This window comes from Neovison vison, chromosome 4 (genome assembly GCF_020171115.1).
Source record: "Neovison vison isolate M4711 chromosome 4, ASM_NN_V1, whole genome shotgun sequence".
Lineage (NCBI taxonomy): Eukaryota > Metazoa > Chordata > Mammalia > Carnivora > Mustelidae > Neogale > Neogale vison.
The window spans coordinates 54,736,791-54,880,969 of NC_058094.1; the positions used below are offsets into that span (position 1 = coordinate 54,736,791).

General features: G+C 40.2%; 1 protein-coding gene across 1 annotated transcript; it reads right to left on the minus strand.

Annotated features, from left to right (window-relative positions):
- Nucleotides 1–48,639: 48,639 nt before the first annotated feature.
- On the minus strand, nt 48,640–101,063 carry STMN2 (stathmin 2). The gene is made up of 5 exons (XM_044245410.1): nt 100,766–101,063; nt 73,423–73,518; nt 70,666–70,838; nt 59,502–59,693; nt 48,640–50,004 (listed from the first exon to the last, which is right to left on the minus strand). Exons 1-5 carry the CDS (start codon nt 100,782–100,784, stop codon nt 49,945–49,947), a joined length of 540 nt encoding a protein of 179 aa, XP_044101345.1. The 5' UTR covers nt 100,785–101,063; the 3' UTR covers nt 48,640–49,944.
- Between the last annotated feature and the right edge of the window lie 43,116 nt (nt 101,064–144,179).

Genomic DNA, 144,179 nt, shown 5'->3' on the forward strand with positions numbered 1-144,179 from the left:
GGCATTTGAGATACTGCGAGATCCCGTCAGGCCTCTTGCCTCCAACACCATATTCAGCCCTTTAAGACCTAGACTTTCTGCTCTACGTGTCCCGCCTTCTTCCTAGTTCCCATATATTTCCATCCCTATCCAGGAGACCTTGGGCCAATCCTCCGACCTTGTAAACCTACAAAGCCAACTGAAGCCCAGTGTCAGCTGTTTACACTTCCCTGCTCATAAACCATGCAGTCTAGTTATTCGTTGCTTGATATTATTCTCTGAATAGGAAAGTTCCCTGGGACCCCCTCCCCATGGTTCCCCACCACCGCCCCCAGGCCCAAAGGACTGGTTTTATTTGCACTGGTCTATGTAGAAACATGTTAGTTGCGTGTTTGATCAAGGAACAGTTATGGCGGGCTTGCTCATAGCGCTGGAAAGGCCAGCAGGATATCTCTCCAGCTGCTCCAAGAGAGGCATTGCCTGTAGGGCTTTCCCATGGCTCAACGACAAACCTTCAATCTTGCAGGCAAAGAGGCCTCATTTTATTCATTTTCTCACCTGGTAAATATTGATTGAGTTTACCGTAGGCACTAAATTCTTTAGCAGACCAACGTCTCAAAGGCAGATTTATAGTAACCAAGAGTATTTGTAAATTAAATAACCAAGTCCATTAAAATTAAGAGCCAGAACCGCTGAAGGAACTAGAGCATGCTCTTGGCCCTCCGCTGGTCTTCTCTCCCACCATGCCCCCCCCCCCCCCCCACCGCCCCGAGGATCCTGGTTATCAGCAGAGGAACAGCATGTTTCCTGCCTCGGGCTCCAGCCAGCCTAGTGCACCTGCCTTCCCATGGAGCTCTGCGGCGAACTGAATCACATAAGCCAGTGCGGACTATAGGCCACCCTCTCCCAGGTCAGGCATCGCCAGAGTCCTGTGGCTGGTTGACCAGCCCCGTGGCTTCTCTACCCAGCACTGCAAATGACTGACATATTCAGGGAGCTCTTCTGACTCATGAAGGTACTGGCCTATTTTTCTAGGTACTGTTTTTTTTTTTTTTTAAATATTTTGTGTCTCGAGGTGTATCTTACCTCTTTGTTTTAAAATTTCTCGGGCGTGGCTTACACGGACAACGGCCTTCTGTGTCTCTGCAGCCTCCTACGTCCCTACGGAGAGCACGAGGTGTTTACCCGCTGTACCCAGCAGCTTGAAAACTGGATTGCAGAAGAGCAGCCTTCAGAAGATTTATACTCTGAAGATAGTTATGTTTCCCTTGAAAATTTAAAAATGAGATTTCTTAGGTCATTAGTGAATTCTAAACTCCATGAGTTGGAAAGGGGAGCTATGATACCATTGCTCACTTGCTGACTCTTTTAACTGCGGGGTCTCCTCTTTATGTCTTGGGCCAAATGTGTGGGAACATGAGGTAAGGATAAGGGAGCCCCAGACACCACATCTTGCGTTATTGTATCTCTACTCGGCTCTCCAAGGGAAACCTTGCAGAATCATCCCTAGTAAAAGGAACACGAGCTTTAGTGGCTGTCGGGCAAGTGGGAGGCAGTTTCTCTACAGTAGTGTGGAAGGATGATTTGTGGGTTCCCGCCTAGCCCGGGGGTCTAAGACACTAGTAATTTATCACGGAATCCCTTTGGCTGGGGAGCGTTCCAGCCTGGGCTCTGTGGCAGAGGTAGGCGCTGTTCTCTTCTCTTGGTGTTGTTTCCAACGGGACATGACCTCCCGCCATTTAGAAGCTGTTTTTATGTCTTCTTCCTGGAGACACCTCATCCTGCCTCTAGCTGGTTGTCTGTGAAGAAAGAGAGAGGAAGGAAAATAAAGAATGATGGACGGAAGTCCCTTCCTCACACTGAATGGCTGGTCTTCTTCCTTAGGATTCTCGTAGGTGTGCCCCCCCCATCCCCGCCCTCCTTGTGCCCTCCCTGCGCCCTCCTAGCGCCCTGCCCACACCCACCCTGTGTATTTCCCCTGACTCACCTCCTCCGGCTTCATGGCTTGGTCACAGCTGGCAGTTCAGACCTCCCACTTGCCCCTCTGGCTGGACCTGCCTCTTTCCCAGACCAGGCTGGGCTGTAGGCAGGAAACAATGAAGCACCCCCGGTGCTCACTGCCCACAGTGTCAGGGGACATGTCCAGACACCCTCCCCACTCTGCTAACCAAGAATGTGTGTCTCTCTGCTGACTGCTGAACTGTCGCCTGCCATCCCTGTCCCCCGGCCTCCTGTCTGCCAGCACCGGACAGCAGCGGCTGACCTTTGCAGTCTGAGTCTGTCCTCTACTCTGTGTCCTGATTTCTAAGTCTGCCATTCTGCTGGGGACCTTACAGCAGTGACCTTAGAGAATCCTTAGAGAGTCCAAGAAATTTCGGGATTCTGCAGTGTCAGAAGGTGGTGTGGCATAGTTTGGGAAGCTTTACTCTCCTTCCAAATCTCTGTGGCGCTTACACATTTGATACAGGTAACTGACCTCTTCTCTATCCTGTGGAACGTGCTCTCCACATTAATCATTTCTAGTCCTCTTCCAACAAAATTGCTGTCTCCGTGTCCTTCTTAAACTATAATTCTAGAGTCGCTCCTTCTGAATGGGACTTACCTTACTGCTTCCCTAAACCCAGACTCTGACTCCCCTCACACACACCCTCACATAGGTCTGGCTCTCAGGGCTCTGACTGTGATGGGCCCTGGCTTCCCATTTTTGGGCTCTGCCCCCAGATCTGCTGTGGGATCATTGTTCTGATCACAGCCCTGGTGATTTGTCTGAACCATCCCCACCGTGTGTCCCGTCTTTCTATCCTGAGACTCAGTCACAGTGGCCTGAAGCTCAGGACCAGCTGGGTGGGGTGGCATTGGAGCTCACCAGAAGGATGGAGGTTTGGTGCCCCTTCAAGCTGACAATCTCTAAATTCTGTTCAACACTTATTTAGTGGGGACAGGGACAGTGTGGCCAAGCACTGTGTCTAATTTTTACCTCAGAACCTTGTTTCCTTTAGTGGCAAAGGAACTCTTTTATGTTTTTTTTTTTTTTAAAGATTTTATTTATTTATTTGACAGAGAGAGAGAGATCACAAGTAGGCAGAGAGGCAGGCAGAGAGAGAGGAGGAAGCAGGCTCCCCGCTGAGCAGAGAGCCCGACGCGGGACTCGATCCCAGGACCCTGAGATTTTGACCTGAGCCGAAGGCAGCGGCTTAACCCACTGAGCCACCCAGGCGCCCCGGAACTCTTTTATGTTTGCCCATTCTGTCATGAGTCCTGGGTGGTGATCTGCGCTACAATGGGCCATACTTTCAGATAGATTCCAGTAAGATCTTAGCACATTCCTTGTAGCTGATGCTCCACACAGCTTGACAGGGCGCCGGGCCTTTCCAAGTATCTTTGGCACCTGGGCGTACCTCACCCTTCGCCAGGCTGTCTGCAGTATGTCATGCCAGCCTCTGTCTGTGACTCCAGCTTGCTCAGTTTTCCTGTGTAAAACACCTTGCCAACCCGCTAGCCTTGAGATACAACCAGCACTTTGCAAAAGAACTGTAGTTGTTCCAAACGAGGAGTAATGCTGACATACACTCTGTCCTCGGGGGCCCCGTGCAGTTTCTTCTCCAGGGCTTTTCCGGGTCCAGATGAAAATGACCCATCAAATGAGCCTCCCAGCGGATCCCTCAGGACATGCATCAACGTTCATAAATTTTGCTATCAAGACAATTTTAGGGGAAAAAAGCGCCATTTTTGTTTCTTCTCCAGGAAATTGAATTTGACGTTTCCGCTCTCCTGGGAAGATTCTGATGGAAGACATTCTGTCCAGCTGAATGGCTGCATGACGTGAGGTAGACTCAGAAGTCCTCAAGAAAATAAATGAAGTGACTGAGGTCCTTTGAGGAAGAATCTAGTTAATGATGGTCTTCCAGACTTTGAAAAAGGCACAGGTATGACTGGTTTCAGTGGGCCCAACGGGGTCAAAGAAAAGGAACAACCACGTTTGGAATCTTCTCATGGTGAACGCGAGGTCGGGAGTTAGACTGATCATCACGCCATGTCCTTGCTCAAGGACCTCTCCCGTAGGATGGGACGGGGAAGGGCAAGGCCCTGGGATGAGACTGCCAGCGTCTGTGACCCGCTTCCACCAGGAAGATGTCCCTTGTTCTGTGCCCCTGGAGCAGCCTGTCTAACCTCAGCCGACCAGTGTTGCCTTCTACTATAATTAGACATTTGTACTCTTCTTCCTCACTGGATCGTGTGCTCCTTGAGGGCAGTGACCATCTCTTTTACAACCATCCATCCCCTAATGGGCACTTATAAATGTTTGTGGTCCTACCTTATTCTACGTGTGATATTGAGCTGTCAGTTCAGCTCACGGCAGCCCGCTGAAAGAGACAGAATTAGCCCATTTTGCAGAGGAAGAGACTGAGGCCCAGGTCCCACCGCTGGCATGTGGGAGAGCCAGGTTAACAACCCATGGCAGGAACCCCAAAAATGACCCCCACATCTAGTGCAAAACTCAAGCTCCTGGGCCTGATGCTGTTTTGCTTATCAGTCATGAGCGGCGCTTGGCATACCTTCAGATCTTGTGGTTGACTGAGGTGATGTTGTTTCGTTGTCAGAAGCTGGGCTGGGTTTCATCCTTCGCCTTCTAACTTCTCTGATAATAAAAATGTATTCCTTTCATGCTGCTGTCTTCTGAGGCCCAGAGATTTTTTTTTTTTCCCCACCAACTGTATCTCTTTCCCAAGAAGTACTGTTACCAAGTAAAGGACATTTCGTTTGTTTTTGCTTCTACTTTTCTGATCAGACTTTAAAAAATTTCTTTCTCCAAGCATTTCAAATCAGTTCTGGATAAAAATATACAGCTTTCTGAGAAATATGGCAATTTTGGCCCTTGTGGGAAAGTGTGACTTTGGCCTCCAGTCACGTCTTTTATGGCCTCAGAGGCATGCTAATGTGGGAAGCAGCCTGGGCTGTGGCTCTACTGAAACCATCATCAGGCACAAGTGGGAATTAAATATGACTGTATTGTTTCCAGACCACCAGAGATAGTTACACATGTCTTTATTAATGGGATCTATTGGGGTTGTGAGTTTTGGGGAACAGCGGGGTGTGGGGGTGCTGAGGGGGGAGGCTGAGTTAGCAGACCCCAGCTGTACGTGTATTTTAACAAGTTCGGAAGAGTTCAAATGCTTTGGCTTTGTGTGCTGACACACCCCAGGGTGAGGTGTGGAAAAATCATCACGGCTCAGTGGCTGGGGGTTTCGGAGGTAGAACGAGCCACGCAGGCGCGCTGACTGGAGTCCCAGAAGATCTGGAGCTGAAAGACGTGATGAGCCAAACGGGCTGGGTGTGCGTGAAATCTGAAATCCTCCCCGGAGGTTGGGCAAAGAAGTCTGCCACGAGTTAGTGAGTCTAGCACTTGTCACTGGTTGATCCATTAAAATGATGTTAATCTGGTTCAATGGACTTACTTGGCTTCTCAGCCAGAGACAGCGCACAGTCTCCAGTGATGTTGGGAGAGGAGAGCAGAGGGGGAAGTCCAGTTTACTTCTGAAGGAAATAGAAAAAGGAAGGTCAGTGTTGAAGCCACCTGTGCAAACCTGTGAAGGGATGAAATACTTTTCATCAAGGGACTACTAAATTAAAAGGATAGCCTAACACCCCCCCCACACACACACATGCAACCAAACCCAAATGCCTTATGATGAAGGCTGAAACCACTGGCAAACTTCTGGCCAAGTGTAAATTATTTTACTTTTAACAATGATCGATTCAAAACTCAAGTGGTGCTGAAGACAAGATTTTTAAGATTTTTAAGATTTTCATCCTCTCTTCACCTGAGTTCCACCGAAGTTAGAGGGTTAGCTATTTGCTAGCTGGTCCCGAGCAACTGGTTTTATTTTTTTATTCTATGCATCATATGAGCTCTTTAATTGATTACTCATATTAAACATTCACTGAGGGCGCCTGGGTGCCTCAGTGGGTTAAGCCGCTGCCTTCGGCTCAGGTCATGATCTCAGGGTCCTGGGATCGAGTCCCGCATTGGGCTCTCTGCTCAGCGGGGAGCCTGCCTCCCTCTCTCTCTCTCTCTGCCTGCCTCTCCGTCTACTTGTGATTTCTCTCTGTCAAATAAATAAATAAAATCTTTAAAAAAAAATAAACATTCACGGAATGCCAAATGTCCTATTAGATACACGCTTATGTCATTTTATTATGCTGCACTTTAAAAAAAATTGAGTTTTGCAGATATTGTGGGTTTTTTTTTGTTTTATTTTGTTTTATAAATTGAAGGTTTGTGGCAGTCCTGCATCAAGCAAGTCTATTGGTGACATTTTTCCAACAGGATTTGCTCACTTGGTGTCTCTGTTACGATGTTACAATAAAAATTTAATAATTCTCACAATATTTTAGGCTTTAGAAATTATTATAGTATTTGTTATGGCGATCTGTGATGTTACTTTTGTAGTTGTTTGATGTGCAATGAACCATGCTCACAGAAGACATTGAACTGAATCAATATGTGTTACGTGTGTTCTTTTTTTTTTTCTTTTAAAGATTTTATTTATTTATTTGACAGAGACAGAGAGGTCCCAAGTAGGCAGAGAGGTAGGCAGAGAGAGAAGGGGAAGCAGGCTCCCTACTGAGCAGAAAGCCCGATGCAGGACTTCATCTCAGGACCCTGAGATCATGACCTAAGCCGAAGGCAGACGTTTAACCCACTGAGTCACCCGGGTGCCCCTGTTGTGTGTGTTCTGACTGCTCCACAGACTGGCTGTTCCCCTGTCTCTCTCCCTTTCCTTGGGCCTCCCTATGCCCTGATTTATAACAATAGTGAAATTAGGCCTATTAATAATCCTACAAAGCCTCTAAGTGTTCCAGTGAAAAGGAAGGCCACATGTCTCTTTATATTTTTACTTTTATTTTTTTTTTAAGATTTTATTTATTTGACAGAGAGAGAGACAGCAAGAGAGAGAACATAGGCAGGGGGAGTGGGAGAAGGAGAAGCTGACTTCCCACTGAGCAGGGAGCTCGATGCAGGACTCGAGCCCAGGAACCTGGGATCGTGACCTGAGCCGAAAGCATATGCTTAGCCACTGAGCCACCCAGGCGCCCCTAAATGTCTCTTACTTTGAATCAAAAGCTAGAGATGATTAAGCTTGGCGAGGGAGGCATATCAAAAGCTGAGATAGGTCAAGAGCCAAACTTCTTGTGCAGAACAGTTAGCCAAGATATGAATGCTAAGAAAAAGCTCTTGAAAGAAATTAAAAGTGCTACTCCAGTGAACATAGGAATGGGCAGAAAGAAAAACAGCCTATTGTCGGTATGGAGAGAGTTGGAGTGGTCTGGATAGAAGATCAAACTAGCCACAACAGCCCGTCAAGCCAAATCCAGAGCAAGGCCCTTAATCTCTTCGAGTCTCTGAAGGCTAAGAGAAGCAAGGAAGGTGTAGAAGAAAAGTGTGAAGTTAGTAGAGGCTAGTTCATGAGGTTTAAGGAAAGCAACCATCACCATAATATAAAAGTACAAACTGAGGAAGCCAGTTCTGATGTGGACACTGCAGCAAGTTCTCCAGAAGATCCAGCTAAGATCATTAGTGGAAGTAAGCAGTGGAGATGTAACAACCTTCTATTGGAAGACAATGCCATCTAGGACTTTCGTGGCTAGAGAGAAGTCAGTGCCTGGCTTCAAATCTTCAAAGGACAGGCTGACTCTCTTGTCAGGGGCTAATGCAGGTGATTAGAAGTTGAAGCCCATGCTCATTGACCTTTCCAAAAATCCTAGGTCCTAAAATGTTTAATCTACACTGCCTGTACTCTAAAAATGGAGCAAAAAACCCCGGATGACAGCACTTCTGCTTATAACATGGTTTACTGATTATTTTTTTTATAAGATTTTACTTATTTATTTATTGGACAGAGAGAGAGAGCGATCACAAGTAGGCAGAGAGGCAGGCAGAGAGAGAGGGAGAAGCAGGCTCCCCGCTGAGTGGAGAGCCGGATGTGGGACTCGATCCCAGGACCCCGAGATCATGACCTGAGCCGAAGGCAGAGGCTTAACCCACGGAGCCACCCAGGTGCCCGGTTTACTGAATATTTTAAGCTCACTCTTAAGACCTACTGCTCAGAAAAAAAATTCCTTCCAAAATATGCCTGCTCATTGACCCGGTCACTCAAGAGCTCGGATGGAGATGGACAACAAAGTTAGTACTGTTTTCATACTGTTAATGCTGCATTCATTCTGCAGCTCATGGATCCAAAGTAATTCCAACTTTCTTCCAGATCTTCCTATTTTAGAAATACATTTTGTAAGGCAAGGTAGTGATTCCTCTGATGGATCTGGGCAAAGTAGGTGGAAAGTTTTCACCATTCTAGATGCCATTAAGAATGTCCATGATTCATGGAAAGAGGTCAACAGGAATTTGAAAGCAGTTGATCACAATCCTCATGAATGACTTTGAGAGGTTCAAGACTTCAGTGATGAAAGTGACCACAGATGTGGTAAAAATAGCAAGAGAACTAGGATTAGAAGTGGAGCCTGAAGATGGGACTGTATCGCTGTGATCTCATGATAAAAATTTAATGGGTGAGGAGTTGCTTCCTGTGGGTGAGCAAAGAAAATGGTTTCTTGAGATGGAATCTGCTCCTGGTGAAGATGCCGTGATCATTGAAAGGACGATAAAGGATTTAGAATAGTACATAAACTTGATAAAGGCAGCAGCAAAGTTTGAGAAGATTGACTCCACTTTTGAAGGAAGTTGTACTGTAGGTAAAGAGCTATTGCACAACATTGCTACAGAAACATTTTTTGTGAAAGGAAGAGTCAATTGATGCAGCAAACTTCACTGTTGTCTTACTTAAAAAAAAAAACTGCCACAGACACCCCAACCTTCAGCAGCCACCACCCCAACCTTCAGCAATCATCAACATCAAGGCAAGACCCTCCACCAGCAAAAAGATTACAAGTTGCTGAAAGTTCAGGTGATAGTTAACATTTTTTAGGACTCAAGTATTTTTGACTTCAGGTAGCTTCATTGCTTTTTTAGAAATAATGCTATCACATACTTAATAGAATACAGTATACTGTAAACCTAACTTTCATATGGACTGGAAATCCCAGAAAAATTCATTTGACTTGCTTTATGGTGGTTGTCTGGAACTGAGTATCTTTGAGGTATGCCTGTATTTGACTTGTGTGGTTTGTAACTAAGGGGTATCTATCATCATTCTCATTTTAGAAGGGAAGAAACTGAGATCTAGAAGGTTTAGTGACTTGCCCTCAAGGCCATAGAGCTGATTAGAGCTAGGAATCAGATGTAGGTTTCTTTGACTGCAAGGTCTTCTACGGCATTGGTAAGTCTTCTTGGATCAAGTTACTTCTGTATTTGCTAATAGGTGGCTAAACCCAAATTCCTAGCCTATTTTACCTGTGTATAGGGTCTGATGAAGTGTGTTGAATTTAATTTTGTCTACTTTTAATTTTCACTACCTCGCTTCCCTCTTTCCAAGATGTATTTCCTTACTTATTTGCATCATGTATATCTTATCATATATGATATAAAATATTTTAGTTTTATATTATATATTACACATGTTACTTATATGATATATAACATTATTTATATATATATATATATTTTTTTTATTTGACAGAGAGAGATCACAGGTAAGCAGAGAGGCTGGCAGAGAGAAAGAGAGAGAGAGAGAGGGAAGCAGGCTCCCCGCCGAGCAGAGAGCCCGATGCGGGACTCGATCCCAGGACCCTGAGATCATGACCTGAGCCGAAGGCAGCGGCTTAACCCACTGAGCCACCCAGGCGCCCCGATATATAACATTATTATATTCTTTGTATTTCTCTATATAAAATGAACTAAGAATTTTTTTGCAAGATATTTAGGAGATGTAATAGCAAATGGGGAGGAAATATCTATGTAAATAAATGACAATCTAGACCCGATAATTGTTAATAGTTTTTCCACAGACTCCCAAAATCTAGCATGTCTCCCATTTTTTTGCTTCCTTCATTTCTTCTCCTTTCTCCCACCTCTTTTTTTTTTTTTTAAACTTGTGAAAGCCTAAAGTTACTGCCACACTTTTGGCTACATGGAAATTATTATTGCTATTATTTATTTTATGTAGGCTCCATGCTTAGTGTGGAGCCCAATGTGGGGCTTGAACTTACAACCCTGAGATGAAGATTTGAGCTGAAACCAAGTGTCAACTGGTTAACCAACTAAGCTACCCAGGCGCCACCAGTTTTCTTTTTTAATTGACCAATTCCAACTCAAATATTGCTAAAGAAATGTTCAGGAGCTTTCTTTATTCTGGTGTCATTGAAATTCAATATTTCCCTTTCTTTATTCTGGTGTCATTGAAATTCAGCTGACTTTGGTTATAAGAAGTCCAACTGTTTTATAATACATTGTTTTCCCAGGCAAAGGAGCAAATGAAACACACTATGTGAAGCTGGTGAACAATATAGTTTTATCTCTTTGTTGAGGGAGAGAAAATGACTGCCTTGGTCACTGTTGGCCCTTTGCTTTAACCAAACACATTCTCTGAGCCTGGAGACAGATTTAAATCCTTGAGGTTGCTGTAACAGCCTCAAGTGCTTCCTGAATAATAAGAGAGTTATGTCCACCAATGTTTGGAAGATCAAAGCCCTAGCCCACTGGCAGTTCCAGTTAAAGTGCTGCTTCCTGGCAGTTTTACCAGTGGGCACATAGAATATGTTTGGGTGGCACAATGGGGGGCTTGTTATTTTTAAAGTTTTATTATTTTATTATGTATTAGGAAAAGTGCAATCAACATATTAAATTGGCTATTTTAGGGATCTGATTCCTTAGTGTTAAAATGTAACATTTAAAAAAACGAGTTGATTTTGGGGACAATAATAAGTCATCATCTTGGTGGCAATACACAGGGAGAAATCTGTGAAGGTGATAGGCTAATAATTAATGTCTTGGAAATCTTGAGTGAGGACAGTCATTCATGGAGAGATAGAGGATGCTGGGGACAAGCTGTTGGATGCCTAGAAGTTCTGCTATAACTGAGAATATAGTGCATTGGAAGGTCTTTGATGCCTTTTTAGAAGCCCTTCATCACCTTTTGAAACTTTGCTAATTGTGACCATTTTGCACTAATAAAGATCACTTTGATTTCTATTGTTAGTGTGCTGTTCATGGGTGTTCTGCTTATCGGCTTCACTATATTGCAATAATTGTGAAAAATTCCCCTTCTGTCTCTCATGTTGTAGCTTTTCAATTTGAGCACCAGTCTTCAAGATTTTGCTTGCACCTACTCTAACTGAATTTTTCTAATATTTTTCACTATCATTTTAAATAGCTGTCAAAGGTTTAGTTACTAATATTTTAAAATATTGATTATAAATATCACTCATTTTAATGACTTCAATGGAGCAACATTCAACAAAATTATAACCCATTAAAGAAAAAAAAAGCATGAGCAGTTTCTTCTGTGTCCATCAAAATTCTGACACCATTATTTCTTCTTCTTAAACTTTACCCTATGGTCTGCTGATTCCTTTTGTATTGGTCATGTTAAAATTCCCATTAATAGAGGCGCTCATCGGGTTGGCCGGGCCTGATTCTGTAGATGTGGCTCTGTGGAAGAGATGGAGCTCTAAACTGGGCCACTTAGTAGGCTCCTGATTACCAGGCTGTGGTCAGGTGGGGTCATCTGTAACAAGCATGGCAACCTATGTGTTAGAAAACTACCTAGAGCAGTTGAAGTAGAACTGTAAGGGCTACCACAATAGCCAAAGACTGAAATTGAAAACATCTGTTTTCAACAACTTTACCCTGTTTTTTACCCTTCTGTTTTCAACCAACACTACCCTGCTCAGATAGTAATGGATTCTGGATTTACTCTTTTTTTGCCTTCTGCATTGTGTTTTGGACATAGAAAATGCCTCCCTAGTATTTTCTCATTGGCTGTCTTTATATATTATCTGTTAAATAGCCACAGCTTAGAAGAGATCATAGTGGCATCTTGTGCTGTGATTTGGTGTGGATAAACCAAAAAGGATCCCCCCACGCTTCTTCAGATGTTTGGACCTTAAGTGCTTTGATCTGTTTTCCCTAACAGAGTTTGAGAAATTCAGCTGTTCATGCTCTGAATAAAGAAGGAAGTGGGGGAGGTGGGGAAAGAAAGGGAGGAGAAGGAGGAGGAGGAGGAGGAGGAGGAGAAAAAAGAGGATGAGGAGGAGGGAGAAAGAACAAAGGGAGCCAAAAAAATTTTCAGTTAAGACGTTTTGAACTGCAAGTGAGATTACCCAACAAAAGTGGCACACACATTAAGAGGGTTGTTATCTCACAGGGCAGGAAGTCTGGAGCCAGCGGAGTTCTAGGTTTGGTTTAGTTACAGAATGATGTCACCGAGGGTGCTTTCCAGCCTCTTGCTCTGCTGTCCTCAGCATTTCAGTGCTACCTCCTCTCATGGCTGCAAGATGGCGGTAGTGGATTCAGGAATCATGCGCAGACTGATGACATGAAAGGAAGAAGAAAACTGTTGGTTGCTTCAGTAAATATCTTTTCATGAGGAAGGAAAAACCCTAAAGCATATTTTCTCTCAGTTCACATAAGCTAAGACGGGGTCACATGTCCATGGCCAAACCAGCCATTGCCAAAAGAACTAGAGAGGGGCCCATGAGGCAAAAGGTTACATAATTCCTGAACAAAGTTGAGTTGTAATAGCAACAAAGGAGGAAAAAGCGCTTATTGGATTAGACACCAACAATGTCAGTCACTTTATAACCTCGGGATTGGTCAGTCTACTTCTCATCTTGTGTTCTTTGGATTTTCCTTTAGGGATCTACTTCTCTGGACACTCTCCTCACTGTGTGGTAGTTACGTACTTTGAGTATGAGCCAAGGTTAGGCTCTGTTATGGGTCAGTCAGCAGTATTTTATCTCTTTGCCTCAATGAATGATTCTGAGTGTGGCTAAACTTAGTTCGTGGCCATTGGCATGGCCATAAAGACTGGTTTGGGTCGATCTGATCAGAACAAAACTCAAATCTGGCTATGGAAATAAATAGTTATTCTTTCTCCCACATTTGAGTGAGCTTGCAAGTAGCTGGGGCTGCTCCTCACAGCCATTTTGATCCCTGAAGGAGTTGAGCATGAGACGAAGTCAATATGGCCTGTGGAACAAGCAGGAGAATCACACAGAAATTGAGTTTGACCCATGATAGAGCTGTTCCTAATTCTAATCTATCTCCGGATTTTTATATGAATCAATACATGAATGTTATTGGTTAAGCCAGTTTGAATTTTAAAATAAACCCTTGCTGAATAATACACTTAAAGAAAAAACCCTAATTATAGCTTTTATTGATTTAAAACTCTTTAATGTCTCTCCATTGTTCTCAAGATAAAATCTAGAATATCTAGCTCCATCCCAACCTCTGCTTTCATCTTACATTTCACTGCCCTGATATATATCTCAAGGATTTATTTATTTATTTCAGAGAGAGCAAGAGAGCGCTCCAGTGGGAGGGCCGGAGGGAGAGGGAGAGAAAGAATCCAAGCAAATTCCCCGCTGAGCATGAAGCCTGTCGCAGGGCTCAATCTCATGACCCTGAGATTAGGACTGGAGCTGAAACCAAAAAGAGTTGGTTGCCTAACCAACTGGATCATCCAGGCTCCCCTTACTGCCTTGTAATATTTTTATTTCCCAAGTATGTTGTTTTCCGTCATTTGCAGATCTTTGCACACCTTACTTTCTTTGACTGGAATATCCAATCACACTTTTTTTCCTGACTAGTACCTGCTTGTCTTGGCAGACACTGTTATTGGTTGTTTAAAATCATCCCCTAGAGGAAAGGATTCTAAAGTAAAAGTAAGCGCAGACCTCTGTGTCTCTTATCTCTTTAATCACACCCCTTTTCCTTGCAGCTAATTTACTAAAGAACTGTCTTTTGAAAAGAAGATCACAACTGCCCATTGGATTTTTTTTTTAAAGATTTTATTTACTTATTTGAGAGAGAGAGGGAGAGAGGATGAGAGGAGAGAGGTCAGCAGGAGAAGCAGACTCCCTGCTGAGCAGGGAGCCAGATGTGGGACTCAATCCTGGGACTCCAAGATCATGACCTGAGCCAAAGTCAGTTGCTAGCCACCCAGGCGGGCCCTGTTCATGGCTTCTTGAATGGAGAAGCCTTAACTCCTTAACTATCTTAACTCCCAAGAGCCCCGATGGCAAATATCTTTGTATCCAGTGGCCTAAATTGACCTGGAGTTTCTTCATCTATTACTCGACTGTTGGTTCAAAACTTTTACCAAGGGTAAGTACACAATCTCATCAGCTAATTGGATCTTGCCTCGAAAGAACTCAACTCTTCTGCAGCTGAGCTCAGTATCTGAATATTTACATTTTAATTGTTACCTTTTTTGATTACTGGTGTACCACCTGGTAAAATGTCTTTGTGTGCTTGTAGATATTGTGTCGTATTTTATGGGTATTGAAAAAGCTTGGTATTTATTTATAAAACCCATAGTAACTATGGACTAAGGTAACTCAGAAGGAAAACACAAAATGCCTTCTTGTTGAAAGGGTTAGTCTCTTCTGCTCTGTTGTAAGTAAAGTACAAAAGAGAAAGAGGAAGAAGCAACAGTTGCTGGCACTTTCAGGGCAGTGGTGACATGCTGAGTCACCGCAGAGAACAGAATTTGCAAAGTCATGATTCACCACTTGGAGCTTATTGGGTATAACTACTGTGCCTTGGGTATTCCAGGAAAACTGACCAACGGCATTTGTCGACCCACTTTATAATAACCCATAGTTACCTTAAGTATTCCGTTTTCTAATCCCTCTTGGAAAACCTATAGAATCAAGACATACACTAGTCTCACTTGCGGAAGGGCCAACCCTTAAGTATTTCTGCAGTTTCTGGTCTGGTAAACGTGTCATGCAGCTTATTTTTCAAAAAGTGACACATAAAACACTTAATTCAATTTAACAACAAGGTTTGGCTTCTAGTGTGTGACTTCAACAGGTTTTCTTAGGTTGACTAAGGGCATTTGTAAGGAGTATCCCATGAATTAATGATGGTCACGCACAGAAAATTAAGTGTTACCTTGCTATTTATGCTGCTATATCCCTTGGTGCAAATCCCAACGGAAGACCTACTTCTCCATGAACAATTCCTAGCAGAATAGACTTTCAGTTCCATGATACTATAGAGAGAACTTAAAACATATGAGAGGGGGAAAAAATCACATTTGGGCTTTTCGTTCTTTATTACCTTGGTGGTATGGTCACGCACTCTTTTTTCCAAAGCTGTAAAGCTTTTGCTGCAATGAAAATCCTTCCTGCCAGGTTGCCCAGCAACAGCTGAACCTTAGTAAATGAGGACTATTTCACACTGTTACAAAGACAATCCCGTGTGGAATGAGATGGTACTCTTAAGAATCCTCTATTTCATGGGTTTATTGAGATTAGTAGCTTCAGCCTGTTCTGGTTTATTGTGGTGCAGAAGGCCTTGGGTTAGTCCTGTCTGGTCTCTACCTCTCATTTGTTGGGTGAAGACACATATGGGAGTGCTGGCTTAATGTCGCTTTGGGAGCAAAACTGGGAAACGAGACACGTTTGTCTGCAAAGCCAGCTCCATTTTAATCTGTGATTTCTTCTCGAAATTAATTTTTAATTACACGGTGATACATGAATACATTCTCCTTATAAAAATGGAATGATATGATGAGTCTGAGTTTCCCTTGGCCACTCTTTCGAAGCTATCTCATTCTCAGAGGTCACCGTTATTATCAGTGCATTGAAGATTCACCTGATAACATTTCCTAAATATTCACCAATGTGTATATGCACATGTAAGAGTTATGGAACATGGTTTTGCGTGTATATATGTGTGCTTGCTTTACAAAAAGGAAGGTCATACTGTGTGTTTGGTTTAGTCACTTGCTTATTTCAATCAACACTATTGAGAGTTCTGGAGAATTGGGAGATCTTTTTTTTTTTAATTTTTATTTATTTATTTATTTGACAGACAGAGATCATAGGCAGGCAGAAAGGCAGGCACAGAGAGTGGAAGGGAAGCAGGTTCCCTGCTGAGCAGAGAGCCCGATGCGGGGCTCAATCCCAGGACCCTGGGATCATGACCCGAGCTGAAGGCAGAGGCTTCAACCCACTGAGCCACCTAGGTGCCCCTGGGAGATCTTTTATATCTATACTATTCCTTTTAATACCTATGTATATTCCTTGGTTTGGCTTACACACAATAGTTGACTTAGCCCTTCTTCCCTTAGTGAACAGGGATGTTGTTTCCAGTTTCCTTTTACTTTCCCTGGAATTCTCTGGAATTGGCCAACTGGGCTACCCTTGGGCTAGCAGGGTCCACGCATTGTGCCCATGATGCCCAAGTAGTACTCACTGAGCCCACGGGGCCACCTTCTGTCATGTAAAGTTTCCTTTCCCTTAATTGACAAGTGCCAGGTTCAATTACCTTATTCTGGAGTCTTCCTCCGTTTCAAAACTTGGGATGGCTCCTTGCTACTTGCAATGATAGTTTTCAAACTTTCCAGTGTTTGTCATTCTGAACTTTGCTGATTTTGTTTTTTCCACTTGGATTTCCTTTTTCATTCTCCCCTTCCAGCCCTCAGTTCTACCTGGTAGATTTCTACTCACCACTCATGGCCCAGTTTAAATATCACTTTCTGTACAGTCTCCCTCTGATCTCTCCCTACCCTTCCCTTTTTACCTGATTTTTTAATCCCATTTCTAGTAAAATGTGTGCTTTAATACACACACATGCACACACACTCATGCACACATATTTTTTACATTCATTTACACAGGGTGCCTAGGTATGGTTGTTAAGGCTGTGTACTGCACAGGGCCATGTGGTATCATTCACATTAATAATTGTTGCTTATTTATTTTGTAATATGTTTATTTGAGGGTCACCTGGGTGGCTCGGTTGGTTAAGTGACTGACTAGTGATTTCAAGCTGGGTCATGATCTTGGGGTTGTGGAATCAAGCCCCACGCTGGGCTCCATGCTGAGTGTGGAGTCTGCTTGGGATTCTCTCTCTCCTCTCTCTGCCCTCCCACCATGCACACACATGCTCTTTCTCTCTCTAAAATAAACAAATAAAATCTTAAAAATATATTATACCTTTATTTGTATTATTGCGCTTTGACCGCAGCTTAATTTGTTTACTTTTTAAGGTAATAATTTTAGGCACACCACTGTTTTCTTCCTTTTTGTAATATCCTTCGGCATTGTGGGGTGGGGGATTAATAATAACCGAAATGTGTATAACCCTTCACATAATTACAAGGCATATTTGCATATAATGGTAATAATAGTTTCCATTTTATTCTTTTTATTAAGTGTCTCTTATGTGCTAGGCATCTCTCAAAAATATTTTTTACATGCATTCATTATTTCACTTAAAAATCATAAGTACTGGGGCGCTTGGTTCGTGCAGTAGGTTAAGCTACAACTCTTGGTTTCTGCTCAGGTCGTGATCCCAGGGTCCTGAGATACAGCCCTGAGTCAGGCTCCGCAGTCAGCACAGTCTGCTTCAGATTCTCTCTCCCTCTCTACCCCCACTCCCTTGCTCTCTCTCAAATAAATAAAATCACAATTACATGAAAAAATAGATATCATTAGTTCCACTGAATGGTGAAGGAAACTGAGGCACAGTGAGGTTGAGTCACTTGCACAAGGCCATTACCATGAAGTGCAAGTGCTGTCTGGGCCTCAAGGATTGCCCAGCTCCCCACCCTTTGACGTGTCATGACACATTTTATAGAGGAGAAAACAGAAGCTCAGAGTGGTTAAGAGCCTTATCTTTATCTTGTGACTCAAAAACTCTTTATGCTTTGCTCTTTGCATATTGGCACTTAGATTATCTTAATATTAAAACCAAAATTCTCTAATTACAGCTTTTAAAAAAATTAACCGTGAGTTACTGGTAAAACTTTATGATAAAACCACACCTTGCAGACGAGGAGTTTGGAGCTGAGGGAGTTTTAGTGGCTGGCCCAACATTTATCTAGTAAATGGCTAGGCTGGGACCTGCACCCAGGGATTCTGACTTCAAATACGTTACAACATGTTACAATCAAGTTATGGACTGCCGGCGGCCCCACTTCCCCTGAGCCACACTATGGCGTCATTCCAGAGCTGGTATCGGCATCAACAGCCAGCAGCCCACATCACCACCCCAAAGGACATGATCCCTTTTGAACTGCAGGTGATAAAAGCAGAGCTACATATTGCTGTTGACCCTACTAGAACGCCAAGGGCGCCTAGCTGGCTGCGAGTCAGGGAGACGTGGCACCTGCTAGGGGGAGGGGCGGGGATCTGAGCTGCCACCGCCGAGCTCCCTGGACCCGAGGAGAGGCAGGGCGCTATGCATGCTTGTAGAATCTGGCCAGGGGCTGATACCTTTGCATTTGCTCTGAGAGGCAGGAGACAGTGCTGTTTTGATAGGCGTGGCACTAGAAACCGCTAAGTCAGTGCTGCCGTGTCCCGGGGCCGGGATGGGGTGAGGGAGGGTCGCTCAGCTCCCCGCTCTGCCTCACTTGCCCATAGGCTGGTTCACCAGGGCTCTGGGAATATTGTAAGGAATGCACATGTGGAGCATGGGAGACTAAGACCAGTTTTGAAGGGGGTCGTATCAGTTAGAGAACGATCGCCAGTCTGCTGTGAAAGAAATCCCCTCTTTGGGAGGCAAGCCTGCCCCATTTGGAAGCCTGAGCCGTTTTCCTTGTATTCCCGCACCGGACTCAGTGCTGACTTCCCGTCCGGGCCCTATTTGAGCCCGTTGTGTCGCGGAGCAGGGATGCGGTGATGAGCTCCGCTTCCAGGCCTCGAGTCCCGGTCTGAGGACTCCCAAGACCATACTCTTGGCCCCTTGGTGTATCGCCCCTTACACTGGCTTAACATGGGAGCCCCAACTGATTGCTTTTTGACTTTGTTGTTTTGTTTGTTTCATTTCCTATCAAACGCTTATTGATGACTTGGGCAATAGGCTTATTGACGAGTTGCGGGCAAATCACTGAGGCTGCCGGGCCTCACCTGGAAGGCAGCCGTGGGGTTTGAACTCGCTGCTCTGCCGCAGGGCGGAGCAGGAGGCAGGCGCGAGGCCCGCAGGTGGGACTGCAGTCCCGGGTCCCGGGTGGGTTTGGGTACCCAAGTCGGCTTTGCAAGTCTGTGCTGGATATGCCATCAGGAGGGACTGTGAATCGGTGGTTAGTCCATGTTTTCCACTGAGCGAGCTTTTCATTTTAAACCTGTAAACGTGGTTCCATGTGCCTTTGCTTCTCTGTTTGCCTACTCTGCACCTCACCATCAGAACCAACGTCTGTAGGACATTGGGTGGCACTGGATGACCCTGAGTGTCGCTCAGGGTCTGGGTGATACTAAGTCTGGTTCTCCATAGCACTTGTCGCCACTGGCTAGTGGAGCTGCTGGTCTCTGGTGACAAGTGTTTGGCACCCAACGGTCCAGGTGGGTCAAGAATTAACCACTTCTGTTAGGAACCAGGTCAGCCGGAGGGTCACAGGGAGCTCTGCTTTGTGCATGTACTTCGTGATTCCTGCTCATTCCTAAGCTGGCATCAGGTTCGTTCCCCTGCAGACCAGTTTCTGTAGGTCTCCAAATCATCCAAGTAGGACTTGCGACTCGCAGATCTGGGACTTCTTCTCTGACTCCCTCAGCGCTGCCTTGGACAACTCTGAAACGGCTGTGGAAAATTCACAATCGATTGGTGGCTCATGTGGCCCTAGAAAGCATTTCTTAACTCTCAACATGATGGTACCAATGGGCTGGGAATATTCCCATGTGCTCACACTACTAGAATGACTTAAGTCACGCCAACTTCTTAATTAACAATTGGAAGGTGTACTGTGGACATGGTGAAAATCTTATGTTGGAGGTGTTTTGTCACAGGCAGAGATGAATTTGGGAAAAGTAGATTTGATGGGCAAAGAGCACTCCCAGTCCGGGCTTATTTATGTTCCAATTCCTCAGTGTCTACTAACAAAGATGTCTCGTCCCAGTAGGAATACCCGACTGCAGAGAGTTTTTCCCTTGGAGCCTTGCACATCTGGATTGGAAATTAAAAAAAAAAAATCATCCACTTACTAGTATATAGTGGCAAGTTTAGGAGAATATAGCCATAAGAATGAAGCCATATAGCTTTGTCCCTTCCAGCTCAAGGTCTTCCCAGTTTACCAGGCTGCACCAGGTAAATAAACCCAGAGGAGCAGGAGCCCAAACAACCACTCATTACAAACACAGCCCACTAAATCAGAGTCCCTGGTGAGACCTCAGCATCAGTAATTTTACAGAAGTTCTCCAGGGGATCCCAGTGTGTAGTCAAGGCTGAGGCCCACTGCTATAGGGTGAGTCGTGCTTTCTAAGGCCAACTTATAAAACTGAGCCCGGGTCACAGGTGTGATAGGCTGTAGATGCGCTCAGTCCTTAGCATAACCAGAGCTACTGGGCAGGGCTGTGTCTCCTCCAGCCTCCAACCTCCCCACCTAGGTTGTTGGGGAACATGATCATTTTCTATGTGACATGGGCTGAGAGCATCTGGTGATTTGAAATCAATTCTTCCATCTACAGAAAGTCGGCTTGAGTACTGTGAAGCCAAAAGCAGTCAGTGAAAGCCAGCACATTTGGGTCGACCCTGCAAGCTGGCAGCTTCCAACAGAGGACACCTGCCAGTGTATGCTTCATTTCTCTCTCCCTCCCTCCTTCTCTCCATCCTCTGACTGTGCCTCTGTCTTCCTGCCTGCCTACCTATCAATCAATTTACTTATTTTATTATGTTCCCAACAGTTTGTATTTATTTATTATTTTTTATTATGTTATATTAGTCACCATACAGTACGTCATTAGTTTTTGATGTAGCGTTCCATGATTCATTGTTTGTGTATAACACCCAGTGCTCCATGCAATCCATATCCTCCTTAATACCCATCACCAGGCCCCCACCTCCCGCCTCTCTAAAACTGTTTGTTTCTCGGAGTCTGCGGTCTCTTATTTCGTCTCCCCCTCTGATTTTCCCGCCTTCATTTTTCCCGTCCTTCTCCTAATGTCCTTCATGCTATTCCTGATGTTCCACAAGTAAGTGAAACCATATGATAATTGACTTTCTCTGCTTGGTTTATTTCACTCAGCATAATCTCCTCCAGTCCCATCCATGTTGATGCAAGAGTTGGGTATTCATCCTTTCTGATGGCTGCATAATATTCCCTTGTATATATGGACCATAGCTTCAAAAAATTGAAAATAGAGCTACCTTATGATGTGGCAATTTCACTCCTGGGTATTTACCCCAAAGATACAGATGTAGTGAAAAGAAGGGCTATCTGTACCCCAATGTTCATAGCAGCAATGTCCACAATAGCCAAACTGTGGAAAGAGCCGAGATGCCCTTCAACAGTTTTTAAGAAAGAGTCCTTGGAACACATTATTATTAATCTTTAATAAGGAGAAGACATTAATGGGTGGTGGTTTGGGTTCCTGCTCCTCTGGATTTATTTACCTGGTGTCTCGTGGAAATCCCCTTATCTGCTTTTCCCTGTTTGCGTACCTTTCCCATTCTTCACAGTCCACTGCCAGCTCTGTGTTCTTGGCACAGCCCTGCCATCAGAAATATAATCTCTTACATCTATGAGCTGCTGTAGTGCTTCCAGCCTAGGTGTTAAAGCATCTGTCACTCCTCCCAGCAAGCAGGTGGGTGTCTGTAGATATGTCTTATCTCCTGGCTGTAGAGGTTATTGGTAACATATCAACCTCCCATTCACCTCGTGACAGATTGCATTTTCCAAAAAGAAGTCACAACAATAACTCCAATCTCCTGTATTCTTCCAGAATCTTGCCACGGAACCATTAAGATGTGGAGTGTACGTCCTCTCCCCTTGAATCTGGGCAGGCATTTGTGACTTCCTGAGCAAATAGATGTGACAAAAGTGAAGCGAAGTTAGAAAAGGCTACACAGCATTCCCCTGACACTGTCTTAGGACATGTACCTCCAGAGCCCTGGGTTGCTGTGTAGGAAATCCAGCAACTTGCAAGCTGCGGTGCTGGAGAGATGATGTGGAGGGCAGACAGAGATAAACAGAGATAAACAGAGATGCCGAGAGCCCCCTGGTGATCTTCAAGGAGCTCCTCCTCTAGGTGATGCCATATGCAGCAAAGATGAGTTGTCCCTGCTGAGTCTTACCCAAATTGCAGACTTGTAAGCTAAATGAGATGGTCATTAAGATCGTTTTTAGGCCACCAGGTTCTGGGTGGCTTGCTATGCTAATAAACAACCAGAGCATTACTCTTCCTTCTTTCTAATACTATTTCAGTGTTGTTCAGCTCTCTAACCCTTTCCCACCAGCTCGTGGGCCCGATCTAGAGGGAGCTGGTGCCATTCCTAGTTCTGGGGGTGGTTCTGTTCACTTGTGATTGCTTCAGGATTCAATTCAGGCCCAAATACAGGAGGAGAAGTTTGTTGAGGATTTCTTGATTTGTTCTTTTCTCTTTTCTGGGAAAACTTCTGGAAGCTACTTTTCCCCTCTCTTTTTAGATTTTTGTTATGTGCAGACATAAGGTCCAGAACAACTATACCAATATTATTACCAGCCAGAGATGATTTCTCCCTTACCAAGAAGAGTAGAGGCCAAAGGCATCACTGAGGAATGGAGCCAGAGACTCTGGATTACACCGTTCCTAAAGTCCACCCAACCACAGAACTTCCCAATACATGAGTATATCATAGGTCAGGTTTTGCTGAGAGTCAGGCATTCCTAAAGTAACAGTGATTTAAACAGAATAGAGGCTTAACTCTTTTTCATGTAAAAGTCTGTAGGAATGCAGGTCAGGGCTAGTGTGGTGACCACATTTTATGAAGGAGTCAAGGACCCAGGCATCCTCCAGATCATCGGCCCACTATCTCTAGGATATGACCCTTATCGTTAAGGTTCAAGATAATGGCATCTGTTTTCTAGGCAGCTCTGGGGAGGAAGGCATAAGGAAGAAGAAGGCAGAGTGTTATGTACCATCTGTCTCTAGGGGAAGATTCTTAGACACTGCCAAATACACTTCTGCTTATATCTTTTTGGCTAAAATTTAGTGTGAAAGCGGCTGGTAAAGTAGTTTTTATTCTGGGTAGACAAACGCTACAGTAATAATAGGGGCTATATGACTATGGGATATTAGGGGACAGCTCAGGCTTTGACACAGTGAGGCAATAAACATCTTTACCATTCAAGATGAGTTTATATTGGATTTTCCATTAACTTGTAGCTAAAGATATCTTGACTGACACACCCTCTTTCTAGTATGTGGTCTAGGATACCCTTTTATCGCCAGTCTGTCTACTCAGAAGTTCATGTCCAGGCGACCTTGAATTAATAGGAAGACTCTTTCATCTTATATCTTCTGAGGGAGAAGATGTCATAGCACAAAGGACAGTCTAAGTCAGGGATGGAGATATCTTTTGTATTGAATGCCAACGTCATCACACTAACCCTGCAGGAGGACAAGCTTATATTCTGTTTTGTTTGCTGTTATAACCAGCACCTATTCCAATGTCTGTGACAGGATAGGTGCTCAATAAATAGTTGTTGACTAAGTGAGTGCCTAGATGAATTCTGATAGGTTGACATAGATTGCCTAAGGAGCTGTGTTGAAGAGGATTCCAGAGCTGCTTCTTGGCTGAGCTCAGGATGGGGGATGCCAGGTTGTCTCCCATCACTGGGGACTGATGCAGAAATACCTCAGGTGATTTTTAACAGCAAGTATCTTTATGCATCTTACACATTTTATGCATGTTTATTTTCAATTAAAAACTATCTTTTCCCATAAAATTACATTTTTTTCCACATAAGAAAACCTGCCACAGTAACTTGTACATGGTAGGAATCAATCAATATTGGTTAAGTGTTAGTCATGTTTTCCAAAAGCAGTGCTCTGCAGTCAGTGGGCAATTAATCAACTGCCTATGGATGGATGTGTTTTAATTAGATACTTCTTTTTTTAAAAAAAAGACTTTATTTATTTACTTGACAGAGATCACAAGTAGGCAGAGAGGCAGGCAGAGATTGAGGAGGAAGCAGACTCCCCGCTGAGCAGAGAGCCCGATGCGGGCCTTGATCCCAGGATCCTGGGATCATGATCTGAGCCGCAGGCAGAGGCTTTTACCCATTGAGCCACCCAGGCACCCCTAATTAAATATTTCTACATATGCTTTTACATGTATTTACCCCAAAGTACACCTTTTTAACCTAAAAAAGAAATATAATCAGTATATCACAACTTGTGATCTTAGAGGAGCAGCGAACACTACTGGAGGACTCGAACCAATTAAAAAACCTGTAGGAAGATGGGTTTTGTTTACTTTCAAGGAAAATAATTCAAAGTACGTATTAAGCTCCAGGAGCAATGACAAAAACAAGAATGTCAAAGTAGTCACGGTAATCATGGGAAGCTAATGAGACCCATGTGTGCAATGTGATCTCCCAGTGGGAAAGAGCAGGGCTTTTGGGATGGAATGTCTCATGAAGAAGGGAGGGCCAGTCCTTCTCTAAGAATCTGCTAGGTGCTGGTGCATTTAGAATGCTTAGTCCCATTTTCAGACTTATGTCCTCCAACCCCAAAAGAGGCTCATGTACATGGAATAAAAAGGGAAATGCACACAAATAAAAATGGTTACTAATAGCCAATACTGAGAGAGGTCTTTTCATGTGTTGGACACCACTTCAGTCACTTTTATATTTGTCCTTAATTTAGGGCTTATAATAAGCCCATGGGGTAGCTACTACCACTTTAAGGAATCCAGTATTGATTTGTGATTCGAAATGTAAGGGGAGCCTTGTGTATAGCTCAGTTGAGAAGGATCAAGAAAGAAGTCAGTGTTATCAACTCTAGAATACACCGCAATTATTTGAGAACAAGCCATGGTCACTGGTATTTGACTTAGAACAGGGAGAAAAGAAATGTACTTCAGAAAAGGAACTCAGGCTGCATGTTGAAAACAGCATTGTAATGATTGTGAGACAGTCCTTGGGTTTGTGCTCTTCTGAGACCTTGGGTGGCATCAGCATGGACAGAATGGGTATCTTCTATGGGCATTTTTTTCTTCAGTAGTAATCACACATAGGATATGGATCCTTTGGCAGAAAAATGGTAGAGGAGATACGGGTACGAGGGGGATATTCTTGGAGGAGCTATCTTTGTGATCTTCCTAACCTTTAGAGTTTATACATTTTCAGATTATATATTTTTTATACATTTTTAGATTAGAATATACCCAACTGCAGACGTTTTATTAAAAAGTCCCCATTTCTTCTTCTTTCTCTCCTTCCCTTCTTTGCTTTCTTCCTTAAAAAGAATTAAATTACCGTGCTGTGAGCTACAACAGGAGCATATTAGATAAATGCACTGTTGCCATCCCTCCCATCTTTATGACTTTCATGGCCTGTGAATTACTGGAATGTTATAGGAAATTGACTAGGATGTTATCTTAATAATGGCAATGAAGGGCAGAAAGCAAATAGCAGAGTCTCTTATAAACTCTCATCACTAGCCGTACTTTCATCTCCGTAGGTCCCTCCTGACATCCTTCTGCCTGGAAACTTCCTGAGGAACTCAGAGTCTATTTTAAACAAAGCTATTACACCCAACTCTGTGTTGGAGTATTTCTGTCCAACAGTCCGGGAATATTCCTAACATGATGACAAGGATGGGGGTTTGTGTCCTCCCGTTTGAGGTATAATGAAAGACAGATGAAGGATGGGGCCTGAAGCCCACTTCCCTTCCTCAGAAAGTCTTTGGGTTCTTCTGGGCGAATGTCTGCAAGCCCCGTGAGAATGTCTAATTCACAGCTGTCCACGAGACATGACATTGTGAAAGAGACCCTGAAGAGCGATTTCAGGGATAGAGGATGGAGGAAGACTGGGCACCTGTGCTAAGTAGAGGAAATTACGCAATGCCTGGGAAGAGGATGTGGAGTAAAAATCTAAATCACACTTACATCCTTGGATATTTTCACTCCAGTGTCCTAGCATGGGTGAAAGTAACTGGACAAATAGGGACTGTGGTTCCTTTTCATCAGAACCTGAAAAAAATTTGAATTCTTTTGCAGAGAGGCAGATAAATTAATACAAGGTGGTATTTGTTCCAAACTTTCATGAGTTTGAACTAAAATTTCTGAAAAACAGGGAGTGCTCCAATAAACCTATGAGATTGCTAAACGACTGAAGGGATACATTTGTTAAGAACAGGATTAAGCCACGTAGCAGGGGTGGTGCTGGAGGGGCAAAAAGTGGGTTGGGAGAGCCACAGCGCCTCCTGCCGAGTGGCGCGAGGCAAGGAACCCAGTGAGAAGACGGTTGGTGATGGGTATTAAGGAGGGCGCATATTGCATGGAGCACTGGGTGTGATGCATAAACAATGAATTTTGGGACACGCACACACAAAATAAAATTAAATTAAATTTAAAAAAGAGAAGAAGACAGCTGGCAACTTAAGTTTTTTTGGAAACAACTTCCTGGCTGCCCAACACACGCTGGAATTTTTTCCCTTCTGCATTAGGACCCCAAATCATTCAAGATCCACAGCGCCCAAGAAAACAAAGACTGTTCATTGACTTTTAGGGCTCTGTGACTCTCTGACCAGCAGTGGAATTGTCACCAGAGACTAAAGCGCGACCTTTGGATATGTGTCAAAGCTTTGATATCTTCCTCTGCTTCAGGTGCTGAACTGCAAACCTTAATATTCTTGAGGGTCTCTGAATGATAAGGGATTCAATTTTGGCAATAAAAGTGCTTCCATCTCCTGGTGTTTTCCCCTCTGAAGTATTTGTATATTTCAGGAGAACGCTGTCATGGCTTGAACATCGCAAATAAAATCTTCTTGGGGTCTGCATATTTTCCCCAGTGATTTCAGTCCTATGCTTGAGTCCTGCCTTTTCATCCCTTCTTCCTCCTTTTTATTCGGACTCAACTTGACATGGAATTATAATTTTAGGAATACTGAGTCTGTCCAGACTGGGGGCAGGTGTGTGTGTGTGTGGGGGGAGAGGACGTACGAAGTGTCAGGGTTCCCAGGGGCAGAGCTAAGTGCTGATGGATAGCCCCTCTGCTGCCTGAGCGGGGACTTGGCCCTGTGACCCAGCTCTGTGACAGCCACACGTTAACAAAAACTGTTGGAAGAGCCTCTGCTGTGCTTCCTTCCAGATTGTTCTTTAGGCCCAGCTATGGTCCTTCAAAGTCTGAATGCAAGGGCACGTTCTTGCCTCCCACACCTGGCAGAAATGTGCCAGGAAGTTACGGTTTATCCCAGCCTCGGTTTTCTCTCTGGCCCTACAGAAGGCCCTCTGGCTCCCCCAGTCAACGAAGGATCTGGTTTTCTTCCCTCCCTTCCTCCTTCTGTCCCTCCTTCCCTCCCTCCCTTTCTTTTTTCCTGCAGTTTGTGCCCTTTTACCAACCTCTCCCTCTTCCTTCTTAGATAATAATCTAGTTTCTTGTCCCATTTTTAGTTGGGAAGTGGGTCCGTCTCTAACTGGGTTAACGTCGCCGACAGCCTCTGATTTTAACCAGGTTTAACTTGGCACTGATTCTGTGGCCCAGGGACCAGGGAGGTGATGGTTAGGGATGGAAGCCGCTTCAGGGGCTGAGAGGAATAATAATGAGTCTGACACCTGGGGGCTCCTCTAAGGTAAGCACGGAGCATAAGTTTCTTGGAATTAAACCATTGTCACGCCACAAGATCCAGTGATTTTATTTATGCTGGGAATCAATGGAATTTTTTTTTTTTTAAGAATGGAGCCAGTTTTCAAAACAATAGAAAGATTTTTTGTTGTTGTTGCTTTTCCTTTCTTTCTCCTTCCTTTGTTGTTTTCTTCCCTCTTCCCTTTTCCTCTCTCCCTTCTTGCTTTTTTTTTCCTCTCTTGCCAATATATCTTATTTTATGACGTCCTGGGTGCTCTGTTCATAACCACAGCGCTCTTTTATGATGCCTCTCAAGAATTATGAGTGCAGGCATTAGGAAAAATTACCTTTTATGTTTATTCATCTCATAGTCATGCCATCTACTTCCTCGCTTCCATATTAATAGACAAGAAAAAGAACCTGGACAGGAGTTGATGTATCAGGCATTAAAATTAATCGAGCCACTCGAGCGGACTCTTCATCGTGTCTTTGCCTGCAGAAGTCTAGCTTCATGTGCTTTCATGTCCCATCGTGTGTGGCCTAATGTCTCCCACAGAGCGCATGCCCACTCCGCTCTGACCGTGAAAATGGAAGATGTTAATCATATTCCTCACTCTATTGTGATCTTCTGGAAGGAAGGAACCATGACTTAAAAAAATAAAAAAGTCAAAACTTCAGGTCCCATCCAGATATTATAAAGCACACTAACTGAACTCCAAGACATGATCTGTGCTCAGTAAGGGATGAGAATGTTAGTTTTTCTGGTGTGTGAGCAGCTCCTGAGTTGCCTTTAGGAACGTATATGTAATTGAAGGGGCCCAGAGTGTACGGCACTGTGCTTATCCTGGGATCATCTTTTTTATTTTTATTTTTTTAAAGATTTTATTTTATTTATTTGACAGACAGAGATCACAAATAGAGAGGCAGGCAGAGAGAGGGGGAAGCAGGCTCCCCGCTGAGCAGAGAGCCTGATGTGGGGCTCGATCCCAGAACCCCGGGATCATGAAGGCAGAGGCTTTAACCCACTGAGCCACCCAGGCGCCCCTGGGATCATCTTTAAAAAGGAAGGAAAAGACACCAAGATAGTATGGCTCGGGCTGTGACCATGCATGTGTGCGCCACTAGCTGGGGTAATAGTTCAGTTATAACCCCACGTTGTAGCATTTAGTTGCTGTTGCTTATTGATATTTCCCCGTGGAATTCTCCAGAAGCCTCTTCTGGAATTACTAGTGTGTGAACATCAGCACTGCGTGAACCTCGGTGTGCAGATCCTGTATTTGACGTCACATTCGAGGAGTGAGCAGGGCAGGAAGAAGAACAGACAGCAAAAAGACACCACAGGTCAGGTTCTTTTGGCTTCAGGAACTTACCGTCTTGCTCAGTGAACAGAAAATGCAAACCACGTGTTGACTCCTTAACTCTTCAGGGACTCCCAGAAAGTGTTTCCCTGAAGCCCTGAACCATAAACTGTGTTTTTCCGAACAGAACTGGTTATCTACGGGCTCCCATCTGGGTGGCTGTGTTTTTATACACTCATGGTTTCTTTGCTCACATTGGTCCCCTTTGGCCTTGCCTGGGGTTTGGCACGTCCTTTCGAGCACACAGGGACTGCTGAAGATATCAGGTCTTTCCTAACAGCTCACAGAGTGTGGTTTCCACATGTAGGTAGTCGACTTCTCAGGCACTCTCTGCAGGCTTCTCCTCACCCTGAGGTGAGGGAGGGTGGGAGGACCACACTGTAAATCATTGTCCGGAATAGGTTCTCACGGAGGCCCCTCTAAGGGAGTGAGATCATGGCAACCTGTTGTAGTAATTTCTACAGCAAGTTCAAAGCTATTGTAACCAATACAATATTGCAGCGTATTTTTTTCTTTAGGGGAAGGTAGGGTATCCTATTTGAAGGGAGGGAAACTAAGACACAGGGCAGAGGTTACTTTTGTGAGGTCACGGGGAGCTTGCGACAGACAGGAATGGAAACTTCCAGTGGGCTGCCTTCTTAGTCCAGCTTCCTGCCTTTAGCTCGGGAAGGCTGATTTTGATTTGGAGTGGGTTCCAATTGATTCCTTTTCTGTCAACGGTTGGGAACTCTCCTTCTGCCAGCCTGCCGCCCTTGCCGTCCAGAAAGAACCTTCGCACTTTGCGGCTTTTGCTGAACAAGACATAGGGGTTTGTTCCAGGAGAGCTGATTGCCAGGCCAGTGGGGTCTCGTGGAGGCTGAGAGGTCTCTGAAAATTCACTTTACCATCAGATTCAGTTTCTTTATGTGTAAAATGGAAAGGCATTCCTGATGACGGGGCAGGGTTCTGTGAGGGCCTAAGAATGAGCAAGTGTTTTAATTAAAAAAAAAATCATGCATGTTTACTTTTGTAATTAAAAACTTTATGCAACCTGAAACATATAATTATCAAATTTTAACATTCTCTAAGAATCTGTTTGTCGACTACTCACTTCCTTCGTCATTTCTTTAAAATCAGGGTTCTTCCAGCTGTCTGCCTCACCCACTGACCCTCTCTTTCTTAAATTGTTTTCCTGAAGAACTTTGCTCTCCTTATTGTCATCTCCAGCAGCTTTGTCTTCACGTTCGTTCTTCTAGAAGAATGTGGCTTCTGATACTTTTCAAGTTTTCTGGATTACAATCACTTACGTGGATTAAAAAAAATCACAACAAGTCAGTCAGAGAAAGGCAGTTATCATATGGTTTCACTAATACGTGGAATATAAGATATAGCACAGAGGATCATAGGGGAAGGGAGGGAGCACTGAATGGGAAGAAATCAGAGAGGGAGACAAGCCATGAGACACTCTGGACTCTGAAACAAACTGAGGGGTGTGGAAAGGAAGGTAGTTGGGAGGAGGAGGGGGTAACTGGGTGATGGGTATTAAGGAAGGCACATGTTGTGATGAGTACTGAGGGTTATAGGCAACTAGTGAATCACTAACCACATCAAAAAACTAATGATGTCCCATATGTTAGCTAATTGAATTAAAATGAAAACAATCACAATCTACATGGATGTAGTATCAGATCGGATGATATCCAGAAGTACGTGAAACAAAAATGAATCAATTTCCCTTCCCTCCAGTCCTCTCCCACTGTGGTAGCCGGAATTAACCAGTGTGTTTGCTACCTCTTCCTTCTCCTTGCTTATGCAAATACGTCTAACACAAATATGGGTTCATCCCCTCTGTTTTATCCTCTACAGAAAGGGGATCATATGTTAAATATTAGTTTGCAACTTGCATTTCCTTTAAAATATAACATATACCTGGGCCACCTGGGTGGCTCAGCTGATTGTCTGACTTAGTTTCAGCTCAGGTCATGATCTCAGGATTCTGAGATCAAGTCCTGCGTCAGGCTCCATACTCAGTGCAGAGTCGACTTGTCCCTCTCCATCTCCCCTGCTTGCTCATGGACTCGCTCTCACTTTCTCTCTCAAATAGTAAATAAAATTGTATATATATAGATAGATATATAAATCTATCTATATATATGTCATGTTCCTTCAGGTTTAAACACATTTTTTTTTAAACGGACGCACCGTATTTCATCGTATGGATATGCCATAATTTCTTCAATTATTGTCCTATTTATCTTGATTCAATTTTTCAGGTTTCCTCTCCCTGCTACCAGAGAATGCTGCAGTGGTCAAATACAAGTATTTTTAAATGTATCGGTGCTTTTATTGCTGTGTGATAGATTTTCAAAAGAGATGTCATTGGGCCAAAGGGAATGTGCATTTTGAAATTTATTCAATGTCAGATTGTTGTCAAGAAATTTGCAACAGGGACGCCTGGGTGGCTCACTGGTTTAAAGCCTCTGCCTTTGGCTCAGGTCATGATTCCAGGGTCCTGGGATCGAGCCCCACATTGGGCTCTCTGCTCAGCGGGGAGCCTGCTTCCTCCTTTCTCTCTTTGCCTGCCTGTCTGCCTACTTGTAACCTCTGTCTGTCAAATAAATAAATAAATAAATAAATCTTTAAAAAAATAATTTGCAACAACTCATGCTTCCACCTGCAATACATGGAAAAGCTAGACTCCCCACACCCTGGTCACCAGGGACGCTGTCAGCATTTCTGATCTGTTTTAATTTGTGTTTCCTTGTTTGATGGTAAATATGAGTATTTTTTCATGTATAAACTGGCCATTTTTAATTCTGTTTCTGTGAAATTCCTGTTCCTATTCTTTGCCCTTTATTCTATGGCAAATGCTTTTCATATTAATATTAACTCATTTGCCATATGTAGTTCAGATGGGTCCCCCAGTCTATGTTTTGCTTTCTGCTCTTATTTATGGCATCTCTTGTCACATAGAATTCTTTTTTTTAGATTTTATTTATTCATTTGACAGACAGAGATCACAAGTAAGCAGAGAGGCAGGCAGAGAGAGAGGAAGGGAAGCAGGCTCCCTGCTGAGCAGAGAGCCCAATGCGGGACTCGATCCCAGGACCCTGAGACCATGACCTGAGCCGAAGGCAGTGGCTTAACCCACTGAGCCACCCAGGTGCTCCGTCACATAGAATTCTTAAGTAATTCACTCTCTTTTTAGAAATCTTTCTTCTTGTTTTCTGTGCTGCTGTATTATCTCTGGTTTTCCCCTTCTTCCCTGAATGATCCTTTTCCCGTTTCTCTCCTTGTCTCCTCTTCCTTCTCTTCATTTTGCCTATAGCTATGAGTTCTTCCCACTTAGAGTTTTTATCCCCTTCTTAAAATCTTGAACACTTATCAGTTCTTTTTCATTTCTCACCTTTGTGCTGATGATTCCCTGATCTAATCTCTGACACCCACCTATAGCCTCAGATGTCCGGTTGGTCTTCAGTCATCTGAGCTTGGATCTGGCTTCCTCGCCTCACGGACAACTTGGGTAAGATCACACTCCTTGTATTAACTTCCCAAACCAGTTCTTCCTGCCAACTTTCCTGACGTTCTCAATACACTAGTTGTCTGTTACTGGGCTTGAAACTTTGGGTTCACCTTCAACCCTGATAGCAAGGCACTCATCCAAGTTTTGTCAAGGACAATCCTTTCCTCTCTATGCCTGATGGCCCCTCCCTGGTCTAACACCTGTCGTTTTGTAAGGAAATACTCCCATTTTTACGGATGTGTAGTCCCTCCCAGGAGGACACAGTGATGATGTTAGGAAATCCACTTGTACTTCAGAGGGTGGAGACACACTCCAGGGGGGAAGCTGTGGACATGGGGGCGATGGACAGGAAATCTCACTGGTAGAATGAAGTCACCTATGACGTCGATTACTTGAGAAACAGGTCGTCCCTGCAGGTAAACCTGTGCATATGAGGAAAAAATCCCACCAACAAAGATCTTCTTTAAGTTAGATTCTAGATAGCTGCTCCATGTTTTAAAGATGGTTTAACCATTCGGAATAGGCTAGAAGGTGAGGGTCTCAGACAAGAGACGTGCAGGGATATCAGCCTTTGGGGTGGTGTAGTGTTCCGGAGAGAGCATGAAAAACAGGGCAAGCTTGCTGTAAAAAAAGATTAGAGACTTGTGTTTCATAAGTCAGATCGGTTTTCTGAGTACCCTTCCTGTGTTCCTACTTTGTTCTCCTTTATGATTTAGCAAAAACTTTTACAAGTTTGGCTTGCGTCAGTGCTGCAAGGGGACAGAGCAGACCTCTCCTGGAATTAGCATGGTGGGGGTGGTAGGTGGACTTGAAGGGAAGGAACCGATCAGAGCAGCCACAGTACTTGGGAGGCAATGGTGGATTGATTGAAGATGTGGCTGCATAGCCAGCCTTGTGCTCCCCCACTTACTAGCCATATTACCTTTATCAAGTTACTGGATCCTCTGTGTCTCTAGTACCTCAGTCATAAAATGACAATAATAACGATACCCACTCAATATGGTTGCTAGGAAGATTAAATAGATTAGTGTATGGAAAGTGCTTAAAGCAGTGCCTGTCATAAATATTATATCAATCTCTGCATTTCACCAGGAAACTACTTCAGGAACTAAAATTTGGAGTTTCTGTATTGTATGTTGTTAAAGGAAAGGACATTGTCTTCTATTCTTCATGCCCTGAAAAATTACTCACCTTGGCTTGCCATCCTGGTCCAGATATCATTTGCATCTCTCCTCCAGAACACTCTTCCTCAGCTCACGTCCACCATGAACTTGGATTCTTTCTATTTGTGAAACATTGCCTTTTTTCCTTACCCTTTGCTTTGTGCAGGTTGGTCTCATCTACTTCCTCATTCCCTCCTCTTTGACTTCATTATGAATATTCCCTTACCTGGTATGTCCTTCTTTTCCAACTCTTTCCCTCCTTCCACTTCCACTCCACAAAGGCTACCTATCCTAGATCTAGATTAATGCAAAGGTTTCCAGGATGTAATCTATGACCACCTTAGCTTTCCATGTTTCACCTGTACCTTTGACTCAACATATTTAGATTCAAGCTGTTGATCCCTCATTCTTCCCATTCACTTTCTAATAATTGCTCTCCTTTTGCTACCTGCCAGCAGTGAGTTGAGAACACCCAATCTGGCCCAGTAGAAACTAAGAGCACCCAGTAGAAACACGTCATCTCTGACACTTCTCCTCCCTTATTCCCAATACCTATTGGTTCCCATGTTGTCTTGGTTCTATATTCTAAAACATTCTTTATTCCAACTTTCTCATTAGCTTTTGTCTTGATTACTGAACTCGACTCCTAATTAGTTCCTTAACTCCAATCTTGATCCACTCTAAACCATCCTCCTTGGAGTAATTGCAATAATTTTCCTAATACACAGATGAAATTGCCCTTGTCTCCTCTTTTGATATTGTAAAGGCTTTCCACTTTGGAAAGATAAAATCCCTTTTCCTTTTGCCATCTGGTCTCTACCCCTCTACTATTCTCATCTGTCACCATTGCTCAACTTTTTTGCTGAGTTTCAGCCATTAAAGGTTCATCATTCCATTTCCTGACTCCGTACCCTTAGGTGCTTTGTTCCTTCTTCCTGGAAGACTCTTCTCTCATGAGTCTACTTGGAAAACACCTTCAAAACTTTCTGTAAATGTCACCTTTTTGTAATGTTTCTTCTAGTTCTTATACTCGTCTTAAGCATTATCTTTCTTCTCTGTTATTTATCTATAAATAATTCTGTCTTCATATGTTATATTATAAAATAATAAAATAAAATATAAATATAACTTATAAAATATATAAACATAAGTTTATGTATAGTCTATAAATTATAAAATAAAATATAAAATAATTCCATTTTACATATAAATTATATATAATAATATACATATATAATTATATAATTATACATACACACTACATTGAAAGTAAATTGTTTACATATCTGCTCCTTTACTAGACTGAGTTCCTTGTGTGTGGGATTGTGGGTTATTCATATCCTTCTTGTTTAGCATGATGCTTCATGTGTTTTAGGAGGTCCATTAATATTTACTGAATAAATTAATAAACAATAACTCATGTGCTTCGCAACTAGAGAGTAAAGTCTGTAAGGCAAGCACAGTGGCTTTTATATACACTATGTATCTCAGTCATGTTTGGAACTTAGTAGACAATCAGGAAATATTTATTGACAATCTCTGTTGAGCTCAGCCACATGGGAGTACAGTCTGTTTTATATTATTATTAACAAACGTTTTTATGCATACATCCCATGCTCTTATAAATAGATTTCAGTTCCTTTAGGGCAAGGACAATATTTTATGCATTGCTAACCCCACAGAGACTCTTCCAGTACTGTTTAATGAATATCCCTTGATTGAATAACCAGGTAGCAAAGTCTGGATTATTTTCTTCCAACTTTTATGGCTTTTTATTTCCTGGAACAGTATCTGGCCTCTCCCATTAATGGTTCCTAGTGAAGATGTTGCCTAGGCCTCTGGGAACAACCTACTTTGGGCCAAGCAAGGGCTCTAAGCTCTTTATACACGTCCTGATGTGCTCTGACAGGAATAACATCTCTAGGTGTCTCAAATAACACACTCTTGAAAGCACCTGGTCGTTGACTTTTGCCAGGAAATGGCGGTGCTCCAGGGCCTGTTCATTCTGGCTGGTGGTGAGTTGAGTGAATTCTGGGCAGCCTGTCAAACTTGGGTGGCCATTTTCAATTCTACCCCAACGAGCCGAGAACTCCTCTGTGTTTCCTTATGTGCCAAGCAAAAATGATAATTGCCTCTCATCTATCTCAATGAGTTATGATGAGGCTAAACAAGATTATTCAACATGAAGGAAGCAGCGGTTGGAAGTGCTTGAACAGCATAAATGCTGAGGAGAAACCGGAAAACTCCTTCTCACCCAATATTAATACCTGCTGTGTCCTATAGTTGAGTGATGAAAATTATAAATGATTAGGAAGTGGGGATTTGTTCCGTTAGATAAGGATAATTATACAATTATGAATATGAAACGCCTCTTTTTTTTCTTCCATTTTAATCTAATGAGTATTTATTATCTTCAAGGAATGTGTTTTTCATTAGTAACATTAAAAAAAAAATTGTGTTTTATGTTCAAGTCCTTTGTTTCTTAACACAGCAGATGGGAGTGCCCCCTAAACAAAATGATCGCCTGGGTCGGGAGTTGTCCTCACATGTGATCAGACATTGCCCCCTGGTGGTCCAAAGTGATCCTGCAGTTCCTCCCTAGAGGGGGAAATGGGAATGTGTCACATCCCAGGCTGAGGACCTCTCTCTCTCTCTCTCTCTCTCACACACACACAGCCCCCCTTTCTTTCCATACTGTTCTTTCTTCTCCACCGTGTTTTTTAAGCCACTGCAACTGCCATGTACACTTTAAAATTCCAGTGTTGTCTTACTTGCTCAGTTTGATGGTCAAGAAAACATATATTGAGCACCTACTATGTGCCAGGCATTTGCTACCACCGGAAAATTTTGGACAACTTTATCTGATCTATCCCATTATTCTAACAGAGTATGAAGTTTGTCATTTTCCTAAGTTGTGTGCATGTGTGGATGTGTATGTTTTTACTTGATGGTTGTTGACCTCTTCTCACATTTGTCTATTTAGCACCTCGCTATGTATTTGGTACTTAATAGTCCCTCAATAACATTGGTGGAATAAATGGATAAAAGTTAAATCACTTCAACTGTAATGTGATGATTGCTGAAAGAAGCAAACACAGGGGGTTATAGAAGCAGAGAGAAGAGCCAGCCAATTTGGGGAGGAGGGAAGAGGGTGAGGCGTGTTCCAGACGGGCTCCTTAAAGGAGTCACTGGATGCCTGAGCAGCACTGAGAGGTAGGCCAGCAAATGGAGAGAAGAGCATGACTGAAACCACAGGCCTGGGAACAAGCATGGAATGTATGGGCTGCAGTGATCAGTGGAACAATGTTGGAAGGCCGCCATGATGAAGATTCTCCAGGGGCAGCTAGCGGCCACCGCAAGAGCACGAGAGAGCTACATTTATCTTTGAAGCAGATCACACTCTGGATGGCCCCAGAGATGAGGATCCGGTTCTCTTATACGCTGAGGCTGGTATGCAGGAGGCAAGCCACAAAGGTCAAATGCAAACACGACTCGGTAAGAACGGAAGGGCATTCCTGAGGGTGGCTGATGGAAGCAGGAGAGACATGAAAAGAGTGGACATATGTTTGTGTGCAGAAGGGAGAGCAGAGGACTGAGAATGAATGTGGCATCTTTTCTCAGCTTATGTAAACTGCACAGCAGATCCTCAATGAATGTTTGCTGAATGCATCAATGAACTTTAAGGGCTGGTTGTCAGAGAAAGAGTGAGCAGAGGCTGTTGCAACAAAATCCTCCAGATTCTGTGGTTTCTTCAATGTTCATCAGCTATATAAATCAAGTCCTACTTTTGTTTGGTGTCGCGTTGTTCAGTCTGTGCCACGTACAGACAGAGACCATGGATGGGCTTAGATTTGTAACCTACATTTTGTAACGTTCCAACTCTAAAATGATTGAGGAAAGAAACCCTGAAATCTGGGTATCACTTCTAAAATTTCATCCCTAATTCAAAGTGTATAACCTTTGTTGCTGTTGTCCTACCATGAAAATTATCTTCCCACTGATTAATAGAATAGGGATTTGCCTTAGATTTATAGACATAGCAATATCCATTTTGCAGTAGTTTTCTTTACACGTGTTTTCTCTTTGCAGAGACTGAAATTCATGGGTCTTTAAATAAATTTATTACCCTAAGTGAAACTCTTAGTGAGTTTCACTGCGTGACAAAAACTTCCTGGCTCAGTGGGTTAAGCCCCTGCCTTGGTTCAGGTCATGATCCCAGGGTCCTGGGATCGAGCCCTGCATCAGGCTTTCTGCTCGGCAGGGAGCCTGCATCCCCCCCCTCCGCCTGCCTCTCTGCCTACTTGTGATCTCTGTCAAATAAATAAATAAAATCTTAAAAAAAAAAAAAACTTCCTGGAATTTATTGCAGTTTCTAGAGGACATGAGAATTTAAAAGTCTAGCACTAACACTTTGTAAGTATTCTAGATTTTGTGAAATTTTAAAGATATAATCTATTATTCCTGAGATTTCCTGTATTCTTAAATTTGTTGAACTCTTTTTTTTTTTTTTTTTAAGATTTTATTTATTTGAGAGAGAGGGAGAGAGCGAGAGAGAGAGCACCAGCAGGGGGAGCTGCAGAAGAAAGAGGAGAAGCAGGCTCCCCAGTGGGCAGAGAGCACAACATAGGGTTTGATCCCAGGACCCTGACTTCATGACCTGAGCTGAAGGCCAGAGGCTTAACTGATGCCCCAACTTTGCTGAATTCTTAGGTGCTAGGACAGTATGTGAGGCCTGATAAGAGGCTTGAGAAGAAACCCTATTTGAACTTGAACTCCAGACAATTTCACTTTATGACTAATACTTTTTTGGACAACATTTTTTTAAAGCTCAAAATTGTTCTTACTTTAAAAAAGGGCCATTATTCGTCAAGATTCAGTCAGAAACCAGTGTGCTTATGTCAAATGGAAAGAGATTTAAGGGAATTCAGTGTTTTCCACAACTTTGGAAGTCCTCCAAGAATGCAAGTCAGAAGGCCTTTAGCTATGTTTCCAGAAAGTCAGAAACTTGCTGCTGCCACCTGAGAGACAGGAGATGGTGGGAAGGGCCACTCCATGGTCACAGCTGTCCTGAAGTGAGCCCTTTTCAGGGATATGTGATTGCTACAAAAGATGGTGTTTACTGAAGTCCACTCATCCAGTGCTAATCCAGAAGGAAAAGAATGCTTTCTCGTCCACCTTCCAAATCTGATGTAAGCACTTATCATTGATGGGATCTATAATGTATGGAGAACTCTGTTGGCAAAGGAAATGTGGTTCACAGGCTTCTAGTCTCTGGGGATGGCCCAGAGGGAATGAGAATGAAGCTGAATGATGTTAGATGATATCTAGGATGTATTCACTAAGATAATAAGAACATCTATCCATCTTACTGGTTTCTCGTATTGGCAGAGTATATCCTTGAGTAAGTTTTTCAGAAATGGACGATGACTCTTATGAGTTTTTATATGTTTGAAAATATTTTTATTTTGCCTTCACGTTTGACTGATCATGTGATGAATATAGAATCCTATATTGTTTCCTCAAGACTTTAAAAATATCATTCCAGTAGCTTTTAGCATTCAGAGTTGCCAACAGGAGGAGGTCAGAGGCAGTCTGATTTTTATTCCTTTGTAGGTAAACTATTTCTGCCTGGTTTTATAATTTAAAGGACAGGATGTTTCAAAATTTCAGCATTTGTATGGGTCTCGCTTTTTGTTATTTATCCTGTTTAACACTTAGTTGGCTCTGACAAGAACAGTGTGGGTACAGTAGAATGGGGGTCAAAGCCTTCTTGGAGAGGGCTCATGACAGAAGAAAGGATGAAAAGGGTGGTGAGTAGAGAAAATGCTTTAGGAGTTTTGCTACAAAACGAAGCAGAGAAATAAGTCAGTAGCTGGTGGAAAATGAAATAGTTTTTTTTTTTTTAAAGGATGGAAGAAATAGTAGCATGTTTGCTTACTGACATTGTAGAAAGAAAACAAAATGATGAAATAAGAGGGAGAGGAGAGACTTCCTGGAGCAATAGATCTGACTTGGTTAGAGAGATGGGCTCTAATGCATAAAGGGAAGGCCTGGCTTTGGAGAGCTCATCTGCAGTCACGTCCAGAAAAGCAGAATGTAAGCATGGTAGGTGGATAGATGTGTTGGTGAGAGTTGATGGATATTGTATTGTAATTACTTCATTTGCTCAGTGAAGTAGGAAGCAGAGTCATCAGCTAAATGTGGGACTTAGGGGAGGAGATGTTGGAAGTTTGAGGAGGTGTAAGAGAACATAAGGATAAAACCAGAGAAATAAAGTGCTGGGAAAAATTGAGGGCTCCAATGAAGTTCATATCCATGATTTTATTTTTTAAAAGATTTTACTTATTTATTGACAGATAGAGATCACAAGTAGGCAGAGAGGCAGGCAGAGAGAGAGAGAGAGAGAGAGAGAGGAGGAAGCAGGTTCCCTGCTGAGCAGAGAGCCAGAGGTGGGGCTTGATCCCAGGACCCTGGGATCATGACCTGAGCCAAAGGCAGAGGCTTTAACCCCCTGAGCCACCCAGGTGCCTCCATAACCATGAATTTAAAGGGAGATCAGTCAGGATAGCTGTGTGATTTCTGCAGCTACTTTTATCTGTCTGGGTACAAGCATGAGCCATATGGAGAGTTAATTTATCTGGGGTTATGGGTTTGGCTAACTAAGCACAACACATTAAGGGAGGGAGTTGTAAGGATATATAAGAGAAAAATGGCAGTGATTTCCCATGGAAAATAGGCTGGTCAGTATGTGTTGTGGGGGGAGTGGTGACTGAGGAGGGAAAGGAACATGAAGAGTTACTATCAAGGGACTGGTGCCCCAGTTGGTCGAAGGGGAGGAGTCAAGGTACTAAAAAAATTCAACTGGAAAGACAGGAGGTAGTGGTCAAAGAGATGCAAGGAATGGAGATAATGGTGGGATTTGGATTACTGATAATGAGAAGGTCTAGGAATAACCACAAGGCTGAGTGACTAAGAACTGGGAAGCAAGATCACTTGAGGAGAGGCCATGTAACCCAAAGCAGAATGTGGAAGCTTCAGTTGTGTGAATACTAAAATTGCCAATCATTAGAACAGAAGTAGAGCTGAAGAGAGTCACAGTGATCCAGGAATTAAAAGTCATAGAAAAATGAGGGGACATCACCTGGAGGTTGGTAGTGAAGACAAGGGATTGACTAGTAGGGTGACATGAACTTCAAGACTGCACGTTTTAGGGAGGAAGTAGAATGATCTAGAAGTTGCAAACAAGAGCAAGGTTGGTACTTAGCATGTCTCTTTGAGACACCTGCAGAGGAGGAAGTGTGCTCAGGAGAGAGAAAAGTTTCCATTGGGAAAAACCTTGTTTCCAGAGGGAATTTGTTGTTTGAAGGAAACAAAGCACATCCAGTGTTCGGGACATAAATACCAGGGATTTATTTGTTACCAAACCCTAAGAACTGTCCTGATGCTATAATTTCCCATTTCTGAAGAAAGTTCAGTTCAGCTGGACTCCCATTTCCACGGGAATAAGTGGGAGCTTGAGGCTTCCGAGAGCCGGACTAGCAGCTCCGTGAAATGGCATGAGGTGCAAGACGAATCGGCAGCCCGGGGGGTGTGATCTGTTGGGACCGGTATAGGTTTGATGGTGTGTAGCCGAAAGTTCTGGCCAAAGAGTTGCCCCCAGGTGATTTTATTCTCTTTTTCTTTGTCATTAGATATAAAGAAGTTTTCTACTTTTCATAGAAGTTTGCTTTTTTGGTCATCTAAGATGGTCCTTTGTGTGACATCAAGCTTAATTGCAAGTTCAAACAGTTTGAAACCAAGCAGACACTATCAGACTATAGGAGGAAAGAGATGGGAACTAGTATTTATTAAATGCCTCTATATATCAGACACTGCATAAGTATCTTTGTCATTTGGATTCATAAATTGATTTTTTTTCATTCTCTTACTAACAGAAATGTGTGTGTGTTTGTGTGTGTGTGTGTGTGTGTGTGATACTTGCTAAATACTAGGGATTCAACAATAAATTAGAAACTCTGTCTTAGAGGAGCTTATGGTTAAATGAGAGAAACATCTAAGCAAACAGAAATTGTAATACAGTATGATATAGGTTAATAATTAATAATTATTAAATATTTACTATGCAGCAGGTGCTATGTGGACATCTTTTTTTTTTTTGAAGATTTTATTTATTTATTTGAGAGAGAATGAGGGAGAGAGAGTATGAGTAAGGAGAAGGTCAGAGGGAGAAGCAGACTCCCCAAGGAACTGGGAGCCTCATGCGGGACTCGATCCTGGAAGTCCAGGATCATGACCTGAACCGAAGGCAGTTGTTTAACCAACTGAGCCACCTAGGCGCCCTATGTGGACATCTTTTATATTGACTCATTTAATTTTCTCAGCAATGTCCTCACACATTATATTAATCGTCTCATAATAATGTTGTTACAAACCATTTCAAACCTCGATGGCTCATGACAACAAATATAACAAATATTTACTTTTCTTGCATATATATATATATATATATTTTTTTTTTTCGCTGTTTCAAGCTATCAGTGAGTTGGTCTTGGCTCCAGGTTCTTGACTGGACTTCAGTTGGTTAATGCATCTCCACACTCCTGTTGTTACAGTAGGACATATTTTCATGACAGATTATAGGAGTATAAGGTAGCCAGCCTCTGCCTGTTTAGAGAATTCGCTCTCGTCAAATCTGTTATTATTCAGTTGGCCAAAGTATGATATGTGGCCAAACTCAACATCAGTGGGAAAGGAAAATACGCTCTGCCTCCTCTAGTGAGAGGTCCTGCAAGTCACATGGCAAATGGCAAGGCCACATGGAGAGAGTGACGGATTGAGAACCGTGATTCAGTCAGCCGTAGGCATTTAGTGTTGTATCATCCCCAACTTACAGGTGAGAAATTTAAAGAAAATTAGCAACTTGGCCAGGGTCAGGGAGTCAGGAACCTTAAACCCCAGTGACCATGCCCTTGACCACTACACTATTTTGCACAGGTAATTCGGGAACATGGCGGCAGTGGGGGTGGCTTGCCAATCTAGTAGGGTGTGAAGGGTACGAGGAAGGCTTTTAGGGAAGATACGACCTGAGGATAACCTTAGCAGTGTATTTGGTCAGACTAAGAGTTTCTATTTGGTTTGGCACCAAAGAGGTCATTGGTAATGTGGTACAGGTAGTTTAAATGGAGAAGTGAGAACGGAAGGCAGATGACTGCAGGTGAAGGAGAGCATGGAAAGTGAAGGGAGAGAAATGGCTTCTGGAAGCTTGACTGAGATGAACAGGGGAACTAGGATTGGAAGAGGCTAGAGAATAGCAAATTTTTTTTTTCTTCAAAGACCTGAGTGCTTAATGCTAACCTGAGAGTTAGTAGAGATGCACTGCTGGATTTGGCCTCTAAGATATCCACCACCCCCTTGTCCATTGGTACAAGATGTGCTGTTGGGGGTAAGGAAGAAAGAAGATTTGGAGGTGACTCCAAGAAGAGGGAGTGGAGATAATTTCCATGATTGTGTGTGCCACTGCATACTAACGTGTGCTCTAGCCTGGCATCTGTCCTATAGCTTACAGAACCGAACAGATGCATTCATTTATCTGGTATTCAGGGGAGGGTAACATATTTATTGCAAGCAGGTGTGAAAAGACTTTCCTCAAGTACCCATGGATTTAAATGAAATGTTAGTACACCTTACATCTCCCTTTAATACACAAAGGGTCTGTTGAAACCTCAGTCTCTGGAATTGGTGACTGAGAAATTATAACCTTTAGAGGTAGTTGACAGGAGTATGCCTGTGAAGTTTTGTATGTTAGAGTTTTCTTTTTTTTAACCTCTTTTCTCTCTTAGTCTTGAAAACAATGCAGGTGAGTATCGTTGCCATCATAATAAACCAATGAAAACATTCAGTTTGCCCTTTAGTATCTGAGATGAATAGTTCGGTTGTTAGATTAAGCCTCCCTCCCAATATTATGGCTTTAATTGGTTTCCTTGGCATTTAGGGTTCAGAAAAATTGAAGATAAGGAAGCCACTCGAAAGCTGTTGAAACATTCAATTTCAGATGGAGGATGATGAGGCTAGCTAAGGACCCGTATGACAGTGAAAAGAGTTTCAATCCACTAATCCTTATTCATGAATAACAAACAACTCCAAAATTCAGAGGCTTAGAACAGAAGGAGTTCACCTCACTCATGCTATATGTCTCTCACAGATGTGGGCTGTGCTATTCTTCATATTTATTCCAGGCCACAGCATGGAGGGAAAGCAGGATGGTGAATCATGAATTTGCTCTTTTTTTTTTAAAGATTTTATTTATTTATTTGACAGAGACAGATCACAAGTAGGCAGAGAGGCAGGCAGAGAGAGAGAGGAGGAAGCAGGCTCCTTGCCGAGCAGAGGCCCGATGCGGGACTCGATCCCAGGACCCTGAGATCATGACCTGAGCCGAAGGCAGCGGCTTAACCCACTGAGCCACCCAGGCGCCCCATGAATTTGCTCTTAAAGCTTCCGCTTTCAGGGGCACATGTGACTTCTGCTCCCATCTCAGTGACCAAAGTAGGTCACACAATCTTACCTAACTCCAAGTGTTGGGAAAGTACAATCCTGAAAGAAAAATGCTAGAAATAGTGAGCAGTGCTAGCGACAAATAAGTGTGAAGACGTCATAGCTGTCATTAGTGCTGGCCACTGAATGAGTCTGTGGTCTGTGCTGCAGGTGGCCACGTTCTCTGTTTGTCCCTCCACGGTCTTTCTCTACCTTTCTTCTTCCTGCCTAGAAGTCAGAGGCCTGACTTCTATGCACTGTGTCAACCAGGCTCCCTTACCCTCTGGTTTATGGTTGGGGATTCGGCCAATGTGAGGCTTTGGCTAGAGCTTGAAGAATGCAAGTAGAAAGATGTTGAGACGTTTATTGCCCAATCCTTCCTTGCCAGTCTGTGTTTGTTAGAGGCTGAATTCCTCTCCAGAAGATCATAGCCCCAGGTCGGGCGACCTTCTTCTACAGGAACAACTGTCTCCTGGGTCTTCAGGCTGTGGGCGGAAATGTCTTCTCTCTCTTGATATACCCTCGGTGCTTTACCTCTTTAGTTGGTTTCTTTTAATCTGCACATACCATTCTATTGCAATAGAATCATCATTCATTTCTCTTCTTCTACCCATTTATAGTGATGCATCATCTGTTTCTTTCCGGGATCTGGACCAATAGGATGACCAGGAAAAACTCAGCAACTCTTGGATCCACATGGTGGGCAGCAAGCTGGCTGGGAGAGCTGCTCGGATTCCAAGGAAGTCATTATTTTCCAACGCCCCTGTTGATGTGGCCAAGGAGAATGGAGGAAGAGGCAGCTCTGCTTAGAGCCAAGAGCCATGGATGGGAGAGCTCCTCTCTGGGTATCAGAATAGAGACAGGAGCAAGGAATGTTTCCAATTTATCCTAAGGGTCGAGGGCCCTCACAATATCTCTCCAGAATTTCTATTGTCAGTGAATGCTCTGTATCTTCTACTGTTTCCCTTTAGAACAGGTATGTTTATTGTGATCATCTTATCCCCATTTCATCATTGTATATTGAATATGTTGGGGAAAATAACTTGTCTTCCTAACTAATTTGTCTCTGCTCAAGAGGACTCATGTCCACATCTGTCAGAGGAAGTACTGTGCGTCATCACCCCGAGACCCTGGATCTTGAGCTTGCTGCTGTGGTCAAATGGACCTGGGGATTTTCCTGCAGGGACAGCGTGAATGTGCTTTACATGTGGGAAGGAGAATGACTGAATGTTTGGTGACCAGTAGTGTGGTAGTCACCTGTGCTGTTCGTGAAATATTCCTGGCTTTCTTCCTTCTGAGTTTATGTTGGGATTGCACTCTGGAGTTAAACGTGGACATATAGCTTGCTTTGGCCAATGAAATGTGATGTGGGCTGTTTCTGGGTAGAAGCTTAGGAGAGCCAGTGCATGATTTGCCCGATTTCACTTTCCCTTTTCTGCAGTGACCGGCAGTGTCTCAGAGAGAGGCAGCTCCCTGGCCTGCAGTGCAGAGCGAGGAATGACGCAGAGTCCATTGTGACCCACACTGGCTGTGCATCAGGAAATACACAACTGTGATTTACTAGCCTGAGATTTTGTGGGTTTTATCATAGCCTGATCTAGCATCTTCTGGCTCATTTGTAGGGAAGATAGTTCTAGACAGAGTGCAGCATATGCATAGAGACCAGAAGTTTCTTGTCAGAGTGAACAGTTTGGTGTCCAAGGGGAGTAATGTTCTTGACAAATGAGGGGGATAGTGAAGCACTTTAATGCCTTGCAGAGGAGTGCAGCTTGGAGGAAGGAGACATGTTTGTTGTTGTAAGAGGCTAATACAACCCAAATTAGGGCAGTGATTATGGAAATAGAAAAGAAGTAAGAAATGAGGGACCGTGTGGAGGTCACATTGATGCTACTTGATTTCAGCAGGAGGTGGGTAGTGGGCCAGTGAGGGATCCAAGATGACTGCAGTAATTTGGGGGAGGAGCTTGAGAATCTTCGTTTTGCACTGGGTTGTGTGTTCGCCTTAGGAATTTTCAGCAAATTGCCTGATTAGAACTCAAAGATATGCTTGTTCAGGGCTGGGAACACACAAGGTGATTGATTATTTGGTTGCTAATGTCAGGGTGCATGTCTCCTCCTTCTCATCCTTTCCCTCAGTGGGATAGGGATGGTGGATCACTATCCATATGTTTTTGCCTAGTTTTCTCCTCAGAAGTGTTGTAAAGGCCGGTGTTTGCCTCCAGAGAAAACAGCATTTGTCAACCCTCAGTTGTGCCATGTATTTTTCAGTACAGAAGAAACAAGAGAGGAGGGTAAATCTTTAAACCAATGAGATTACATGAATTTTCTTCAGAGTGCATTTCAGAGTCATATATACAATTTAAACATAGTCCTGAGGAAAACAGACTCTGTAAAAAAAAAATTATAAGTGGAATAAGACTAATGACCTGGATAATTCACAAAATGACATCATCCCTGCAAAGAGCATGTAGTTCAACTCTTAAAGGGTGAGGAGCCATGTTTTAAATGACAGGAGACGCAAGACTATTGGTTCCTTGACCTCAACTGTCTCTTAGATGCTTTCTTTCTGGTGTTTTATTAACCTGCAAGATGTAGTTGTTCATTTTTTCTTCTTCTTGAATTCCTTTGGGTTCTGCTTCTACTTTTTTGAGAAAGATGGAGTTTCTTTTCACGCCCCACCTCAGTGGAACATGCCCTGACTGAAACAGTATCACCACTGTGGCCATCGCCCAGAGCCCATGCATCTATACCAAATCGATTTTGTGGTGGGGTCTCTCCAGTGAGGTTGCAGACAAGAAGCACTAGTACCACTTGGAAACATGATAGAAATGCACATTCTCGGGTTTCCACACAGACCTCGGGAATCAGAAATTCTGGGGTTGGAGCTCAACAATCTGTTTTTATCAAGCCCTCCAAATGACTCTGAAGTGTGCCAAAATTTGGGAACCAGTTGTCTCGGGGAGCCTCAAAGACATAACGTATCCTCAATGTTGTGGAAAGATTTGAGGAAGAGAACCAGGAAGGACTGCCTACTCCTTTCCACAGTTTGCATCTCACTGGAAGTCACCCAGTTGTTTGGTGTCTATCTTTAGGAAATTTTCTCATTTCATGATAAATGACCACAGGAGACCCAGGAAGTGTCACGGTTTTAGGGAAAACCGTGTAAGACTTATGGAGACTAAAAAGACCTTTATGCCATATTTGATCAAAAGCACGATCAGAAGGTCCTATGATTAAGAGAATTTTGAATATGCCAAAAGACCATCCTCAAGTAATACTAATAAGGAGAGAAATCCCATTAAGTGGGCCTTGTGACGTGGAGCAAAATCACTTAAACTTCTCTGTCTCTCTGTGCCTTAGTCTCTTTACCTTTGGGACGGGGCAGTTGGAATGGTCAGCATTTCCAGTTTAGGAACCCACAAAGTAGTGTGAGGGGTTTGTCGACTAATTCTAATATTTCAGAAACTTCACAGAAACTATGTTTCCCCTCAGTATCCTGAAAAGACAGACCAAAATATCTTACTTGCTAGTTCTGAGCCAAAAATAAGCACGTAAACTGTGAGCTTCTTGTGGTCACTCATTTTCATGTTTTCAGGGCTTAATCACAGGGTCCAGCCCTAGGGGAGCCCTTCAAATAACGTTATATAAAAAAGTTATGAGCCAAGTTACATAAAAATCAGTATGAAAATACAGATCACTTTATGCTAATCAGAACCTGCAATAGATTTCCCAAAGGAAGATAATGGCGCCCACGTTTGTAAGCATGCGTCTTGAGGGTTGCAGCGGTAGTCCTGCAAACAGAGGCTAGTCAAGGCAGGGACCAGGTGGCCTGCCCCCGACACTTGGCTTGTTAGTGCTTCTATGGACGATAGCCCAGTTCACTTATTCATAAGTCTGTGTGGTTTCAATTATTTATGATGTTCTGCTAAACCTGGATGTGGTTCATTTGGTCCTGGAGGATCCATCTGGGTCACTGACAGGACCCCGCTGTGTCCATGTGTGCCGTGTGCTTCCTGGCAGTGCAAAATTCAGCAGCATGGCAGGGAAATCACATCTCACAGGCTGGCGAAGGGGGGTCTGGGGCCACATGGGAGAATGCAAGGTGTGCCAGGAACCTCCCAAATGCTTTGCAAGGGGGGTCTCTTTCTCAGAATGATCAATCTGAACCTAAGGTTATCTCCTTCAGCCCTGAATGTTTTTTTTAAGGGGAACAGATTGAAGACCTCCCCTGCCGGGCTGGCCTGTCAGAGGGAGAGAGAAGAGAGAGGCCGCCTGCTGCCCCAGAAGGGAAGTGAATCAGCAGGGCATTGGTTTCCTTCAAACACTAATTATTGTCTCTTGGCTTTGGAGATTGTCTAATCCCATGGCTACTCTTTGGAAATCTGAACTCTGGGGTCAGATATGTAAAGGGGCAAGAGACCAGACCGAACCTTTATTAGTTCACAGAACTCCAATTCTTTATTAATCACAGCTTGCTCACAATGACACAGGAAAATAGCACTAATGAAGAGTAAATATGCAGGCAGCAACCTTCAGGAGTTGGGATTTGGGGGAGAAACGACTTCAAAACTGCGATAGGTACTTATGGTGGGTGTCTGGTGATTCTTAGTTGGCACAAATGCCCTGCCTAGCCCCCTCAGCTGTACCAGCCCTCACAGATGGAGTTTCTTTTTATTTTAACAGGCAGGATTGCCTCACACTGGGGAAGAAAGACCAGCTTGAGTGAAAGTCCGCAGTGTTTTTGACCTTGTTCGTATGTGTGTTTTAATGCAACAACCAGCTCACAGTTTCCAAGTGGAAAAATATTCAGTAGCATCATGTACTTGTACTATAGGTAAGAGCTTAAAATGACATCATCAATCATGGCATCCACAAATAAGCCACCTGACACATTAAGTAATTCATTCCATCAAAAGAACTTAAACTAGAGAATTAAGCCCACTTCATGAAGAGCGAATTTGTGGCTGCTTGAACCACTGGGATTTGGATCTGTGTTCAGCAGTTTTAAAAGTTTCGACTTTTTGCTTCTACCCAGACTGATCTCAGATCTGTCTTCTCATCCATCCCTTTCTAAAGCCAAAGCACATTTGTAGCACATAATCCAGTAGAAGCAGAAGTAAATGCTATGATTGGTGTGTGTTTGTTTTTTCTTAGCCTGGTTTTGTAGTTTCTAGGCAGTTAGTAGATTATGAGTGAACAAATGTGGAGGTTTGCGTGGAATTGTAATTAATACCTGTAACCTAGGCATGGTCTTAGTCAAGTTCAGAGATTACAAAGCCGTCTAGGTCATTAGGCAATGGTGGGTTTCTAGCACCATGGACTGTCTACTGACCTCATTTTTCTGTTGGTGTGAAAAGGGCAGGGAATGGAGTTCAACATGAGGGCTTCAAAAAGAACAGACCTAGCAAATTCATTTGAGTGGAAAGACACAACATCAAAAGCCTGTTACAGGACATGTAAGATTATGAAATAACTTGCATAATGCAATACTTGTATTTTTTAACAAAAATGTAAGTATTTACAAAATAAGATCCAAGGTATTTTTTAAACATCAAGCAAAACATTCTGCAAAGAGACCGCATTGAATTTTTTTTTAATTTTTGATTCTGTTTTTTGTTTTTTATAATGAGTTCTTTTTAAACCATGTCATACATTTCCCATACTGATATCGCATGATCCATTATAATATAGGCAGGGGGATTTACTAACGGTGGGGCGTGCCATCCCTCCATCGCTTCAGCCAGAAAGTTCAACCTGCAGCTCCTTGTTCCTGCGCACCTCGGCAGCATGCCTCTCCTGGAAAACACCAAAGGGAGAAGCAACGTCACAGAGCCCGGCTGTCTGCTCCACAGAGAACCAGGAAGGACTGCCTACTCCTTTCCACAGTTTGCATCTCACTGGAAGTCACCCAGTTGTTTGGTGTCTATCTTTAGGAAATTTTCTCATTTCATGATAAATGACCACAGGAGACCCAGGAAGTGTCACGTTAGGGAAAACCGTATAAGACTTATGGAGACTAAAAAGACCTTCATGCCATATTTGATCAAAACCATGATCAGAAGGTCCTATGATTAAGAGAATTTTGAATATGCCAACTACTGTCCTAGATCCAGAAAATAGTAATAAAACATCACATTGTTGTTTACCCTGTCATTTTTAATGGTGTTTTTTTTCCCCCCACTTCCCAAATATATGAAGGGCTTTATAATTGCCGGTGGATACTTTGAGAGGATTAGTTGCAAGACTTTTTGTACGCTTCCTAAATGCTTACCCTGTTTGTCAGGGCCTTTCAAAGCTTGTCCGAATCACCCTTCCAGCCTTGCCCTCCATTCTTCTCCTTTCCACATGAACCTGATGCTTTTGTATAATGGAGTTGTCTTTTCATGAATTTTTAATGCTTGAGATTCCTAGTCTTCCGTCTCTATTTGGTCAGGATCTTAAACCTACTCTTTAAAGCCTGTAGCAGTCATGTATTCTTCCATGAAGATTTTCAGGAGACTACAAAATAAAATTAATCTTACCTTCCTTTTGAACACCTGCAAAATGTTTGCTTATATGTGGCAGCCATTTTGTTTTAACTTGTACTATGGGCATTTCTGTTCTTGTCTCATCTTCTGTGTTAAGTAGTTGCTTATATATAAGCTCATTGAGGGCCAGGACTGTATTTTCTCACCATATAACTATATAACTATATATATATAAAATATAGTTATCTATATAACTATGAGCTATATATATATATAAATATAGTTATATAGATAACTATATTTATATATATATAAATATTTATATATATATATATAGTGGCTATATATAAGTAGTTGCTTATATATAAGCTCATTGAGACCAGGACTGTATTTTCTCACTATATAAGTTATGCTATACCTTGCTGGGCATAGCAGAGTGTTCTACGTTCAGCCTGTAATTGGTGGGTGTTTATTTATGTGAGGGACTGAGGTGCTAAGTTTGGTTTGGGAACTGAGCTTACTGTGGAGGGAACTGAGAGGAAAGGTGGATCAGGTATTTTTCAGTACATGGTTCTGTACCGAATGACTACCCCCTTGTCTTGCATATCATAGGTACTAAATAATTGCTTGTTGAATTGAAATTTTAAAATGCTAATGGTTACTAGTATTACTTCTTTTTCTAATTAGAATATTATTTATATTCCTATTTTTTCCCTGCAGTTCCAGAAATTTCTTGTGGCTCTGTGGATTCCCTTAGTTCAGGGGCAAAGACCTGGACCAGCTATAAAGTAAATCTTACCATTAAACTCCAGTAATCTCAAGGAGTCTCTGCTGTGTTCTTTATAATACTGAGTGAGCATTTATTAGAACTTAATATGGAATCAGTTCTGCATAAATACAGATTTTAATCTGTTAAGTTCCCTTTCTTCCTCACAACAATCCCATGGTAGAAATGTCATTCTGGTTCCCACTTAACAGATGAAGAAACTGAGGCACGGAAAGCCTACCTCATTTGTTCAGGATCACAGAACTAACAAGCGGCAGAGCTGGGACTCCACCTCAGGAAGCCTGTCTCTACAGCCCACTCTGTTAACCACTGGTGTACAAACTCATTGTTAGCAGAAGGAAAAAAATTTAATAGTTGTGAGGAAAAATGTGTCTTTTCAAATGTAGGTGTTGGGACAAAAAGGCATATAACATCTGACACTTCCTTTAAAGAAAGAACTGGAGTAAACAGGAAGTTGACTCTAGAGAGTTGAAACACAATTTTATTTAATTGGTTTAAATGAGCTTTTTGTGTTTGTTGAAGATCCATGAGGAGAAGGGGAAAAAGGCATTTTTAGGGAGGTTACCTCTGTCCCAACCAGAAATGTCACAGAGGAAGGGGCAGGGGTAAAACTGGCTCTTCCTTCCTTCCTTTTCCCCGCCATTACAAGGAAAAAGATAAGCAAAACCTTTCTCAGGCAGAAAGAAGCTAATTAGAGCTGAGCTCTGATAAAAATTAAGAAAAAGTCCAGACCATCAGTATACTGGAGCAAAATAGCAGACACCCAAGCATAAGGGTTGGTACAAATTCAAATTTCTAACAGGGAGCATTATAGTTAATATTACTGGGCTACTCTGGAGCGCACTTCTTATGAAACTCAAAATTAGTTGTAAGGAAATGGGTTTTGCTATAGGAAAGAACAACTAGATCTGTGAGCTGGAGATAAACATTAAAAAAGGGAAATTAAATAAATTCTGAGTTTCTAGGAAAAATATTGTCTGTTTTCAGGTATTTTACTAAATACATTATTTGAAAACTTTCTATTCAAATCACCAAAGAGATACCCATGAAATTGTACTTTCACTTCCTATTAGAATGTGGGAGAGGGGTGCCTGGGTGGCTCAGTGGGTTAAGCCTCTGCCTTCGGCTCAGGTCATGATCCCAGAGTCCTGGGATTGAGCCCCACATCGAGCTCTCCGCTCAGCAGGGAGCCTGCTCCACCGCCCCCCCCGCCCCTGCCTACCTCTCTGTCTACTTGTGACCTCTGTCTGTCAAATAAATAAATGAAATATTAAAAAAAAAAAAAAGGATGTGGGAGAATCAAAGGGCAGACATGTGGGAGTTTTTCAACAGTCTTTTTTTTTTTTTTTAAAATCAGGAAACTCTAATTGTCAGAGGTTACTGACATAGTTGTGATGCTCTGAGATAGCTCCTCAAAAGTCAAGGCTATTCTTTGATAAGATGCATCTCATTACTGAGCTTCTACTATTTGGCGGGTGCTATCAGACACTTGGCAAGACAGACTGAAGCAGATCTATATTTACCGAGTTCTCTGCAATCTCCCTCCTTCCTCCTGTCAATATAAGGGAGGTAATACATCATCTTTTAGCATTGTATGCAACTATTCTCTTTTGATATACAAGCATGTATGAAAGGAAAAATTAGGAAAAATTCTGATTCCTTAAGAATATGTGATTAGAGATTTCTTTGAGGTCTTCCTTCTTTTTTCCCTTTACGTTTTAATGTCTCCTTTTCCTCACTAGCTATCAAATAAAAACCAGGGATTTGAATTAGATGACCTAGACTATCAGTTCTATCTATGAAATTCTGTTGGTGAATCTATTTAAATGCCCCACGAGGTCAATTGGTGTTATCAAGAATTCTTTTGACAGGTGGGAGGTTAGGGTACCAGGTGGTGGGTATTATAGAGGGCACAGCTTGCATGGAGCACTGGGTGTGGTGAAAAAATAATGAATACTGTTTTTCTGAAAATAAATAAATTGGGAAAAAAAAAAAAGAATTCTTTTGACAAAAGAACAGGCACTTGTAAAATAAAAGAGGGATCAAGAGTGAGCTGTGAGTGCCCGGAAGGCATGTTTTCATTTATATCAAGATGACAGTGGTCACTGAGTATAAACTCCTAATGGTACTGTCCAGCTTTCTTACTGAGCAGTGTTTGATGATTAACAAAGAATTGCTGCTTTAGCTTAGTACAGACACTGGGAATCAAAAAGACGTGGGTTCAAATCTAGACTCTGTGGTCTACTTAGCTTTGTGATCTTGACCAAATGGTGTAATCTCTCTAGAGGACAGTAACAAGATCTCCTTTCAGGGTTGTTGTTTGGATTACGTGCAATAGTACACTCAAAATGGTTGGTCTGCAGGAACCAATCAGTAATGGCTGGGTTTAACTCCTCTTTTCCTTTCATTAGTCTTTCATCAGACATGTTCAACAGTAAATAGTTTCATAAGTGGCACTTATGAATGAGAATGACCACCCCCCAAAAAAACAAAGTCAGATGAGAAGAATAAAACTTGACAATAGATGAAAACTAATAATGGCTAAAATCTTGATTTAAAGTTATATAACATTCTCTCAAACTATTTTTATTATTTTAAGTTATATCACATTATGTGATGTGATTGTCACTGAAATAATGGCTATGATGTTTTCAGTTCAACTTTTCTATATTGTTAGAGGTGAAATTTATCAATTATAGTAAAACAATGTCCCTCATTTCCTAAGTGCTATCCTTTGTGGTTGGTTTGGTAAAGTAGCTGTCAAGGTCGTCTGTGTTTTTTTGCTTCTCTCACTCCTGAACACCATGGAAAGCTCCTTTGGTCTCTTGTCACAATATTATGATCTGAGCTATCTTGGCAGGGGCTAGTGAATGGTGGTGTTGTGTTATCAAAGCAAGAGGATGTGACACCTTTGAGTTAAGTGGAGAATTCAACAAGATTCAGTGGAAGTCCTCTCAATTGACCTGCTAGGTTAACCAACATATTCCATTCCCCCCATTATCTTGGAACCTCCTAAATGTTGGGTTGTTTGTGAGGCTGGGAGCCTCTTCTCTATTATCTCCACATACTTTTCCTCTCACTGGTTGAGCTATATAGCTTGCTGGCAGTCAGTGATATTTCTAGCCTGTTCGACCAGCTAGTTGAGAATTTCATTATATAATTCAGTTAAATATTATAGTAATAGAAAATTGTGAGGGTGGAGGGAAAGCTTTGGAAATACTCAGGAAGGGGAATTATGATCAGATAGTGGATCAACTGTAAAAGTGAGGGGAAACTGTAAAAAAGAAAAGTTGTAAAGATCTTATGTATCCATATTATTATACAGAAGTTCTCACCCAATTTTAAAGAAATTAAAACTGTAAAACTGGCTAAGAGGATATAGGTGGAAAATGGGAGAAAAAAAACGGGATCCCTATTAACTGATCCATTTCTCACAAAGGTCCTGGTCTACATCAAAAGATTGGTAACTGGCTATACATTTAAATGTTTGATGTTAAAGTTCTGTGTTTAATGAATGTATGTATTATTGTTAAAATGATTAGCCCTGCTTTAACTGATTTTTCAAAATTACCCACTACAGATCCTGTTCGGGTCTGATCAGAGAGCTGTTGCTCTTCAGGGCTCCTGAAGGGGCAGCTGGTGAATTTTCTGCAGGATACTGTCCAGCGTTAGGGGAGGAGGGACATGTTAGGGGAAGAAGAAAGTGTCTCTTTAATCCTTTCCGTGTGGCAGGAACCGGTGCTTTTCCTTCTGTCTCTGTCTCTGTGTCTGTTTCTATTATACTATTCCAAGAATAAGAACATTTGAAACTTCACCAGAGTGTCAATTTTTTTTTCTTAAAGATTTTATTTATTTATTTGACAGACAGAGATCACAAGTAGGTAGAGAGGCAGGCACAGAGAAAGGAAGGGAAGCAGGCTCCCTGTTGAGCAGAAAGCCTGAGGCGGGGCTCGATCCCAGGACCCTGAAATCATGACCTGAGCCAAAGGCAGAGGCTTTAACCCACTGGGCCATCCAGGCGCCCCACACCAGAGTGTCAATTAACCCAGAGACTACAGTTTTGAGTCCTGGGTATGACAACTTATGTCACTCAATTTGAAGACTATTGGGTATGTGTAATTTCGATCTGAGTGACATAAACAGATCAACCTAGTGTAGGTCTTTGTGGCCTAGGCATTCTTTTTTCCACACCTTTCTCCACATTTGATTCTTTTCTACATAATAAACTGGAGTGTTGAGATGAGGTGTTATGAAAACAGAAATTGAAAAAAAAAGTGTCACATTCTTATCTGAAGGAAAAAAGAACAGTTTTATGGAACAAAGGTAAAAAATATTTAAATATAATATGGGGGCGCCTGGGTGGCTCAGTGGGTTAAATCCTCTGCCTTCGGCTCAGGTCATGATCCCAGGGTCCTGGGATTGAGCCTCACATTGGACTCTCTGCTTGGCAGGGAGCCTGCTTCCCCCCTCTCTCTGCCTGCCTCTCTGCCTACTTGTGATCTGTGTCAAATAAATAAATTAAAAAAAAATCTTTAAATATAATTTTATATTTTATAATCTTTAAATATAATGAAAACCTAACAAAGCATATTTAAGAAGTCTTTAGCTCAGTAGTTCTCAACTCCTGCTAAATATTAGCACCTACTGGCAAATTTTAAAAGTAATGCTGATCTCTGGGTCCCATCCCAGACAATTATATCAAAATCTCTTTGCTTAAAGAGCACTTCAGATATTCTAAAGTTCAACTGAGATGGCTTTTGCTTTAGGCTTTCAGTTCTAGCTAAAGATCTTGAGTCTAGCATGGCTGGGTCTCCAAGAAGTCTGTGAAATTTATCTTCTCTTACTTGAGGGGTTTGGGGGAGGGTGGCGGGGGGGCGGTGCAGAGTGCTGGCAAGAACTCCTATGGAATTGTATCATGTCTCCTGGTTAATTGATAGGGTCAGTGAGGCCTGTCAAATGGTGGGAATTTAGTGTGTTAGCCTCGATGTGGATTTATTTTTATTAACATTTTCCCAGTGTTTTTGTATTTACTATTTATATTGGTCCATTATGATACGTTGACTTATTCTCTAATTTTTGTTGCTAGGTCATTTATTGCTGGGTTTTATATCGTCTGCACAGGGAGAGAGATGATTAGTTAATGTTTTTTGATATTACGTTCCCTTCCAGATTCCTAAGCACATAGTCAGTACTCGATCAATACTCACTGAATGGCTCACTAATAGGTTTCATTTTCAGTGGTAAACATCTATTGAAGTATCAGATTCCAGAATAACTTATGTATGTTAGCACTTTCATGCATTTTCAGCATGATTCTTATTACTGATTCTCTTTGTAATTTTAATCTCATTGCAGTAACTTCATTCAAACAAAAGGCTAGATACTGGTATTAATAAAAAAAACTTACTTTGTATTATTTTAAGAAAGAGAACACATATTTAAAATACATCAAAAGGAAGTAAATTTGGTATTACCTAAGAAATCTCTCCACTTCAGGGAAAAGATAATAGAACTTGGGTAACACTGGCCAAAGATCTCATTAGATTTGAAAAAATGTCTCTGTGACTGTGAAATACCAGGGGAAATGTGGTCTTAAAAATGATCTGCATTTTATCATTCAGCATGGCATAGAATATTGTCAGCTGAGGAAGTCTGGGTGGCTCAGTCCTTAAGCGTCTGCCTTTGGTCCAGGGTCCTGGGACTTAGCCCAGGATCCGGCTCCCTGCTCAGCTCCCCCTGCTTGTGTTCCCTTTCTCACTGTCTCTCTCTCCCTGTTAAATAAATAAATAAAATCTTAAAAAAAAAAAAAGAAGAATACTGTCAGCTGAGATTTAAATCAGAATAGGCTACAACCCCTAGTTATCAAACCTGACTGAATATTGGAGTCATCCGGAGGATTTAAAAAAAAAAAAAAAAGGTTCTACCCCGGAGATTCTGCAGCTTGATGTCAGGAATGTTAAGCTGTCCACAGGTTGATTATTTCCAGGACAAACTGCATGTCGGTATGCATCTGTGTGTCTGAAAGGGGGTAGAGACTAAATCTGGGTGAGAATGGGGAAGAGTGCAAGGTCCTGGGCAGGGAGTGAGTGAAAATGCACAGAGAAAAAGAAATTGCCTATTAAAATCCAACACTTCTGGAAATACTAGTTAAAACGTGCAAATTTCATGTGCCATTTTATAATGTCAATCAAGAGGGACATGCTATCTACTTGTATATGTGTAATTTCAAAAACAATCATGGTCCTGGTTGTTGATGATATAAATCTTGCACTGGATACTAAGGTTTAATGGAAAATACTGGAATATGACCAGTGTGCTCCGTTCCTAGCAACTCCATGTGATTTATTTTATTTTGGGCCTAGGATAGGAGATGGTTGAGCTATAATTATTCAGAAGAGAATACATGGTGGTCTTCTGCTGTCCATGGTACCAGCAAGAATCTCCTTGATTGTGCAGAAACATGTGAACTGAGGGCAAATGGAGGAAGACTGAATGGTTCCAAGTGAGGGGCATAAATTTTACCCAGTGGAACTTTGCCCTCCTGCATCTCAGCAAAGCACTGGTTATGGTACCACCATGTGTAACACACAGAGAGTTGAAAGGCCACCTTCAAATTCTGACCTGATGCACTTAGATGAAGTACAATGACATTGTTCTGAGAGTGGGGAAACACCAGCTTATATAAGTAAATTAAATTTTAACTTTAAAGTTCTGACTAAGGCATTCAGTGGCTCTCCGTTCCCACCCAAGTCACCTAGTACTTCCTCTACACACTTCAGAGAGCCTCAGTGTCCCACTGCTGTATCAGAGCCCACACACACTTCCCCAGCAATGCTTTCAAAAGTTCCTCAAGAGCACAGATGTCCACCAAACTCTATGGAGTTAAATGTATCTATTTTCAGGCTTTATGCCTAATTTTCTTTGATTCTGGCCTGATAGGTGTAATCAGAGAATGGGAGCAAAAACAGAGTTATCAGAATAGATGAGAACATCAGCACGGGCTTGCCTGATCCTTAGATGAGATGGGCCAACTCTAATTGAAGACATGAGTCTTCCTAAGAAAAACTCAGAAAACAGGAGCACAACTCCTATTGTCGAGACTCCTAATGCTCTGATGACGGGGCAGTCTTACTTCTCTCTCCAGTGGCGACATGTCGTTGTACTCAGTACTGGTGCAGGGGGCAACTGCTCAGAAAAGGACTTAGGAATTGTTTCTCAAAAGTCGTATTTCTCAATGTTTCATCCAATTTCTGGAGATGGACAAAGCCTAACCATTTGTAGCTATACTCCACATTTTCAAAGGAAAGTTTTCTGGGTGGTGGTGGTGGGTAGATAGCAGTGGAGCCCACAAAAGGGAAAGATAGAACACTTTCCAGAGGCTCTCCAGCACTGCTCATCCTGACTGAAGGGCTGGTGAGAAGACACCAGGATATCAGAACTTGGGGAAATGAACATCTCTTACTGTTTTTCCTTTGCTTTGGTTTCAAGCAATGTTATTACACACCAGTTTCACATGTAGATTTTCCTACATGGAGAGTTTGGGCTTCCTGCTTTTTTTCATAGATATTCTGTCCTTTTCCTACAAATGTATTTTTCCAAATTATTATTTATATATTTAGCATCATGTTTTAATTAAATAAATATTGAATTGAAATAAATATCGAATGTGTTATTTTATTATATATTATTATTACTTATTAATATATATTTGAATGGTCTACTTCATATTTCCAATTTAATATTTTTCTAAGGGATTGTTCTTCAAATAGAACTCTTTGCTATACTTGAAAACATGGATCAGCCTCCCTGAATTCATTCACTGCTTTAAAAAAAAAACAAAAACAGACACAGTTCTAGCTTTAATGTTGGATTCCCATTCTTCTACCATGTTGCAGTGCCCATGACGTCAATGCTACAATGGGAGAACCTACCCAAACTGTTGGCTTTGACTAAGTCTCTGGTGCCTGGACATCTGAGAGCTCCCCCTGCTGGAGCTCTCTGGGCAACGCATGCTTATGCCCAGGACTTTGTTGGCTTACCTTTTCCTGCAGACGTTCAATAATAGCAGCTAGATTAGCCTCACGGTTTTCTTTAATTTGTTCCATTTTCAGGATCAGCTTTTCCTCCGCCATTTTGCTGAAGTTGTTGTTCTCCTCCAAAGCCTTCTGGAGGACTTCTCGCTCATGTTCCCTCTTCTCTGCCAATTGCTTCAGCACCTGGGCCTCCTGAGACTGTGGAAGAAAAACATACTCATCTAAGAGTCACCCACACACAAACCTGGGGGAACAATGGCCTCCTGATTCGAGAGTGTTCTTTTCAAATGAACTCCACTTCTAGCCTTGAGCATGGCTGCCATTCAGTACTCATCTGCACAGCTTCGAGTTTTCTGTAGAATGGGGTTAGCTGGGAGATGTGGTCAGCTGAAATTTCACCTGTGAGTTTTTTGGAGGCACTGTCTTAGAAGAAGCATTTAACCCCGCCTGAGGAGTTTTTGTTTTGTTTTGTTTTTTTAGAATAAGTTGCTGCTAAGCATTTATGCAACCAGGATGCTGCAGTTAATCACTGGAATGCAGTGTCCACTGAAGCCTAAGGAAAATATGGGAAGATTAGGGCAAGTTCTAGTCTTTTCCAGGCCCCATTTTTTCACCAGCTATAGGCTGAGTCCCGCAGTAAGCTTTCAACTCTAGCCAATCAAATCCCCAAATTCATTTCCTCATTTTATTCCACCCCCCACCTACCCCACCCCACTCGTCCCACAACCTGCTTATTTTTCTTTCATTAGCCAAATTCTCTTTGGAGACTTGTGAACAGTACAAAATTAATGTCCACTTGGCCACAGAAAATAGAAAGCCCTTATTCTGGCCTCCTCTTGAACATGCTGAGGTCACCTGGGTAATCTCTGAAACGCTGTGGTTAATTATGTCAGAGCAGAAACATCAAAGCCAGACACAACCCACCCAGCACCCATTGAGCATCCTCACATTTTGTGTCCTTATTTCTCCTGCAGCATCAGGGGGCTGTATGACTCTGTGCAGTGGAGGTTAGCAATCACTGAGGTGCTTGATGAAAATGCAGAGGCTTGGTATCCACCTCCCTTCCCAAATTCTGATTCTGTGGTTCTTTCCTGAGACCCAGGAATCTATATTTTTGATAAGCTTCCCTGGTGATTCTAATGCACACTATTCACAGAATATCTTCTGGAAAATGCTCTGGCATGGTCTTTGATGTCAGGGCTTCATTGGTGACCCAGATGTGCTATTTAACTTGACTTTTTCCTCCATAATATGCAGCTGAAAGAAGTCTTACTCAGTGCAGAGCTATCCAGGTTTAAGACTAAATTACTGCACACTCATTGTTCCTGGGGAATGCCTTAGGACTGGCCGGCACTCTGAGGGAAAGCTTCATAGGAGTAATTGTAAATGTGAACACCTAAACAATGACAGATCAAAAAAATATCTCATGGCTTGTCAAATATTGATTACTATTAGAAGCATTAATGGGAAACCATTTTAATTAGCAGTGGTCATGGGGTCTTACAGGAGAGATCTTGGTACATAAACACTGTGAAGTTTGACGGGGGAAGAAGCTTCTCCTCAAATACAATTCTACAGGAATGGTAACATCAGGCAGTCTTAAAGACTCTTTGCTGACGTTTTTGCTCTCAAGTTCATCAGGAACAGGTCTAGTGACTCACTGGAGATTAGAACATTTGGAAATTAGCCCCATGTCTCCTTTTAGACTCATCAGTCTTGCTTTGTGATAGCTAACAAAAAAACCAGTAAGAAAAATAATGAGAAAATGTTAACACAGAATAAATTCAAAATCAAATGGAGCTTTTTGGGAAAAAACATGAAAAAATATTTTCTAGCTGATGCATCCTCTTGCCTCTAGGTGGGACTATTGGTAAAGCATCCTACACGGATTTTGCTTCCTTATTGCTGCTAGGACTACTGAACTGGGACAGGGACACACTGATTACAGATGTGTGTGTGTGTGTGTGTGTGTGTGTACACAGTTATACAGTTTCTCTCTGATGGACTGCAGGGCAAGGGGCCATGTGCCGGCTGTTCTCCACTGTAGCTGCTCATAGAGAGAGTTATCATGGATGGGTATCAAGGGGCAACTGAGGAACTTTTCATTTTCAGGTGCTCAAATTTACTGTGGCTCTTCTAAAATTGGGTTCTAACTTACAGTTTATATTTGCACTCTTAGTTTTCTTTTGTGAAAGGCCTAAAGACAGTCAGGAGACAGTAGGGGAACAGAATCGAGAAGGGAAGCCCTGGGGACTCACAGGGCAATATGGCAGCATGTGTCTTTTCAAATGACTTCCTTGGCGGGGGATGTTTGGTCTGCGTGAACAAACACTCCCACAGGCCTCATCATCAGTGACGGAGAGAGGCCTACTGCCTCACTGGGTGGAGCGTTTGGCTCCGTACGAGCTGCCTCAGTTAATGGTATTACTCCTTTGGTAGCCGCTGGGACTAAATGAGACTACCCAGCATCACTGTCAAGTGTATTTCTTTAGCACAATTAATGGGGTGAAACAGAAACAGAAGGCAGTCCGGAGCGTTCTCATGTGAGGCCGCTGCTAAACGAAGAAGACTGGCCAAACTGGGCCAGGCCACTTCAAGGCTGTTCCTTCCTGTCGTGCCTTTCCTTCTACAGAGGAAAGGTCATATTTGTGATCGTCTCAACGAATCCATTTTTAGGACCTAATGATTACCTGTGTTTCAAATATATAAAGCTCATGTCCATCAAAGAAATATATGACATGAAGTTGATTATGGAAAGAATTCCACACTGGAATTCTTATGACGGGGCCCCATTTTGGTTTCTCCTCACAAATACTTAACTCTCAAACACGTTCTTCCACAGAGCCAATAGTCTTGGGGTCTTTATCTCAGTTCCTAAGTCTCCATAATTCCACTGCTGTGACAGTCATACTCCTTTTTCTTACTTTTGCAGCCTAGCACCCAGATATCTCTGCCTACAACTTCTCTGAATTTATTCTTGGGGAGAAACTGATTCGTTCATATATACACCTTCATCTCCCAAGGGCGCCTGGATGGCTCAGTTCGTTAAGCCTTCAACCCTTGGTTTCCCTTCAGGTCGTGATCTCAGGGTGGTGGGATAAAGCCCCTCATTGGGCTCCATGCTCAGAGGGGAGTCTGCTTGAGATTCTGTTTCCTTTTCCCTCTTCCCCTCCTGCTCATGCTCTCTCTCTGTGTCTCTCAAATAAATAAACAAATAAATCTTAAAAAAAAAAAAAAGATAGGGGCACACCTGGGTGGCTCAGTGGGTTAAACCCTCTGCCTTCAGCTCAGGTCATGATCCTAGGGTCCTGCATCGGGCTTTCTGCTTGGTGGGGAGCCTGCTTCCCCCTCTCTCTCTGCCTGCCTCTCTGCCTACTTGTGATCTCTGTCTGTCAAATAAATAAATAAAATCTTAAAAAAAAATACACCTTAACCTCTCAGTCACAGCCTCACAGCCCGGAAGAAAACCGGTTATGGTTCTACTATTTCCATCAGTGAGCAAAAAAGGATGTAGTTTAAAAAACTGCCTTAAAATATAAGGTGTGTGTAAGGATGTAGAATAAAAATATGTGTTAGACAAAAGTGGAAAAGTGTCCCTTCATTTTGGCAGATACAACGTTCTCACTGCAAAGTGGAAGAGGTGTTTTTTATTTTATTCCTTGCTTGGGCAGATTAGCAGAAAGAGCCCCTACTGGGAGGCTTGAAAGGTAGGATTTGTTGAAAGTTGTTAAAAATAAATTGTTTAAGGGAAAAGGTCTGACCATGGAGGACCATCTCTGAAGAGCATGTACTTAATATAGAAGATCACGGACACAATGAAATGGAAAATTAGGGCATGCTAATCATCAGCTGATACAATGCAAATGTCAAGGCAAACTATTTATAGGACTGAGACATCCAACATGACATTCTGGGAGATCAGGGAACTTTCTCCACCTTGCTATTGTAATAATGGAGGAGCAGAATTGGTGAACACCTTTTCTAGGCATCAACCTCCTCACACTGAACTAAGTATCACTGCAATGATTACATGAGACTACGTGAAGGGAAAAATAATGAGACAGGGAGAGGAGTTATTGTACATTTAGGAACACTTCAACATTTTCTAAAGAGGTTCATTACCATTTCTTGTATTACTGAGTATGAATTTAATTACTATACAAATGAAATGGAAGATAAATTTGAGTTAAGTGGTATATAAAACTCACTTTATTTTATGTACACATAAGAGATTTAAGACTATATTTTAGATAGTATTAGTGTTCCACTTATTTCAGAAGTGAACACACTTCTAGCCCTTTATTTTATTGTCTCCTTTCATCCTTTGAATACATTGCTTGCCACTAACTTGAACCTTTTATCAGACACTGGATCTCCTAGTATCTCAGTGTCTTCACAGTGATAGGTTGGAGGATGCATCTCCAATTATTGGCTTTACTATTAACAATGAAAAAACATTAGTAACCCAGCTGGAGCATAATAATGTCTTGTTAAGATATAATAATTGAATATAATTGTGTAAAACAAAAGGGTGCCATATTCACTTTGTGTTGGAGTGAGAAGTGTAATAAAAATTTTAAAATGATTAAAACCTAAAGACCTTTAGAATGAGCTCTTAGACTAAAGCCTGTACTGATTTTACTGTGATGAACTAGGAAAAGAACTACCAGGGGTAGGGCTGCTCTTCCCCGAGGGGACCACACACAAGAGGGTTCTGTGGACCAAGGGTCACATTCACCAAGGAGAAGATGCTTTCTGAATGTTGAATTACAGATAATCTAGCACTTTAGCTCATAATCCACTGCTGTACAAACCACCCCCTCTTTTCCTGGATGCAACTTTAATTGCCATCTAGGAGATGCCAACAAACAGAAAAGGTAAGTCTATCAAGTTTGGTGACCAATGGTCCACTTTATTCCATTTTCTTAAAAATAAGCAATGTATCTTTCTTTCAGAGATTCAGGGACTTTGGAGTTGATAGGTGATAATATTGTCAGTGTGGGTATCTCACTGAACTGGTTTGAGTAGTGCTCTTTTTAATTCAATCTATTTTAGGTTGAGATTTTACCCATGTCATTAGAATTCTTAAATTTTCATCATTTTTTCCTAATGCTAATTTTTTCAGGCCACTGGTAGCTATGCAGACTTATTTATATAGGTGTCACCTATCAAACTGTTTCTCCTTCTTTGTAACTTGATAAATAATATTTTATAATATTTGAAGTATTTATGAAATGTACAGTAACATTTCAGTATCTTTGTTGATAAGAAACTTCTTTTCTTCATAAAATTGTGAATTTTCAAAATCAGAGAGAAAGACAAACCATAGGAGACTTTTAGGTATAGGAAACAAACTGAGGGTTGCTGGAGGGGAGCTGGGTGGGGATGGGGGAACTGGGAGATGGGTATTAAGGAGGGCACTTGATGTAATGAGCACTGAGTGCTATATGCAACTGATAAATCCCTGAATTCTACCTCTGAAATGAATAATACACTATATACTTAATTGAATTTAAATAAAATAAAATTTAAAAAATTGTGAGTTTGCTGGACTAAATGGGCAGGAACCAGATGTGTTTTTGCATAATAATAGCTCTTTGTCTCACAGGGCTTGCCAAGTGTCTTCATGTAGGATAGGTCTTCTGGTCCTCACATTAACTCCATGACTGAGGTCCCATTACTAGGCTCACTTTACAGATGGGTAAAATAAGACATAGGTTAAGGACTTGTCCAAGGTCATACAGCTATTATGTGGTAGAACCAGACTTTGATCACAGGTATTGTCTTAAACATATGTTTTCTCCCACTGTGCTTTTAAAGATGCTCTTAAACACTATGATCAGCTTATGATGACCATATAATTTATGTCCAAACTGGGGTACTTGTAAAATTGAAATGATAATAATGATATAGAAAAGCAGGATTAAGCTGGAGTTGTCCTGGGCCAATTGGGACTTTGGGTTAGCTTAGCTCTGCTGTTTCTTGCTAAACGTTTGTTGAATGAATAAATGGCTGGCTGGCTGGCTGAATGGATGGATGACTGAAGAGTTTCACCCATGGGGGTCGGTTGCAAGTATGGAAATTTGATTTCAAAATATGAGCTTCAAGCTGACCTCATGAGATAATTTGGTCTTACGGGGCAAATGCTGATTACCACAGATAATCAAAGAGAGGAGGAAAAGCAGGAAAAAGACTTATTTCTTGTGTAACAAATTTCTTCTGTGAACCAATCAATGGGGATTAATTCTGGTTCAAAGGAGCCTAAGGGAGGACTGTCCAACCTAGTAACCAGATGGTCGGTGCTGCAATAGTGTCAGCAGATGGTATGAGGAACTGGGGACACTGCCAGAACATTTACTGTGAAGTGAGTTTGAGCCCACGTGGAGATGACTGCATTGCAGCCCTCCAGTTATAAATCCAGAAGGCCTCTGCAACATAGCCTAGGTCCTTGGTTCCCAGATGTGGTCCCTAAACTCTCAGAAACAGGCCTTTTGATGATACCAGTGGAGGGGAAAGGGGCTCATAAGCTTTTATTATGTTTTAGAAACCCTATCAGAAATCATATTTCACCTTTTTCTTTGTCTATTTTTATACTCTCATTGAGTTAGAATTAAGTCAATTTAGTGAGAAAATACTTACTTTTAATGATAATCAAAAATATTAATTAGCAGTTATAGATTTTTTTGCTTATAACCATGGCAAAACAAATTTATTAATACTATTATATTAATTTATTAATACTATTATGTTAATATCATACTACTATTAATAACATGTTTGATAGGCAGAATCTTTAAAAACTTGTAACTGTGAGAACAGAAATAGACCCAGAGCAAAATGTGGCTGACCACTGGACTAGGTTGGACATGTGTTTATTTTTGAAAGCCTTTGGTGTTTTTTTATGTCTTCTGTAATAGAGTTTGAACATCTAATCTGGGTGCTTCAAGGCCCTCCACAATCTCACCTCATTACTCTCCATCTCCCTACCCAACTCCACTAGTTCGCTGGTCTACCCACTGCCCTGAAAACATACATTATGCATTTTTACCTCTGTGTATCCTTAGTTCTGGAATGATTCTCTTAGTCTAGAACACTTTCATGTCTTCTCTATCTAACACTACTAATGTTTCTAGTCAGTCAGTTTTTTTTTTAGTAGATATTTTTCTAAAGAGATGCTGTGATTCACATCAAATAGTGAAATGTTTTTATTTTCCTCAATGATCTCCCATTTCAATTGAAGTCTAAGTCATTAAAATGCTACCTTCTGACCCCAATTCCTGCTGGCCCTTCCTTGTTCTTTCTGCTTCAGTCACACGGAGCTCTGTGTACTTCAACTGTCCTAGCACACTCCTATCTCAGGGCCTTTACACTTGCTAATCTCTTTACTTCAAGTGTTCTATCCCCAGAGAAGAGCTGTAAAGCTTACTCCTTTCTTTCATGCTTCTCCCCCCCCCCACAATGTTCTCATATTTAAGAGGCCATTTTTGGTCACCCCATATGAATAACGCCTTTCACTCCAGCACTATCAATTACCTTTGCCCTGCTTTATTTAGTTATTAACTATTTCCTCCCAATTGGAATAAGGTTGATGAGGCATCTCTAATAGCTAGAACAGTGCCTGTCAAATAGTAGGTTCTTAAAATATCTGTTGAGTGATTTTTCCCAGACTAAGAAGCCTTTGGATTGTATAATTTATTTAGTGCACTTTCAGAAGATATCCTTTGGAAAAGTAGTAATTATAATTTTGTTTTAGGATGTGAAGACAAAATAGAAAGTCAAAACAAGTGATAAATTGCCACTTTAACATTTGGTTCTAAAAATTATCATCTCCTTAGTCATTTAAAAATATTTGCAGTACTAATTCTTTCTAGGGACTAATAACAAAAGACAGAATCCATGCCTTCATGGAGTGTATAATTTAACAGAGGGGATATTAGAGCTAAATAAATATATATGCAGATAAACATATGCTTACTAATTGTGCAAAGTGCTAAAAAATAAATAAATAAATAAGTAAATTTGAACACCAGGAGAGAGACCAGCAGGTGAAAATTGGGCCCAGAGAAGCTCCCTCCCCACAGTGAGGACTTGACAAGTAAATGCAGAGCCCACGGAGCCAAAGAAGAAAGTGTGAGATTTAGAAGATCCTATCACTTCCAGTAGGTCCTAAACTTCCCCTGGGTTGGTTCTGATTACGTAAAGATTGAAATCACAGCATGGCAGTTTCTTTTTAACTTTCTGAGTTTATATTTCAATGTAATTCTTAGAAAATATGTAAAAAATTAGTAAAGTTGAAACTGAACAATTATCTGGTACCAATTAGAAACAGTTAGGCCTAAAATTCCTCCATGGTTCACTAAGATTTTTCTGGTCTCATTTTTATCTGTGCTGTCCAACTGAATAGCTACTAGCCGCACAGGGCTGTTTCATGTTACTTTTTACTCCTTAAAATGTGACTGTTAGAAAAATTTAAAATACATATGTGCCTCACATTATATTTTTGTTGGACAGCACTGTTCTGTGTAGCTGCAGAGATCGCTTTTTTCATGCTGAAAGGGCTAGGAGAATTACGAGTTGATTAGTGTAGGAGCTAAATAGTTACTGCAATTGTTATACTAAAGCTAAGCTTCTAAAGATGAAAATTGTGGCTATCTGTCATTTTGCTTGTCGAAATTCCATTTCCCCTTCTTTGGATAACAACACCTCAATTTCCTTTTAGGGCTCTACTCCTCCGCATTTCTCTGCAGGAATCTGACCTCCCCGCCTCTGAAGGTCATGTGATCCAAGCTCGCCAATCAAAGTACCGCATCCTCTCAACCCCAAGGATGGGCTCAGGGTTCAGGGTGTGACCCCAGGACAGGACACTGAGGATCAATCCCAGGACTTTCGTGGGAAGGAAAAATGCTCTTTCTGCTCGAGTGTCTAATTTGTGAGGAAAATAAGTTGGGAGCGACTGTTGGAAAGGAAACTCTCTTGGTCTTGAAATCAATGAGAGGCAGGAGGAGATTGATGATAGATATAAAAAGGTTTATCTGACTACATTGCTTCGTCTGGATCCAGCTTGTTTTTGAAGCTGTAACCATTTCTAGACATTTTAGTCACATACCCATTTTGTGTTTTAGCTAGTTGAATTGAGTTTTGGTTAAATGCATGTTTTCACTAAGGTAATCACTGACATATATCCACTAGCTAGAGGCTCTTTGAGGAGAATTAACAATTCTTCTAACGAGCACTAATTAAGTTGGCACAAGCCAATAGAATAAAATCAATTAATGATTTTTTAAGTTGGTACTTTCTGTTAATTAGTTATATTCTCTTCTAATTAAAACTCTACTACCAGGACATAATCTATATAATGATTTTTGCCTTGAAAATTGTAACAAGTAATACCAGACATGTGAAGGAATACTGATTTTAAGGGCTTTCAAAAATTTTTCCTGGTGTCATGATGCCGGATGATTATATTTATAAATATCTTAAAAAACAATTTAAGGCCAATTTCTAGTTCAATTTCTAGTTAAATTCACTTGTATAAAGGTGTAATTGTTGATAATTTATCATTGTCAGGGTGTAGGAATTTTACCAGAAAGAATTAGTAATTAGCTAACTCAGGAGTTTTATGAGGCTACCAAGTCAATTTTGATAATCTCTGTGTTTTTCTTTCCTTTTAACAGTATCCTTCAAATTAAATACGTGGCCTGGAAACACCAGCAACATTCTGAACCATGGTGCTGAATTTTCATCTCAGGTTTCAATCTCAGCTCAGTCACTGACCTTCTATTCTAATCAAGTCCCAGCATCTCTACAGGACAACGTAGGACCTGTACCCATTGCCCTTTACCTGTAAGAAAACTTGATCTGCCTAGAATGTAACACACCATCACTGTTGTAGTTAGTAACTTGTATCTGTTGGCAGCAAGTTAGGAGATAAGTTCTCATTATCTGATATTACATATGTTGTATATATATGTGTGCATATATGTACACATGTATTATACACACACATATATGCACACACACATATTTGGCTTTGTGTCATGTTAACTGTTAGAGAATTCAGTGAGAAGGACTATCTTTGTTTTCTTTGTAACTATCCAACCTATAGGTGTTGAATGTATTGGCTAACTTTTTATAAGTAATATATTAATAAAATAAAAATTATTGTAAATGCAGAGTTTCCACTTAAGTAAGACAGTGCATGGAGCATATTCTTAATGACTACATGCTTCTAAAAATATATTATGATGAAGTCAGTGAAAAATACAATAGAGGCATGAATTACCTAAAAATAATTCCATTTGGGTTGATCAAGAGCATTTTGGTGGGATGGACTTTAACAATCACTTGATTGGTACAGGCATATTCAGATGTAACTTCTATCTTTATGTGTAGAGTCTTTGGGATTTCTGAGTTGCCCCCCCCCTTTTTAATACCCTTGGCTTCTTAGTCATCTAATTGTGAACAATTAGAGATTGGGCAAAAGAAAAGTGCTTTAATACAAACAGGGGCCAATGGAAAAGAGAGAAGAAAAGGCCATCAAGGCTTAGAACTGGGGAGAGGAGGACACTGATAGATTTAGAGGATCCTGATCTTGGAAGGACCAACTTCAAAGGCAGGAAGTGAGGCCTTGAGGACAGAGGCAAGCTTGGGGCCCTTATCCTGGGGTGAGCAGCATCTGGGCAGAGATATTTTAGGGGGAGGATCTGGTGGTCTAGAATTTCAAGGAAAAGCATGCGCCACACTGGGGATGGGACACCGACCCTGAGAGGAGTAATCACCACTCATATATCCCTCCTCACCTCCAAACCGTGAAGCTAAGTTTCCTAATTTTATGCTTTCCTGGATATGCACTGTGGACTAAGGCAGGGAGATTTCTAGGATAAGGGATCTAAGAGAGGGAGAAGGGCACCAAGGTATTGAAGCTCTTTTAGTGTCTAAGATGTTTGGTTTCAAGTAGCCCAGAGGCAGCAATTTTTACTTGAACTAGCCTGGCTCTGTGTGTGTTGAAGACCTACACGTGCTGGGATATTGTAGGTTTACACATATTGTCCCCTGGAACCTCTGCTGGAATGTGTGGGGTGGGGGAGGGGGAAGAAAGGAGAGAGAAGAGGAGGGAAGGTAAGAGACAGAGAAAAGAGAGAAGAATTGAAAAACCTATGGGAGAAGTTACCTTTCTTCTTTCCTCTGCAGCCTCCAGTTTTTTCTGGATCTCCTCCAGAGACAGGTCTTTCTTCTTTGGAGAAGCTAAAGTCCGTGGGGCTTCTGAGATGGGAGATGGTGGCTTCAGGATCAGCTCAAAAGCCTGGCCAGAGGCACGTTTGTTGATTTGCTTCACTTCCATATCTGAGGAATGAATATTGGAGGATGTTAAGCATACATAGCAGTGAAGCAGGGGTTATTGAAATTTGAGTTCTGGCAATGGAAAGCAGCCTTGTTATTCTGGCAAATAGGAATAAATGCTGCGTGTGATTTTCTGTTCTACATGGTTTTGAACATACAAGACCTTTTTTTTTTTTTTTTAACTATCATTACAGATATATTCCAACAGAATAAATATGTACAGTGTTGGGAAATTCAACAACGTCCATAGGGAGTTGATTAAAGGCAGGCGTCCTTAGGAGAAAAGAGCCCAAACTGATTTTAAACTGAACTTTTTTTTTCCTTTTGAATAAACATGAGCTTCCCATGAAAATAAAGTGGCAAAGATTTCGATTTATCCTTTGAAAATTATCATGGCTGGAGGCCTTTTCAGGCTAAGTGAGAAAGAAAAAAAATAACAAAGGTTTATTGGAAATTTGAAATGCTTTACCAGTTCTTCTAGGAGGCAGTGCACAAGCAATGTTGAATTTATCTGTTTAGCTTCAAAGACTCAGCTCACCCATGACTTCTGACTTTTTTTCTCCCCTGTCTTCAATCTCTAATGCTGTAGAACCTGTCACTGTTTTCCCAGTACACTTGGTGTCACCTCCAGCTTCTCCCTTAACCACACTGTGCTCTGCTTGCTGATTATTTGACTATTGGATGTATGTCTCTTCTCTTCGGCTCTAAGTTCTCCCGAAGAGAGGCCTGTTCCATATTTATCTTTGCAGCCTCTGTGACAGCCTGTAGTGAGGTATTAGAATCCCAGGAGAAATGTGGCCGGATTATGGGTCACAGCTATATCTAGCAGAGGAAGCCTCTGTCTGGGTTATCTGTCAACTGAATGAATTTACAGGAGGTAGGCGTTGGTCCTGCCTTCTAATGGAAGTTTGGGTTGGAAACTGAAACCCTTTCACAAGGACATGGTTACAAAACAGTTAATTAGCATTTATGACACTTGTGCTATGTTAGCATAACTTTGGAAGGAAAAAGCCTCGAAGTCCTGGGTCAGGCTTTAAAGGCACAGAAGTGGGGCGCCTGGATGGCTCAGTCGTTAAAGCGTCTGCCTTCAGCTCAGGTCATGATCCCAGGGTTCTGGATGGAGCTCCATGTTGGGCTCCCTGCTCAGTGAGGTTGCTCCTTCTCCCTCTGCCCCTCATCCTGCTCTTTCTCTCTCTCTAGTAAACAAATAAAATCTTAAAAAAGAAATAAACACACAGAAGGGGTCAAGTGCCACAGATGCCTTCAGCTGATCTTTAATGTATGTCTTTACTCATCTGGAAAAGAAACATGATAAGCCAACAGGTAACAAAATAGACCTCAGCTCTGACTGCTACACATAGACCTCTATCAAACACTGTCATTATGCTGATTGAATTAAGTGAGGATGAGATCAACGGCAAGGATAGCTACCATTTTTGAGGCCTTGTAAGGGGTCAGCCTTGCTGCCAAGACCATTTAAACCCTGTAACAACTATGGGAAGAAGATACTAGATTTAACTAAGGCTCAGAAAATCTAAGTAACTTGCCTGAGGTCACAAAGATAGCTGCAGAGCCAGGAAGAAAAAGCAAGCTAAGTAGACTGAACTTTGATAAATCCAATGGAAAGTGTTGTACTACAGTGAAGTATATAGTCATGCCAGTTCTTTAAGCTGGGTTTCTTTCTTTCTGTTTTTCTGTCTTTCTTTCTATGTTAATTTCAATTCTTATTATCTGGGGCCGCAGTCATAAGTCACTTTTATCATGGGAACTTGTTAGCTTGTTGACATGCATATTCAAAATATGGGAACGTTATGGAGAATATAATAAGGGGAAACAGGGATGGTTGTTGATTTTTTTCTTTTGAGTTTCCCAAGTATAAAGCATTTTCTTGCAAATTACTGTTTGGTCTAACGCAAGCTTAGCGTATTCTAGCATTTGCAAAGAAAAGCCTTAGACTTGCTCTCCCTTTTGGTATGCTGGATGTGGCTGCTACCAGCCGTCTAGCTCTACTTCTGAAGAGACATAAATGTGCTCTTCTTAGCATCAAACTGGAACTGTTTGAGGGGTGTCTGGCTTGCTCAGTCAAAAGAACATGCGACTTTTTTTTTTTTTTAAGATTTATTTATTTATTATTTTAGAGAGAGAAGGCCATGTGGGGAGCAAAGGACAGAGGGAGAGGGAGAGAGAGAGAGAATCTCAAGCAGACTCTCTGAGTGTGGAGCCCCATGCAGGGCTCGATCTCGTGACCCTGAGATCTCATGACCTGAGCCGAAATCAAGAGTCTGATGCTTAAACTGACTGAGCCACCCATGTGCCCCAAGTGGGTGACTCTTGATCTCAGGGTTAGGGTTTACTTAAAAAAAAAAAAACAGAGAAACACACACACACACACACACACACACACACAAACCACAAAACCCTTAAACTGTTTAGAGCAAGAGGCAATCAATAAGACCAAATAGCTAGACACAACAAGTCAATCTACAAAACTTGATTTAATTCAATCAGGAGCTGTGAGAGAGAAACAAGCGTATGTAAGCTTTTCCAAACAATGTTAGCGGGAGCATTTCTACTGCAGGTAACTTACCGTCATAAGTATAGATGTTGATGTTGCGAGGTTCGGGGTAAAAGCAAGAGCAGATCAGTGACAGCATGGACAGCTCCTTCATTTTTTCCTTGTAGGCTAAAACAAAAGACTCAGGATTAGTATCTTTCATTTTCTGAATTTCCTCTTTTAGTCTAAGAAACAATTACAGATTCTTTCGGAACGAATGTTGGCAGGGACCCAGCTTCGCAAAATATAAATGAAAGAAAGACTGAAACAGGTGCATATTTCTTATTACAGAGGACATAAATGACACATTATATCAACTTAGATAAAAAGCGAGAGAAAGGGAGTGAGAGAAAGAAAGGGAAGTAGGAGGAATGAAGATCCAGCAGGACAGGGAGGACAGACAAAGAAGACAGAGAAGAAGCAAAACCAGTCAGAATGCTCTGGGAGACAGGTCAGTCCGAGTACACGTGTATGTGCATCTACCGGACGTATGTGTGACTCAGGAGGTGTCCTTTGTTGCCTCGGCCTGTGTGGCCACGGATGTAGTTGGGGACAGGCAGAGAACTCATCAGGATTGTTCTCAAGTGGATGCATCCTCCAAGGATCTCTGTTTCTGCTTTCTCTTTATCCCCAAGCACACTTTCTTGTCCCAACTTCTTTCCACACATACCATAAAGCTAGATCTGAGATCTGATAAGACTCTTATCTCCTCTGTGGAACCTGGTTTGGGGGCCCACCTTGCCAAGCAGCTGTAGGCATTCAATGAGGGATCTCCTTCCTCCTTCACGCCCCCTCCCTATTTCATTTTTCCATTTCTCTGTCAAGAGGCCCCCTGGGAAGGCATCTCCTCAGTGCTGGTTGTCACCAGGACGAGAGAAGACCCGACGGGTATAAGGAGGTGCAATTGTCCTACCATTGTTGATTATCAATAAATTTTTAAAAAATGGAAGAGAAATGACAGGCATACTGTGCACTAACTTGAGGAAAGGTACAAACAAAGGTGATGGTCTAATGTGTTGAATCTCACGGTAATGTTCATCTTTTGGCAGGGGCTTCTGATCATTATGGTAATGCAAGGGAGGGTGAGTACCTTGGGAAGACAGGAATTCCCAGATGATTAATTTGGGCATTATTGACAAAGTCCATCTTTTGTTGGCTAATGGGAAACAGATTTGACACCCAGATGCTCTAGAGCTACCAAATGCTAGATGAGGAGGGTCTTAAAAGATCATTGAGCTAACAGTCCACCTACCCCACCACCAATTTTGCAAATGAAACTGGCCCCCAGAGGCTAAAGTCATATGTGGCCTCCAGATAAAAATGCAGTAAATCAATTAAATCAATCAATATCAAGATTGCCAAGTAGCCTTTTTCTATTTCTACTTTTAGGATGAGGTTCAATGTCAAGGCTAGACATGCTTGCATATCATGGAACCACATGCAAAGATCAAATGTTGCCATAATCAACCTAATACATCCAGAGGGTCACTCTAAGAAAATTTTCTCTCCTTGTGTAGCTTATTTCCTTTAAAATAAACAACACAATTTGCCCTTTGTTGTAACAATCCTGCTAACACCTACTTTGAGAGATTTCATTAGATGCTTTTGGAATTTTAGAAGACTGAAACTGTATTTCTTTGTCTTATTTGTTTATTTGGTTAATAAAATTATGTCACTTCTAAAGTTCCAAGCAGGTTGGTGAAAAAAAGAAAAAAAAAAGTTCCAAGCAGGTCTTTACATGGATGCTTAGTGTGAATCACAGCTTCTGTCAGATAAAAAACATTTGGTGGTTTAATACATTTGATTCCATGAAGAATAAAACTCACAACAGCAAGTTTTTGCAGGCTGGTGCCTTTTTTTTAATAAGAGAAAGTAAAATGGTATCCAAAATATTTTGCAAAATTAAGCACATACAAGGAACACATGTTAAAAATACCAACTTTTTTTTAGGGAGGGCTAACCCCAAAATAAAAATAAAATAAGATCTCTATCTCATAGAGCAGTAACAGATTAAAGCTATAGAAGAACATGAATTTCTCTGAATAGAATACTCCTCAACATCTGACTTCTGTTTCTTGGAAATGAAATTCAATACTTTTTAGTAAGGCCACTGTTCTATTATACTCCATAAGTTAATGAAGGAGGAAGCTAGAAAGATTGTCTGAGACCAACAGTTTAGAACCCTGTGTGTAATGTATAACCATGACTGATGTAAAGTCTGTCTTTCCTAGGTGGTTTGGGGACAAAACTCAATTGACCAATGTGGGCAATTACTTAAGGGAATCCTTACATTGTTTTTATGGAGGGCCATGACTCTCCATGGCATGATCATAGATTCTCATTCATATATTTGCTCTGAATCCTAAGGAGCTCCTTCAAACCACTTGCAACCAGTCGGAGCATACTTGACTTTCCCCGCAACAAAGGCACATTCTCCAGTGAAGAAAGGTTTCCTCTTCACATGGTAGAGTTGCCCAAATTTTCCCCAGGTGTCATTGCTCTTCCTAATCCTCTCCTTGCAACTAAATTTCTGCCAAAATTTCAATCCCAATTCCAGCCCTCCCTCCGCAGGGTTTCTCTCTCTTAGGGGTGCTGCCCACATTGATCTCCAATTGCCCTTAGCTGACTATACTATCCAATCTTGATTATATACTGTTATATGTGGTTCTATACTATCTAAGATCAGTCACTACTGGGTTTTGATGTGTAATTTTTGAGTATGAAACCATAGGCTCTATGAAAACAAATACTACATCTTACTCATCTATGAAAAAATTCACAGCACAGGTCTGGATGGAACAGAAGACTATTGCTTAATAAACTGTTGTAGGCTACCTTGCTCATTGATTTTTAAGTCAATCTCTCAATTAACAAGTATTTATGGAGGTGGGTATTATGGAGGGCACACATTGCATGGAGCACTGGGTGTGGTACAAAAACTATGAATTCTGTCACGCTGAAAAGAAAAAAAAAGTATTTATGATCACCACTGATGGAGAGGGGTTTCTGTAAGGCACTATGGAATTACAAAGAAATACAATAGTATCCTTATTCTCAAGAAGCTTTCAAATTTAGGAAATGGAATACATGGATATAAAAATATGGAGTATATGGATAGAAACACATGCAAAATACAGTGTCAAATAGAGGTACAGGTGATTTGTGTTAGAAATTCAGAAGAATCTCAAAGCCTTGGTGCTATGTGGAAAGTGGTCAGGAATGGCTTTACAGTTACGGTTGCCAGATTCAGCAAGCAAAAATATGAGGTGTCTAGTTAAGTTTTAACCCCAAAATTGCATGGGACCTACTGAAAATCATTCCTTGCTTTTCTGAGGTTTAAATTTCATTGGGTGACTTATATTTTATACAGCAACCAGAACAAATGGACCTGGATGGTAAAGACTGAGTGGTGTTAAGGAAAGCAAGGAAGGGAGAAGGTATGTTTATTATTGTTGACATGGAAATGGGGTTCTGAAGAAGCTATCTGGAAGGCTTTTGTGGGTGGGCAGTGAGTTGAATTCATGCAAGAAAAGGATAACTGAACTACGGGGAGAATCATTCACTTCATTTTCATGGACTACACTATAGTGAGGTTTTCAGGAGTTGTGTCCTGACAGAAAGACTTCCTGGGGCTCAGTTTTGCTCTGAGATTTTGGTTAAGATGTTCTGAATTTTTGTTCATGAGAAAAGGTTATGACTTAAGATGATGTATTTACATTAAGACAACCATTCGTATATTTTTTTTTACCAGAATGTCACAATATCATGAATTTTCTACATGGTACTTAAAAGAAATTTAAGCTCGAGGGTTTGGTTTTGAGTCCACTCTCAGGAATATTTCTGTGGGAAAATTTGAGAAGCTCAGAGTTGAGAATGAGTGGTTAGCTGGAAGTCCTGGTTTGCCTGCACAGTTCCAGGTGAAGCCCATTAATAATATCCTCTTTCACTGTCAGAATTTGGCCATTACAATTATCTTAGCAATAGGGAGCCACTGAACATTTTGAAAGGGGGGTTACCTGGTGAAAGCCTCTTCTTAGATTTATCTAGTCATTTTATTATGCAGGAAGGACTTGTTACCACGAGATACACTTAAGACGCAACCGAATAAAGTTCAGCAGGTAATGTGGTATGACTTAAGAAAACAGTAGGGAATGGCAAAGGGAAAAGAAAGGGAAGATAGTTTAGAGACCGTATGAAAGAACAATGGATAGTAAACAATAACTGTATTTGGACTTAAGGACAGAGGAAGAGAGCAAGAGATCCTTACAGATGGGTGGTTAAGGAAGCTTTCCAGACAAACTGTCACTAAATCTGAGTCTAGTAGGATAAGTTGGCCACACCCTAGAGTATGAGTCAAAATATATGGCATTTGGGTTACTTTTTTTTTTTTTAATCAACAATGAAAAATCCCAAGCAAATGTGAAGGCTATTAGAAATGCGCTAATAAGATTTCACTATAGATATTTCATACTTTGAACTGACAATCCCATTGACTGTTTTTTGGAACTCAGCATGTATTAATTTTTTCATTATACTCCAACACCAAGTAAAGTTCTGGGCAGTTTGTAAGGACGTGGGAAATAACAGGTAATTCCATATAATCTTTCTCATAGTTGGTTGCATTTGCTATTAACTATTAAGTTTTCAAGTTAGTGTATTTCTCTAGTGAATTCATTTAAAACTCAACCCATATGATGTACAATGATTCTATAGCAATACTCGTTTCACTTAATGATATATGAACACTAATTGTTTTTCCATTCTTCCAAATGGCTACAGTGGACTATGAATCACGGTAGCAGTGGCTTATTTGGGTTTGGAGCACAAAGAATATATCAAGCACCGTGCTATGATATATGCATGCATTTCTCATTTAATCTTCTCGATAATGTTAGGAGAAAGATACTATAATGAGACTAGATTTACAGATGAAAGAAAAAGATGCAGAGAAGTGGAGTAGTTTGCCCAATAGCCAACAGATCATGAAGTGTGGAGTTCAGTTTGATTATGGGTCTATCTGGTTCTATGTGCCTCGCCTGTAATGCCATTCACTTCCTCCAACTATCTGTTCAGATGCATTACACATACCTTCACCATCTCCATATTGTTTTTTAACAAGAAAGTAATGCATGTTACTACTGCCTTTGAAAATAAAGAATCCAAGACTTTTTTCTCTTCCCATTTTTCTTTGGCATTTGTTCCTTAATTAATTCCCACATGTGACTTACTGACTACAGAACTATAGGTCAAGTACAGAGACTTAGAGAAATAAAGTATAAGGTGTTTTTTTTTACTTGTATGTTTTACTTGGATAGTAAATACTGGCAGATGGCTACAAAACTCAGGAAAAGTTTCTCAAAAGGAACTCTGAGTATGTGTATTCTTTTATGACTGAATATATCTTTATCCACTCCTATCACAGCTAATGAAATAAGTGGTAATTATCTAGGCATTTTGGGGGGGGGAATGCATTGCATTGGTTATTTGGATATTTTAAGAGCAATATATTTTGCCTGGCAATTACCTGAATTTTTTCATTTTCTTCCATTTTCCATTTGTGTTTGTCTGTGTGTGAATCTGAGGATTTTTTTCTTTGAAGAACAAGGAGCATCCAGGAGAAAAATACAATTGGTACTAGAGATTTAATAGACTAGATCTTGGTTTAGATTAAATTAGTAGCAGAGAAATTAATTGTACTTAGTAAAATATGAAATAGTCAAACACATATATAATGATTTCCTCACTCTTCTAAATATGCAATCTTCACATAGATCAGAATCAGTAATCTTACAGCTTTCTTTGGCACCTTTTTCCATGTCATAAATTAAGCTCCTCATCCTTCTTTTAACTTGATTTTGACCATACTGTGTGTGTGTGTGTTTGTGTGTGTGTATGTGTTGCATTTGATAGTTTGATTGCTTTGGGGTCCTAGAGCTTGAGGTCAGATTATTTTCTAAAAGTCAAATCTGTTATCCTATTTAGAAATACTTTTGGGTGCTCTATCACTATGATTTTCTTCTTGAAAGAGGAAATAAATGAGATGGATTTTATTTAAAACACTTGTATACCACATTAGCTTGAATTTGGACCTTAAAAAAAGGTTGATGAATATAGTTGATGAATATGTAATTGAAGATTCAACATTGACATGAAAAATAAATCTCCCATTTTTGAAGGTCTATTTTAACATCCCAGAAGATCATTGATATGAGGTAATGTTCTAGATATTTCTGCTACGATGATGTAATGTTAATTGGCTTAGCACAAAAATGGATTCAGTCTACATTCATTCTACCCACCTCCTCCCCACCCCCCAAATTATGGTTTCCTAAGATAAAATGACCAGGGAGGGTTTGAAAGATTAATGTTTGATCAGCTGAAACGGCATACTTTTCCTGCAGGAATAGATATCAAATCAAATTAGGGGACATTTAAGAAGGTCAAAGCTGTACAACCCATCGCTGAGTTGTACAGAAACATATGAGGCTCTTAAATTTCAATTTGATTGATTTTTGGCAAAGCAGCTGTGACAAGGAAAAGAAATTGGATGACATGAATCAGTCCTTGTGATCAAAAATGTAATAAGAGCGGTAAATTGTACCAATCTGAGACTTCACCTTACCCTTGATTCCAGTTAAATCTCCTGCTGAGTTTAATGAGAATCCCACTATATCAGGCAGGGCCTTGCCCTTTTCTTCTCTCCCTCTAATGAAAGACATTCTTACAGTTCTACATGGAGATCTACACTGGTTTACCGGAGTAATGAAAGCTCTTTATTCTGTTTATATTTCAAGACTTTATTGCCAACCTAATTTTGAGTATTCAAGGAAATTTTTTCTTAGGCCTTAACACTACCGGGTAGTATGAATAAAATGATAGCCTACTGCGATAGCTAGATTGGTGAGTACTTAAATGAGAGCACGCCATCTCAGACGCTCAGGAGAGTCGGCTCACCTGGGTGAGTGGCGTTCTCTCATCTAAATGACTCTTCCCTTCCTGTAGCCTCCTGAGCTGGAAGCAGCTCTCATCTGAGGCTGCCGTGCCTTCTCTGAATTATGTCTGCAAAACGGCTTCTTCCAGCATCTATGTAATTTAAATTATTCCCCATTACTTTTTTCCCCTTCCCATTACTTTTTAATTTTATTGGCTGAAAACTGGAAAAATAATTCCCATCCATTCTTAATTCAGCAAAAACTCATACTTTCTATCCAGACTACTTATTGCATTTGTGGGCTCAATTTCTAGAATCCAAAATGTTTTGGTTATCAGTGATAAGGATGTCAGTTTCCTCTTTCACTTTGTTATAATAATGTGTGAACTTTCTCAGGAAAAAAAGCTCTGGCTTCTACTTCATGTGGATTTTATTTTATTTTTAAAAATATTTTATTTATTAATTTGACAGATAAGAGATCACAAGTAGGCAGAGAAGCAGGCAGGGAGAGAGAGAGGAGGAAGCAGGCTCCCTGCTGAGCAGAGAGCTCGATGTGGGGCTCGAACCCAAGACCCTGGGATCATGACCTGAGCCGAAGGCAGAGGCTTTAACCCACTGAGCCACCCAGGAACCCCTTCATGTGGATTTTAGAATAAAGTCCATGACGTGTGTCTTTGCATTGAATGAAGTGGTGTGAAACTACAAATACAGTAAGTTACCTACTATGTTCTCAGTGAAAGCAACACCTTTCAGAAATGGAAAATGCAAGACTTTTATCATAAGCGCAAAAAAGAAAAAAAAAAACCTCTCATATAAGATTCATATGATTTTATCTCAGTTAATGGGCCAGTTGACTTTTTCCCTGAATGGATCAGTGGTTTAGATACTGAGGATAAAGAAAATGAATCCAGAGAAACTTATCTGTCAATCACAAGAATGGGCTGCCTGTATGCAAATAAAGGAACACGCTAAATTTATAGAAAACACTGTGAAGAAACACAGTAGGATTAAGCCGAGACTCCACAGCAACTTGTGTGACAAGCCTTAGACATTAATCTTGATTTAATTAATCTATTGGGCTGAAAGTTTACTAAAACTTGAAAGCATATTTCTTGAAGAGTTTCTATGTAAACTTCTGCTTCCTTGGAATGGTGTGAGGTTTCTATGCATTCAAAAAACTCCATATTGTTGTTTTAATTCTGAGCGTGTTCTACAAAATACATTCTACTTAGAACAGTTCCTAGCATCAACCACGAATAGAGGTATTTCACCTTGGTGTGATTGCCAAATGTTTCTTAAGTGTCCACTGGATAGAATCTTTATCTGGATAGTATACAGACTGCATTCAGATCAGTTTCCCTAAATGTTTTCTTAGGAAACCTAAATGGTATGTAAATAATTAATAGAAAATAACTATTTCGGGCAATGGCTGCAAAAACCCCATGGAAAGGCAAGCATTCTGCTTGCTTACAAAAACCTAATGAGAATTCCAGGATCTTATTGAAGGAAAGTTTGCAAAATGCACAGTATGTAACATTTACTTAACGGCACCCTAAAGTCAGATTTTTAAATCATGTTCAGTGGCGTTTTATTTCAGCCATCCATTCAAAAACCTCACATTACATGCTTCTGTAATTGGTATAGTGAACCAAAACTGAACAATCAGGTAATTTTTCCCTCTGACCGAAAATACATCCGTGACTTTGCTAGTCACATTAGTATGTGCCCCGATCACTCTGTGTTACAGAGACTATAAAGAACAAATACATCTTTAAAAAATAGTAAATATAAATATTGTTAAGGTTTGAACTACCTGATAGTAAAAGAAAAAAAAATTTATTGTAGTAATATTCTTGAGTTGCTCCGGGAGGATGTGGGAGTAGCAGAGCCTTGGAGGGGAGCGTGAAGCACCTTAACGTTAACTGTGTCCGCACGGCCATCTTCAGCTTCAGATCTCCAGGCACGAAAGAAACCCTTCAGGTTCATCCATAAAGGTGATGAAAATTGTTTTTTTGTTTTGGAAATCAAATGCTACTTCCTCAAGATCTGCCAGGTAAAGACTCATTTTCTGAAATAGGATTCCTCAGATTGCACCCTGGCGCTTGAATTAGTATAGTTTTCTGCAGGGAACGTAAAGCAACATACAAAGCCAGTAATGCATCCGAAGTCTGCATTCTAAGGTCAGCGGGGGTCATTGCTGCTACAAATGGGGTTGAAATATAAAAGACAATGTAGGGGCCCCTGGGTGGCTCAGTGGGTTAAGCCTCTGCCTTCAGGCTCAGGTCCTGATCTCAGTCAGGGTCTTGGATCCAGCCCAGCATCAGGCTCTCGGCTCAGCAGGGAGCCTGCTCCCCGGCGGTTGCCAACGCCCCGCCCCCCCCACCTCTCTGCCTACTTGTGATCTCTCTCTCTGTGTCAAATAAATAAAGTCTTAAAAAAACATTTTAATTAAAAAAAAAAAGACAACATAGTCTAAAGCAGTTGGAATCACTGGCCACAGCGATTTAGGCCTGGAAGGAACACTTGAAATCATCTTTTTTTCTTATTTTATAGATGAAGAAAGCAGATCTAATAACCTTTATTACTTTGAAGGCTCCCTTTGGGGGTGATCGATGGTGGGGTGATGCTTGTGGCAGAGACAGAATGGAAAACAGAAATGGGAAAGGGGCATCCTAAATGAAAGTGATGGCAGGCTTTTAATAAATCAATGTATCTCTTCAATATTTGACTCTCATGTTTCTAAGTCTGACCTTTTTTATGTTGGTGGTAAGAAGCAATCTTTTTTGCATTGTGGCTGGGACCTGGGAAGTCTTTAATTTCCTCTTTCAGAGCAGTTGGGGGCAGCCTTTAAAAGATGGTCACATATTTTAGATCCTCTTTTTGTGTGGGAAGACTGCTGCCTCAGGTGTGGATACAAAAGTTCCTGGGAGGGGCGCCTGGGTGGCTCAGTGGGTTAAAGCCTCTGCCTTCGGCTCAGGTCATGATCCCAGGGTCCTGGGATGGAGCCCCGCATCAGGCTCTCTGCTCAGCGGGGAGCCTGCTTCCTCCTCTCTCTGCCTGCCTCTCTGCCTACTTGTGATCTCTGTCTGTCAAATAAATAAATAAAATCTTAAAAAAAAAAAAAAAAAGTTCCTGGGATACATCGTGCTTATAGCTGCTTCTACCCACCAATGCTAAATGTGTACTCCGTATTACTTCCAGAATTCCTTCCAGTCACAGAATTTTCAGGAAGAACAGATTTTTCTTTTACTTTGAAAAATCATGAAACGTGTGGAGATCCTTTCAAGAGAAACTATGATCCCATGGAGTTGCCCTTGGCTGGATCAATCCCACGTGAGAGGTAGGAAAATAAGCCTGAGATGCTAACTGTGTTATAGGACCTTAAAGATCTTTTCAGAACTTTAGGTTTTTTATTTTATGACCTTGAACAAGTCATTTAACCACTCTGGACCTTTTCCTCATCTATAACTAACAGCTCTAAGCTCTGAAATTTTGTGATCCTACAAATTTAGTAATCTTGTCTTTAAATAAGTAACTTTCCTGTTACCTACAGATTCATCTTGTGTTTTCTGCAGTAGGCATTTTCTTTACCTATATTTTTTTAACAAATTATTTTAAGGCATTGCATTTTTTAAAAGACTTATATATTTATTTGAGAGGGAGAGAAAGGGAGAGAGCAAGAGTGGAAGAGCAGGGGGAGGGAGAACGAGACTCCCTGTTGAGCAGAGAGCCAGAGCATAGGGCTCTATCTCAGGACACTGAGATCATGACCTGAGCCCAAGGCAGACGCTTAACCATCTGAGCCATCCAGGTGCCCCAAGGCATTACATAAAGAAAGCTTAATATTTCTACTTGGCAAAAATGTTGCCTCTTTCCAAATTTTTTTTAAAAAGTTTTTATTTATTATTTTATTTATTCGACAGACAGAGATCACAAGTAGGCAGAAAGGCAGGCAGAGAGAGAGAGAGAGAGAGAGAGAGAGAGGAGGAAGCAGGCTCCCTGCTGAGCAGAGAGCCTGAAGCTGGTCTCGATCCCAGGACCATGGGATCATGACCCAAGCCGAAGGCAGAGGCTTTAACCCACTGAGCCACACAGGTGCCCCATCTCTTTCCAAATTTTGATATTCCATAATAAATATTTGTATGGTATAAAATATTATAACATATAATGTTCTTCATAAGACAATTCACATTTTAAATTTCAAATTGTCCAACTATTAGGACAAATTTCACTTTCCCACATGTAAGAGATTTATTTTTGGCTTTGGTTTTAAATATATAATTTTCACTATTAGAACAAATGATGCACACAGTGTAAGCTTCTTGGATACCATTTAGAACTCTTTTGGAATCTATAATAGTCATTCTTAATATATGTGAAGGATTACATGTTGTTTTACTGATTGAGGTTGAAAGAGCCCATGCATTTTATTCATTGTGACAGCAAATACCATATGATTTGGTGATAAATATTGCCAATAAAATAAAAGGAAAGCAAAAATGGAATCAAGTGTTTGATCTGTAGAGACAAATGTGGGTTGGAATGTGGCATAAGTGGCTGATATTGTTTTACAAATGACAACGTGGTAATACATAATATATGAAGGCACAATATTGCCTTTATCTTATGGTTTTTTTTTCTAGATTTATTCTGCCCAAATATTATTCATAAAAGAGTGGCCTTGTGGTTGGGAATATTGCTCACATCTTCAAAACATTTGCCAAATAATAATAGATGGAGTAGGACAGGGGATCTGTGTACTGGGGTGTGGGCCAATTGAGAAATGTCTCCCACAGCTGTGACTCATGCAATTCTATAAGGCTGGGCTTGTAGCTCCCTAAATATAGGAGTGAGTCAACCCTAACGGTTTCCATTGCAAGGGCCTTTGAGTCTCTTCTCTTAAAAGAATCATTTCCTGGCTTGTTTCATAGAGGTTTGCCCTCATTCCTCTACTATTTTGTTTGCTGCTTATTGTTTCTTCCCAACTATATTTAAGTTTTTTGAGGATGATAAAAGGTGTCTCACTTAATGTTTTCTATAGTTTTCCTCCACCATGTAGGAGTGTGCATGAAAGTTAGAAAGTGTTCTGTGAACCCTTATCCATTGGGGGCCAAGCAGGGTAGGGCTGTTCATCAGCTGCAAATGATATTTGAATGGGTCAGTGGCCCAGGAGCTCTCCCACTGAAAGTAGGTATAGAGTGGGGGTTAAGAGCCCAGATGTTGGAGCCAGATTGAGTTCAACTTTTCTCTCCACTAAATGTACTAGCTTCATGTTATGCTACAGATCGGTATTTCTGCATACTTGAAATTGTTTGCTTCTCCCACTTAGCGCTTATCCCCTAGCTGTAGCTGTGTGCCTAGTTTCAAAATGGCACTAGTAAAGGGCACAACTATGGTTGTGTGGTTCCCTGACAAAATTTAAGAAACCCCCACCACCTTTATTTTTCACAACAGCAGGTAATCAACTCTCTCTATTCAGGAGAAAAAGGAGACAAGTGAATGTTTCCTCTACATGTACATTGTGTTGCTTTCTTTCCCTCCTCCCCCACACCCCTGCCCATGGAAAGAATATGAATAGAGCTGAAGACTTAAGCTCTTGTTCAGGATCTTTTCCACTTTGAACAATTTATTAAACCTGAATAGTTTATTTAGCCACAAAATGGAGATAAGATGTTGTTGTAAGGATCAACTTAGGTATGTGTTAGGAAATTGAAATGCTGTACTGACATAATGTATTGTTAGTGAAGATTCTTCTTCTATAAACTGATCTATATTCTTTTTTTTTTAAGATTTTATTTATTTATTTGACAGAGAGATAGAGAGATCACAAGTAAGCAGAGCAGCAGGCAGAGGGAGAGGGAGAAGCAGACTCCTCACTGAGCAGAGAGCCTGATGTGGGGCTCGATCCCAGGACACCGGGATCATGACCTGAGCCAAAGGCAGCCACCCAACCGACTGAGCCACCTAGGAGCCCCAACTGATCTATATTTTTGAGTGACCTTTTGAAGTTTTATTGGGTTTGGCTAAAGTGAAATGTTGTGGAACCTCGTTTTGTACCGTTCTGCTTGCTTCTCTTAGTTCATCCTTATCTCATTGGGTCAACAAACACAGTCAGAGCTCCTACGATGTCCAAGAGACACATAGTGGTTAAGCGGGTGAACCCTGAGATTTGACTGATTTGTCCTGAATCCTGAGCTATCACTGTGGGGGATGACCCATCCCAGGCTGTGTGTGACTTCTCTCTCCCTTTCCCACCTGTGAAAATGGGGATGATAATACCCCTTGCAAGTGTTTGGCATAGTCACAGAACCTAACAGAGTTAGTACTCAGTACACATTAGCCAAAAGCAGTATTATTATTACCAGCCATTTACAAAGTAAGTGGAACATGGTTCAGTCCTAAAAGAAGCCCTTAGCATAGTTGGATCAAAGACAAAGAAAGGTCTGCAGCAAAACAGGAACTAAGAACATCTCACGATGAGGAAGCCGGAGTGTAGTGAGGTGAGCACTAGATTGAAACCTAGCACTGCCCTGAGTATCTGTACCCCAGCGCAAGTCACTTAACTTTCCTTGGCTTCTGCTTTCCTTCCTTGTCAGGTGGGGAGAATGAAACTTGTTTGGAGGTTGCCATAAAAATTAAATGGGGAAAAGGAGCAGAAGGAGGATGTGTGGCATGTGGATGGTTCACTCGTAGTAGGGAAGAAAGAAGTGACCAGGAAGATGTTAACAAAAGGTGTATTTGATGATATATGGCCAATTCCCACGTTTACTGGGAGACAGTAAATCGGCTGTAAGAGTTCTCAGGAAGGGAAGATTAAGGAAAGCCAGACTTGGGAAAGCTGGTAGAATATGCTTCGAGGAGAGCAAATCGTTTCTCAGAAGCAATTCTGAGAAATCCTGTTTGACTTCTTAGCTGACTACCCTACTTATTGCCCATTCATTTCTAAAATTTAGCAGAAGTGATAAAACCTGTAGTTTTCAGCATAGAAAAACTTCAGGGCTGTTTGTTATTTTTCGTTCCCCTTGCAATTAACTTAGATGCATAAGCTTTTCTTTCACCAGGCAAGCAGGACACAGAGTCCAGTGTTCTGGGAAAGCTACATCTTTCTGCATTTCTTTTCTTGGATATGTTGTAACATAGCTTGTAGCAATTGGTAACCAATATGGACTGCAACTGTGAACACTATTTTGAGATTGCATTTTAAGAAAAATTTCAGTGGGTGAAATTCAATTCTTTCAAAGCTACTTAATTCAGTATTTCTTCCATGTCAGTCCTGAACTTAGGAAAAAATTTTCACCCTAAATACTGACTTTCATTTTCTTTTATTTTGTTCTGTTACTAAACTTTTTTTTTTAAGGTTTTATTTATTTATTTGTCAGAGAAAGAGAGAGAGAGAGAGCTTAAGCAGGGGGAGTGGCAGGCAGAGGGAGAAACAGGCTCCCTGCTGAGCAAGAAGCCAGATGCTGGGATCATGACCTGAGCCAAAGGCAGACACTTAACCAACTGAGCCACCCAGGTATTCCAACTCTTTTCCTTTTTAAGCCAAGTTTTTGTCTGATAGAGAGGTGCAGCTCTTTGCTCTCTACTTTGTGCTTGGTAGCTATTTCAGAACTCTGCTAGATTTTTTTAAAGTGGGGAAATATCTACATTTTCTTTAAAGCTGGTCTTTCCTACCAGGTGCATGTATTATGAACTTGTGAGGATTTACATTGTTTTAAGGCTTTCATATAGAGCTCCTCCTTTGTCATTATTCTATGTTTATGGGAAAGTAGGAGTCTCTTATTACCTGTATTTTATGGCCTTCAGATGTGAAAAAATATTGAGGACTTCTATAGGGAGAGAGCTATAATCAACAGTAACTAATTTGAAAAAGGCCTATACAACACTTATAAATGTAAGCACACAATTCTATTGATATGTCTGCCGTTATGTCATAAATATAATTCCTAGTTTATGTACCATACATTTATATGAAATTTTGGAGGCAAATACTTAAAATGCTCTTTTCTATTGGTAGTCAATTATCCTCCCTTAAGCCTTTGTAAAGTCAGATGTCAGATGAATGCTAATTTGATTTCTCAGGATATCTTTATTATTCTTTTTTTTTTAAATTTATTTATCTTTATTATTCTAATGATTATATTCTTCTAACATCTTCCAGATTTATATTGGCTGGTACCTGAAACACTATCAATTGAAAAGATATTACTGTCATCAATGACTGAGGAATAATACGAACCTCTACGTGTCCATAGTCTTTTCCCATCACAGTCATCTAAGGAATATTACATTCTCACTGTGTGGCTCAAACTGATGGTTTTATAAGATTGTAAGGAGAAGAGACTCTGTGTGTATGTTACATGATATAATCCCCACTTCTCCGCTCTTTTTCTCTTTCTTTGAGAAGTGGTGGGGGGTGGGGGAGGCAGAGGGAGAAGGAGACTCCATGCCCAATGTGTAAGCATCTGCCAAGGGGCTCAGGCAGATCTCACAACGCTGAGCCAGAGACTTAACCCACTGAGCCACCAGGATGCCCCCCTTCCTGCTCTTTCAGAGAACTCAGTGTAGACTTTTACATCTTATTGTTCTTCTTAATTATTTCTACTGAATGTGACATTTTACGTAGATGAGCCTTACTGGGCAGACAAGAATGGTCAATTTTATTGAAGTTTTATATATATTTGAAGTTGGATGAGATATGAAATATGACTGTGAAACACGTGATGAGAAATAAATGCAAGAGAGGTGTACTTTCCGGAGGCATTCTCCGGAGTGGATCTGTCTTGGAGATATACTATATTGGCAGCTGCTTCATAAATATAATATCAGCTCTCTCTGTATCACAAAGAATTGTTGAATAGTGGCCATTTCTTAAATTCCAAGTAATTTCTAGTAGATTTGTTACTACATTCACAGAGCATAAGAATTTAGAAGTTTACTTTAAAGGATTACTTTTATTTAGTATTTTCATCATCTATTTAGGGGGACTTGGAAGGAGATTAAATTTTTTTATTAAAAAGTACTTAACAATTGTTTAATGACGCCTCATAACAACCATGTGATTTAGGTGGCATTATTTTTCTCATTTCATAATTGAGAAAATTATGGTATAGAAATGATAATTTGCTCATTGATTATCTGATAGTGAGTAGCAGGGCAGGGTTCAAAACTATGTCCATCTAATATGCAACCCACCTCTAATCTGCCTGACATAAGTTTTTTTGGGGGGGGGAGGGGGGCTGTTTTTAATTTACATAGCATTTTGCATTCTTTTGAGTTCCATGACAAGTTGCATTTTCTTATTATAAAAGCTTTTCCCTTTTGTTTTTAACTTTTGGAGGCAGCTTTAAACCAAGCTTTCAGCAGCATGAACATTTGGGTTTAGGTTGTTTGATCTAAGGTGGGCTTGTACTGTTGCTTGATGGGGCAGACTCAGAAGGTAGAGAATGTCAAGGTGGTGCTGGTAAGGGGCAAACATGGAACCAGCATAACAATTTGTATTGGGTTTTATCTTTTCCTTTTCAACCCTCTGATATTTTCTATTTCTAGTTGCAAGGGCACGCCTACTTTGCCCAACAATTTTCTTACCTTGATGGCTGCCATCTTGGGCCACTGTTCATCACCCTTCCCTTAAAGAAGGTTGGGCTGGAAAAAAAATGGGGGTGGGGACTGACTGCAAGAAGTTAAGCTTTGGAGAAGTTTGTTGCTTCTTCTCAGCTGATGTTCATTTAAAAAAACTTTTAAAGAAGAATCTTGGGTGGACCTAAGCACAAGACCTTCAAAATATCAGATACTGTTGCTCAAGCAATTCACTAGACATTTTATTTTAATTTATTATTTAGGAAGTGTTTTTCAAAGAAAACCAAATGACTCCGTTTCTGTGCTCCTTGTTCCTTCGTTATTCATTCTAAATGTGCATCAGTACATGGGTAAAATATCCAGGCATTCTATCTGATGACACATAATGCCACAGGCTGTATTTATACAGTGTTTGACGGATACTAATCACTTTCACATTTGTTTCCTTGGCTCCGGAAAGGACCCTCTGAAACAGACAAGGCAATATCTTGCCACTTTATAATGCTACAATAGGGGCACAGAGAGGAAAAGGGACCTGACTAAGGTTGGCTAGCTGAGACAGTCAAGACAAGAGCTCAGGGCTTCAGAATTCTGCTCCTGGGAATTCTGCTTCCAGCAATGCAACACTGGCCGCATGTGGAGAGGGGGCAGAGCTGTTAGAGCTTAAGTCCTCTATTCTCTTGAGTCCAGAGTTGCAGAGCTGTTCAGAGGAGGGAAATCACACGAGGGGGCCATGCTGCTCCCCACATTGTTCTAGGTACCACCCTGGTCACCAGCATTAGGTTTGATCCAAGTGTGGTTCTGGACCAGGAGCATCAGCAATGTGCCCCCCACCTCCCAAGCTTGTTAGAAATGCAAATTAATGAGACCCACCTCAGAGCCAGGGAATGGAAATCAAAACCTCAGGGGTGGGGGGGCTGGTGCAGGATGGGATCTGAATGCTGCTGAGGCTCAGTTAAGGTGGAGAAACCTTTTAACTAAGGGATTCCCTGGCTTGATTGGTTGATAGAGGACACTAGTTAGATATTTCAAGTTTGTATCCTCTGGGTGGATCACAGTACTTTTAACTGATGTTCTTTGTGCAGCATTATGTACTATCTTGTAATATGGTAGGATTGGTATTATAAAATTTTTTAAAATGGTGGAGACTTCCAGTTATGGTTTTAAGCTACTACTGGCATTCAACTATTTTGTATGTACAGAGTCTTGTCTTCTACAAAAGACTAAATTCCCCCAAGCAAGAGAATCATGTTTATTTATAGTCTCATGATACTTACCATAAGCTTCAGAAGAGAATTAGGGCTTGAATCTATTTTATTTTGGTAAGTCTTGTCATTAACTATTAACTATTAATGACTTTGGACTAGAGGCAAATATGTTTAGTGTGTGACCTCCCTCATGTATGCCCATTTGTTTATAGGACTTAGAGGAGTAAGTGCTAAACTTTATTTTTATTTTTTATTACACAATATATTATATTACATAATATATTATACCATTATAATCATATAGAATATACATATTCTATATGATTACCATGATAATCATATAGAATATACATATTCTATATGATTATAATATCTAATTATCTATCTATATATCTTTATTAGACACATGTTCTGGCCCTGGCCCTGAAGCTTACCACATATGAACTTGACTGAGTAAATTTTTTGAGCTTATACTGACTCATTTTAACAAAGCAACATGTATATTATGCCCATTTCATAGGGACTGTGTGAAGATTAAAAAGGATAGAGGAAGTAAATATTTTCTAAGAATGACAAGGTCCTTACAGATAGATCATGCTATCTAACTCTTCTTTGAAACTTTTACATTTCTTAGTCTTCTATGTTTACTCTCCTTTTTTTTTCCAATTTATTTATTTTCAGAAAAACAGTATGCATTATTTTTTCACCACACCCAGTGCTCCATGCAAGCTGTGCCTTCTATAATACCCACCACCTGGTACCCCAACCTCCCACCCCTCCGCCACTTCAGACCCCTCAGATTGTTTTTCAGAGTCCATAGTCTCTCATGGTTCACCTCCCCTTCCAATTTACCCAAAAGCACATACCCTCCCCAATGTCCATTACCCTACCCCCCTTCTCCCAACCCCCCTCCCCCCAGCAACCCACAGTTTGTTTCGTGAGATTAAGAGTCACTTATGGTTTGTCTCCCTCCCTATCCCATCTTGTTTCATGGATTCTTCTCCTACCCACTTAAGCCCCCATGTTGCATCACCACTTCCTCATATCAAGGAGATCATATGATTACTCTCCTTTTTTTTTAATATGAAAGGAAAAGGTAAGTCTGAAGTAGAATGGAAACATTTTTAAAGTGACAAGGAATCTTGGATAATCATGTAATCTGTACATCAAAAGACTAGAATTGACTCTGGTAATTTTTCATGTGTTTGAATGATGAGAATGAGAAGGATGCTAACTGGTGCTTTTCAGAGAAAGCTGCCAGACTTAAATTACAACAATAGATATTAGTGTTGGGAATAAAAAAGAACTTGGCAGGCATAAGGACAAGATGTTCCATAGCAAGATTCCAAGGGAGCCTCCAGTAATTCCAGGGTTGATGAACTGCCTGACGAGGTTGGTGCCCCTTCCCCTGAGATTGGGGGAGTGCTACCAAGGAACGTCTTGAGATTTTCTGGTCTCCGTTTTGCAATAGTCAGTATATTGCAGGTTGAACTTTGTCACGTGAGTTAGACTTCTATCTACTAGGAACCCGGAACTGAAAGATTATCATCAGGTTCATTGTGAGTGGTGTTGTTAAATGGAAATCAACCAGGGCTGCGGTGCATGGGGAAATCTTTCAAAAGAGGGAATAGAGTGCTAACAAAAGATTAAAGTTTACAATGCTTTCTCGTACAAGTATTTCTGGAACAAGGTTTAGATAAAGTTCATCAATTTCTTTTTATTCTGATATAAAGACCTGCTACTTGAATGACTGAAAGATTGACAGACTGATATTGGGATGATCTATTGTTAGACTAATTATTTGTCTAATGGATGGTGTACAAACTCTGACATCAAAAGTCTTATTCCAAAAGAATAACTGCTAAATAAGCACTCATTCAGGCATTGCTTTACAACTTCGCTTAAAAAAAAAAAAAAAAAAAAAAAAGGAAAAAAGTCAGGCCCGGACATTGTTATTTTTAGTGTACTATACAAAAACTATAATTATCTATTTCTGGTCAAATTTTTTGAATTTCATAATTTTTCCAAGTATTAGATATTTTAATCTGGAAGTTGACAAAATTGAAAATGAGAAAAATCTTAAAATTTTTGTTACAGTTTTGTAGTAAAATGTATGACTGCTTCTCTTAAGTACAGTTCCTAGAGAAGCTGTATTTCCAGATGACTAACAAAATGATTGCTGAAATGCATTAATTAACCTTTATATTCACATAAAAATGTTTTGTGAGAACAAATGTACACAAAATGTTATCTTTAATCATGGCTAATAAAAATGGGTTATATAAACACAGGTTTTACTACGGCAGATGTCTCCTTGACAAATGACAGGACCCGATTCCTTTATTAAAAGATAATTAAAAATGTTTCACAAGGGATTCAGAGCCTTCCTCCTGCCCACTTGCTTTTGAGATAATAAGGGGAAGAGTCTTGAAGTAGTATCTAATGATTATACTAAATGTGGATGCCTAGGCAGTATATCTCTTTTAGTTCTAGATTTATTTCATAAAAAAATATTAAAGCTAAATATCTAGTGTCTACGTAAGGAGGTAAGTGTCCATTTTAAAATGCAATAACCATGATGACACTGATTAGATTAAGTCAAGATTTTTTTTTTTCCTTTCTTTCCAGACTGGTCATGGTGTGTCCACATGAGAAGTCTCTGCTTCTCTCTTAGCCTTCAGACAGCCATGTGTTCCATACATTACAACCCCCAAGGTTTCATAGCTCTAGTTCCCTCAAAGCCTAAATCAAGGCAATTATTTAAATAAGTCCCAGGTTAGCAATTAAAGGTAGCCATCAATTTGAAGGCATTGCGTCTTTAAAGTGAATCGGTGCTAAAAAAGGATAAGACCATCTCAGGCTTGTTAGACAAAATGGTAGTCTCACGGGTTTGACCTCCATGGTGGGAACACCTCTGACATGGAGCATTTATAAGAGTAACTGGTACTGGCTAAAGGGGCAGATTCTGGAACCAAATGGCCTGGGTTCAAGTTCTGTATCTAACTGTGTGACCTTGGATAAAAGTTACTTCCCCCCCTTAACTCAGTTTCCTCCTCTGTAAAAGTACTTAACTTTTTGGGCTTATTGGATGATTAGCGTATCTAATATGCGTAAAAGGCTTGGTGCCCAGCATGTTATATATGCTATAGAAGGGTTAAATCAATCAGTAAAAATCCTTTCTTATAGATACTCTAAAATTTATGTCTATGCTGAAAAAATGAATCTTGAAAGAGAACAGTGGCAGTGGAAAACTGTTGATTGACAACAACAGCTACAAAACAGGAATGGATAATCTTGAGGCGTAATCCAACTTCACGTTGCATAATAGTATATCCTACAGCTGTGGGGCCAGTTTTATTGGGGACTGTTTGTAGTGCTCTATTTGGGGAATAATGTATTTCTAATTTGAGATATTTTATGTATAGTATAATTTTGTAGGATAGCATTTCCAGAAACATAGGAATGCACCCTACTGCATGGGAGCACTGACATATGGTATTTTTGGAGCTATTTTTCGAAGTCCAGTTTTTTTTCCCTTTAGGTTGACTTTCTTCCAAAGTTAGTATGGAACAATGGAGGTCCTTTATTGGCTTAAGTAAGGAGAAAACACATACATAATCTGTTTTCAATTATGCAGCCATACTCAATAAATTATTAATAATTTTCTCATGTGGAAGAAATTCTCTGTTAGAATAATTTGGTAAGTAACACTTATGGGCTATGTTGAAAGGCAATTTTAGTGCTGTTTAATCTGTTTTAGTTTATACAGTATGTGGAGTATTTGTAGCAAATTATCTCTGTGGCAAATGGGATTAGCTATATGGCAAATTGAATTAGGCAAATTTTAGATTATCCCATAACTAAAAGATTGTGAGTTGAACTCTTTGTTCTGCACATTGTTTTGTAAATAACACTAAGCTAGCAATACTGATTTAGCATCTTTCTCCACTGTGCCACAAGCCATATTCATTTTTTCTTAGGCACACACACACACACACACACACACAGCACACACACACACATACACACACAGAGCCAAATTCTCATTTTCCACATTTTCTTGAAGGTCTTCTGCTGAGTCCTAAAATATGAATATATTTTTAAAAATCCAATTATGAGAGACTGATAGCAGGGAACACATAAGTCTCAGAGGAATAAATCCCTAAGAGTATAAAGGGGGAAGTGAAATATTTCGTAAAGATTGCCATGCATTTGAAAATATTAAGACCCAATACCAAAGCTTATTAAGTGAGGAACACCTCTATCACAATTCTCTCTGAAACTGACTTACTGGGTGGTTAGAATCAGCATCACCTGGGAGTTTGTTAGGAATGCTGGTCTCAACTGGTCCTACTGTTATCAGAATTAGCATTTTAATGAAAATCACAGGTAATTCATATGCACATTAAAGTTTGAGAAGCACAGTAATATGAAACTATTAAATATTTTACAGATGGATTATAGTTACATGAAACACAAGAGAAAAAAAAAAATCCCTGCCAATTCAAACATGGAAAAGAACTACTTTTGATGATCCTAAAAATTAGTTTAGGCTTGTTTTTGGTACCCCCCCTCCCAGTATCGTGTTGTATCTATGTTTTAACTTCTAGCCTAAAGCTCCCTAAAGGTGGACACTGACATTCAGGTATGTCCCCAACATCTTGAGCACGTTTTAAATAAATGAATAAGTAAACAATGTTTTTGTTTAATTTATTCCTTTATTTAAAGTTTACAACTTTCTGTTCCTAAATAATTTTGCTATTACTACTGACCATTTTCTACCATTCATCCACTACAAACTCCCAAAAGTAACATAAATGATATTATAATAACAATGTAATACAACTAGAAAGTAAAATCATAAGAGAAGGACTAACGAGGGTTAACACTCATTCCCACTCATTTTTAATAGTCTCCTTGAAAATGTGCACAAATTTTCATCCAGTAGGGTAAAGTATGGCATTAATTTATTGAATAAGCAATTGAATGTTCCAGATTAAAAAAAAAAAGATTTTATTAAATAGTATTTGAAACTGGGTTTAAAAAAAAAATCAATCACCTATTTAGAGAACTAGATTGCCCTCTAGTGGGGTGAAAGCTTTTGCGGACTCCAAGGTTTTCCAATGGAGAGAACAGGAAACGAGAACCAGCCTCCGTTCTGGAAACATCTGGGTCATCAGCTAATTTGGTATTTTATGTGGCCAATTTCTTGCATTTTTCATATAAGGTCACAGATCCTGTGACAACAGTACAGCGTGTGTTTCTCCAAGAAACAAATAGGAAATTGGCATGAGCTGGAATTGGGTTTTAGCAGCTTGGGAATGGCCACACCCAGAGCAGGTAGCCACCTGCCCGGGGCCAGCATCATCCAGCCTTGTGAGCAAGGAGCTCCTGAGATGGAATGGGGCATGTCGTCAGTGCTGCTCGGTTGGAATAAAAAAAAAAAACAAAAAAAACACAACGTGGTGATTGACACATGAGGAATTTTCCTAACGATGGTCTGGATTTGCTCAATTAAATGATTAATTCATTTCCCATTTCATTTTGAACCTTACAGATTTAACTTGCAATTCTGGATGGTAGAAACTACTAGATATTCACAGAACTCAGTATCTATTTTGATCCTACAGTGTAGGGTGAGGAACTATTTTATTGCATGCGTTGGCTTTATCCACTCTGAAAGGACTGCCAGGCAGTCCTTGCCAGGAATCTGAGCAAAATGTAGCCTCTTACAGCCTCTTCATCACAGGCTACTTGATGGAAGACATACTGGCTCAAATGACTGAATGCTTCTATCCATTAATAATTTTAAGAATCTCCAAAGTAAATAAGTGTGTCTTTAGTGCAACAAATAAAATTCTGCTAAAAATGTTAATGACTAAGAGCAGAGGCACTCATTCTAACAATAAAGATACTCCCCTCCTCCTTAGGATAAAACTATTTACTACAAAGTCATAGGTCACTTCGCAAAACTATTGTGAATAGTGACTGAAAAAAATTCCAGACTTTAATGCTAAAAATCATTCAATCTTATTTATTATTTTAAAGTACACTTTCAGAGAATTTTGACATGTGTCAACAAATGCCACCAGGTATACTAATTTATATCATCATACTAGCTTTTTGTATAGGGCTACACTGGGTCACGTAATGCTTACTACAGGTTCAGCTTACTCGCTGGTATTAACCATATATATAATTAATTGATAAGCTACTGCTATTTCTCTTTCAGTTTTTTTGTTTGTTTGTTAGATTTTATTTATTTATTTGACACAGAGAGACACAGGGAGAGAGGGAACACAGTAGAGGGTATGGGAGAGGGAGAAGCAGGCTTCCTGCTGAGCAGGGAGCCTGATTCGGGGCTCAGTCCCAGGGTTCTGGGATCATGACCTGAGCTGAAGGCAGACGCTTAACAACTGAACCACCCAAATGCCCTTCTCTTTCAGTTTTATGTTGCAATCCTGACTAAATCCTCATTTTTCCACTTCTGGTTATTTATATATCCATTTAAAAGGTGCCCACTTTATTAGAGTAGATAATGGGGAATACTATATGCACCTAGGACAATGTTGAATAGTTGTTTAATGAATCAGGAAAAAGCACCTGCCCTAGTGATTAATTGATTATGCTGTGCAACTGAAACGAATTCAAAATCCATTATTTTAGTATTGCAGAGGTTGTGCTTCTCTTCATGATTTGCAAATACAGCTTACTCACGACAGAAAGAACCCTTGCATTTGTCATACTTTGGGTGGGATTTTTATTAATGGAATGGTGGCTACCATTTCAGGATCCAGGTTTCTGTGCCGAACTGAGACACTATCAAGAATCAGCAATTGGAAGAACAGTTTCAGAAAAAAAAGAAAAGAAACAGTTAAAAATGTGTGCATAACCTATGTATATTGATTGGTAGATATGACCTTATGGAATACACAGTGAAGATCATTACATCTCAATTATATACGTATAATTTTACCCTTTGCAGCACAATTATCTGCGAAGAATTTTCCAGCAATCTCTGGCGCACAAACCCTATCCTTAGTAAGCACCTTCAGGTAGTACCCGACCCACAAGAACATATGTAATCCAGACAGGAATTGAAAATACTCGCTTTATAATATAAAATGAACAGGACAAAAAATTCCTTTTTTAAGGGGTGGTGAAGGAAGGGAAGAGAAGAAGGAAGAAAAGAGTGCAACAAGGGTTAATCTTTAAATTCAATCATTCAAACCTTTTGAACAAATAAGGCCATTGAATCATGAAGTAGTAGTAATCATCATCATCATCATCATCATGATAATACTGTGAAATAACACTGATAGTGATGAGTTTGTCGCCCCGCTCCTGCAGCAGAAACCTCCCGGTGCGGGTGCCGAACGCAGAGCGAGATCGCCCCCATCCCTCATTCTGAGAACCTTTCTGGACTTGCGGGTGAATCGCGAACTGTGAGAAGTGGGGGTAGCTTAGGACACTGCGCAGAAACGCGTCTCCCAGGCTGCACCCGCGGGGGTGAGCGCCCACTCCGGGGAGGGGAGCACAGGGCGCGGCGCGGGGCTCTGCAGGGCTGGCAGCGCTCCACGCGCCGGCTCGCCAAGAGCGCCCCCACCCGGCCAGCGGCTGATTAGTCCGGGCCGCAGCTGGGAGGGGTGGGGCCGAGCCGCGCCTTGCTCGATTAGTGAGGGTCCCTTCTGGAGAGACTGTCCAAAGGGACTACGTCCCGGGAAAAGATAGAGAACCCCGCTTGGGCCGAGGGTTTCAACTGGGGGGAAAGTAGCCTGAACTCCGCGGGTTGTGGGAGGGCGAGAAGAGAAGAACCCTCCCCGCACCTCTGGGAAGGGGTCACCTCTGCGGTCTTGCCGCGGGCTGGGGTGGGGCCGCGTTTTTGTATGGCCGGGCGGGGCTCGAGCCAGCTTTTCTGCAGAGACACCCGCTTGGCTGGGAGGGGCTCGGCACCAGGACTTGGGGAAATACCGGGTGTCTGCGCAAAGCAAGGGGGTGTCTGGGTTGTTCTGAACTGCGGGGCTGAAAAAGGGGGGGGGGCTTTAGGACAGCAGACCGTTCAACGGCCCCTCCCCAACTCCATTTCTTCGCCAAGCCTCGGAGCCGGAGGTCTTCCCAGCACCGCAAAAAGGGTGGGGCAGGGCGGGGCTGTGCGGAGCAAGCCCTGTCCATCGCTTTATCCCTTCTCCGCATCCCGCACCAGTGTCCCGGGGGAGGGGTGCTTCCAGCAGTCACCAGACCTAGGGCCCATCCCTGCCTGTCCACCCCGGGGGCCACCGAGCGCTGGAACCATGGGGACACTTAGAGGCGTACAACCAGTTGGGGATCTCTCGGGTCTCAACTGTTTCCCTGATATATAGGTTGAGCTTATGGAAACTGCCATTATTTGGCCCTGTCTGACCTAGAAGACGGGTATTTTCACGCGGCTCAATTTATTCAGAAGTTGACCTGTTTTGTATCTGTATTATTATATCTACACTTATCTAGGTTCCCGAAGCTTTTACCCAAAACGATTAATGAGCTCAAAGAAACCTTATCTGCGTCAATGTCTAGTTACCCTATGCAATGTGGTTTTGAAAAGAAGAATGTTAACCCACTTTTTTCCTCCTCTTGGTTAAACAGAACAATGAGGCCAGGGTGGGGAAGGCAGGGGCAATGGTCAGGTCTCATTCGGAAGCCGAGTCGGAGTCTGTAGCTACAAGCGCGGGGCGTGGCGCTGCTGTTCCCCCCAGGGCTGGGCTCCTGGGTGTCGCGCTGCGCTCCCCACCAGGCCCTCTTTCGGCTGAAGCTGCTGCACCCGGCGGTGGGGAGGAGTGAGGGCGCCGGCTCGGCTTCACACAGGGTGGGGCCGTCCGCATTGTGCGCCCAGCGCTGCAGGTGCCTCCCCCTGGGACCGTCCTTCCTCACACAAAGAAACCCCACCCCAGCGCCTGCGAAACCGCTGTCCCTCCACCCCTCCCCACCACGCGCTTCCCCGCCCCTGCAGCTGCCCACCCGCGCCCTCCGTGCCCTCCCCGACTTCCTCTCTCTTTCCCCTCCCTTTCCTTAAAACAAAGGAGCGTAGCACCCCATCCCCCGCCCTAACCTCCCCGCACCGCGCCCCAGGACTAGCGGTTTTTCGGACGAGACAATACCATAAAATTTGCCCCGTTCTCCACCCCCCCGTCTCCACCCATCTTTCAAACAACCTAAAAGGGACCGATTTGACTTCGCATTTTTCTTTTTCCTTTCCGCCACCTCCCTCTCCTCTTCCCCATTTTCCTTTTTTTTTTTTTAAACTAGAGAAGAAATAAAGGATGTTACAAGCACTTTCCAAAATGTCCCTTAACCCCATTTAAGGCAAACAGTGAAGGTAGCTCCCTACCCCCAACGACTGAGCCCTAATTTAAAACATGGAAACAGAACAAATTCTCTTCCCATGGGAAGGCAACTTACCTGCTTCTTCCTTTCAAAAGAAAATTTTAGTTTTAGATTTCCAGGAACCCCCTCTTTGCCCTTCTCAAAGCCCCAGAACTGCCTTCGTCCTTCTCGGTTTCTGTTTTATCATTAACATCTCTCTCTTTATAAAATATTTCCCAATGCCTTAAAAGCTCTTAAGAGAGAAGGTGAGAGGTGGGCTCGAGGTCGAGCCCAGGGAGAAGGAGGCGCGATGCCTTACCCATTGCTGTTTTAGCCATTGTAGGGATGTGCAGATGCTGAGCGGTGGCGAAGGCGAAGGGTCCAGCTACAGCAGCGGAGAGCTCGAGAGAGAAGACTGAATAAGGCACTGAGTCTGCAGAGTGGGACCGTGCGAGAGAAAGAGCAAGAGGCAGGAGCCCATGAATAATTATCACTCAGAAGCTCAAGCAGATTGGCTCCCAAGGTCCCCTGACATGACTCCCGCAGAGTCAGAATCTCCAAGCATTAAATATTGATCGGCCAATGGTGCTGGAGTACAAAGTACCAGAATGCAGTTTGAAATGGAAATCAGTCCTTCCCTGGCAGCTCCCCCCCGTTTTGGGGGCCTGTTAGTACAGTCCAAGTAGAGTGGAGCCTTAGCCCAGAAGCCTCCTAGGAGCTAAGAACTGGGCTGTGTCTACCTGGGAGCCAGGAGGATTGACTTTATTCACACATGTTTTATCCCACAAATAGACATAAAAAGGGGAAGGGATTTAGAGCTTTGAGAAGTCTTCACAACTTGCTGACTATTGGAAACATCTGTTTGAACATCGTGGGTTTACTTGTTCATGTTTATTCCTTCACCTTTGGCCCTGCTTTGGTAGTGTCTAGTCTCCCAGGGTGACCCTGTGTCTTGCTATGGTGGCAGCTGGAAACAGAACTGCATTATTGTCCTTTGTCTCTCAGCACAGTTGGGCTCAGATGTCTTGGACTGTTGAAGTTCTCTCAGCAGTGTGAGGCCTGGTGTTTTCTACTCTTGGCACAGAAGGAAGGGGCTGTCTGGGCTCTTGGGAACAGGGACAAATAGTTATGGATTACCTGGGACCTCATGGAGGAGGATGAAAGTCAGTTTCCTGTCTTGTTCATCTGGCTACAGGGCAGAACCAGTCTGGCTGATTGGCTGGAGCACTGGAGGAATCATAGGTGGGTAATGCCATTCTGACTTGGAGATGTAGGATTATAGGGATTGAGATCTCAGTGACATCTGCAGGTCTTAAAGGAGAAACCTTTATACTGAACAGTTCATGGAGATGAAAGGTGTGACCTGGAGCAGGATTCTTCAGAGATCCAGAGACTCCATTGATATGGACCAAAGAAAGATGTGTTCAGGTTTCAGGGTGAGCAATGTGGTGTGCAAGTATCTCCTAGATCAGGTGCAAAAAGTGACCTGTCATTAGAGAGAAGACATTCACTAATTCATTCCTGTTGACTTAATGAACATCATTCATTAATTCATTCTTTCTCAGAAGACTCACATAAATATTCACTGAGCATTTATCATATGCCAAGATTTGAGGACACAATGGTGAAAAAGATTTTAGACCTTGTTCTCATGGAGGTTTTAATCTCTGTTAATTTAACACTTCTGTGATTTCACTGCGCCTTCCTCCATTATAGATCCATTCAGAAAATGTGGTTTTTGACATTTGAAAAAAAGGCAAAGGATTGTTAATTCCATTGCATTTGAAAGTTGAAAGAATAACACGTTGTTGAAATCATGAACTTACACAAAGTCCTGGCAATTTTAAAAATTATATAAAAAGAAATGATTGGGATTATTCTAATGAATGAAATAAATTCTTAGCAACTTTCTATTAAATCACATTTCAAAATTTCTTCATAGCCTCATGAATAATATGCAGTTTTGAACACACAAAACCATTGGGAAAAAAAAAGACAAAAGAAAAACAAAAAAACCCACAGGCACTCTCCTTGGTGCTGAAATAAATTTCTTCACCTCCTATTAACTTTTGAGACATTTAAACTCCATGGACATCTCGCTGAGTGATAGAAAGTACTGGAACTAGAGCAATTCTGACCTGCTGAATCACAGGAAAAATAAAAGATAAAGTAGAGATCAATAAAATTACTTCTTGAACAGGAAGATTAGAAATTATTTTTCCTGTCATTGTACAGGTCTGTGGCTATGACACAGCAATAGAGCAGTATGGAAGTTGGCAAAGTCTGGAAATAAATATCCAACCATTTTCTCCCTTTCTATGGTCATTTCCCACTTTAAATGTGAGAACTAATTCCTTCTCAGTGGAGCAGTTACCAGTCATGAGATGAAGGATCTTTAGCATTCTGTGTGACTCATTTCTTTAGAATATTCTTCTCCCAACCGCTCCCTTCCCCCTCAGGCTATGTAACATCTTTACGCATTCTTTAGCTTCTTTGGAGAACAAGATCCCTAAGTCATGGCATTAATGTCTTTAATAATTACCACATAGCAGTTGAATAAGATCTTCTGCACTTTTAATCAAACAAAACAAAACAAAACACACATTCTACTGTCTAATCTCTCGTCCTATGGTGAACATGACTTACTAATGGATAGGATAGTGATGAGGAATATGAGAAGGAGGTCAGTATCCATAGGGACAACTGTCACATGTGTTTCTCTTTTCTATTTCTGACTTTCTGAGTGCTAGCCACCTAACCTCATCTATGTGTGATTTTCAAGTAATGTCAAGCAGGGGAGAGGGTAGGTTAGTATGTTTAACTATAGAACATCGAGATAGCACCGTCATCAAGTGACGAAGAAAAACTCAATAAATTCAAAGAGCTGACTTATCATCAATTATTGTTCTTTCTTTTCTTTTAAGATAGTAATTTCAATTATGGATTTGGCGTGGGGGGTAGGGACAAACAGGAACAGAGAATTATCTTATATTCAGTAGTTTATTCATTGTTCATTCATTTATTCAGCTAATTCATTCACCCAACAAATATTTTTAATGAAATTTCGGGCTTTAATAGTATGAAATCAGTCAACCTTTTCCCTAATGTCTCAAAAATACACAATGAAAGAAAATGTAACCCCCATTTCTTCAAGAAAATGCTATTAATTTTGGAGGACAAATATTGTCCTGTGTATCAGAGTGTTTTAGTTGCAAAACATAGAAAAGATGACCAAACTGACTCTGATAATAAAAGGATCTTTAGCATTTTTTCCTTTTTATTCATTTAACTACATAGAGGTAGAGTAGGCCCCAACAGTCCGGAGATAAGAATCAGCTTTCCCTGAAGCAAGTGTTTTTATTTTTATTTTTTTTAAGCTTTATTTATATATTTGTCAGAGAGCCAGTGCAAGCAGGGGGAGCAGCAGGCAGAGGGAGAAGCAGACTCCTGACTGAGCAAGAAACCCAATTTGGGGCTGGATCCCAGGGCTCTGAGATCATGACCTGAGCTGAAGGCAAATGCTTAACTAACTGAGCCACCCAGTTGCCTGAAGCAAGTGGTTTTGATAAGTTTGGGTAGATACCCAAATTAAGGAATAGGTACTAGGTGGATACCCAAATTAAGGAATAGGTACTAGGTCTGTAAAATGTATAATAAGGCCCAAAATTACCTATCTTCCAGGATTTGGGGTAGGCTGAGGGTTATCATGTATAAACAGCCTAAATCACTGTGGATACTAAATAAATTATACCTACTATGTTTGTGATTTCCAATACATTTTTAAAGTTTTTAAGGGTAGGAACTGGGTAGTGTATATCTTTATGTCCTTTTTAGTGCTTGGCTTCATGATTCACATGGTCGTAAGTCCGTAAATGCTTGTGAACTAACAATGACAATAATAAAAACACTGTTGAACATAATTCAAAAGGATTGAACGTGGTGAAACCATTGTGATACCTTCAACCATATTTCTTTGCTTAGCTCATGTTGGGAGCAGTGAATAAGCTGTTTACTACTGTTCCTTTATTTATATACTGCCCATTTTCTAAAGGACATAGGTGGATAGAACTCATATCAGTAGAAGACCCTTGTTAACTTTCGAAAATCTTCAACAGCCGGAAGAGGAAGTTGTGGAAGTCAAGATGTGCTAACAGAGATTTTAATTACTATGGGTTACAGTGTATTGTGTATTATCTCAGGAAGGAGAACTGAGGTGTTGATTTCTTTCCAAACTGGAGAGGAACAGTTGCTTTGGAGGATTAGCTGATGTAATCTAATGTAGTCATATGATTTTCCGCTATTAATAATCAAGTGTCTGGGAAAGAATCCTAAAGTAATTATTAGAAGTTAGTAGATACAAAGAATATTGTTAGAGTTAAATTAATTGTTTGGGTCTGGCCTCAGTTGATTACAAAGGAAGTTTGTGGGGGGAAAAAAGGCCAAAGAATTATTTTTAGGTGGATGGGAATGCAGTTATAGCTGAAGATATCTAGAAATGCATCTAAAATAGTAAGATGAAAAAATAGTTAATTGACTAACCTTTTGGCTATTTTGCTATATTTATTTATTTATTTTTTAAAGATTTTATTTATTTGACAGAGAGAGATCGCAAGTAGGCAGAGGCAGGCAGAGAGAGAGGAAGGGAAGCAGGCTCCTTGCTGAGCAAAGAGCCGGATGTGGGGCTCAATCCCAGGACCCTGGGATCATCACCTGAGCTGAAAGCAGAGACTTTAACCCACTGAGCTAGTGCTCATTTCGGCAGCACATATACTATCCCACTGAGCCACTCAGGCACCCCTATTTTTCTATATTTAAACCCTTATAGATTAATGAAAAGTAAGAAGAATCAAATATTCTTTAGTAGCATTTTTCCAATATGGTTTACTTAAAAGGAAAAACATCTGAGGAGGGAGAGTTGGTGTTTCTTATTAATAATGAAATCTGTATTGTTCAGGATTTTAGAGTTGTTTTCTGGAATGGTAAATGAACATATCTTATTATTTCTCCTTAGATCAATTATTTAAAGATGAAGAGTGCTTAGTTAATTACTATCTCCTTTTTCGTACCTAGGGTTTCTTTATGTTCAAATGGGACTTGTACATATTAGTAATTAGTATAATTTACCTGGAAGGAAAATGACCTATTGAAATTAGTAAGTCCTATCGATGACTTTATAATTGAACTTCTCTGAAAACAAATTTGTTCTAATCGTAAGAAGGACTTAATATAAATTAAACACATTGAATATTTACATTAAATGGGTATGTTGAAAAGCTGTTTGCTATCTTGGCAGCAGCTACTATGACTGTTTCCTTCTCTCTATGAGTTGATTTACAGCTTGAGTCCAAGAAGAGTATTAGTTGGACATCACTGAAGCTGGGAAGTTGATTCCCCTTGGGATTCTGCTCAGCATTTTAGCTTACAACATTTGAGTGGGAACACAATGGATACAATACTGAAGTGCTGGAGGAAAAATCTAGGGAAAGTATGACTCACTCTATTTAACTCATAGGTCTCATTTTATTTTATTTTTTAAACAGAAGTCACACTATGAGCATTACGCTGTAAATACTGTTAACAGTAGTTGCCTAAGAACTTTATTTTAAATCACACAAGGAGGAGAAGGATGAATTATGGAAGGAAAAAGCAAAAACGTTTTATTATACTGCTTTCCAGCGATTTTTGCCATTAATCATTTATTAACTCATTCTCTGACCGTCTGAACTTCCCTCACCCCTGTTCTGCTTTATTATCAAATGGAATTGAGTTAATAGATGTAGGTAGGATTTTTAAAAAGCTATTTCATCAAAAATTCAATTTGACAGTAACATTAGCCTTGAGTTCAAGCATCATGTATTCAACTATTAGTTAAAACTTACCGGGGGAAAATGTTCCTGAAGCAAAAATATTCCTTATCAGGAAAAGCAACTGTAGTTATTTATGAGTATTCTGATAACTCTTATTACTGAAAATGATGTGTTTTGTTTCTGGATATGGCTATTGCTGAACTCTTGGCTGGACTTCGCTGAATTCTCCTCCTTAGTCAAACTGACTGTACCTTTTTTCTCTTATAATAACACTGTTGTCCTTTTGTCCAAAGTGGGCTAAGTGAGCTGTAATAGCTTCAGTTTTTTTTTTTTTTTTTAATGGTGACAGCACCAGCAAGTGTCACTCAGGTATAGTGGCAGTGGGGTAATTTTTAAGCAGATGACTCAGTAGAAAAGGCAAGATGTATTTGCAATCCCACTTGGTGTCTAATTTTTAATTTTCCCAGAACCAACAAGGAGTATAAGTCTCATGGATCAATTTGGCCAACCTTAACAACTACGTGCCTTTTTCTACCCCTCACCGCTGCCTCCTACCCTGCCAAATAAATGATTCCACTTTTCCTGAAGTGTTTCCGAGGCGTTAGTTATTGTATTGACTCAGGATTTGGTTGGCCTGTAAATAGTCAGGGACAATTTTATTAGCTGGAACTATTCTAGCCAACAAATTTTTGCGGGTTGAGTGGACTTCTAAAGCCTAAGCTCTTTTATTTGTCACATAGTTATAGTCTGTTGTAAATTGAGGATCACACATTTCAGTCTGAGAATGACATTTTCATGATATCTGGTGTCTTGGATCTTTCTGATAAGTTACCTAGCCAGGTTTCTCACCAAAAATATGAGATGGAGAGGGATTTGTCTTGAATCCTCAGAAAGGCAATATGATCTTCTCAAAGTCTAAATCATATTTTGATATCATTAGCATGGAAGGCCCATCTAATTATATAGGAAAAATAGTCTCATGTGTGTAAATTGAGAGAGCATAAAAATAATCAGCTGGTACTAGTTGCTTCCTAATTGTAATTGGTCTAATTGCAAAGAACATCCTCGGTAGTTTTAAACAAATGATGTGATGGTCTGCATTGATTTATGACAAGGTAGTTGAATCATAATTTACATTATTAGTGACCTGTCGCTTTCCATTTTTGACATTCTATTGGTGATCATGAGGCCTTTGATGTATATAATTGTGGGAGGCCTAGAGTTCAATTGATTTTTCAGTAGATGTGTTTGGGTTAATACTCTTTAGGAGAATCTGGACCAGATAAGAAATTCCACAATTGGCAATTTTATTAGCTATGGCAATTGTCTGTTGTAATTGTCATTTTATTTCTGTAAATTTCCTGTTTCTGAATTAGACCTCCAATGGAAATTGTTATCTAGATTATAAACTCCTTGGTACATTTGCATTGGGAGGTCTAAATCCTTGGACTATATGTTCTGGAATTTAAGAACAGCGTTGGTGTTTGAAACACTTGAAATGACCCTGTTTTCAATACAGTTCTAAAACTGACTTTCACTGGTGTCTTTCCCTATGTAATCAGTCTACTGGTTGTGTATTATATAGGGATGTGTTCACTGGTACCTCTTTAGGAAATAAAGCTTACACCTGTTGGATATGATTGTATATGATGCTAGGTTTTGAAAACACCTGATAAGATCAAAATGTGGTAAGGATAAGGTTGGTCAATAAGAAAATGAGAACTTACGGGGATTTTGTAATGTACATTATATCATAATTAAGACTAGGGTAGAACTTTAAGATAAGGAGGATTAAATTCTTCCATAAATATTAACTTCTAACTATAAAAACCATTAGTTCACAACTTTTAAACACAGTGCTTTGATTCTATACCCTCAGTTTAAAGACAACAAAACTGTAAACCCCTTGCCCAAAGCTGAAACAACTACCCCCAAATCCAAAAAACAAAACCTTGAACATTTCTTAATTATTTCTTGTATGTATAATATGGATGTGGAAATTCTGGAATCATTTTGTACATACATCCTATGAATGAGAAACTGAACCAATGTTAACCTTATTGTTGGGAGCCAGACAGTTTGCCTCTGTGGCAGAAGAGAGATACAAATGTGGAATTTGGGAAGGTGGAAAAGAATATTGTGGTATTATATTGGAATTAGACATATAAAAATTAATAGTATAAAAATATATATGCATTTCTTAATTCATGATTTGAAGTACACCATATGTATAATAAAAGCCTGTGCTTCTTAGTTTTATCTACTCAATGCACTTAGAAGCAATTATACACTGGTATAATGAGAACAGCTAGCACCCAGAGTTTGTTTCCCTTTTTAAGAATTTATTTATTTATTTATTTATTTGATACATAGAGAGAGTTAGCAAGAGAGGGAACAGAAGCAGTGGGAGAAGTGGGAGAGCAGGATTCCTGCTGAGCAGGTACCCTGATATGGGGCTTAGTCCCAGGACCCTGGGATCATGACCTGAGCTGAAGGCAGATACTCAACAACTGAGCCACCCAGGTGCTCCCAGAATTTGGTTTTGAAATACCGTTCTCCACTAAAAGAAGGTTGGGCAGTATGATCTTGCCAAACTATATGCCACATTTTTATGTAGTGAGCATGAGAAAGCCATCTAATTACATAGGAAGAAGTTTCCTTGAGAGTGTATACTGAGGAGACATAAGCTTATTGATATGAGAACTAACAGTCTACATAGATTTAAACAAACCACGTAATGGTTTTTGAATACCTTAGAGACTTGGCTGATTCCAGGGCTGGGACAGAGAAAATTCAAGATGAGTCTGAAGCACGTTATTGAGTCAAAAAGTAAGTGTAAGGGCCTACTTAGCCAGAGCGACTCCATCTCGGTAAAGCAGCCTTTTTGTTGTTTGTGCAGTAAACTTAAAATGACCCTCCCCGCTCCAACCCCCCCCCCCCCCCCCCCCGCCTGAGGAATTTACTTAGAAACAAGTCTGGGAAACCAGTAAAATGTAGCCGACCAGTCCCTGATAACAGAGCCAAGATACAAGAAGGAGTCAGGTTAGGCGGAGATAACAGAGCCCAGATGCAAGGACGAGTCAAGCCAGATGGAGGCATCCGATCAGTAAAGCACACATACTATCTCTCTAACCACCAAGGAATGTGGGCCCCGCCTTTTCAGGGGCCAACTTGAGCGCCAGTTCTGACCAAAGTGATAGGCTAGTTCAAATAGCTACTATAGGGTAGATTGTAATTCAATTGGCCACCCGTGTGTGACCTAGCATGACTATGCAACTTTCTCTGTGTATTACAATCTCATTGGCTAGGCTCAACTACATAGCTTTCGCTCTATTAAAGCTAGTTTGTGAGGCTGGGGGTAATCGCTCTCTCCATAAGAGACACCCTGGACAGTCGGTTTGATTCTCGGTGCTGGCACGAAATAAAGCTTTCCTTGACCTTCACTTTGTATCAGTCTCGTTCCTTTGATAACGTACCTCGAATGAAGGAAGTTCTAAAACTAATGGATATTATAAAAAGGGTACAGGAGCTGGCTTGAAGAAATCTTAATGACCAAATCTGGGGCAATCTGAGCATCAATAAAATATAGCAGCAATGGCTAAGAATTCATTAAATAAAATAGAATTCCTGGGTCTCAACTGATGGTAGAAAAATAAATGGGAGAGAAGGAAAAGCTCTTCTTTATCATGGAATTTTATATAATTAATGTAGAAGGGAAGATAAAGTTGGAAAAAAAAATCATTCTGCAATTGCCATAGTGATCATTGACTTAGGCAAGAATCATTAATAAATGCTAAAACTGCTAGGTGAAAGTTTGATGGGGAAGAGATAATTAAACTCTCTCAGAGTATTTCCTCACAGATTACTTACTAATTACAGAGGAAATATTGATGATTTTACATGGAACCTTGAAACCTTGCAGAAGCCAACGGAGCCAAGTGATTGAAGTTAACATCACTAGTAATGTGATAAATAAGCATCATGTGCCTCTAGATGTGACACACTAAGGACAATCATCTGTTACTTGACATTCCTGCCAAACATACACAAATTAATTGTGACAAAAACATCAAAAAGCCCATTACTGATGGAGAGTCTGTAAGACACTCACTTATATTCTTAAAAAATATCAATGTCATAAGGGCAAAGACTGATGAGTAACTGCTAAAAAGACATGACAATGGATGATTCTGGAATGGATTCTAGGTCAAGAACAAAATTATATAAAGAATGTATGTGATAGAAGTATAGTTTATGCTATTGTGACATTATATTACTATTGATTTTTCTGAGTTTGATGACTGCACTGAGGTTATGTGAGAGAGTATATTCTTGAAAGGTAAACATGAAAGTATTTAAAAATAAAGTGTCAAAAATTAAAAAATTAAAAAATAAAGGGTCATAATATCTGTAATCAACTTTCAAATGGCATAGCATTTTTAATAATAATTATTTTATTATTTTCATGAGTATGTATAACATATATATGGAGAAAGGAGAAAGATGTATGAACTGTATAAATATTAACAATGACTATAGGTGAAGGTCATATAGGAGTTAACTGTTCTTGGGACTTTCTCTAAATATGGATTTTTAATTAATTAATTAATTATTATTTTAAAAGATTTGTTTATTGAGGAGAGAGTGCAAGTGTGCAGGGGGTGGGGAAGGGCATAGGGATATGGGGTGGGAGAAAGAGAGAGTCTCCAGCAGACTTCCCACTGAGCCTGGAGCCTGACACAGGGCTCTATGAGATCATGACCCTGAGATCATGATCTGAGTAGAAATCAAGAATCAGAGCCCAGCCCACTGAGCTACCCAGGAACCCTTAAATTGGATTTTTAAAAAATAAAAATGTAAAAACTTAAAAATATTATTAATTCATCTTACTTCCTTAGTTTAGGCTAATAGTTTAGGCTGAAGATTTTGGGTTGGGTGGTTTATGTATTTAAAAAGATTTATTTACTTTAGAGAGAGAGTGTATACAAAAGAGCGAGTGGTGGGAGAGGCAGAAGGACAGAATCTTCAAGTGGATTCCCTGATGAGCTGGACATGGGGCTCAATCTCTCCACATTGACATGGTCAGTGGAAGCCAAGAGTTGGTTGCTTAACTGACTAAGAGACCCAGGCTCTCCTTCTTTTTTCACTATGTGCTATTTTTAAGCAGTGTTTTTTTTCAGTAGGACTTCTCCAAGTCAAGCTATGGGCTCAATTTGAAGTTTTATATATATATACATATATATAAATATATATATATATATATTCTTTTTCATAAGAAGCTCTTCTTACATCTTGATTTGGCTCATTGTGTGTATTTCTATGGGAGTTCTATTTCTTTTCTAAAGAGAGGACAAAAAGTCATGCACCCAGGAAAGTTCAGGTTTCTTGGGAGGTCCTGAATCTTCAGACAAGCCAGAAGCTATGATTCTCATTCCATCTGCATCCTCTTTCTAGTGTATTTGTATAAGTATCATACATAGAGTTCTTTGTTTTTCAAACAATGCAAATGTTCATTAATTCCCTATTATTTTTGTAATGCCTATTCAGATTTCTCTTTAAGTGTCCTTTTTCATTCCCGACATTGGTAATTTGTATCTTTGCTCTTTTTTCTGGGTCATTCTGACTGTTGGTTTCATCGATTTTTTTTTTCTATTGTACTTTGTTTCATATTTTATTGATTTGTACTTTTTTCTTTATCATTTCTTTCCTTCTGCCTGCAGGTCTCAGAGAGAGTTAGCTACCTGTCCTGGAGCTGACTGACAGTAATCAGGGAAGAGGGCATTTTCAGCTATTTTTAAAAAAACGCTTATGACTGTGGAATGTGTGTGGTATATAAATTTCTGGGTAATGGCTGCTGGTAATGTTCTGGGTATCTCCATTCATGGACGTGTCTTATTCCCTTCATTGTAATTCCCCCAAACTTTTTGGTAAGAATCTCTCACAGGTGGCACAGTATGCCTTATATCACAATGCATTAAGGTGCATGCATTGTCTAAATTTTTGTGATACTACAAATGGTCAGGGGGTTTTTTGGGTGGTGGCAGCCTTGTCCCTCCCTCCATTGTAAAGGCCTCTGTCATGTAATGATTTTATCTATTGATGAGGTTTGAATCAATTATTTCATTTCAGGGTATAAAACAGGTTTTTAAGAATTCTATATTACAATCCCATAAATTCATCCACACCATACTACAAAGAAGAACTTTCTCTAATTAAGAAGAATGATTTTGGGGAGCACCTGGGTGGCTCAGTTGATTAAGCATCTGCCTTGGGCTCAGGTCATGATCTGGGCCTCCTGGGATTGAGCCCTGTATCAGGCTTCCTGTTTAGCGGGTAGTCTCCTTCTCCTTCTGCCCCTCCCCTGCTTTGCATGTGTTCTTCCTCTGTCAAATAAATAAACAAACAAACAAACAAAAAAAGAAGAGGAAGAATGATTTTGGATCTCTGAAATAGTAATGACTGATGGACACTCAATTTCATCCTTTTAATTGACATTTTTTGAAGTAAGGTTTTTAAAAATTTCTATTAAATAGATTTTTTTGCTTTCTTTCTTTTTTCATATTATTTACTCATTTAAAATACACCTACATTAAATGTTTTAAACAATTACATTCATTATTGTATTTGACAGTCAGATCATTTCAAGTTTGGCCAATAGGCACCCCTTCATGTTGGCTTAGTGTGTAGCCTTTGGAAATGACTCTTTGACTTTGACAATTTCCTTCCTCCTTGACACAGCAAAATGTTCATCTTGTATATTTACAGATTCACATTTAGAATCAAGTCTTCCTCTGAAGTCCCTGAATCCTTTTAGAAGGAAATGGCATTTGGAAACCATAACGCTAGCTGTGTTCAGTTATTATTTGGCTATCATGACTTCTAGGTCTCTTCAGTAGACAGAACTAGGGCACTCGTATTTTTTCAAAGGAGAAAAAAATCACGAATTTATAATGATATTTCAAACTCAGATTTAGCATTAAAATATTTGAGTCAAATTTTTGATTTTCTACTTTTCTCTTGCATTTTACTATATAATAATATTAAACTTCATTGTATATTTGCATATATACACATAAAATGTCAAGATAAACTTACCAATATTATTACCAACAAATAGACTACTGTTAAAATTTCTTTTGAACTCTATTTGTCCATGAAATATATCCTATTCCACTAAGTATGAAAAATCAAAACACTATGTGGAAAAACAATTTTTTGTGTGTTTGTGCTTATGTCTCTAACTAGATATATAATTAGGCTTATTTTTTCTTTTCGTTTTTATATTTTAGGGTTCTTGCTTCAATTCCAATGTATTCCATTTTTTTGGTAACAAAACCAAATAGCTATCCATTTTTTGGTAACAAGTTGTGATTAGTACAAGTTTTATACACAAAAATTCTTTTTACAAATGTAATTTACTAAATAAAGAAAATTCTTACTAATACTAAAAATAGCACATTATATATGCTATTCCGAGTTTTTTTCCACTTTATGTATTTTAGAGGTCATTTCATTTTAGTGTATAGCAATCTTCTTCAGTCGTGTTTATGATTAGATACTATTTAATTTACCATAATTAATTTAACCAGCATTTGAGTGACTTCCTCTTTTTGGTTTTAAAAATATATTTTTTTAAAGAACTATTTATTTTGGGGGGAGGGGTTGAGGTGGGGGAGTATCTCAAGTAGACTCCTGGCTTAGCACAGAGCCCCTCAGGGCTGGATCCCAGGACTCTGAGATCATGACCTGAGCCAAAACCCAGAGCCAGGCACTTACCCAACTGAGTCACCCAGGCACTGGTTTTTAAAAATAATTTTGCAAAGAATAACTTTGTACATAAAATATTTCATATTTCATAATTTTGCCATTTCTTTACAGATATTTAGAAGTGAGTTTAAAAAAATGTATAAGTAGTTCTTTTAGTTACTGTCACATCCCCCTTTATCACTGTTAACTTCTTTGTATTTTTACCTGCAATGAGTTTGTTCCATCAAAATGAAATAGATATTGTAAAAATTTTGGATGTTTGCCAATTGGAAGTGATATCTTAATAAAATGTTCATGTATGGTTGAGGTTAAGCAACTTGTTATATGTTTCATTCTTCTGTTTATTGTTAGTTCACATTGATTGCCCCTGTTTCTATCTGGTTGTTGTTTGTTTTTTGTCTCAATTTTTAAGATATCTTCATGTCATAAAAATATCATCTCTTTGTCTATGATATTAGTTATAAATATCTTTTCTTAGTTTGTCCTTTGTTTTTGATTATGATATTTTTTCTTATATGGGTTTTTTCAAAAATTTAGTTTAGTCAAACTTACTATTCCTTTTATTGTTTTTAAATTGCGAATCAGGGATATTTTTCCAATTTCCAAGTCATAAAGAAACTTACCCTTATTTTATTTCTCCATTGCACAATTTCCTTAATTTAATTTAATTTTTATATTTTAGATCTTGGATCTCCTTGGAGTCAGTGTGAAATGAAAATTCAGTTTTCTTTTTCCAAATGGCTATTCTTTATTCCAATGTCATTTAAAAATGTCCATCTTTTCCTCACTAATTTACAATCCCATATTTGTTGTAGATCAATGGAACAGAATAGGGAGCCCAGATATGGACCCTCAACTGTATGGTCAAATAATCTTCGACAAAGTAGAAAAAAAAATAGTTTTTTCCAACAGAAAAAAGACAGTCTCTTCAATAAATGGTGCTGGAAAAACTTGATGGCTATATAAGAAGAATGAATCTTGACCATTCTCTTATGCCATACACAAAGATAAACTCTAAATGGATGAAAGACCTCAATGTGAGACAGGAATCCATCAAAATCTTAGAGGAGAACATAGGCAATAGCCTTTCCCACATCAGTCACAGCAACTTCTTTCAAAACATGTCTCCAAAGGCAAGGAGAACAGAAGTGAAAATGAGCTTTTAGGATTTCATCAAGATAAAAACCTTTGCACAGCAAAGGAAACAGTCAACAAATCAAAGGGACAACCCAAGGAATGGGAGAATATATTTGCAAATGACACTACAGATAAAGGGCTGGTATCCAAGATCTATAAAGAACTTCTGAAACTCAACACCCCAAAAACAAATAATCAGTCAAAAAATGGGCAGAAGACATGAACGAACACTTCTCCAAAGAAGACATACAAATGGCTATCAGACACATGAAAAAACATTCATCATAGCCATCAGAGAAATTCAAATCAAAACCACATTGAGATAGCACCTTACACCAGTTAGAATGGCAAAAATCGACAAGACAAAAAACAACAAATATTGGAGAAGTTGTAGAGAAAGGGGAACCCTCTTACATTCTTGGTAGGAATCAATTTGGTACAGCCACTTTGAAAACAGTGTGTAGGTTCCTCAAAAAGTTAAAAATAGAGCTTCCCTGTGACCCAGCAATTGTACTACTGGGTATTTACTTGAAAGATACAGATGTAGTGAAAAGAAGGGCCATATCCATCCCAATATTCATAGCAGCAATGTCCACAATAGTCAAACTGTGGAAAGAGCGAGAGGTCCTTCAACAGACTAAGGGATAAAGAAGATGTGGTCCATATATACAATGGAATATTACTCAGCCATCAGAAAGGATTAATATCCAACATCTGCATCAACAGGGATGGACCTGGAGGAGATTATGCTAAGTGAAATAAATCATACAGAGAAGGTCAATTATCATATGGTTTCACTTACTTGTGGAACATAAGGAATAGCATGGAGGAAATTAGGAGAAGGAAGGGAAAAATTAAGAGGGTGGAAATCAGAGGAAAAGATGAACTATGAGAGACTATGGACTCTGGGAATCAAACAGAAGGTTTTAGAGGTGAGGGGGGTGGAGGTATGGGTGAGCCTGGTGGTGGTTATTACTGCATGGAGCCCTGGAATAAATGAATCATGGAACACTACATCAAAAACTAATGATGCACTGTATGGTGACTAACATAATAAAAAAATTATTAAAAAAAAAGGTCAAAGTTCATACAAGTATTTTTGTACCAGAGCTAGATGTTTTCTTCAGTATTTAACAGACACAACTGCCTTCATTTCAAATAATGTCAGCTTAAACTCATTTTGAATTTGGCTATAAAAATTTTATGTTAGGGGATACCTGGGTGGCTCAGTAGGTTGAACTTCTGCCTTTGGCTCAGGTCATGGTCTCAGTGTCCTGGCATCAGACTCTTTGCCCAGTGGGGATCCTGCTTCCCTCTCTCTCTGCCTGCCTTTCTGCCTACTTGTGATCTCTCTCTGTCACATAAATAAATAAATAAATAAATCTTAAAAAAAAGAAAGAAATTTCACGTTAGGTCTTATCTAAATGTAAACAGTTTAAAAACAGAGGCAAAATTTTCAAGACACTATCTTACGCCATACCACAAAATTGTATAAGGCAAAGATACTGTAACTAGGAGCTTATACTCTAATGAGAGAGACAGGTATACAGAAACCATTTCAATATATTTTCAATGTAAAGGTTACTGACCTATGCACAGCATTTGCAAAGATATACATGTGGACTTGGATTCTTCAAAAATAAGATGTAAAAAAATCAATGAAGTCAAGATAGAACAATTATATTTATTTTATTTCTATTCTGTGATTATTATTAGTCTTCTTTGTTTTAATTTGTATTTTCACAGTCATGCTAGAAGACCCACATATCTGGTTGAGTAGATGCAAATAAGGAAAGAAAATTTCTCATGTGAAAGGCAGAGCACTAGGATAATGGATTCTTTAGGTACTCATGAAAAAGAAACACTGCATTTCATGTTTAAGGCTAGGGTATCTTATGAAACAGAGAAACTTTGAGTTCTCTCTCTATTCTGTATCTGAGAATTTTCCCACATGGGCAGAGATTTCCTCCCTTGGGTTACTCTTCATTCCCAGGGCTCTAAATGCTTGACTACATGGCATAATTTTCAAACATGTAGTCCTGTGACTTGCTTTCTGCCTGAAGCTTTAAACTTTTAATTGACACCCCTCCCTTTGGGTTTTGGAGGGACTTGCATTATGGGGAAAGGGTGGTTCTAATTCTCCACTAAGAAGGTCAATTAAAGATAAATTTTCTTCCTTCCTGCTTAGTGTTGGCATGATTGGAAGAACTTCCCATCAGTCAGATGCTGAGGAAACTAACTGGAGGATGGATGCCTGGAACAAAGGCATGTGAGCCATCTCCTCAACAGAGAAGTTGTTCAGGAAGAGCTGCTTATGATGTTTCTCCTTCAGAACAAATGCCAGTTCCAGACTAGCATTTTATATTGAAATGTTGCCCTGGCGAGAGAGGCAGAAAAAAGGAATGTTAAAGAGATGTCTGAGCTAATAGCTCATGTGGGAAATAGCATGTCATTTCTCAATCACTGTCATTTCTAAGTCCTGCAAGGAAAGTATTTATGGGGAATGGCCACCTGCCTGTTCATCCATCATTTTGATCCATAGCTGCCCCCCAGGTTTGGTCAGATGGATTCAGAGATGTAATTTTAAAAAATCACCCTCAGCTGCTCTTTTGGAGTTTGGTTGAGTGTTCCTATGACTTTCTAGGCTGAGGTTGTTTTTGTATTCATGGAATTACTCTATTTGCTTCCTTAAAGTGTGTTTGAGGGGAATATTGGAACACATATCTTGAGGTGTGATAAAGTCATAAGAATCAGAGATGGAAAGAAAAATAAAATTGGCCTCTTAGCTATAAAATAAGATTTGTGTACTTTCACCTTCCAGATAGACTCTCCTCAGAAGAGCACATGGTAACCTACTGTTTCTCAAGAGCTTCCAAGTCAACTAATTCTTTTTGATATTTGGCTTATCAAATAGATGAAGTATAACCATTTCATATCAATAAGTTTTTGAGTACTTACCTTATACTAGGCATAGTGGGCTTACTATTTACAGTACTTAATTACTCCCCATGTCAGCCTTATATGACACATACTATTATCCTCATTATAGCTCTGAAATCTGAGGGCTAAGAGAGTCTAATAACTTGTGCAAAATGATAAAACTACTAAGATTTGGATGTAGGTCTGATTCCAAAGCACATGTCCTTAGCAACTGTGCTTGATCTATGTGGAAACATAAGCAGTGTTTTGGAATTGGAACTTTATTTTAGACTTATAATATATGTTAGAGATTTGATGTGATATTTTGGAGAATAATGAGAAGAAGTCACTACCAGTGATTTGAGTCCAGTTACCAGTTCCTGTGGTATAGTATGTGGATACTAAGTATGTCAATTTATTTAGCTATGTGTTTATGAGTGAATAAATAATATTTTAAGATTTTGACTAAGAAATTAACATTTATATGTGTAAGATACAGACACATATAGGAATTCCTTAACTGATTGTTGGGATTATTGTAGTCTGTAAGATTATTATGAACTCAATATGCATTTTCCTATAGGATCAATGTTACTTATTTGTCATGTTTATGTATTAAAACTGATCCATAAAAAAACTCATAATTTTTTCTGTTCATTATGGCCACTTTCCCAGACTCATAATTGGGGAGTCTGAAATACAGTAGACAGCAGCAAAAAATATTTTGTTAAATAAGTAAATGAATAAATGAATGAAAAGAACTGAAGAATAATACCAATTACACTAAAGATGTAATGTTATCTATATTATTCCTGACATTGGAGGATACATTCAGAATTCTAACTTGGGTTATCTGTAACTTATCTTTCCTCTCTCCTTTCCTGAATGTACAGAAATAGGTGTGGAGACCCTTCATCGGGTCATTAATTCAGTTTCCACAATTTGGGAAGTGGTCTCTAGCAGGCCTGGATGAAGGGCTGACAAGGTTATCCCAGAGGTTGGGAGAAGAGGCTCCAGGACGGGGATCTTGGAGAGACACAGGAGGTGGTGGGAGACAGTCAGAACAGAGGTACAGGTGTGGAAGGAAGGGAGGGCAGGAAATCTTTACTGACAGCAAGGTGGAAGAACTTCTGCAGTCTGGCTCTTAGCATGAAAGAACTGTGTGTAAATCAGCATTGTGTGTGTGCATGCTTACATAAAACGAAAAAGATGATTTTTATTGTAGACTCATCCTAGAAATCAGTCTCACCATTTTTTTTTTTTAGTCTCACCATTTTATAGCCATAGCACAAGAACATAGTTTCAGACTTCAAATCCAAAACCAGTGGTAAGAAGCAATTCTCAAGAGACAAGAAATTCAGCTACACCAGACCGACAAGATTTCTGAGTCAGACAATTGCATTTAACATAAAAGTGGGGAAAATACAGCACTTAGTCCATTTTTAACTCATGCATATTTCTTAAGAAGAACTCACTATAGCCAAATGATGGCTTGTGAGGCAAATAAAGTCCAAGGAAATAGAATAGCTGCATGGACATGCTTGGAGGTAGGCTCCCATTTCTTTTTGAATTATCAGTATTGACACCAAAAATTATTATTTCCTCTGGAAGAAGAAGATATTTTATTTCTTTCCCAGTTTACATATACTTCCCTGAAGACCTGATTGCTTGAAAACTTACATTAACAGTTCCCACTGTTGCGTCAACAGTATCCAGGTATCACAGTCTTTGTTAGAGTCCTCTCTTTGTTAGAGTCCTCTCTTTGTTAGAGTCCTCTCTTGGCCAATACTCAAGTCATTTCTTAGTAAAAAGCTGGTTAGTAAAAGAAGTTCTTTAATCCTTTCAGTCTACCAAGCTACAATTTTGTGCATTGTAGTAGCACTGCAGGAAAATGTTTCAGAAAGCCCTTAAGGAAGTATACAGACCAAACTCTTGGATGACTTGAGCATACGCAATGGATGTCCAAGTAGAATCAATCAACAGCATTATAAGAACAACTTCAATCTGAAGTCACCCTTATGATTTCTCCTAAAGTAAGTGAATTAGAATGTGGGTCTTGAGTTTTTCCCTCACATTTTCTTAGTCTCCTTTTATTTTGGAAAGCATTTATGTTATAATCCACCACCACTTTTACCACTGATCAAAATCCATTCAAACTAACATATGCAAAAATGGGATATGTTGAAAATAAATACCAACCTAGTGAGAGGAACAGAAGTCAGAGCTCATGAAGAGCTGGAGTCAGAAATGGAAATTTATTCCAATCCACTACATCCTCACTCTCTCTGCTGCCTTTCCTCTGGGTCCTTGTGGACCCATCTCTGCTGTCTTTCTCTCTTGGCCTTTTTATTTTCCTCTCTCTTAACAGATTGACTTACTTGTGCACGTACTATAAAATGGCCTTCCCTGACCTCTAATTGTCTGCTTAACTTGATGCTAATAGAGATGATGTGCAATTACCAAATAAATTCCTGGGAGAGGAAACCTGAATGGTTTCAGTCAGATTTCTACTACTGGTTCAACCATCTGTGGTCAAGGAGGAGGCAAAGTGATGGCTGCAAGAGTCCATTACCAAAGATAGCAGTGAGGCAGTTTTTAGAGAAGGAGGAGGGGAGAAGGAGATCATCAGAGACAACAATAATAGCAACAAACCCTTGTATAGCATTTACTATAAGCCAGGCACTGCCCTAAGTACCTTGTACGTATCAACTCACATAGTAGGAAGTCATTGGTTGCTTCAAAAGGTGCCCACACATTTTAGCATTTCTCAAAGTCTGTGTAGACCTTTAAAAAGATTGCTCATTATGTGTGTTCAAATAATATCTTAATGTAACTTTTTGTGACTTCTGTTTAAAGAAAAACAATTATTTCATAGGTGAATATGTCTTGGGTAGTCTGATTTTTTACATTTCTTCTCAATCCAACTCCATTTGTTTTGATATTCTTAATCATTTTATGTGACTCGTTCTAGTCATGAAGATTCCTAGAGATTATGGGCTCCCTTTTGCTGAGTCTCATGTCCTTATAGGACAGATTACTGCTACAGAAAAAATAAGGTCTTCTGGGGTAAGGCAGAAAAGGGTTTAAATCTTGCCTTCATCACTTCTATTTCTAGGAACTGGGGCACATCTTTTAAGGTCTTTGTGTCTTGGTTTTCTCAAGTTAAAATGCAGACATAGTGTTACACATAGAATTATAAGTAATTCTTACAAAGAGCCTGGCACATAGTAGGTCTTCAGTAAATCTCACATATTAATATTTCCCACCGAATATATATATTTTTGTTTGTGTGAGTATGGCATATTGGCATCGCTTAACAGGAAACTTTTGATATATTTGTGTTGAAATATATTCAAGTTGATAACTTACTTGACTTTCTTGGTTGCAAGACCCTTTGCCCCCACGAATAAAGAAGGGGACAGAAAGAAAGTACAAAACATGGTGAGACAGGCATTTGATCAGTGATTAAGTTATGAATATTGGCAAGTAGAATAAAAATGCAAATTGCGTTTTGTGCATCAATGTGTATGTGTGTGTGTGAGTGTGTGTGTGTATATATGTGTGTGGGTGTGAGAAAGAGAGAAAGAGAGGAAAATGGCTTTTTGCAATCCCCGTTCAGAACTACAGAGTTGAGCTTTACCATCACTCATCATCGGAGTTGTCTATATCTGATTTTTAATAGAAATTCGGCAACCTTGTTCTTCCAAATACACTTTCAAGCATGAAAATGAGATTACTTATAGATTTATTTTCTCTGAAGTTTACAGCAAAGCCTTTTGCAGTGCTATTTACTCCTTAATCTTGTTAGAAACTGCGTTGGTAGCTTTATCTTTGCAGTGTCTTCAATTACTCTCATCTACTGACTTTGGACGTACAAGTTTCTTCCTTGGGAGGACTTGACTCTCATCGATTTTTATTCCTTTGGGCAATTTCATCTTTAACTCTTTTAAAAGGCCTAATTATTTACCCAATTATGTAACCCATCTCATGTATTAGTACAGAAAGAGTTTAATAGAACTCCAATTTGTATTTCTGAAGTTAGGAAATTTTGTTACAAAAATAGAACTAAAATAATGAAGTTATGCCTCATTTATAATGGTGATACAGAGAAATAACATGCACAAGTCCTTATTGCAGTGACTGTCATGTGAAAGTCACATTGTGTGTGGCTGAGTGTGTGTTTACTTACATATACAGTGAGAAGCAGGATCGCATAGTGATTAAGAGCTGGACAGCTTTGTATTCTTCTGGTCACCTTCCATGGCAAGGAGTCCTTGGTGATTAGCCTTCCCAGTTTGAAACCTCAGGAAGACTACATGGGTGAGGAAGAAAATAAAGAGTTTTATCCTACTTTTGGGTGTTCTTAAGGTCTATTTTGATATAAAAATTTCCAACTCAGTAAAGAGGTAACCATCTAAGCATTCTTAGAAAGAATCCAGTCATTTCAGGACGAATTTTTACCAAGAGATAACCTCACCTCCCTTAGCCACTCAAGAAAACAGCAATTTATCTCACTGCCATAAATTTTTTCTATTTTAATATAGGCAACTTCTTGTACTGCTTTGCATTTTTATCTATGTCTGTAAGTCTGGATTTCTCTGAAATTCTTTCATGATAAAAAAGAGATCCACATATGAAAAATGTGAAAATACCTAGCAAGAAGATTCCAAGGGACTATACTATAGTCTGAATGTATCACCTCAAATTCATATGTTGAATCTTAAGCCCCCCAACTGTGACAGTATGAGGAAGTGGTATCTTTGGGAAGTGATGTCATGAGGGCATAGCCTTTATGAATAGAATCAGTGCTCCTATAAAAGGGGCTCAGAGAGATTATCTCATCCTTTCTGCCATGTGAGGACACAGCAAGATCAGGAACAAGAAGAGGGCTCTCGCTAGATTATGACCATGCTGGCATCTTGACCTTGGAATTCCAGCCACCAGAACAGTGAGAAATAAATTTCTGTTGTTTATAAGTCACCTAGCCCATGGTATTCTGTTATAGCAGCCAGAAAAGGCTAATACAGACTATGAATTGTCCTTACTGTAAACACATCATTAAAAGTGATGACCAAACTGCCATTTGGAAGTCAGCTTTTCTTTTTTGAATAAGCCTCCCCTTAAAAATATTTTTAAAAATTCAGAATATAACATAGTTTCCTTGTAAGACAGAAACATAATGAAAAATAAAGCAGATAACAGTTGTGCTTTAATTGGAAATTCTTTGTATTTTGTTGGTCTTTTTAAAAGTTTTTTTTTTTTAAAGTTTTTATTAAAATCTATAGTGAGATACCACCTCACATTGGTCAGAATGGTTAAAATGAACAACTCAGGAAAAAACAGTTGTTGGTGAGGATGCAGAGAAAGGGGAAACCCTCTTATACTGCTGGTGGGAATGCAAACTGGTGCAGCCACTCTGGAAAAGAGTATAGAAGTTCCTCAGAAAGTTAAAAATAGAACTAACCTACAATCCAACAATTGCACTACTAGGTATTTACCCAAAAGATACAAAAATACACATTTGAAGGGGTATATACACCCCAATGTTTATGGCAGCATTATCCACTATAACCAAAATATGGAAAGAACCAAAATGTCCATAGACTTCTTTTATTCAAAGAAGATGTAGTGTACACACACACACACATACACACACACACAGGAATATTACTCAGCCATCAAAATGAGCAAAATCTTGCCATTTGTAGCAACATGGATAGAACCAGAGGGTATTAAGCTAAGTGAAATAAGTCAGAGAGAAAAATACCATATGATGTCACTCATATGTGGAATTTAAGAAACAAAACCCATGAACATAGTGGAAGGGAAGGAAAAATAAAATAAGATAAAAACAGAGAGTGAGGCAAACCACGAGACCTTTAACTATAGAGAACAAACTGAGGGTTGCTGGTGGGTATTATAGGCAAGTGATGAATCACTAAATTCTACTCCTGAAACAAGTACTTCACTCTATATTAACTAACTTGAATTTGAATAAAATCTTGAAAAAAAATTCCAGTTAGTTAACGTACAGTGTAATATTACTTTCAGGTGTACAGTATTTAATACTTCCACACATCACCCAGTGTTCATCACTACAAGTGCACTCCTTAATTCCCATCACCTGTTTAACTTATTCCCCCACCCACATCTGTGTGTGTGTGTGTGTGTGTGTGTGTTTAACATTTTATTTATCCATTCAAGAGAGCCAGAGCAAGAGACAAGCGGGGAGAGGGAGAAGCAGGCAGGGGGAGAAGCAGGCTCCTCACTGACCAAGGAACCAGATGCAGGACTGGATCCCAGGATCCTGGGATCACAACCTGAGTGGGAGGCAGACGCTTAACTGACTAAACCACCCAAGCACCCCTCTTTGTGTTTTAGGTAACAGTTTTTGAGTATGTATACTTCAGATAGGAAAATGAGCTCAAGGTCAGGAGATCAGGGTTGTCATCAGGTCCATGTCTATAAACATGAACATGTCACGGCCAAATGGGCATCATAACTCTGAACTATTTTGTAGATCAAATAATTTGAAATATATGAAAGAACCTTGTAAAGTTACTGGTCATGAAGAGTGTGTAGGATATTTGATTCTTGAATATTTACCACCTCCCCACAAAAGAGTCACTTAGCTTTTTTTTTTTTTTTTTTTTTTTTAACAGAAAGAGAGAGAGCACAAGCAGGCAGAACAACAGTGGGCGAGGGAGAAGCAGGCTCCCCGCTGAGCAGGGAATTTGACATGGTACTTGATCCTATGACCATGGGATCAAGACCTGAGCTGAACAGCAGGCTCCTAACTGACTGAGCCACCTAGGGGCTACTCACTTAGCCTTTTTATAAATATCTTACATGGAAACATTTAGGAATACTTGTAAAATATTTGACAGCTTTGGCAATACCCAAGTACAAACTTAGATTTTGTTTATTTATTTATTTGACAGACAGAAATCACAAGTAGGCAGAGAGGCAGGCAGAGAGAGAGGAGGAAGCAGGCTCCCTGCTGAGCAGAGAGCCTGATGTGGGGCTCGATCCCAGGACCCTGGGATCATGACCTGAGCCGAAGGCAGAGGCTTTTTACCCACTGAGCACCCAGGCGCCCCACAAATAAGTTTATTGTTTGTAATTATGCCCTTGAGAAGAAATGTCTTCAAAGAAAATGGGGTGACACTTGAAACATCCTGTTTTAAAATCTCATTCTTCGGGAGAATATTGCTTCTCAAAAGACAGTTGTTCTAATTTGTTTGATCAAATGCATGCTATTTGTGCCAGTCTCCTCAGGGGATTATAGCCCTATAGGCATACACATAGCATCACCGAAGGAGAACGACTCCCTTATCACACCTGAAAAACTAACCACAGAGTAAGGCAAGAGCGAAGAAATGCGGTCGCTTTCTGCAGTATAGGAAGGGATTAGTCACTGAATTAGAAGGGAATGAAATGGCATCTTTGAAGAAATTGAGTCCCTGATAAGAATTCAAATCAGAGAACTGAGTGGGTCGCTGGGGCCTCCTGCAATCCAAGACAGCACACATCGGCGTGTGCACCTGCTTCAGAATTGCTTCCCTTTTTAAAGCAAATTCACTACTTAGAGCAAGGACTGGGAGTCCAGCTTCCGGAAATGAAGGCGGCAGTTACTCCCAGGCAGAATAATTGGGCAAGAAAACTTGTGAGACATCTAATTCCTGATTCAGAAAAAGCATCTTTGGTAGGGAAGAGGAGAGCCCCGTGTACGGCTATCATTTGGGTCACTTCCGGTTTGGGACTTCTGGTGGCAGGATGTCTCATCACATCCACAGAAATGTTGTGAGCTATCTTAGGAAAAAAACAGCCTGTTTGAGTAGGATCCCTTCACGGCTCTCTGCCCATAAGAACATAGTCTCATGTAGACATCAACCTCTGGGGTCACTTCTCTATATAAGAGGTTGCAGGGGGCTTTATAAAATTCTAGGCCTGAAGGCTAACCTGTCTTTATCCTTCCTGCTGATCAGGCTCTGATTTGTTTCTAGTAACCAAGCTCCTGCCTACTTCCTGTGGGCAGGTCATGGCCATATATCAGTTGTTGAATCCCTGTCATAGCCTTGCCTGTCCTGGTTCTCGTCTTTCTTTCTTTCTTTTTTTTTAGGTATTTTATTTTATTTTAATTTAATTTAATTTAATTTATTTTATTTTATTTTATTTTATTTTATTTATTTGAGAGAGAGAGAGGAGAGCACAGAGGAAGAGGGAGAGGGAGAAGCCAATTCCCCACTGAGCAGAGAACCCAACATGGGGATCCCAGCACCCAGAGATCATGACCTGAGCCAAAGGCAGACACTTAACCGACTGAGCCACCCAGAGCCCCAGTGCTGCTTCTCTTCTAAGACTGCAACCTCACTTCTTTCCATCTTAGGGACTGGAGAGCAGGTTCTGAATTACAGCCACCTTGGCATGTACTTGTTTTCCCCTGGTCTTCTTGCTGACTGCAAGATGTTCTCAGCATGGTAGACCACTGTGCAAGGGTCACATGTCATGTCCGCCATGTTCTGGACAGTAAGACACCCAAAGGCAGTCATCATTTTTGTCACGTTCAACGTTGTGTTTCCAGGATCCTGAATGGTGCATAACATATATTGTGGTTAGTAAGGCTTTTGTTGTTGTTGTTTATTTTTGTTTCCCTGCTAATATCTGTTTGAAGCATTTATGTTGCTCTGACTAATCCATCTTATCTAGTTTGGCCATCTGAGGTGGGACCCTTCCTTTACTGATTGATTCCCAATACTGACATACATAATTTAGTTGGAGTAGCACACTAATTATTATTCATAGCAATGCTTAGCACTTTTCATCATCAAAATGTCTTCCAATTTTAGTTAATTAATCAGCCACAGATTTGTGTGGAGGTGACTATAGAATCTGATGTGTGATGATAAATCACGGCAAAGTAGCATGACAGTTTAAATAGGAAAGAGATAAATGTGAAGATACTTTCAGATTAACTATTGTGGGGAAGTCAGCCTGAGGAGTGTGTGATGCCCCCATAGTTTCTCAGATTAGTTTTGCATAATGAGTCGAGGATACCTGGGTTCAATCTTGAACCCGCCAATTACTGCCCAACTCTTGTGGGCAGGTTGGTGAGCCTGTCAGCTCAGTCTCCGTGGTTTTATTATTTTTTTTCTTCTTCAAGATTTTATTTATTTATTTGACAGACAGGTCACAAGTAGGCAGAGAGGCAGGCAGAGAGGTGTGGGGGGGAAGCAGGCTCCCTGCTGAGCAGAGAGCCTGAAGTGGGGCTTGATCCCAGGACCCTGAGACGATAACCTCTGCCAAGGCAGAGGCTTAACCCACTGAGCTACCCAGGCACCCTAGGTTCCCTGTATTTGAAATGGGGGCTTGATCATTTCCATATCAGAAAGATATGCGGATTAGATGAAATAACATGTAGAACACCAAATACCGTGTTTGACATAGAGTACAGGCTCAATGCTTAGTAACTACAGAACTCTGGAAAACTACAGCTCCAATCTGAAAACCAAAACTCCCTGAAATTCCAAAGCAATGGAAGTTTACTTTTTGGTGCAGTACAAAGGATGAGTCAAAGGCCCAGGGTTTCCTTTTCCATTTAAGTGGGTATACTTGACCTGACCAGTTTGTACAAGTCCTGTGAGGCATGATTCACGCAAAATACATGGGAATGGAACCCCTGAGTTGGACCTCATATCTTGGTTATCTCAATTTCCTTAATAAGATATGTATATTAATAATTAATTTTCAAGGATTTAAGGATTAATTGAAGCAACGTTTATAAAATTTCATGCCCAACATATGGTAGGTACTTGATAGTGTTTTTTTTTTTTGAAAACTAAAAATAGTATTTGTTCCTTAATGTCATGTATAGCATTAGATCTAAAATTATTTTAGTTAATGAATATAGAAATATACCTAACTTAGTTTGAAACAATAGTGTTTAGAGCTACGAAGGCCTGGAGAAAATTGTCACTTTATTAAAAAAGCAAAATAATCTCCAAAACTTTAATTTTCCATCCATTCTTTTTAAAAGATTGTATTTATTTATTTGAGAGAGAGAGAGAGCAAGCGAGAGCACACACGAGTGACAGAAACAGAGACAGAGACAGCATGAGCCCGGGGAGGGGCAGAGGAAGAAGAAGATTCCACTGAGCTGGGAGCCCGATGCAGGGCTCAGTCCAGGACCCTGGGATCATGACCTGAGCTGAAGGCAGAGGCTTAGCCAACTGAGCCATTCAGGTGCTCCCAGTTTTCCATTCTTAATTTTAAATTCACTTTCCTTCTTCTGGTGTCCATTCTCTGTATCCCCACTGTCTTGCATCTCCCCACTCAGATCTGCCAGTTTTGAAATGTGGCCCAGGGTCAGCCCAGGTGCAGGGCAGACCAACACCATCACATGGTGATGGTGGAAAGCCTTAGAAGCAGCAACGTTAATGTTCCACTGGGTTCTGTGGCCAGGCAGCTGGGGCAGAACATACATGATAGGGTTACCCACTAGCACCAGGTTACCCATATCCCAAATTCCTCTACAGTTCTTCCTCCAGGGCCACTACAGACAGTGGTGTAGCCTGTTCACTGGGAAGACGGGGTGGGGGATGAATTCAGCCTTTAGGCACTCTGCCACAAAGCTGTCTATGGTGTGGTGTGTATACACCAGGAGAAGGGGTGTCTTTACCTAATTCACACAAACACATCCCCTGGGGTGGCAGAAACTCTGCCTTCTTTTTGGGAATTCCTATAAATTCACACAACGTGGAAAAATAGAGGTCCTTTTATTCCATTCTAAGGACTAATTATTATTTCAGAATGTGATTCCTACCTTCCCTCCTCTGCTCTGTTGTTGCTAAGGCTTTTCAACTTACTTGGGATGTATTTTCCTCATCTCTTTCCCCACTCCCATCAAAGGCAACCTACAAAACTCATCTCAGACCTCCTCATTATGAAATTTTCGTGTCATCTTGTGGCAGACACATCCTAAAAAGACCTCCAAGTGAGTCATGCTTTTGTGTCATTCTCTCCTCTGAAGTGTAGGCAGAACTTGTGACTTGCTTCTGGCCAATAAAATACAGTAGAGAGAATGGGATAGTTACTTCTTTGGTTATCTTAAGTTACATAAGACCCTGCCTTAGCAGATGGGAGAGGAGATTCTCCTGCTGGCCTTGAAGAAGTAAACTCTTAGTAAATTTGAATAGAGCAGAAAGCATTTTATTTAGGTAAAAAAAAAAAAAAAGAGTTTATTCTGGAATAGCAGAGGAACCACAATTTGGGATAATCCAGCGACAGTGAGCCACAGGCAAGTCCAAAGAAACAAAGAGAAGGTCAACTTTTCTTAGGCTTTAAGAGGAAAGTGGGGGAGGGATGATGTGAATTAAAGTTCACCTAGAAGAATGAGGGTTGACGGCTGTGGTGGTTCTCACTGGCAGCAAGCCATGGTTTCTGCCTTGTTGCAGGGCAGGGAGAGATCTTCTCTCTTTTGCCTAAAAGCAGGAGAGAAAATTCCTATGCGAAAAATGTCCTCCCTTGTCAAAATTATTCTTATCTTGTTTTTTCCTATAGGTTAAGCAGGCTGCCATAGCAGTAGGTGTGAGAAAGCTCCCCCTTCAGGGCTTCTGACTCCATTTTGAATAAGGTCTCCTTTATCTGTTTCCCTGTGGCCCCATCTGAGAAGGCTGGGCAGAGGCTGTGTGGCAAAGACATGTGGGCGGCTCCTAGGAAATGAGAGAGCCCCGGAGTTAAAAGCCTGACAGCTAGCAAGAAAACAGGGACCTTTGTCCTATAGTCACAAGGACCTGAATTCTGCCAACAACCACAGGAACTTGGACAAGCGCCCTAACTCCAGGTGAGAATGCAGGGGAGCTGACCTCTGGATTTCCATCCCAGAAGACACTGAGTAGAGGACCCGGCTAAGCTGGACTTTGGTCCCTAGAAACTGTGAGGTAATCTATCTATCTATCTATCTATCTATCTATTTATTTTAAAAGATTTTATTTATTTATTTTCCAGAGAGAGATGGCAAGAGAGGGAATACAAGCAGGGGGATTGGGAGAGGGAGATGCAGGCTTACTGCTGAGCAGGGAGCCCGATGTGGGGCTCCATCCCAGGACCCTGGGATCATGACCTGAGCTGAAGGGAGATGCTTAATGACTGAGCCACCCAGATGCTCCTCAGTAGGTGCTGTTTTAAGCTGCTAAGCTTGTGGTAATTTGTTTCGCAGCAGTAGAAAACTAATGGCACAGTCCTCCACGGACATTAGCGCATAAACATGTCCCCGACTGCCCATATGAGGTGTTGTAATATTGCTGTACCTTGATATTACCTTTATTGCCATATCTCTCGGACTACATTGTTATTGATTATTCACTTGTCTGTTGATTATGCTTGGTTGGATGACCCCAGGTTATAACAAACATCTAGGCAGAGAATCAAGACATATAAAGCAATATGTATTTGTAGAACAACTCCGGAAGTGAAGAGAGCTACTTGGCCAGGTAATATCTCAAAGTTTCAGTCTTTGTCCAACTCAGAATAGCTGGACAGTGTTGTCAGGTGTCTTTAACTATTGCCTTTAATCGTAGCCCATGTAAAAGGAATATATACTGTTGTGTCCATTTCCATTTCTACAATGGAGAGAGGAGATAAAGAGACAAATTTTGGTAGTTTATAGGATAAGGAAATGTATGGAGGAAAAATACATCTTCACGAGGTTAGGGAACAATTTTTAATGATTTGAAAAGTGTTTAGCATTGCCATGCACTTTTCAAAGAAAGGCATATAACTTTTGCCTTTTTATATTAGAAAATATAGAATTGCCATATTTTCCCCCAAATCAGCATCTCATTTTTTAACATTTAAACCAAGTGAACAGATCAACATGGTCACATAGGTTGTTCCCAACTTCAGTTCTCCCAAGAAGACCAGAGATAAGACACTGTTGTAAAAATTCCAGGAACCCAGAGGTGGGTTGAAGCAACAGGGCCACCACCTGCCACCCCACCCCTGCCTCTGATCACAGATATCTGGAAAGACCACATTTGAAGGGTAATAAGAGGGGCTACACTCTATTTTGCCCCTCTTCCAGGACTGCATAGCGCTGTACCAAGGGGACACTTCTGGGCTTATGGTTTCTCCAGGGGGAAAAAAGAACCCAAGGTGAACATCCAGCTCCCCCATCATTGTCAGGCATTTTCTTAGATGCCCACTTGGACCTCACCACCTAGGAATCACTGGGGAGATCTGCAGGCCTTGATAACTGAATCAGACAGGAATGGAGAAGAGGGGCAGGGCTTATAGCAATCAAAGCTGTACCTGTTAGGATAGCTATTACCTAAAGGACAAGAATAACAAGTGTTTGGGAGGATGTGGGGAAAAGGGAAACCTTTACATTGTGGTGGAAATGTAAATTGGTACAGCCACTATGGAAAACAGTGTGGAGGTTCCTCAAAGAATTAAAAATAGAACTGCCATATAATTTAGCAATTCCCCTGGGAAACATATTCCAAAGAAATAAAATCACTACCTTGGGGGTGCCTAGGTGGCTCAGGTGGTTAAGTGACTGTCTTTGGCTCAGGTCATGATCCCAGAGTCCTGGGATCGAGTCTCACATCAGGCTCCCTGCTCAGCGGGGAGTCTGCTTCTCCCTCTGACCCTCTCCCCTCTTGTGCTCTCTGGTGCTCTCTCATGCTCTCTAATGTTTGAAGCTTTAACTCCATGGTTATAATTTACAGCACTGCTCTTGACAAAGAATGAGGCCCATGCAAACTTAAATATTTTAAAATAATAAAATCTTTAGTTTTTTTTTTTTAATGGTCCCAGTGGAAGGACCCAGAACCCATATACCCTTAATGCTTCATGAAATCCTCCTTTTCATCTCCTGCTCAACTCAGCTGGAAAGAACAGCCCCTTATTCCCTTTGAGCTCACTGTCTTTTCCTCCATCCACTCCACTGTCAAACACAAGTCTAGAGACATTTGTTCCTATTTGTCCTATACCTCTGAGCTCTTTATTATGTAAATTGACTGCATTTCTTTGCTAAATTTTTGCTTCTCTTAAGAATATTCTTATATTCTAAATCTGTGCGATTCTTCCAATTTCCTAGTATCATGGTGGCTACTGAGCACTTGGGTGTGGCTAATCTAATTTGAAATATATGGTAAGTATACACACTGAATTTCAGTGTGAGAAAAGACTAAAATATACCATTAATTAATTTTTTATATTGATTGCATATTGAAATAGGATCTTGGATATAAGAGGTTAGATAAAATATGTTAACATTTAAAAAAATAAACTGAGTGCCCAGGATTCACCTTCATCTAACATTTCAGAAAGCTTAAAGTGAAAAAAAACTTTACTTTTACTCTTCAGTATTTTAAATATTCAAACTCTCTTTTCTCTAGTGCACGAGCCCGTCATTTTTCAAGTTTTCATTTTGATCGTTATAGCCTCAATAAATGAACCTATTTCATTGCCATCAAAAGAAAAAAAACCTTATTACACCACAGCATCAAAAAAGATTATGAATAATTATTCATATAAGCTAAGTCTGCAAGGCAATTAGAAGAGCAATTCACTTTTATTTTTACTGTATCTGCAAAATTCCTCCTCTGACTGTGCTTCCAAATATGAAAAATAGATTTAACCTGATTTTCAAATGGAAAAAGATGAAGAGAAAATCTGCCTACAAAAATCAAATCTATCCAATCAAGTGCATTATTCTGAGGTATATCTGATTTTATTCTTTCTCTCCCTATCTGTTCCATCATTTAGGAATAAAATGAAGTCACTGAACCATTTTGATTTGGGGCCATTTGTTGAGCTGATCTGAGGTAAGTCAGAAAGTAGGTGATGCTGTTGCCCAGTCTTTTTTTTTTTTTTTTTTTTAACTACCTTATTCTGTTCCATTCATCTGCATGGTCCTCAGGCCATTGGGGAGGATCCCCCACTGAGGTGACACCCTCCTCCTTCATGGACATAATCCCACTTCAGAAGTCTCCTCCCTCCCAATCCAAAGTTACCTGTGCCTAGTCTCATTTCCTCATCATTTTATTAGGTAATAGGCTAGCGGTTCAAATAATTGAGGTTGTTCTGAGAAGTTAATGGTTTTTCCTCTTGAAAGATGGCAATTCCTTATTTTAGATGACACTTTAGACTTCGCAAAATTACCTCCCTGTGCATCTCATTTGACATTCTCAGTAACCTAGAAAGCAGGTATTTCTTTCCCTACTTTGCCGATGAAGAAACTTGAGAGGCTTAATGACTCCACCAAGGTTAGGTAAGTAATTATGAGAGAATCAGGACTTTTGTTTCAAGACTTTTCCCTTATAATGTAACTGGCCAGCACATGGGTAATCTATTTTTAGCCAAAGAAGAGCCAATGTAATGTCAGGCACGATATTAGGCTGGAGGGGATTATCTTATTACTATTACTATTTTCAAAAGATTTATTTAAGAGAGAGAGTATGCACACATGCATGAGTAGGGAGAGGGGCAGAGGTAAGGGAGAGAGAGAATCCTTAAGCAGACTCTCCAGTGAGCTCGGAGCCTGAACTGGAGCCTGATCCCAGGACCCTGAGATCATGACCTGAGCTGAAATCAAGAGTCAGCCACTCAACTGATTGAGCCATCCAGGCGGAGGGGGTTATATTATTAAAAAATCCTCTTGTTACCCCTCAAGTCATATCATATTGCTAATGCCCTTTTTTGCTTTTACTAGTGATTCCTATTTAGCAGCGTGCATGGCAATGACCTGTGATGTTAAAGCAAATGTTAGCACCTCATCTCAGACTAAATGAATTCAAATTTCTAGTAAATGGGGAAAAACCGGTAGTTTAAAAAAGCCCACTGGTGATGATTATGCCCATCCCTGGTTCAAAACCATTATCACAGACCCTGACCAGTAATTTTTCCCTTATCGTGTGGTAAAGGGCTCAGTGCAATTTTGGTCTGACCTCAATCTAACTCTTGATAGAGCCATCTCCCCCAGCAGGGTTTCCTCTGTATGAAAGAAAGTGAATGACCGTGAGGCAGGCATCTTGTGATCAGTTTCAACACGCAGCAATGAACTAATCCCGCACTGAGGTTGCTTCCCACCATTCCACTAGTAACAAATCAGGAAATAGGGTTTAAGAAACGGATTACTAGAATTGCAGGATAGCTAGAATGGAAACAATTTGGAAGTAACATATTCCTAGAGTTTTCAAATACTGTAAGCTATTTTTGAAAACTGAGCATTTGCTAAGGGGTCAGTGGTGGTATAGATTCCTTTTGGGTGAGACTGAAAGTTTACATAACACTCATACTTCTATTTTCTCATTTTCTTCCAAATAAAGCATTGCTTTGTTTACCACCTCTCTTCCTTACCACTCTTCTTTAAATGAACTATTACTACCCCTTTTCAGAAGATGAAAGGGTATTCCAGTATTAGTTATGCATTACTGTATAAGAAATTGTCAAAAATAATTTATTGGCTTAAAATAATTTCAGTTGTTTGTGATTCTATGAGTCATCCATTTGGGCAGTTTTTTTTTTTTAAAGATTTTATTTATTTATTTGACAGACAGAGATCACAAGTAGGCAGAGAGGTAGGCAGAGAGAGAGAGAGGAGGAAGCAAGCTCCCCGCTGAGCAGAGAGCCGGATGTGGGGCTTGATCCCAGGACCCTGGGATCATGACCTGAGCTGAAGGCAGAGGCTTTAACCCACTGAGCCACCCAGGCACCCCATCTGGGCAGTTTTTAAGCTCAGCTGGACTGATGGTCTTTCCTGGGCCAATCACTTGGCTGTGGTCTTCTGATGGCTTAACCAGAAACATGGGCGCACTCACAGAGAGGTGATTAGCAGTCTGTCATGCTAGGGTGCTCTGCTCCACTCCAAATGATCTATTCAGTAGGCTAGTTCAGAATTATCCACACTGTGGTCTTAAGTTTCCAAATAGGGTCAAAGAGAGCAATCCCTACTGTGCAAGTACCTTTAAGTCTTTTTTCTTCTCATGTTTGCTAATATGCCATTGGCCAAAGCAAGTCAAATGGCTTAGTCCAGATTCAAAGGGTGGAGGAAAAACTTCACTTCTTGATAGGAGGAGAAGCAAGGTCACATTGCACATGTACCTGTATATGAGAGGTCACCATTGCAAAAGACATATCACAGTTGGCAAAGATTGATATATGGTTACTTAAAACACAGAGAAATTCAGATGACAAATATCCTAAGAATAAAGAATAGCACAAAGGAACAGAGTAGATTATAAAATGAAGCATTTCTTCTAAGCATCTTGCAAATACAAGTTTAAGTAAACATTTTCTTAATATCATTCAAATCTTGCTTTTTCCCTCCAAAATGGTTTTATCCATTGGGAAAGATTATGTTAAACATCATTTAAATATTTAAGCCCTGAGGCATACCAGGTCATGAATTGTATTAACTTGCACAAAATGAAAGTTTGCATAAATGGCCAAACATAATTTCCATCCTGAAATATTTTATCATAATTATGAAATATCATATTAAAGTATGAGTGAATCGCTTGAGCGAACTAGAAACATGTCACCAGTTCGGTGCTCTGACTGCAAAATGAGCAGTATTTACTCTCGAAAGCTTCACTCAAGTAATGAGGCACATTAATTCTGAGCAGGGTTTCAGTTATTGCTCTGAATTTAATCTGATCTTTTAATTCTTCTCTGCCTATAAAAAATTCATAGACTAGAGTTTGATGTATCCCATGTTCCTGGTAAGCACACACCTTGCTTCTAATTTGAGGTATATTTAAGAACAAAACAGGCAAGGAAAATGCTTGATCTTGCTATAAAGTACAAAGTACATGACCAAAAAGAGCTCATTAAAGTCAGAAAACACCTTATGTGAAATTTTATGAGAATCTCTGCCTAACTACTCTTGTGATAGTGTACTTACTTTGGAATTAAACTACTACAAAAAGACTCCTTTTTTCCTCTCTACTTCCCAACATCTGACATCAGTCACTGCTATCACTTCGGTTTGTCTTTTTTTTTTTTTTTTTAAGGTTTTATTTATTTATTTGAGAGCACGACGCAGGGGCACAAGTAAGGAGAGCAGCAGGCAGAGGGAGAGGGAGAAGCAGGCTCTCTGCTCCAGAGAGCCCAATGCAGTGGTTCTCCATCCCAGGACCCTGGGATAATGCAGTGGTTCTCGATCCCAGGACCCTGGGATAATGACCTGAGCCAAAGGCTGATATTTAACTGACTCAGTCACCTAGGCACCCTTCTTTAGTTTGTCTTCCTCTTTCTTGATGCCTCCATACAAACTCATTCCAATTCAGTTTATCCATTAATTTCATCTATGGGCTACTCATGCCTGTCCCTCACCAACCTCTCCATGGCTTTTTTTTAAATGTAACTTTTACTTCACTGCTAGAAACTTTGTCATCTTCAGACTTTCTTTATTCCTTCAGGGGAAATGTGGCTTCTTTAAATAAGATTATATATAACTATATGAAATATCATGTATATAAGTAGAAATAGCTCTAACTATAACTGTAACTATGTAACTCTACATATATATGTATGTATATATATATGGTTGCCTTCTTTTGTTATTCTTGTACACTCAGAAAGGCTCAGCCTGTTCTCTGCATTTCAAAACCTTTTCATTTCAATTATATCCTGCCATTGCTTCACTTGGACATTGTGTTCATGCTACTCGTCACATTATTCTCTCATATTTCTTCTTATCTTCCACTCAATACTTAGCGAACTTAATATCCACATTGAGCACGAGACATTGAATCACAGTTTGTTGCTCAATATACTGCCAGCAAACTTACCTTCCACTTCCTAATATTGTTATTACTATCGTATCCTGGATTTTGCCATTATCCACCTTGCCCCCAGTCACAGTCTGCTAACTTGTTTTTAGGTGACGTTTACCTGATATTTGCATCTGCTAAGTCTTATTCTTACTTTCTTCACAAACAGGTCCTTTCTCTCTGCCTAGTTTGCACTTCTACTTTGGTGCAGTAGAAAGAGTAAAACTCAGACAGTCTGAGCCTCAATATTCTTCTACCACATGGTGGCTGAATGATCCTAGCTCACTGCTTTGGGTCTCAACTTACTCTTTTTGGCCATGGAAACAAAATAAAAATCTATTTCACAAGATGAAATGAATTCTCAAAGCACCAGAGTTGAAGTCCTGGTGAGGATTATTGAACACATAAATCTTATTGCAGTTATTATTTGCTGTTGTAAGAACAAAAGAAGCATTTTAAACAAAGTATTATAAGTATACTTTGTATATTTATGCATCATGCCATCAAGCCTGCCTGGTCATTTTGCAATAAGATAAAATGGTGCCATATTTGTGGGCATGGTGAAAAAGTTATAGGTGGTCTGACAAGTGCAGGTCTGACTATGCTTACTACCTAGTCTTTGGTGAGCACCAAGTGAGCTACTATTTGGCAAACATTTGGGCACATGAATTTATTGACTGCTTTGCTTTTCTGTGGTACCATTTCCCAGTGTAACATTTGTTCCATCTGCTTTTGCTTCTAACTCATGGAATGTTTCTGAAGAAAGTCATTCAATGGTGAAATAATTTATTACACTGTAGACTGATGATCTCTAATTTTAGTTGGGTTTTTATCACTACTTCTTTCTTCTAAAGCTTCCAGTATCACTCTTCCTCTTCATTCAGGTCAACTGATTTCACAAACTAGATTTAGATATTTTAACTGGACTTAGCAGCTTTCCCCAAAGGTGGTTACTTTCACATCATGAGACCTTTGTTTTTAATTAATGATGTATCATCCCTATCTCTTTCCAGGTAACTCATAGAGATAAATTTGTGTCCTTTATTTTTAAATTCCTTTACATCTGATTACTTACCAAATCCTATTCTCTCTTATATTTTTCCCATCACATATTTTTATGTGCCTCAGTTCAAGTTCTTACTCAGTTTCCTGCACGTTTCTTTCAAAGTGAACTTTTCTCCAGAGCCATGCCTCTTGACAGCCTGCTGTACCCTGGGCCCACATATTAAAGGCACTGCTTAGCCTCAATCATCGTTTGGTTTTAAAAAACATGGCTGATAAATTAATTATCTGAATTTCATATCCATCAAAGAAGACATGAGATAATTTGGTCAGAGTAAGAAGAGCTAAAAGAAGTCTTTTCATTTTTAAGCCTTAGCTGAGGCATCATTTCCTCAAGGAGATCTTCCTTGAGGGATAAATGTTCCTTTTCTAAGTTTTTATGTTATTTTTACTTACCTTTATTCTACTGGTTACCATATTATATTAAAATGATCTCTTTAGGTACTTGTTTCTCCTACTGGACTATGAACTTTTCAAGGGTAAGGGCTGTGTCATTCAATTTTGTACCTACAGTGACGACACAGGCATCTTTGTGAGTATTCAGTACAGATTTTATGACATGGGTTGCTATAAAATGATGAATCTGGACCTCAGTCCATGGGCTTTATCAGTAAAGATAAACTCAGATACACAAGTGAGCTAGGTGGAAAAATCTTCCTAGTCCCTTCTTGAATTTTTGATATTTCTTTTGTTAAATTATCTTTAGTGAGGTATTACCTTATTTAAGTTGCAGTGTAACTTGACACAAATATGCTATTGAGTTCTTCAGTACCTGATCAAGAACCATCAGTCAATACTTTGCTAAGTTATGATGTCTGTGATTGCTTCCCACTGGTACTATTTTTAAAAGTGTAACTTGGAGATTACATTATGGAGACCCATCTATACTTGTATTGGTGATGTTGTATTAGGTGATGTTGAAAGTGTCGAAGCAAAGGAATGTCTAATTTAACAGTTGCATTCATTGGTTTTGCTTTTATCATTAAATGTGATGGGCCACAATAGCTGCGTCTTTATGGAAAGACTCATACAATGGAAACATAAAGCCCTTGGAACCAATGAGCCCCTTACATCGGTCAATCAAAAACACAGATTAAAAAAAAAAAAAAAAAGATCTGAAGAAGTTTCAATTCAGTGCCTGGAATTTTACCAAGAGTAAAGTTTTCTCCATTCCATATTCTTTTTGATCCATTCTAGGAAATTGCTTTTTAGAATGTCAAATAAAAGGAGCCTTACATAATGAGCAGCTTTGGTGAATCCATTTGTACTGGAATTGGTGGTGCTTATTTGTAACTTGGAGCAGAATGAGAACAGAATCAGTCTTTTTAAATGATGTCATATACTCCAGAATTGCTGACATTTATTCTAGTAATTTGAAGTGGGTAATGAAGGAATTGGAAGCTACTCCATTTTCCCTCAACATGCAACTGGGTGAATCTAAAGATGTTTTAGTGATCTCATTTTCAGATTTTCATAGATTATGCCTGTGCTGATATCACTGTATGGGGCTTTTTTGGAAATTATGACATTGACTTCTTCAAAACGGTTAGTTATTTTCCTAAGAAAGAATTCAATTGGAAGAAAATTCCATCTACTCTACCTGTAGAGGGAGTATCTGTAATGCTTGACAATACATCTGTTTTTGTTGGTTTGTTGAAGAATGATGTCCATTCTTCATTCTCCATTAGTATATATGGCATCAAAGATTCTGAGAAGAATCCTAAAGGAGTCTTTGTTTATGTGCCATGAAAGTCATCCACATTAGGAGAGCCAGAATCTTAAATCAGCATATTGTCAATTAGTTTGTTAGGATATAGTAGCAAAATAGAAATATGTCTTTACAAAAAAATAACCATGTAATATATAAATCCATACATTTACACACACATATAATAATAAATATGCTTTTAATATTGTTTTAAAATGCATAATAAATACACAATAATACATAAGTCAATTCATATAAATATATGTATATCTTTAAAATATATAATATATATACCTTTGCAGTGTGCATACATTTGCAAATATATAAAAATTAGTATACATGTCCTATAAATATGCATTGCCTTCTAAGAAGAGCAATTTACATTGTGATCAGCAACATACACGAATGTCTTGCTCTAAAACCCTTGCCACCACTGGGCACATCATTGTAAAAATATTTTCCACTTTGACAAGTGAGAAAAGTATATTGTTATGATCATTTTAATTTTCAATCCTCTGATTATTATTGTAACCAATTTTTAGAATACCTTTAGTATTTACTTTTTGAGGTTGATAGTTCACATACATTGCCTATTTTATTTTATTTTTTAATTTAATTTAATTTTTTCAGTGTTTTCAAGATTCACTGTTTATGCACCACACCCAGTGCTCCATGCAATACGTGCCCTCCTCAGTACCCACCACCAGGATCACCTAACCCCCACCACCCTCCCCTCCAAAACCCTCAGTTTGTTTCTCAGAGTCCACAGTCTCTCATGGTTCGTCTCCCACCAATTTCACCAACTCGCTTCTCTCCTTCTCCCAATGTCCTCTGTATTATTCCTTATGTTCTACAAGTAAGTGAAACCATGTGATAATTGACTCTCTCTGCTTGACTTATTTCACTCAGCATTATCTCCAGTCCCATCCATGTTGACACAGAAATTGGGTATTCATCCTTTTTGATGGAGGCATAATACTCCATTGTATATATGGATACTATCTTCTTTTTTCATTTGTCTGTTGAAGGGCATCTTGGCTCTTTCCACAGTTTGGCGATTGTGGCCATAGGTGCTATGAACATTGGGGTATAGAAGGCCCTTCTTTTCACTACATAAGTATCTTTGGGGTAAATGCCCAGTAGTGCAATTGCAGGGTCATAAGGAAGCTCTATTTTTAATTTCTTAAGGAATCCCACACTGTTTTCCAAAGTGGCTGCACCAACTTATATTCCTACAAATAGCGTAAGAGGGTTCCCCTATCTCCACATCCTCTCCAACACATGTTGTTGAGTGTCTTGTTAATTTTGGCCATTCTAACTGGTGTAAGGTAGTATCTAATATATTGCCTATTTTAATATGGAAGTGTTTATCTTTCGCTTAATGATGTCTCTGTATTCTCTATGTAGTATGGATATTAAGCCTTTCTCAGTCACATATGTTGTGAATTTTTTGTTCATCTCTTGTCTTTTAATTTTGTTTATGAAGATTTTTTGAATGCTTTTGCTCCTTAGAAATGTGTAGGTCATTCAATTCAATAAGCCCATGGAAAAGTCCTAATTACACTTTTAATTGAATAGACCCTGAGAGAAGAAATCTTAGAGAATTTGGTTTTGAGATAGGCAGATTGGTTGGAGTCCTGTACACATGGTGGTGATTCTTGCCTCTTATCTTCCCCACTCCTTAGTTTATAATAGGTCATTCATTCTTATACCTATTGAAAATCATCTGGGGTTTATAATACCCATTTACAGATAGTGAACTAGAAGCACAGAGTCCCAGCTTTTTAGAAGTTTAGTGAAATAAGTCAAGCAGAGAGAGTCAATTATCATATGGTTTCACTTACTTGTGGAGCATAAGGAATAACACGGAGGACATTGGGAGAAGGAGAGGAGAAGGGGGATGGGGGAAATCTGAGGGGGAGACGAACCATGAGGGACTGTGGACTCTGAGAAACAAACTGAGGGTTTTGGAGGGGAGGGAGGTGGGGGTTAGGTGAGCCTGGTGGTGGGTACTAAAGAAGGCACGTATTGCATGGAGCACTGGGTGTGGTGCATAAACAGTGAATCTTGAAAACACTGAAAAAATAAAATAAAACTAAAAAATAAAATAAAATAGGCAATGTATGTGAACTATCAACCTCAAAAGGTAAATACTCAAGGTATTTTAAAAATTGAAAAAATAAAATAAAGTTTAAATTAAAAAAAATAAAAAAAAAAAGAAAAACAAATGCTAAAAAAAAAGAAGTATAGGTTTTTCTCTGAGTGGAGTTTTTGCTGAAGGATATGAGAACCTTATTTCATGACCTATATTCACCCGTGTTAGCAAGCAACACAGATTCAGTCCAGTTGTCTACAAAGCATCTTGATATTTTCAGTGAAACCAAGTTATCAAATATTCTGTCTTACTGCATTGGTGAATGCCTCATTTTATGATAATCCATGTATGGAAAAATATAACTCGGAGTCTAGTGCTTATTTTTGAGGATTACCCATGTTGGCTACATGATGTGGACATTGAAGTATGGCATAGATATTGAATGAATGGGAAAGAGATATTTTTCAGGCTCGTAAAAAAAGAGTGGGATTCAACCACAAGTTTGCTTAAGGAGAGAGAGTAAGGATTCCAGTGGGGTATAAATTCTTCCTGGTGAGTGGTGCCTCAGAGGTCTGATGGTATAAATGGTATAAATATACTCCCTAAGACAGCATGTTATCCTAAGAAAAGAATGGAATAATTGAACACAAAACCTGCCTCCTTCCACTTTCTTTTTTTTTAAAGCTAAGTAGCGTGCTCTTTGGAGCCCGTCTCTTCAAGGAAGCTGCTGCTCCAGTATTTAAGAGAAGAGGTAAGGTCAGGGGCACAACAAACCAGTATGCTTTAAAAAGTGACAGCAAAGGGGGTCTGGACAAGAGTGAGTTGGCAAGGGAAGAGACAGTGACAGATGGAAAACTTATCTTTTGTGTCAGAACCAGATTTGATATATAGACCGAGCTGTTGGGATCTTTTGTCCTTGCCCTGGATTGTGGGGTCCTGACAGAAGAACAAGGAATCCTGTTTCCCAGGAGGAGTGGTGATTTTATCTTGATTTTTTACTTGATTTTTTATCATACTTAATTTGCTAGAATAATGAAACGGCAACTTTCTTGGTTCTTCAGGCTTTTTTTCTTCTTCAAGGCATAGGCATGGGTTCTATATTTCTCTCTGATTACAGGGCATTAAGTTAGAACTAGCAGTTTACACCTTACAAATGAATCTCACCTAGTTAATATCTCCAGTCAAAGTTTTATTATACTATATTACGTTCCAGAGATTTTGTAAATTGAGATTTGGTAAAGTTGCCATTGTAAAATCTACCACAGAAATCAAATGGGAAGACCCCAGATGAAACTTACTAAGATTATTTTTTAATAAAGAAACTAGGCTTGAATAAGAATAATTGTAATAAGATGACGGCTGGTATATGGACACTAACTGATTTATAAAAACTTTTGGCTTATTAACAGATGCTCTGGGAAGGGAGTATAACTTCATATTTAAAAAAAAATTATAGGCTATTGAATAAAATAAAGACTGAAGTTTCCTGCACATTTAGAAGGCTTTTAAGATGACCAACTAAAATTGGCACCGTGTTGCTAATGTATATGCTAAAGAAATACTTGAATGGGGCCTGGGGATAGGGGGAACATGGAAGAGAAGAAAGTATTCACTTCATGTAAGTAGAATAAGGGCAAGAAGTAAAAATTTTAGAAACTGACTTGTTAAACATTCATTTGACAGAAAAAGAACTGTGCTAATTTTTATTTCCTCAGACAGGGAATAGGGAGAAAACCCAGCTAGCCTAAATGAGTAATAATAATTGTAACAGTAGTAATAAAGCCACTAAGTATAAAATTCAGGTTATGGTTTATAGAGATTTATTTTTTAAATGTTAAATAAATCATATTAGCAGTGTCACCTGGTAGGAATCTTTAGAGACAGTATTTTAGCAAACAGATGAAAATGAATTATATTTAACAGGTCATTTTTGGGTAATTTGTACTTTTAGAAACTGATGCTATATTGTCTTATATGTTTGTTTACGCTTGGTGCCTGTCCAGACTAGTAAGCACTTCATAAACATGTACCTTTTTTTTTTTTTTTTAAGATTTTAATTTATTTGCCAGACAGAGATCACAAGTAGGCAGAGAGGCAGGCAGAGAGAGAGAGAGAGAGGGAGGGGGAAGCAGGCTCCCTGCCAAGCAGAGAGCCCAATGCAGGACTCGATCCCAGGATCTTGGGATCATGACCTGAGCTTTAACCCACTGAGCCACCCGGACTCCCCTAAACATACTTTTTTAAGGTAGTTGAACATTTAGCCACAGTCCTTAATTAGTATTCATTTCAATCACAAACTTTACAGTGAGCATTTTCTGTATATCTGGCTTTTTGCTAGGTACGTTGTAGATCAATAATAAATACAATACCCTTATGAGTGAGTCAGAGGATTTTTTTTTTTTACAGCTTTATTACAGGATGGGTGACCTGAAATAGACTTTAGAGTGTTCTTTAAAGTG

Coding starts and splice junctions, on each gene's coding strand:
- STMN2 (XM_044245410.1), bottom strand. Junction 70,839..73,422: donor CAACATCTATACTTATGACG/GTAAGTTACCTG, acceptor TTCATTCCTCAG/ATATGGAAGTGAAGCAAATC. Junction 50,005..59,501: donor TTGAACGTCTGCAGGAAAAG/GTAAGCCAACAA, acceptor GGTGTTTTCCAG/GAGAGGCATGCTGCCGAGGT.